Below are 144,179 nucleotides of genomic sequence, written 5' to 3'. Positions count from 1 at the left end.
GCTGCCAGTATCCAGAATGGCGGCAAATAGGAAGCGGGGGAGATTGCACAAGTGGGGCACTGCAAAAATAGATTTGCAGAGTTACCGGCAGCTGCCAGTACCCAAGATGGCGGACAATAAGGTAGAGGGGAAGGGTTAGAGAGCTGTTTGGGGGGTAAGGGAGGTTGGGGGCTAAGGGGGGATCCTACAAGGCAGAAGAAATATTTTTTTTAAAAAAAAAAGCATTTTATTTTAGTACTGGCAGACTTTCTGCCAGTACTTAAAGGGATACTGAACCCAATTTTTTTCTTTTGTGATTCAGATAGAACATGCAATTTTAAGCAACTTTCTAATTTACTCCTATTATCAAATTTTCTTCATTCTCTTGGTATCTTTATTTGAAATGCAAGAATGTAAGTTTAGATGCCAGCCCATTTTTTGTGAACAACCTGGGTTGTTCTTGCTGATTGGTGGATAAATTCATCCACCAATAAAAAAGTGCTGTCAGAGGTCTGAACCAAAAAAAGCCTAGATGCCTTCTTTTTTTAAACAAAGATTGCAAGAGAATGAAGAAAAATTGATAATAGGAGTAAATTAGAAAGTTGCTTAAAATTGCATGCTCTATCTGAATCACGAAAGAAACATTTTTGGGTTCAGTGTCCCTTTAAGATGGCGGGGGACAATTGTGGGGAAGGGAAGATAGCTGTTTGGGAGGGATCAGGGGGTAGGATGTGTCAGATGGGAGGCTGATCTCTACACTAAAGCTAAAATTAACCCTACAAGCTCCCTAATTAACCCCTTCACCGCTGGGCATAATACAAGTGTGGTGCGCAGCGGAATTTTGCTGCCTTCTAATTACCAAAAAACAATGCTAAAGCCATATATGTCTGCTATTTCTGAACAAAGATCCCAGAGAAGCATTTACAACCATTTGTGCCATAATTGCACAAGCTGTTTGTAAATTGGGTTGCCACCTTTCTTGGAAGAAAATACCGGCCATGCTAATTAACATAACTTTGCATTAATAATTAAACAGCATAACTCAAAAACTAAAGCTGATAGGACTGATTTTAAATACTCATTTGTTTATAACTATTATTCATCACACTCAGAAGAGGTTTCACTTTGACAGGGGCTTTCTTTCAATATTTATTCTTTATTTTCTACATTGACATGAACCTTAAAAATACCGGTCGTGTCGGTAAAATACCGGCTGGGTGGCAACCCTATACATACCCCCCAACCGTCCCGATTTTCGCGGGACAGTCCCGATTTTAGGGGTCTGTCCCCCTGTCCTGGGTTGCTAGCCATCTGTCCCGATTTGCCCCAGGCATTTTAAAAAAAAAATTCTATTGGGCCCTTACTCAGAAGCAGCTGGCTTTGCTCTCACAGGGTTAGATGCCTGTTAGATTCCCTGTGGAAAAGGAATGGTGTGTGAGTTAAGCTGGAGTAAGGAGGCTGTATACACTCTGACCACGGGTAATAGTGACCTCTCTAACCTACCTCTGGTAGTGATGACGTCTAACTGGTGATAATACTAGCATGCCTTCAGTTTTATACAATGAGCAGTGCTAATACCAGGGTGACGAACAGTGGCAGCCACAGACTGCCTGCTAATGTGCTTGCCAACCCCAGGACCCCATACAATGAATTACAGATACCCATATATGATATAGTGTGTGTGTCTATCTGTATCCATAACTATGTGTGTGTATCTATATGTATAAGTTTATGCTATGTAGTGTGTGTGTCTGCATGTATAAATGTAAGCTATGTAGTGTGTGTGTGTCTGCATGTATAAGTTTATGCTATATAGTGTGTGTATCTGCATGTATAAGTGTATGCTATGTAGTGTGTGTGTGTCTGCATGTATAAGTTTATGCTATGTAGTGTGTGTCTGCATGTATAAGTGTATGCTATGTAGTGTGTGTGTGTCTGCATGTGTAAGTGTATGCTATGTAGTGTGCTACTGTGTATTTTTGCTGACTTTAAAGCTCAGAATCTAGAATATTAATGGGGAATGCAGAGAGCAGTTTTAAAGAATTTATTATTAAATGTCCAATTAAGATAAAAATATTTAGCAATGTCTTTGCAAAGGATAATTAAATACATAGCTCACATAGCCATGCCAGTGGTTTGAGCTTGTGTTTGATTTGCTGCCTAAGTGTATTAAAATATATGACTTTATTTATAATTTTATTTATATTACTTTGGTCTTATGATTTTTTTAATGGCCCGTCCACCACATTTCAACTTTTTTGCTGCGGGGGGGGGGGGGGGGGGGGGGGGTTCTCGGTGTCCCTCTTTTGAATTTTGAAATGTTGAGAGGTATGCCTATATATAAATAATTTCAGTGAGAAACCTAAAGTTTGTGAAAAAGTTAATATTTTTTTTTATTTGATCGCATTTGGCGGTGAAATGGTGGCATGAAATATACCAAAATGGGCCTAGATCAATACTTTGGGTTGTCTACTAAAAAATATATATATACATGTCAAGGGATATTCAGGGATTCCTGACAGATATCAGTGTTCCAATGTTAGAAAAAGTTTTTTTTAAAATTTTTCATCATATTTTATCATTTTTATATAGTAAATTATAAGATATATGTGGGTACAGTAAATATGAGTAAGAGGAAAACTACAGCTAAACACAAACACCTCAGAAATGTAAAAATAGCCCTGGTCCCAGACGGTCAACGAAAGGAAAAGTGCTCTGGTCATGAAGGGGTTAATGAATTTGCAGCATTTAAACATGTTAAAAAGCGTCCAATTTGTCTTTGAAAGGGTTGCATATTTTATTTTGTCTGATTGGCTGCTGGTTAACATGTGACTTCTCAGCATGTATTCTGGGAGATGTAGTTCAGTATTGAACTGGCCATTGTTCCCCTCCCATTAACTTCCTGTGCAGCTGTTGCTGGGTGAGTGAGTCAGGCTGTGTGTATTGTGTGTGAAAACCTTTAGTTATTCTCTAGTCTTCTTAAAAATTTTATAATTGTTGTTCTTTTATTGTACGTTATTTACCTGCTTGTGCCAGGCAATGGGATAGTAAGTGCTGTTTAACGCTTTGTGTTAGTAAAGGTTTAGCTCTCTGTGCTAGTGAAGGGTTAATACCCACTACAAATGTATGTGCTAGTGAAGGGGTTAATACACAGTGTTGCTCTGTGGTAGGGAAGGGTTAATGCACTCTGCTGCTTCCTGTGCTAATGAAGGGTTAATACAGTGTGCTGCTCTTGGTGCTAGTGAAGGGTTAATACTCACTGTGCAGCTCTCTGTGCTAGTGGAGGGTTAATAGTACCCACTACAAATGCATGTGCTAGTAAAGGGGTTAATACATTGCATATTTATGTGCTAGTGAAGGGGTTAATAATAATAATAATTATAGTGAATGGGTTAATACACACTGTGCTGCTCTCTGTGCTAGTGAAGGGGTTAATAATAATAATAATTATAGTGATTGGGTTAATGCACACTGTGCTGCTCTCTGTGTTAATGAAGGGTTAATACACACTGTGCTAGTGAAGGGTTAATACACATTATGTTGCTCTCTGTGCTAATGAAGGGTTAATACACACTGTGCTAGTGAAGGGTTAATACACACTGTGCTGCTCTCTGTGCTAGTTAAGGGTAATAATACCCACTACATATTTCTGTGCTAGTGAAGGGTTAATACACAATGTAGCTCTCTGTGCTGGTTAAGGGAATTAACATACACAGTCTGTGCAGATTTCTGAGCTGGTGAAGGGGTTAATACAAAGTGCAGCTCTTCTCAGTGCTAGTGAAAGTGCTAATATATATTGTGTAGCTTTATGTATATAGTGTAGCTGTATGTATATAATGTAGCTGTATGTACAGTATATAGTGTAGCTTTATGTATATAGTGTAGCTTTATGTATATAGAGTAGCTTTATGTATATAGTGTAGCTGTATGTATATAGGGTAGCTTTATGTATATAGTGTAGCTGTATGTATATAGTGTAGCTTTATGTATATAGTGTAGCTGTATGTATATAGTGTAGCTGTAATGTATATAGTGTAGCTTTATGTATATAGTGCAGCTTTATGTATATAGTGTAGCTGTAATGTATATAGTGTAGCTGTATGTATATAGTGTAGCTGTATTTATATAGTGTAGCTTTATGTATATAGTGTAGTTTTATGTATATAGTGTAGCTTTATGTATATAGTGTAGCTTTATGTATATAGTGTAGCAGTAATGTATATAGTGTAGCTTTATGTATATAGTGTAGCAGTATGTATATAGTGTAGCTGTATGTATATAGTGTAGCTTTATGTATATAGTGTAGTTTTATGTATATAGTGTAGCTTTATGTATATAGTGTAGCTGTAATGCACCAGTAGAGGATATGACCGTGACAATTTGCTCAGTTACTAATTTTATGAATTTGCAGCATTTAAACAATGTTACAAAGCATCCAATTTGTCTTTGAAATTGTTGCATATTTTCTTTTGTCTGATTGGCTGCTGCTTAACATGTGACTTCTCAGGTGTATTCTGGAAGCTGTAGTCCAGTATTGAACTGAGTATTGTTCCCCTTCCCCTCTCATTTACTTCCTGTGTTGCTGGGTGAGTGAGTCAGGCTGTGTGTATTGTGTGATAAAACGTTTTAGTCACTTTCTGGTCTTTTTAAAAAGTTTATAATTGTTATAAATGTTGTTCTTTTAGTGAATGTTATTCACCTGCTTGTGCCAGGCAATGGGATAGTAAGTGCTGTTTAACTGTTTGTGTTAGTGAAGAGTTAATACCCACTACAAATGACTGTGCTAGTGAAGGGGTTAATACACACTGTGCTGCTCACGGTGCTAGTGAAGGGTTAATACATACTGCGCTACTCGGTGGTAGGGAAGGGTTAATGCACTCTGTGCTAATGAAGGGTTAATAAACACTGCTGCTCTCTTTGCTAGTGGAGGTTTAATACCCACTACAGATTTCTGTGCTAGTGAAGGGGTTAATACACACTGTGCAGCTATTTCTTAGTGAAGAGATTATACACTGCAGATGTATGTGCTAGTGAAGGGGTTAATAATAATAATACTGAATGGGTTAATACACACTGTGCTGCTCTGTTCTAGTGAAGGGTTAATACACACTGTGCTGCTCTGTTCTAGTGAAGGGTTAATACACACTGTGCTGCTCTGTTCTCGTGAAGGGTTAATACACACTTTGCTGCTCTGTTCTAGTGAAGGGTTAATACACACTGTGCTGCTCTCTGTGCTAGTGAAGGGTTAATACACACTGTGCCCCCAAAGCACACATTATCAGCCCTGCTTTATCTAGGGGCACACAGTAACTAGCACAGACAAGTGCACAGTAGCTAGCGCAGAGGGATGCACAGTAACTAATAACCCCACATAGTTTGCCTTATTTGTAGGAGCCAATCTGACCTTGTTACTGAGTAGACAAAGGGTTTATATTAGTTTGTTAGCAACACTTGTATTGTTTTACATGATCTTATTACCCCTGCTCAGACTAACTTGGGGCAGATATGTAGCATGGTCAGTTTTAAAGGGACATTAAACCTAATATTTATTTATTTTGCATGATGTACTGAGTCCACGGATTCATCCTTACTTGTGGGATATTCTCCTTCCTAACAGGAAGTGGCAAAGAGAGCACCACAGCAGAGCTGCCTATATAGCTCCCCCCTTAACTCCACCCCCCAGTCATTCTCTTTGCCGGCTCTAAGCAGGAAAGGGTAAAGGGAAAGAGGTGTTAAGCTGTTAGTTTATTTTTAACTACAATCAAGAGTTTGTTATTTTTTTAATGGTACCGGTGTTGTACTATTTACTCTCAGGCAGTACATAGATGAAGATTTCTGCCTGGAGGATTATGATCTTAGCATTTGTAACTAAGATCCACTGCTGTTCCCACAGTAGCTGAGGAGTACAGGAAAACTTCAGTGTGAGGAACAGTTTCTTGCCTGCAGCAATGAGGTATGTTCAGTCATATTTTCTGCAGAGACTGTGTTAACTCAGAAAGGCTGACAGTATCCCCATTAGGGGAAGGGGAAGCAGTAATCCTGGTATGAATGAGGTTTTACTAGCTTGCATGAAGGGCTAAGTTTTTTTGGGGCACTTTGTTTGTTTGTTAAGAAGGTGACAAACGTTTGTGTGTTCTGGGAGAAACGTTTTTTTTTTTTTTTGGGAACATTTTTTCTTGAGGGGTTATTTGGTTTTAATTAGGGTTGTTATATCCGCATGGTTTTCAATCTTAATTGGCTAGATTTGTGTTGGCCCCAGCAACATCGAGTGAGGTAATTACAGGCTGTGCTAGTCATAATTTGCATACCTCTAGCTCATTGCATATTTTATAAACTTTATGTCTGCCATTATGTTAAGTTAGTTTAAGCAGCTCTTGCCCATTTATCTGTCTATTTGTTTAATGGTTTTATTTAATCTCTTGTATACCTCAGCCTCAGTCTTATCTCTGTAATATTCTGTTGATGTTTTTTTTTTGTTTCTGCATGATTGACCCTTAACTTAAATGTCCATAAATGTACCCTCCCACTCCTTTAACACACTCTTGCTGGCCCACCATTAAACTAATATCTCTCTCTCCTTCAGCTTGATTTCAAACACATCCTCTCCCAGAACTCAGAGAAAATACACAGACTTTTACACTCAGCTGCTCCAACTGCCCTCTAACTTACAACAGGTAGCCTTCTGGAAAACAGCTTAACAATCCCACTACCTCATCTGCTAAACAACTTCTGCAACTCACTTCCTCTTTTGGTCTATCACAATGGACTGATTCTCCCACTCACAAAGATGGTCACTCTCTTGACCTGATCTTTAGCTATCGATGCACGCTCTCAAACTTCTCAAACTCCCCTTTTCTTCTTTCTGACCACCATCTCCTTACTTGCAACATATCATCCCTTCCTACAACTCTACCTCCTTCTACTCCTCACACCAAACTTCACAGAAGCATTATGTCTTTAGATCAGCAACAACTTGCTAATTCCCTTAAAATGCTCCTCTCATCCTTCTCCTCCTTTTCCTGCCCTGAACAATCTATCTGCCACTATAATTCCACCCTTATATCCGTCCTTGACAATCTCGCCCCTCTTACCATTGCTCGGAAATCACACACTCATCCCCAGCCCTGGCATACTCCTCTGACACGGTACCTACGCAGATATTCCCGTACTGCTGAACGGCATTGGAGAAAATCACGGAGTTCAGCTGATTTTCTTCATTACAAATTCATCTTGAACTCCTACTACTCTGCCCTTAATCTCCACAAGCAACACTATTTCTCTACTCTTATCTCTAATCTTTCTTCAAACCCAAAACGTCTGTTCTCCACTTTCAATACTCTTCTCCGCCCTCCCCCACTTCCTAATACAACTTCTCAGTCAGCTCAAGACTTTGCCAGTCACTTCATTAACAAAATTGACTCCATCAGACATGAAATCAGCTCTCAACATAATTCCATTCTCTCCCCCCCCCTCAAATGCTCTCACTCAACCACAACCCTCATAATCTGAAACTTAGTTCATTCTCCCCTGTTACTGAGGAAGAAGTTTCGGCACTTATACTGTGCTCTCACCTCACTACCTGTCCCCTTGACCCTATCCCCTCACAGCTACTCCCCTCCCTCTCTGCTACCCTTACCCCTATACTAACACATATTTTCAACCTCTCCCTCAGCACTGGTACATTTCCCTCATCGATGAAACATGCACTGGTCACACCTATCCTCAAAAAACCTTCCCTTGATCCTACCTCCCCATCCAACTACCGCCCTATTTCCCTCCTCCCTCTTGCTTCAAAGCTTCTTGAGAAACTAGTATATGCACGCCTATCCCATTTCCTTACGTTAAACTCCCTTCTTGACCCACTGCAATCTGGATTTCGTCCCTATCACTCCACAGAGACAGCTACTGTTAAGGTCACCAACGACCTACTTACAGCAAAATCAAAAGGCCACTTCTCTCTGCTTATCCTCCTTGATCTGTCCGCAGCCTTTGACACTGTTGACCACCCTCTCTTGCTCCAAACCCTCCAATCCTTCGGCATCTGTGACACAGCCCTTTCGTGGCTCTCTTCCTACCTGTCAAACCATACCTTCAGTGTAGCCTTCTCTGGGGCCTCCTCTGCCCCATCACCACTTTCTGTCGGAGTACTACAAGGCTCTGTTCTCGGTCTCCTTCTCTTCTCAATCTATACGTCATCACTAGGTTCCCTAATTAAGTCCCACGGTTTCCAATATCATTTGTATGCCGATGACACCCAAATCTACTTCTCTGCACCAGACCTATCTCCTTCCTTGCTAACCCTTGTCACTAACAGTCTTTCTCACATCTCTTCCTGGATGTCCTCCCACTACCTCAAGCTAAATCTATCCAAAACTGAGCTCCTCATTTTCCCCCCTTCTTCCAAAATCTCCACCCCCAATATCTCTATAACTGTCGACAACTCCATCATTACCCCTACCCCGCATGCCCGATGTCTCGGGGTCACGTTTGACTCATATCTTTCCTTTACTCCTCACATTCAGTGCTTGGCTAAAGCCTGCCGCTTCCACCTTAAAAACATCTCCAAAATTAGACACTTCCTTACACAAGACACAACTAAGATTTTAATCCACTCTCTCATTCTTTCCCGCCTTGATTACTGCAACTCTGTCCTCTCTGGTCTCCCACCTGCCGCCTAGCTCCCTTACAATCCATAATGAATGCCTCTGCCAGACTCATCTTCCTTACACGTCGCTCTTCATCTACTGCTCCTCTCTGCCAATCCCTTCACTGGCTTCCTCTTGCCTCTAGGATCAAACACAAAATTCTCACTCTGACATACAAAGCCCTCAACTGCACTGCTCCCCCCTATATCTCAGACCTTGTCTCCAGATACTCTCCCTCCCGTCCTGTCCCTCTTCACTCTGCTCATGGCTCCATTTGTTTTTATGCCTGAGGAAAAGACCAATGGTCTAGAAACGCGTAGCAAATTGTGTATGGATTAAAGATTTTTAACTTTACTATACGGAAGTTGTCCCACACTTTCTTTTATCTAACCTGGAGGGTTTTTTTATTCCAATACCCACTGGAATCTGCAGTATACGTGCTGCACAGCCGCGGAGTTACTCCAATCAAGTAACGCTGAGATCCACCTGCTTGCATTACACCTGAGGCCACCAAGTGTGCTAACCACTGAGAGTGTTAGTCTGCCTGATAGCACCGGTCACAGAACGGTGCATAGCTTATCGGTAAGCCTTTTGAATACCTTGTCTCTTTGAGCCTGTAACAACAGTATCACGCTATGTGGCGCCCTCTTTTTTCCTAAAAAATAAAAGATTCTGATATGACGGCATTTAAATTTAAGCTAGAGCACCTCCGCTTATTGCTGAGGGAGGTTTTAGCTACTCTGGATGATTGTGACCCTATTGTAGTTCCAGAGAAATTGTGTAAAATGGACAAATATTTAGAGGTTCCTGTTTACACAGATGTTTTTCCGGTCCCTAAGAGGATTTCGGACATTGTTACTAAGGAGTGGGATAGACCAGGTATTCCGTTCACTCCCCCTCCTGTTTTTAAGAAAATGTTCCCTATTTCTGACACCATAAAGGACTCATGGCAGACGGTCCCTAAGGTGGAGGGAGCTATTTCTATTCTGGCTAAGCGTACAACTATACCTATCGAAGACAGTTGTGCTTTCATTGATCCTATGGATAAAAAATTAGAGGGTCTCTTAACCCCTTAACGACCGAGGACGTGCAGGGTACGTCCTCAAAAAAAAGGCAGTTAATGCCTGAGGACGTACCCTGCACGTCCTCGGTGTGGAAAGCAGCTGGAAGCGATCCTGTTTGCTTCCAGCTGCTTTCCGGTTATTGCAGTGATGCCTCGATATGGAGGCATCCTGCAATAACCTTTTGAAGCCATCCGATGCAGAGAGAGCCACTCTGTGGCCCTCTCTGCACCGGAGATCGGTGGCTTCCTTCGTTGGTGGGTGGGAGCATTACCGGGAGGCGGGTGGCGGCCATCGATGGCCCTGGAGATGTGGAGGGGGGTGGGATCGTGGGCGGGGATGCCCGGGGGGCGCGCACGGCCGCGCGCGCGGGCCGGGGGGGGGGGGGGCGGGCGCGTGCACGGGGAGGGAGCGGGTGGGAACCGCTACACTACAGAAAAAGTTGCAATCATTTTAATATTACTTTAAAAAAAAACGATCAATGAGGTGGTTGGGGTTTTTGGTGGTGGTGGGGGGGGGTTTTGGGGCTTGCTACACTACAGAAAAAAAAAAATAAGAAAAAAAAGCACTTTTTTGTGTAAGCTGGGTACTGGCAGACAGCTGCCAGTACCCAAGATGGCCCCAATAAGGCAGATAGGGAAGGTTACAAAGCTGTTTTGGGGGGGATCAGGGAGGTTGGAGGCTAAGGGGGGTCCTATACAGCAGAATAATAATTATTTTTTTTTTAAAAAAAAACCTAAACCCCCCAAAAAGCTTTTATTTTAGTACTGGCAGACTTTCTGCCAGTACTTAAGATGGCGGGGACAATTGTGGGGTGGGGGAGGGAAGGGAGCTGTTTGGGAGGGATCAGGGGGTCTGATGTGTCAGGTGGGAGGCTGATCTCTACACTAAAGCTAAAATTAACCCTGCAAGCTCCCTACAAACTTCCTAATTAACCCCTTCACTGCTAGCCATAATACACGTGTGATGCGCAGCAGCATTTTGCGGCCTTCTAATTACCAGAAAGCAACGCCAAAGTCATATATATCTGCTATTTCTGAACAAAGGGGATCCCAGAGAAGCATTTACAACCATTTGTGCCATAATTGCACAAGCTGTTTGTAAATGATTTCAGTGAGAAACCTAAAATTGTGAAAAATTTAACGTTTTTTTTTTTTATTTGATCGCATTTGGCGGTGAAATGGTGGCATGAAATATACCAAAATGGGCCTAGATCATTACTTTGGGTTGTCTACTACACTACACTAAAGCTAAAATTAACCATACAAGCTCCCTACAAGCTCCCTAATTAACCCCTGCACTGCTGGGCATAATACACGTGTGGTGCGCAGCGGCATTTAGCGGCATTTAGCGGCCTTCTAATTACCAAAAAGCAATGCCAAAGCCATATATGTCTGCTATTTCTGAACAAAGGGGATCCCAGAGAAGCATTTACAACCATTTGTGCCATAATTGCACAAGCTGTTTGTAAATAATTTCAGTGAGAAACCGAAAGTTTGTGAAAAAATTTGTGAAAAAGTGAACGATATTTTGTATTTGATCGCATTTGGCGGTGAAATGGTGGCATGAAATATACCAAAATTGGCCTAGATTAATACTTTGGGATGTCTTCTAAAAAAAAATATATACATGTCAATTGATATTCAGGGATTCCTGAAAGATATTAGTGTTCCAATGTAACTAGCGCTAATTTTGAAAAAAAGTAGTTTGGAAATAGCAAAATGCTACTTGTATTTATGGCCCTATAGCTTTCAAAAAAAGCAAAGAACATGTAAATATTAGGTATTTCTAAACTCAGGACAAAATTTAGAAACTATTTAGCATGTTTTTTTTTTTGGTGGTTGTAGATGTGTAACAGATTTTGGGGGTCAAAGTTAAAAAAGTGTGTTTTTTTCCATTTTTTCCTCATATTTTATAAATTTTTTTATAGTAAATTATAAGATATGATGAAAATAATGGTATTTTTAGAAAGTTAATTTAATGGCGAGAAAAACGGTATATAATATGTGTGGGTACAGTAAATGAGTAAGAGGAAAATTACAGCTAAACACAAACACCGCAAAAATATAAAAATAGCCTTGGTCCCAAACGGACAGAAAATGGAAAAGTGCTGTGGTCATTAAGGGGTTAAAGAAAATTTTTGTTCATCAAGGTTTTCTTCTTCAACCTATAGCATGCATCGTTCCTGTAACCACTGCAGCTGCTTTTTGGTTTGAGGCTCTTGAAGAGGCTCTTCAGATGGAGACCCCACTAGATGATATTTTGGACAGAATTAAGGCTCTTAAGTTGGCTAATTCTTTTATTACAGATGCTGCTTTTCATCTTGCTAAATTAGCGGGAAAAAATTCAGGTTTTGCCATTTTAGCGCGTAGAGCGTTATGGCTTAAGTCCTGGTCAGCTGATGTGTCATCTAAATCTAAGCTTTTGTCCATCCCTTTCAAAGGTAAGACCTTATTCGGGCCTGCACTGAAAGAGATTATTTCTGACATTATTGGAGGGAAGGGTCATTCACTCCCTCAGGATAAGTCGAATAAGTCAAGGACCAGACAAAATAATTTTCGTTCCTTTCGAAACTTCAGGAGTGGTCCCATTTCCTCCTCCTCTGCTGCAAAGCAAGAGGGGAACTTTGCTCAATCCAAGCCTACCTGGAGACCTAATCAGGCTTGGAACAAGGGTAAACAGGCCAAAAAGCCTGCAGCTGCCTCTAAGACAGCATGAAGGGATAGCCCCTGATCTGGGACCGGATCTAGTAGGGGGCAGACTCTCTCTCTTTGCTCAGGCCTGGGCAAGAGACTTCAGGATTCCTGGGCGGTAGAAATTGTAACCCAGGGATACTTTCTAGAGTTCAAGGACTCCCCTCCAAGGGGGAGGTTCCATCTTTCTCAATTGTCTGTAAACCCGACAAAAAGAGAGGCGTTCTTACGCTGTGTAGAAGACCTTTTTACCATGGGAGTGATCTGCAATGTTCCAAAAGCTGAACAAGGACAGGGGTTCTACTCCAATCTGTTTATTGTTCCCAAAAAGGAGGGAACATTCAGACCAATTCTGGATCTCAAGATCCTAAATCAGTTCCTAAGAATCCCATCCTTCAAGATGGAGACCATTCAGACTATCTTACCATTGATCCAGGAGGGTCAATAGATGACCACCGTGGATTTAAAGGATGCGTATCTACACATTCCTATTCACAAAGATCATCACCAGTGCCTCAGGTTCGCCTTTCTGGACAAGCATTATCAGTTTGTGGCCCTTCCTTTCGGGTTGGCCACGGCACCACATATTTTCACGAAGGTACTAGGGTCCCTTCTGGCGGTTCTAAGGCCACGGGGCATAGCAGTGGCGCCTTATCTAGACGACATTCTGATTCAAGTGTCAACCTTCCAATTAGCCAGGTCTCACACGGACTTTGTGTTGGCCTTTCTAAGATCTCACGGGTGGAAGGTGAACATAAAAAAAGAGTTCTCTTTCCCCCCCTCACAAGAGTTTCATTTCTAGGGACTCTGATAGACTCTGTGGACATGAAAATATTTCTGACGGAGGTCAGGAAATCAAAGATTTTGTCCATCTGCCGAGTTCTTCACTCTCGGCCGTCAGTGGCTCAGTGTATGGAAGTAATCGGTCTAATGGTAGCGGCAATGGACATAGTTCCGTTTGCTCGCTTGCATCTCAGACCACTGCAACTATGCATGCTCAATCAGTGGAATGGAGATTATTTGAATTTATCTCCTCAGATAACTCTGGATCCAGAGACCAGAGACTCTCTTCTTTGGTGGTTGTCACAGGATCATCGGTCCCAGGGAACGTGTTTCCGCAGGCCAGATTGGGTTATAGTGACGACAGACGCCAGCCTTCTGAGCTGGGGTGCAGTTTGGAATTCCCTAAAGGTTCTGGGGTTGTGGACTCGGGAGGAGGCTCTCCTACCGATAAATAATGGAATTAAGAGCGATTTTCAATGCTCTCCAGGCATGGCCTCAGCTGGCTTCGGTCAGATTCATCAGGTTTCAGTCGGACAACATCATGACTGTGGCTTGTATCAATCATCAGGGTGGAACAAGAAGTTCCTTAGCGATGATAGAGGTCTCAAGGACAATCCAATGGGCAGAGGCTCACTCTTGCCATCTGTCAGCAATTTATATCCCAGGTGTAGAGACTTTTCATCCGGGGGAATGGGAGCTCCATCCGGAGGTGTTTGCTCAACTGGTTCAGCTATGGCGCACACCAGAATTGGATCTGATGGCGTCTTGTCAGAACGCCAAACTTCCTCGTTATGGCTCCAGGTCAAGGGATCCTCAGGCAGTACTGATAGATGCTCTTGCAGTACCCTGGTCGTTCAACCTGGCTTATGTGTTTCCACTGTTCCCTCTCCTTCCACATCAGAATCAAACAGGAGAGAGCATCAGTGATTTTGATAGCGCCTGCGTGGCCACGCAGGACTTGGTATGCAGACCTGGTGGACATGTCATATCTTCCACCATGGACTCTGCCGCTGAGGCAGGACCTTCTGATTCAAGGTCCATTCAAGCATCCAAATCTAATTTCTCTGCAACTGACTGCTTGGAGAGTGAACGCTTGATTCTATCAAAGCGGGGTTTCTCTGAGTCAGTCATTAATACCTTGATTCAGGCTCGTAAGCCTGTTACCAGGAAAATCTATCATAAGATATGGCGTAAATATCTTTTTTGGTGCGAATCCAAAGGTTTCTCCTGGAGTAAAATCAGGATTCCTAGGATTTTGTCTTTTCTCCAAGAGGGACTGGAGAAAGGATTGTCAGCTAGTTCTTTAAAAGGACAGATATCTGCTCTGTCTATTTTATTGCACAAGTGTCTGGCAGATGTTCCAGACGTTCGGGCTTTTTGTCAGGCTTTAGCTAGAATTAAGCCTGTGTTTAGATCTGATACTCCGCCATGGAGTCTTAATTTAGTTCTTAGAGTTCTGCAGGGGGTTCCGTTTGAACCCATGCATTCCATAGATATTAAGCTTTTATCTTGGAAAATTTTGTTCCTAGTTGCTATCTCTTCAGCTCGAAGAGTTTCTGAACTTTCTGCTTTACAATGTGACTTGCCTTATCTTGTGTACCATGCTGATAAGGTGGTTTTACGTACCAAGCCTGGGTTCCTACCTAAGGTTGTTTCTAACAGGAATATTAATCAGGAAATTGTTGTTCCTTCTCTGTGTCCTAATCCTTCTTGTAAGAAGGAACGTCTGTTGCATAACTTGGATGTAGTTCGTGCTTAGAAATTTTACTTGCAGGCAACCAAAGATTTTCGTCAATCTTCTTCTTTGTTTGTTGTCTATTCTGGAAAGCGTAAGGGTCAAAAGGCTATGGCAACTTATCTTTCCTTTTGGCTGAAAAGCATCCGTTTGGCTTATGAGACTGCTGGACAGCAGCCTTCTGAAAGGATTACAGCTCATTCTACTAGAGCGGCTTGGTCTTCGCTTCATACCTTTTCAAAATTTTACAAATTTGATACTTTTGCTTCTTCGGAGGCTATTTTTGGGAGAGAGGTTTTGCAAGCAGTGGTGCCTTCTGTTTAGGTTTCTGTCTTGTCCCTCCCTTCATCAGTGTCCTAAAGCTTTGGTCTTGGTATCCCACAAGTAAGGATAAATCCGTGGACTCGGTACATCATGCAAAAGAAAACAAAATTTATGTTTACCTGATAAATTTCTTTCTTTTGCGGCCCGCCCTGTCTATTCAAGACAGATGGTATTTTTTGTTTATAAACTTCAGTCACCTCTGCACCTTATAGTTTCTCCTTTTTCTTCCTAAGCCTTCGGTCGAATGACTGGGAGGTGGAGTTAAGGGGGAGCTATATAGGCAGCTCTGCTGTGGTGCTCTCTTTGCCACTTCCTGTTAGGAAGGAGAATATCCCACAAGTAAGGATGAATCCGTGGACTCGGTACATCGCAAAAGAATGACATTTTCATTATTCAGTGTTACACTAGATACAGAACTGCACAATGTCACTTATAGTATTATGTATGGGGACTGAGGCTGTGACAGAAATATCTTACTGTAACATTACACTATAGTGGTTGGGCTGTGTGTGGTCTGACATTGTGCAGTTCTGTATCTAGTACTAAAGACACCAGCACATGCATTGCATTTTATTTTCTATTGATGTGCAAGGTGTTTGCACTTGGCGCTACCAGTGTGTGAATTCTGACGTTTGCATTAATTACTGGCAATATTATAAAGCTCCCCCCATGGTGTCTGGCTCATGCCATTTGTATAGTGAGTTACGTGACATGGCTGCTTTGTAGAAGCTTGCACTTGGCGCTGTGAGACTAAACTCTTAAATACAATGCGCATGCGCAAAAGATGTACACGAGCTTGCTCGAGACGGAGCAGTTACTTTAAACAGAGCATTCATTTAGGATGAGGTCCGGGAAAGGAGGGATCTGGCGGCCATTTCAAATCGGCCGGAGGATGAAAAGTGATTTTGAACGAAAAATATATATGCATTAAACATGGGCTACAGGAGGATTTAAATTACCATTAACTACTACATAGGAATAAGTCATTATAATTGTTTTGTTGACTGTCCCTTCAATGATTCAGATAGGGCGTGTCATTTTAAACAACTTTCCAATTTGGTTTTATCATCAAATGTGCTTTGTTCTCTTGGTATTCTTTATTGAAAACTAAACCTAAGCTCATATGCTAATTGCTAAGCCCTTAAAGGCTGCTTCTTAGTGCATTTGACAGTTTCACACAGCTAGACAGTGCTAGTTCATGCGTGCCATATAGATAACACTGTGCTCACTCCCATGGAGTTATTTGAGTCAGCACTGATTGGCTAAAATGCAAGTCTGTGAAAAGAACTGAGATAAGGGGCAGTCTGCAGAGGCTTAGATACAAGGTAATCACAGAGGTAAAAAGTATATTAATAGATACAAACTCAGTGGGAGAATAACTATTTTCATTTTGATGATCTTTTTAGATACAATTATCAGAAATGAAGCCCATCTTTGTAACCTAGTTTGTATTTTCTTAAATATCTCTCTGTAATTTATGTTTGAATATTTTTATTGAACATTTTAACAGAATCTTGTACAATAGGTCTGGATTATGACTATGACATTGTGTTCCAGATCAGATGGATGGGTTGATTATACATTCGATTTTTATTAACAGGGTCTATAAGTCTCTCAATCGACCCCTAATTTTCTGTGTATCTTCAAAGGGCAACACACGAGTCCTTAAAGGTAGTCTCTAGGAAAAACCACTTTTTCTGGTTCTGAGGTATCACCATATCAGAATATTCCCATTGCCATAATATATATATATATATATCTTCCATGTGTGTCTGCACTCACAATGCAATAGGGACATCAACCAGGGTGCCAAGTCAGGTATATCAATAATCCATTATAGAAGAGGACTGCACTCACTGGATTTGGTATATAAAATAAAAAATTTTATTAAGGTGACGTTTCGGGGTACGCAGACCCCTTCCTCAGACCAGGCAACAGTGCAAATGAACAGTGTGCAATATAAAGCAACATAGCCCCTCCCATCAAACAATTAGTGAAATTGCGCCAAAACCTATGTAACCATGACAACAGGTGAATCACCTAATTAACATTATTCCTACCTTTACTAATGTGATAGTTAAAAACAGTATAATTGTGCAAACCATATAAGTGTATCTTAAAACTATTCTCAAACAATAAATGACATGACATATGAGTAGGACCTAAAACACTCAAGGTGCACACAAAGAAATAAAATGTCCCCCTACAATGTGATGTGTGACATACTGAAATAGCTACCACAAAGAAACAACTTAAAGGGACATTCTAGCCCAAAACTTTCTTTCATGCTTTAGAAAGAGCATGCTATTTTAAACAGTTTTCTAATTTACTTCTGTTATCTAATTTGCTTCATTCTCGTGATATACTTGGTTGTAAAGCATATCTAGATATGCTCAGTGTCTGCTGATTGGTGACTGCACATAGATGCCTCTTGCTATTGGCTCACCCATGTGCATTGCTATTTCTTCAACAAGGGATATCTAAAGAGTGAAGCAAATTAGATAAAAGAAGTAAATTGGAATGTTGTTTAAAATTGTATTCTCTATCTGAATCATGAAAGAAATATTTTGGGTTTCATGACCCTTTAACATTGATAAAGGCAGTCTATAGGAAACAGCACTCAATAAAAGATAGTTGCAGGACCTAGGCAGTATATCAGCATTTAAATATTAGTGTATCAGTATCTCTCAGTAAAACATACTTCTCAGTAAACAAAGGACAAGTAGAGAACAAGGACAAGTAGAGAAAAAGGGCTCAATAAAAGATAGTTGCAGGACCTAGGCAGTATATCAGCATTTAAACATTAGTGCATCAGTATCTCTCAGTAAAACATACTTCTCAGTAAACAAAGGACAAGTAGAGAACAAGGACAAGTAGAGAAAAAGGGCTCAATAAAAGATAGTTGCAGGACCTAGGCAGTATATCAGCTTTTAAACATTAGTGCATCAGTATCTCTCAGTAAACCATACTTCTCAGTAAACAAAGGACAAGTAGAGAACAAGGACAAGTAGAGAAAAAGGGCTCAATAAAAGATAGTTGCAGGACCTAGGCAGTATATCATCATTTAAACATTAGTGCATCAGTATCTCTCAGTAAAACATACTTCTCAGTAAACAAAGGACAAGTAGAGAAAAAGGACAAGTAGAGAAAAAGGGCTCATAGCCAGAAAAACACGTATGTCAAGAATTAGGCAAGCATGTAGATGTGTGTGTCAATTGTTGAACATCAGTAGGTATATCGTATAGCATCCATAGACTAATCTTAGAGAGAAAGAGGGTGTCATCACACCATCACCGACTACTGAGCCTAAGGGGTAATATAGATAATTTCAAAGCAGTGTGATTGCAATACATACAAAGAGTCAGCAACGTAAGATCGCTATTTATATCTCAAACAGTGACGTGCACTCATAAGAGGCAGGTGAGGCAGCGCCTCCCCTGGCCAATCTATGTATTACACCCTTTTTGTACAAATGAAAAAAAAAATTTTTTTTTTAAATATATATTTTTTTAATAAACAGGTGACCCCCCTACCCCCCCCACCCCTCCACCAAATGTATTTAATTTGTTATGTGCATGATGATGATTGTGCAAAAAAAACCGTTGTAATAGTGGTACGACATTTACATTCATATTGCGCAATAAACTGGAGGCTAGCTATCCGTATATTGCGCAATATGAAATGTATTTGACTGGGAACTAGCCGCTGAGAGACTGCTGCCATCAAGAGGATAATCAGTGCCAATGCAGCAGTGCTCTCAATGCGGCCCATGCTCCCACACCGGAGGCTTGACTATGAACGCCTCTGGAGCAAGTTGGCCGTCTCAGCCAATCAGACCTCAGTATTGCCCGCAAGTGTCTGAGTCTCTGGGCGGGCTGAGTGCCGGAATTGAGGCGCGCATCAGCGTCTGTCACGTGCCCGGCGTCATCTCAGCCTCAGACTACTAGAGAGAGTGAGACGGAGAGTCGGACATCGAGCAGCAGTATTCTTTACTAGTCTAGTACGCACTTGATGCACTGTGAAATTGCCACTGACTGTCTGGTGTAGAAGGTAAGTACTAATAGTAATAATTTTTCCCCCTATTTGAATTGTAAGCCGGGCAGTCAGGAGTCTGCTCCGGTGTTCATCTGCACCCAAATAATCAATAGAAGATCTGATCTCATATGCAGATGCGCGGGTATTACTATATTCTTTCTCTTCTGAATTGTGTCTGTTTTTATTTATTGCAGAAAAAGGAAACGTTTTTTGACAAAACTTTTCCTTTATCTGCAATAAATAAAAACAGACACAATTCAGGAGAGAAAGAATATAGTAATACCCGCGCATCTGCATATGAGATCAGATCTTCTATTGATTATTTGGGCGCAGATGAACACTGGAGCAGACTCCTGACCGGCCTGCTTACAAACAGGACCGTCTTTACTTGTTTTCAGGGACTGGTTGTTGGGGGAGGAGACGGTAATGGGTGACAAACAATCTGACAGGGACACGTTGTGAAGCAGCCAGCAGTTTTGCCGTGCTTGACTGTTCTAGCCCAGGACTCTAGGGCAGACTGACAGTGAGTGGCACCATGTGTAATGTATATGCCATTCGTTTGGGCAAGGGCATTGCCATATATCAACCCCAGCTGCAGCAGTGTGTTACAGAGAGTCAGAGGTGAGCAGTGCACTAAGGAGCAGTATTGTAATTACCAGAGCATCTTGAACTGTTATTAATTAAGGCCCTTAATAAATAACTGTTCAAGACGCTCTGGTAATTACAAGGGCAGCCCAGGACATTCAGAGAGCAGGAGCAGCTGCAGGGAGGGGGGACTGTTGCACTACTTCCCTTACTCTAATCTCATAAAGCATTAGAGTGCCGTTTCCAGCAGCCTGACATTGCATGCAGTACTGATCGGTCAGGCATGAGGAAAGCAGAGTCATCATCTGCAGTCAAATCCTACTGCTTCCAAGGTATCTGCCGTTGGGGTTGTTTAAAAGTGTAAAAGAAAGTGCTACTGTTTAACATCTCATCTCGTACTTCTTTAGAAGGCTGGAGTTCACAAAAACAGGGCAGCCTTGTGCCTGACATTCCAATGTTAAAAACAGTAGCACTTTTTCACTTTTAAACAAACCCAACAGCAAATACCTTGGAAGCAGTGGGATGTGACTGCAGATGATGACTCTGTTTTCCTCATGCCTGACTGATCAGTACTGCATGCAATGTCAGGCTGCTGGAAACGGTGAGTTCCTAGGGGAGTTTTAAGCACTCTAATGCTGTATGAGAATAGAGCAAGGGGAGTGCAGCAGTGACTGCAGATGAGGGAATACTGTTAAAATGTCAGTCATGTTCCTGCAATATCATTTGATAAAAATGTAAACCATTTGCCTTCACTGTTTTTTAAAAAAAAATTTTTTTATTTAGAGCAATATGCCACTAATTGCCTCTTTATATCTAAATATGCATCTGCCCACTTTACAGTGCTTAAATGAGGAATGGGTGGGGGAGGCAGAACACTGCATTGCCCTTCAACCTCTGCTTCTATGAAATGACCTGGGGGAGAAAAAAGAAAGCACTCACCTATTCAGCACTGTGCATTATGAACCTGCCATGTCTGCACTGTAAAGTATGTTATTCCCTGTACACTGCATTATACTGATCAGTCTGTTATTATGTCAGTAAAATAAACAGTAAACTTTCAGGATTTAGACAGATCTAAGTTGAAACAAATTTTCAATTTACTGCTATTATTAAATTTGCTTTGTACTCTTGATATTTCTTTTGAAGTGTAAGCTCAGGAGCAGGAATGCACTACTGGGAGCTAGCTGAACACATGGGTGAGCCAATGACAAGAGACATATGTGCAGCTACTAATTACCAGCTAGTTTCCAGTAGTGTATTACTGCTCTGGAACTTACCTAGGTATGTTCTTCAACTCAGGATACCATGAGAACAAAGCAAATTTGATATTTGTGTGTATGTAGTGAGCAGCATGTGAAAATATATTATGGGTAATTACTGTATGTTTCAGTGAGCTAATCATGTGTGTGTTATTGAGAAGTGTTTGTGTTTGTCAGAGAGCATAGTGTGTGTGTAGTGTGTGTGTCAGTGAGCAGAGTGTGTGTGCTGTGTGTGTGTGCGTTTGTCAGTGAGCAGAGTGTGTGTGTGTGTCAGTGAGCAGAGTGTGTGTGCTGTGTGTGTAGTGTGTCTGTGTTTGTCAGTGAGCAGAGTGTGTGTGTGTCAGTGAGCCGATTGTGTGTACTATATACTGTATATAAATGTGCGTGTGTGTATGTTTCTTGGGAGTATTATAGTCACTGCCTCACCAGCCTCTGATCTCACTGCACGTCACTGAATTCTCAAAGGGGAAAAAATATATATATCTCTACCAGCCAGCACTGTCTCTAGTTCAGGTAACTTACTTGGCATGAGATGTGATAGATACTGTCAAAGTGGTTACATTGTGTTGCAGAGAGGGAGCTGGAGACAAGATATGTCAGTTAGAAGTTTCAAAAACAGGCGCGGATCAACACAGTCCCGCGTCTGTGTCAACGGTGTCAGCGAGCATGGCTAATTTGCAAAGCCGTCTGACATCATCAGGGGGGTGTGTATCAAGCAGTCAGAAAACATAGATGACAGCTAACCGATGTTAGCCGCAACTGCTGGGGCAAGCCAACAAATGATTGTACATACCTACACTTGTAGGAAAGGGGCGAATTGTCTAAACATCTGAGTATATATCACAAAAACAACAGCATAACATGCGTCTATATTGCTTGTATACTTCTATCATATCCCAAAAAGGCTAAGAGAAGCCGTTTGACTTGCAGGTAGTTGTATGGATCTGAGAGCCTTAGTCTGCCCAAAATGTTCTAATGTATGTTATGAGTACCATATCTATCCAGAGAGCCATATGTGTACGAAACAGTATAGGTATAGGGTTAGTAAATGTACTTAAAGAGAGCATAGTCTACCAGAATGTTGGTGCTAGAGCTAATCATGATAGAAAATAAACAACCAAAAATCCTATACTGTTAAAACATATGCCAGAGTCTTGTGCCTGAGTAACTCTTACAGTGGGATCTCAGTGTTACTCGGACTGTGCATGATACCTTACCCTATATGGCAAGGTTTCCTGATTTAGGCAAGAACATACATTGGCCATATCATCAATATCTGTTTGCATAGTGATAGGATGTTTTACTTTTACTTCCAAAATTTGCCCACTGACTATGCATATGCTTTATTGATTTATCTGGATACCATGGCTCGCTGTTAATATAACCCTGATTTTATCTTTTGCATATAACCACACTTTATTGCCAATTGTAACAGGGGAACTATGATTGTAACACTGAGATCCTACTGTAAGAGTTACTCAGGCACAAGACTCTGGCATATGTTTTACCAGTATAGGATTTTTGGTTGTTTATTTTCTATCATGATTAGCTCTAGCACCAACATTCTGGTAGACTATGCTCTCTTTAAGTACATTTACTAACCCTATACCTATACTGTTTCGTACACATATGGCTCTCTGGATAGATATGGTACTCATAACATACATTAGAACATTTTGGGCAGACTAAGGCTCTCAGATCCATACAACTATCTGCAAGTCAAACGGCTTCTCTTAGCCTTTTTGGGATATGATAGAAGTATACAAGCAATATAGACGCATGTTATGCTGTTGTTTTTGTGATATATACTCAGATGTTTAGACAATTCGCCCCTTTCCTACAAGTGTAGGTATGTACAATCATTTGTTGGCTTGCCCCAGCAGTTGCGGCTAACATCGGTTAGCTGTCATCTATGTTTTCTGACTGCTTGATACACACCCCCCTGATGATGTCAGACGGCTATGCAAATTAGCCATGCTCGCTGACACCGTTGACACAGACGCGGGACTGTGTTGATCCGCGCCTGTTTTTGAAACTTCTAACTGACATATCTTGTCTCCAGCTCCCTCTCTGCAACACGATGTAATCACTTTGACAGTATCTATCACATCTCATGCCAAGTAAGTTACCTGAACTAGAGACACTGCTGGCTGGTAGAGATATAAATAGCGATCTTACGTTGCTGACTCTTTGTATGTATTGCAATCACACTGCTTTGAAATTATCTATATTACCCCTTAGGCTCAGTAGTCGGTGATGGTGTGATGACACCCTCTTTCTCTCTAAGATTAGTCTATGGATGCTATACGATATACCTACTGATGTTCAACAATTGACACACACATCTACATGCTTGCCTAAATCTTGACATACGTGTTTTTCTGGCTATGAGCCCTTTTTCTCTACTTGTCCTTTTTCTCTACTTGTCCGTTGTTTACTGAGAAGTATGTTTTACTGAGAGATACTGATGCACTAATGTTTAAAAGCTGATATACTGCCTAGGTCCTGCAACTATCTTTTATTGAGCCCTTTTTCTCTACTTGTCCTTGTTCTTTACTTGTCCTTTGTTTACTGAGAAGTATGGTTTACTGAGAGATACTGATGCACTAATGTTTAAAAGCTGATATACTGCCTAGGTCCTGCAACTATCTTTTATTGAGCCCTTTTTCTCTACTTGTCCTTGTTCTCTACTTGTCCTTTGTTTACTGAGAAGTATGTTTTACTGAGAGATACTGATGCACTAATGTTTAAATGCTGATATACTGCCTAGGTCCTGCAACTATCTTTTATTGAGCCCTTTTTCTCTACTTGTCCTTGTTCACTACTTGTCCTTTGTTTACTGAGAAGTATGTTTTACTGAGAGATACTGATACACTAATGTTTAAATGCTGATATACTGCCTAGGTCCTGCAACTATCTTTTATTGAGTGCTGTTTCCTATAGACTGCCTTTATAGATGTTAAGTTGTTTCTTTGTGGTAGCTATTTCAGTATGTCACACATCACATTGTAGGGGGACATTTTATTTCTTTGTGTGCACCTTGAGTGTTTTAGGTCCTACTCATATGTCATGTCATTTATTGTTTGAGAATAGTTTTAAGATACACTTATATGGTTTGCACAATTATACTGTTTTTAACTATCACATTAGTAAAGGTAGGAATAATGTTAATTAGGTGATTCACCTGTTGTCATGGTTACATAGGTTTTGGCGCAAGTTCACTAATTGTATGATGGGAGGGGCTATGTTGCTTTATATTGCACACTGTTCATTTGCACTGTTGCCTGGTCTGAGGAAGGGGTCTGCGTACCCCGAAACGTCACCTTAATAAAAATTTTTATTTTATATACCAAATCCAGTGAGTGCAGTCCTCTTCTATAATGGATTATATATATGTATGTATAAGAATAACAACAAGAGAAAAAAAATATAAAAAAGGGAAGAAAATCCTAAAGAATAAATTAACTTATTTCTTACTTCAGTAGTCATTGAAGTTTATAGCTGGACAGTAAGAAAAGGGGGGAGGGGGGGTGAAAGGAAAACAGTGACTCTCCTGCTGGGGGTAACTTACTTTGTATATATAGACGTTTGTTCCAGGGCGCACCCCTGCTCCCCATTTTCGGCTCAATCTAAATACCAAATCTTAATGAACTTCCTTTTTCCCAATCCAGTAAAACCATATCTTGTGCATAACATCTGTTATTTAAAATTCCTGCTGTCTCTTCATACATGGCATATGTCTGTTGTATTTTATTGTATATTTCTGTCCAAGATGGAGCTCCCACCTTCCAGTATCTTGCGATACATGTTCTGGTGATTGTGCATAGAATCCTAATGAAGATGTTAAGGTACCTATGGAAGGCATCTATGGGTTCATGTAGCAATGCTTGCATTATAGTAAGAGTGAACTCTTCGTCTATGAGTTGGCTTACAAATAGAGATAGCCTTCTCCACACCTCCTGTATTTTCTCACAATCCCACCACATGTGCCTGTATGTACCTCTTTTCCCACAACCTCTATAGCATAAATTACTCCCCTGCGGATTCATAGGGGATGTCCTAACTGGAGTTAAATACCATCGAAAGACAGTTTTCATTGTATTTTCCTTCAGGTCAGCACTCAATAGGCCTTTGTCCGCTGACTGAAGTACTTCTTCCCATTCCCTCTCATCCTTGACTACATCTAGTTCTTGTTCCCATGCTAACATAATATGGGTTTTAGGCAAATTTGGGGGGATTGAATCGTTACATAAAATCTAGATATAGAGCGTTTGGGTCTATGAGGACAGCTACTGAGAACTTCTAGTCTCGTATGTCTTTTACCAAAGGTGTTTTTCAGGAAATGTCGAGCAGAGGATTGAAGCTGCAGATAAAAAAACCAGGGTAACTTAAGGGGTGCAATTCTATCTTGTAATGTAGTGAAAGACATCATTGTGCCATTCTCTAGAATATCAGCCACCCTGTAAAGCCCTTTGTTTTCCCATTTCTGTATGCATCTACGTGTACCTTCCTGTGTAAATATCGAATTGGCATAAGCAGTGAATTGTTCGGAAAAATGTCTAATCTTCTCCTCAGTTTCTTCCATAGATTAAGTGTTAGCTCACCTGTGTATGTATCTGGGGTGTGAGTTTTCTTTTTAGTCTGTTGTGCATCCCAAAGGATGGAATCCCGGTCCTCCCTCCCGTCTATTTCAGTCTCTATTGTGGTCCAAATGGGTTCTGTCGATCTCCTTAGCAACAATGCATCTTGTGTTGTCCTAGCAGCTGTATAGTAATCCATCAGGTTGGGGCCACCCACCCCCCTAGTGTTTTGTGTCAGAATATTACGGACCTAGATATTCTAGCTAATTTTGTCCCCCTGATAAAGGTTAAAAGATCTGTTTGCAGTTTCTCTATATCTGATTTGATAATTGCAATAGGTAGGGCACGAAATAGATACAGTAGTCGGGGCAGTATGGTCATCTTGACCGCCGCCAATCTTCCTAGCCAGGAGAAATTGTATTTGCTCCATTTTGTGATGTCTTGTCTAATTTTACGGAATAATGACGGGTAGTTATATTTGTATAGATGTTGTACCTGTTGTGGAATATGTATTCCTAGGTATTTCAGCGTGTGTTTGGCCCATTTGAAGTCAAAGTTAATCTCTAGTAATTTCTGAGTCTTGGGGGGGATAGCCAAGGGAAGAGCCTCACATTTATCCATATTAATTTTGTAACCCGAAATAGTCGAGAAAAAGTCCAACAATGAGTATAAATTGGGTAAGGATATGAGGGGTTTTGTAATAGTTAATAGAATGTCGTCTGCGAACAAGGCGAGCTTATATTCTGAGTGGGCTATTTTGACTCCCGTTATGTCTGGGTGCATTCTTATGTTGGCTGCTAGTGGTTCAATAGCGCGAATAATAGGGGAGACAGGGGACACCCCTGTCTCGTACCGTTAAGGATAGGGAAGATGTCCGACTTATAGCCCCCAGCTGACACCTGGGCCTGGGGAAGGGAGTAAATTGCTCGGATTGCTGTCATGAAAGCGCCGTCAAAACCCATCCTCTGTAAGACTAATATCATGTAGTTCCAGTCTATTCTGTCAAACGCCTTCTCCGCATCAAGCGATAACAGCAGAGAAGGCGTTCCCTCTCTCCCTAAGTGATGAATGAGATTGGTGACTCTCCGTATATTATCTGGAGCTTCTCTGTCCTTAATAAACCCCACCTGATCTGGATTAACCAGATCAGGGAGAATAACCTTTAACCTGTTTGCTAGAATTTTTGTGAAAAGTTTTAAGTCTTGATTAATCAATGATATTGGACGATAATTCCGACATTTTTTATGATCTCTTTCAGGTTTAGGAATCACCACTATTTTTGCCAACAGTAATTCCCTAGGGATAGGATTCCCTTCTAGCATATGATTGCAAAATTTGGTCAAATGTGGGATCAGAGTACCGCAAAACAACTTATAGTATTCCCCTGGAAATCCATCCGGGCCTGCTGCCTTACTGGGCTTAAAGGGACAGTTCACCCAAAAACTTTCTCCCCTTTAAATTATTCCCAATGATCCTTTTTACCTGCTAGAGTGTTATAAATTGGTTGCAAGTAGCTCCTTTACTCATATTTCAGCATTTGAAATAGCTGATTTAGCTTGTGGTTTCCCAACCTATACTGAAAGTTTTGATACTGGCGTATACGCTATTGACAAGCCTAAGTAAACACAGCCAGCAGAAGAGATTACACCCTCAGTGGGGGGCATGATAGTTAAGTAATAAAATGATAATTTTCCATTGTTCTCTCTATGTATTGAGCTTTGGTGTTCCAGACAAATATAAGATAAGGAAGCAAGTCTGTGTACATGAAAGTGATAACATAATGAGATCTGATATTACCTGAAGCTCAACCCATTGTAATAGGCTGTGGTTTCATAGCACAAAACCAGCTACTTCAGATACACAAATAAACCCGAAAATGCAATTTCTCAAATATTTTATACTCTGCAGTTGGTATAACAAGTCATTTAAAATACATTTATGGAAAAACAATTTTACAGTGTACTGTCCCTTTAAGGTCTTTCACTGCATTTAAAACCTCTAAACTAGTGACCGAGGAGTTAAGACTATCTATCTGATCTTTGGTAAGTGATCGCAGTGGTGAATTCATAAGGAACTCAATAGTGCGAATATCCATTTCCTTACCATGTTTGACTTTCTGTCCGTCATATCATTTGCTATAGAATGTAGCAAACGTATCTACAATTGCTTGAGGGTCTGATGTTAATTTCCCTTGGTCTGATTCTAAAAGAGGAATCGCTGAGGCTCTACATCTCTCTCTAATTTTGTGGGCCATGTATTTATCAGGCTTGTTAGCATAAATAAAGTAATGCGCTTTAAGTTTCGAATCGTTGCTAAACTGGCCTTTTTAGACTGAAGGGTCTGTAGTATTGTCCCCTTCTTTGTCAATTTGTGCTGTCTTTCTAATTTTTCTATCTCATCATGGAGTTGTCTCATTTGCGTCCTATGTTGTTGATTTAATCTAGCTTTCTCCTGAATCAGTCGCCCCCTTATTACTGCTTTGTGCGCCGCCCAAGTGTTTATGGGGTTAGTTGTAGTATCTGTGTTTATTCCCCAAAATTCCACCAGAGTCTGAAGAATGTTGTCGTGTCTCTGTGTATTTTTCAAAAGAGTTGGGTCAAATGTCCACGTCCTATTGCGTTGTGTGTCTTGAACCCCCCTTAGCTTTAATGATAATATGGAATGGTCTGACCATACACATGCGTGTATGGAGGAATCTTGGAGTAACGAGTGGAGAACTTGACTAACATATATATATAGTCTAAAACCATGAGTAAAGCACTAGGCTTCAAGATAGAGTAAGTGCGCCGTTAGGCTAAAAGTATACAAACACCAATTAAGATATAAACAAATTTAATATTAACAGAATGGTACAATATAAAAAACTATTTGTCTCCCTGCAATTGCAAACAAGTTTAAAATAAGGTTAATAAAATCTGATCTACTCGCTAAGTATATCAGGGGCTGGATCCTCAAACATAAATATTGCGCAAATGGGTATCATATAATAACAATGGGATACAGATCAAATCAAGGATAACCCTCTAAATAAGATAGCACATAAAAAATAGCACATAAAAAGGTGTATAACCGTATGTGACAAAATAAAAAATTGGAAGTTCAAGCTTGTATTGCAAGGAATTCCAATGTAAAGCTGCAGTGCAGTTAGCCGTGAAAAGTTCAAACAGTTACGTAAAATACGTAACTGTTTGAACTTTTCACAGCATTTTACGTAACTGCTATTTTTTATGTGCTATCTTTTTTAGAGGGTTATCCTTGATTTGATCTGTATCCCATTGTTATTATATGCAATTATATGATACCCATTTGCGCAATATTTATGTTTGAGAATCCAGCCCCTGATATACTTAGCCAGTAGATCAGATTTTATTAACCTTATTTTAAACTTGTTTGCAATTGCAGGGAGACGTCCCTTTAATAGTTTTTTTATATTGTACCATTCTGTTCATATTAAATTTGTTTATATCTTAATTGGTGTTTGTATACTTTTAGCCTAACGGCGCACTTACTCTATCTTGAAGCCTAGTGCTTTACTCATGTTTTTAACTAGTACTTGATACATTACAGGGATTGTATTTTTAGAGTAGTGTTTAGTATCATTTCCTATAGCGCACACTAATCCCTTCTAATTGCATATATATAGTCTAGTCTTATATAGGTTTTATGTGCCGCTGAATAAAACGTGGTGTCATTCGTCTTCCCAAACAGAGTGTGCCATGTGTCAATAAGAGAGTGTGGTGCAAGTGAATCTTGTATAGATCTGACCAGTTTGTTATGTCTGTGTTGTTTATTGGATAGGGAGGCATTATTAATTGGTGCTATTGGAGTCATAGTAATGTTGAAGTCCCCTGCCAGTATAATTTTAGTCTGAGACCATTGTGTCAGAAGATGGGATATGTGCCTAATGAAGTTGTGTTGGTTTTCGTTGGGAGCATATATGTTGCATAAAGTAACCTCTGTGTCCCACATCTGACCCCTCAGAATCAGGTATCGACCCTCCGGGTCTGCTATTGTGTTTTTATGAATAAAGTTAACGGAAGAATGTATTAGAATTGAAACCCCTCTTTTCTTTGTATCTGTTGTGGCGTGATAATGCGTATTGAAATGTTTCGTCCAGAATTTTGGAATAGAATCCTTGAGAAAGTGAGTCTCCTGCAAAAACAGGATGTTAGCTTTAAGGAGTGTGCCATCTTGATTGATCTTCCTGTCTTGTAGGTGTAGACTTGTGGTTCATTGATGGTTCTCTCTCTGGCAGCTGAGGGGTCTCCAAGCCCAATATTCCGCACACCTCGGGAATGTCCTCTGGCTCCTTGATGGTGATTGTTTTTGTATCTTTTGTTATGATTAGAGCAAAGGGGAATCCCCATCTATATTGTATTTGCTGTCTCCTTAGTAAGGAGGTGAGGGGTCTCAGTGAGCTTCGTCGTTGCAGCGTTCGTAGGCTTAAATCCTGATAAAATTGTATCACATTGCCTTGATATTTAAATGTAGGCCGCTTGGAGGATCTTCTCTCTGTCTGGGAAGAAAGTCATTTTAATTACTATATCTCTTGGAGGGAGACCAGGTTTTGGTTTTGCTTTTAGTGCTCTGTGTGCTCTTTCAACATGAAAAGTATAGTCAGGAGGTGAGCCAGTAATCTGAGTGAAAAGCTGTGTTGTGTAGTGTGGTATCTCTGCAGCAGTCATTTCCTCCGGAACTCCTTTCAATCTGAGATTGTTCCTACAACTTCTGTTCTCGAGGTCGTCCAGTTTATCCTGGAATTCCAAAAGTTGTTGTTGCTGAGTTGACACTGTTTGAATTATCTCCTCCACATTCTCCACCATATTGTCTTTTTGGTCCTCAAGGATATCTATTCTATTTCCCATGTCTGTTAGATCAGACTTAATCTTGGATAAGCTGTTGGTAACTGAGGAGTGTATAGAATCTATTTTCTCCCAAAGTTTTTCAAAGTTGTCAGCAATGTCCTTTTTTGAGACCAAGGTCCGTAGATCTGATTTAGTCAGTGGGGTATTATCTTCCAGTTGCGATACAGAATCGTGATCCGAGTCTCCATCTATCTCCATGTCTTTGTTGGGTTTGGTCAGTTGTGTGGTTTTAAAAAAAGATGATACTGCAGAGGTCTTATTAGTGGCTTTATCCCCTTTCACCACTCTCTTAGCAGCCATTTTGCTAATAAGCCAGTGGTATAATCACATAGCAACAGGCGTTCAGGTGTCTCTGGTAAACTCGCTGGTTAATTTGTTGACCTTTTGTTGTAATATGAGTGGCAAATATTGAAGACCTAGAGATATACAATTACCATTGCTCCTTAGAAGTTCGTATTCCTTGCTGTGGGCATTTATTGTATGTCTACAGAGATTCAGAGGTGACCATCATCAAATACTGTGGCTGCTTAATTTATCTTATTGTTTAGATAGATAAGCTCCCCCATATGTTGCTGCAGAGTAATTTACATGTCCCTTCTCACAGTTCCAATATGAGGGCTAGGTAATTGTTGAGGCGTCTGTAGGAACAGGTCTGAGGCAGCACATACTCTGCGTATATATTTCCTGTATTTAACAGCCCCAGCCAATTGTAGATTTCCTGTGTATGAGGCGTATGATCCCCAGTATAGTCTGTGTACTGGTTTGAGAATGCTGCACTTTAGTGGCTCCCCTCTCCCCAGGGCGGTTATCCTCACAGGATGATCACGGGAAAGGGTAAAAGGGGTATGACCTGTCACCACTCCGGGCTGACAGGAAAGGGGGGGGGGAGAGGGTGTTGAGAAAGATTTTTCTGCAGTGCAACCTGTTACTGAAAAGCCCTCTGAGTCAGTTCCTGAGAAGAAGGACAGGGGTTAATATGTGGGCTTTGAGGAGCAAGGAAGCCTCTGGAGTGTTTGAGATTTGTTATATTAATTAATTTATATATGAGAGTGGGTGGCCAAACGTCTCTTATTTGTGGGTCAGTGTGTTTGGTGTTACTTCAGGAGGTAGTGCATGAACAGTTGCTCACACCCCCTCTACTATTTTTAATATGCAGTGCGGGGTTCTTTGGCACTTAGCCAAATTCCGGATCAGCTGTGTTGTTCTGAAGCCAGTCTGCAACACTCCGGAACAGACAGTATCGCAGGCTTGATGCGTGAGGAGCTCCTATTCTCTTGCTCTGCTCAGGAGCCACAAGTGCTGTGCTGGGAGTCCCCTCACCTCCGACCACACAACTAAACCTCCGCTCTCACTGCTGTGCTTCCGGAACTAACCCCCTCTGTCTCTTCCAGTAGCGCTCTGTCTCCTCCTAGAGTAATGGCGCTTTTCGCGCCTTTTTACCTCTGTACTGTTAAGTCAGCAAGGAGTGCTCCCCTCGATGTCCCTCCAGCTCACCCACTCATTCCCAATAGGCCAGCTCCTTTATGAATAGCAGGGGCAGATATATGTGTGTGGTCTCTGGGCTCCGCTCCGGTCGGTGGGTGGGTGGTTGTGGAGTCGGCTCAGATAGTTTCTTCAGCAGGGAGAATGGAATGCAGGCCTCCCAATCCTCTACTGCCTCAGCTCCTCCAGCGCCCAGATATGAATATATAGCCCCAAAAACTATACAGCAGATCACTTTTAGATTATAAAAATAATAAAAGCAAGCAGGAGCTCTATCATAGCACGTCTGCTTGTCTCTTAGGCTAGCTCCGCCCCCTCCTCTCTGTAATTTAAAGGTACAGTCTGGCCAAAATTAAACTTTCATGATTCCGATAGGACATGCAATTTTAAAAAAACTTTTAAAAAAAACTTTCCTATTTACTTTTTTATTTTTTTTATTTGCTTTGTTGAAATATGGGATGCTAATGCTAATTTCTAATCTCTTGAAAGATGCCTCTTAATTTAGTGCATGTTGACAGATTTTAAAAGCTAGACAGTGCTAGTTCATGTGGGCCATATAGATGACATTATACTCAGTCACATGGAGTTATTTATGAGTTAGCACTGATTGGTTAAAATACAAGTCTGACAAAAGAACTGAAATAAGGGGCAGTCTGCAGAGGCTTAGATACAAGGTAATCACAGAGATAAAAAGTATATTAATATAACAGTGTTGGTTATGCAAAACTGGGCCATGGGTAATAAAGGGATTATCTATCTTTTTAAAATATAAAAATTCTGGAGTAGTCTGTCCCTTTTAATCACAGATTTAAGTGATTTTTCTATATGGTTCCAACAGATTTTTTAGACATAAGGCTCAGATTGATCTGTACAACCAATAGCTTTTAGCTAACAAAGTGGTACAGAAAACATAGACGTTTTAAACTGTCTAAACTTATTCTTAGAGGCAAAAGGCTCCAATAAAGAATATCTTAATTTAAAAGATATATTCTAAATAAGAGGGACAGTTAAGCTTAATAAAAACAATATGTTCCTCAATCCAATAAATATTTGTTCCTAGGAACAGACCACTGTTCCAACCCAGAACATAAGCCCCTTATTTAAGAAATTAGGTAATTCAGAAACCATTACACTTAAATATTTACAGCACATAATGAATGTTTTTGTTCCAAAAAAAGTTACTAATAAGTACCTGCATATAAGCATACTGCACGCAAAGCTCATTGCAGATAAGGCAAAGAAAAGAAAAATCCAAGTTTGCTCTTAAACGGAAAAATAACTTGGAAAGGGACATCATTTACAACTCTCCCCTTTAAAACATCTATTTGCTTTAATTTATTTGAAGCAGACAGAACAATAACTCCACTCAGTTCTCATGCCGGAGAACGAGGCAGAGTTAAATATCCAGGCTCAGCAACGACTAAAAATGGCGCCGCTCTGATTATCGAGAAGGAGGCGTGGCCAAGAATCGGCATGGTATGAAAGCTTCATTCCACTGACTAAAATTAAAACAATAAGGATCAAACTCTCTTCTATTATGAAAAGTTCCTGCAGGACAAGCAGAGAAATGTACAATTGTACCCTCTTGCAGTTTCCCTCATTCGTTTTCGAAAAAGCGGAGAGAAACTGAACACCTGCGCAGCCCCATAGGAATGGCGCCATTCGCGCTCTCCTATCAGTCCCTTGTCATAATTCAATTTTCAGACAACTCTTCAAATTAACACTAAATGGGACCTAAAGGGGCTACCAAAAAGACAAAGGTCCTGCATATTAAAAAGACAGAAATGAGGTAGAAATTAACCCTAATGAAATGTTCTAAAACACTCCGCTACAGAAAATATTCCAACTCTAAAACATCTACAAAACTAGTTTGCCAAGAGTATTATATATGAAAAAATAGATCTTAGCCCCATAGATATCTCATCCAATTAATGTGCCTGCCCACTGCCTTAACCATCCATAAAGGATTTGTCCCACATAAAAAGCAGAGGGTCCGTAACCCCTTCAGTGCCAGCCTCCTAGCCCCAGAAGACAAAAGGCACTTACTTGCATTCTAGCTGTCAGGCAGTCAGACGACTCACATGGTATGAAAGAACGCCACTCCTTACAGAGACCTGTGGAAAAAAGAAAGAACAGAGTAAACCTACTCTGGCTTTCTATACTAGGGCAGCAAAATGTTAGGAAAATGCAACAAGGCCCACCTTACAAGTTCCTAACTGCTTTAAAGCCACCACTGCCCTACTGAAGAGACTAACGTGGAGTATGGCTAGACCCAATCCTTGAAAAGGGGGAAAGAACAGAGTAAACCCACTCTGGCATTCTAAAGTAGATACAATCTTGCTTGTAGCGAAAGTAATCCAATTTTTTTCAGACACCAAAACTTCACCTCCTCCATGCACCAAGGCAAAGACAATGACTGGGGGTTGTGGGAAGGGAAGTGATACTTAAAGGGACACTGAACCCAATTTTTTTCTTTGTTTCGTGATTCAGATAGAGCATGCAATTTTAAGCAACTTTCTAATTTACTATTATCATATTTTCTTCATTCTCTTGATATCTTTATTTGAAAAAGGCATCTAAGCTTTTTTTTGTTCAGACTCTGGACAGCACTTTTTTATTGGTGGGTGAGTTTATCCACCAATCAGCAAGAACATCCCAGGTTGTTCACAAAAAATGGGCCGACATCTAAACTTATATTCTTGCATTTCAAATAAAGATACCAAGAGAATGAAGAAAATTTGATAATAGGAGTAAATTAGATAAATTGCTTAAAATGTCATGCTCTATTTGTCATCATGAAAGAAAAAAATTGGGTTCAGTGTCCCTTTAACAGCTTTGCTGTATTGCTCTGTGCTTCCTCCTGCCTCCTCCTGCTGGCCAGGAGTGATATTCCCAACAGTAAATGATGAAGCCGTGAACTCGCCATATTTTAGAAAGGAAATAACAATTTCCATCAGTAAAACATAATATAAATGCTGTATCCTGAAATATTTTAGGGCACAACAGAAAAATCTCTCACATTTAAATAAACAGTTTGTTTCCTCCTTACTTATCCATATGATGATCATACCCTGAGGGGGAGGCAGGGACTCTGTATTCATGTGACACCAGAGGGGACAATAGACATCTATATGAGAACAAAAGTCCAGGTGTGACCCTCTCATTGTCTCCCAACTGACAAGTTGTACTCATGTGAGTCACACAGAGAAAGGTGACCCTCCCACATTAGTATAAATATCTGTGTAACACTCAGTGATATCACAGGAGGAACCAGAGAGACTTCATACTTACAGAGCTTCTGCTAAATGGTAATATGCAAACCCTGACCTAAATCTTTATTAACAGCCTCACACTGTTGTGTTTTATATAATGATGAGAAAATATTGTTCTGTATTTTGTTATGATAAAGATAAAATATTTCACTTTATATAAGAAACTGAATTTGTAAAAAAAAAAAAACTCAACTGTACTTCTTGCATTTGTTTTCTATATTTTTCACTCCGTGTTAATGAATTTAACATTAAGTTCTTTTATTTAAAGAGCCAAATTTAATACATAATAATTTACAGTATTTTGTAAAATGAATGTTTGTAACAGAACCAATTGATATTTTGAAGCTTGAGGAGATCTGTCCAATAATACATTTGTGGGGGTTGTTCATGTGATCCAATGAGCAATAGATTTTTAAATATCAGCCAATTAGAATCCTGTATTTCCCTATAGGTTTATAACTAACTGTAGAACCCAGATAAACAATTTGCTTTTAACCTCTTAAGGACATATGACAGAATTTTTCCGTCATAAAACAATTGAGCAAACTGAAAGCTGTGTCCTTAAAGGGTTAATATTAGTCTGAAGCTGCTATTTGCTCCAGTAATAAATATCACTCAGCTTATGGCCCTGTTGTATCAGTCTCATCACATATACTGATCTAATCATAAATATCTTGTGATCTGCATATTATTTTATTTCTAATGAGGTTATTTTATAATACATTTCTTATTTCTATTAGCTGCACCTGTTTATCATCAGAACGTTTGTCCCACTGATCTGTGACTGATTCTTGTTGTTAGTAAAGACCTTAGTAAGTGTATTCTGCACCTTCAGCTGCTGCTGTTTATGTCACATGATCACAGACTTAAAGGGACAGTGTCATGTACATTTGGTTTCCCCTTAAATAACAAGAAACCCTACATTTTTTTCAACATTTAAATATAACATATAATTTTCAACAACTTTCCAACTGACTTCTATTATGATATTTTCTTCATTCTTTAGGAATCCTTTATTGAAGCAACTGCAATGCACTACTGGGAGCTAGCTGAGCACATAAGACGAGCCAATGGCAAGAGGCTTGTATGTGTGACCACTAATCAGCAGCTAGCGCACCATAGTGCATTATATGCTTTGTCACAAAGGTCCCCAAGGGAATAAAGCAGATTTGATAATAGAAGGTGTGATGAGAGCAGGATGTGAGGTCACTAGTTTGGGGCGGGGCTTAGGTCCGGTAGTCTGTGTCGCAGTTAGTTAGTACAATCAACCTGACTAGATGTGTATTGCTATGCTCTGTAATAAAATAGAGTTGTACCATCATTGCTGTATCCTGCATATGTCCTGCATCTCATGACATGGTGTCAGAAGTTCTGGACTGCGCTTCTGTTCCTGATCGATTGCAATGTCAAAGTTTACCCCACCTGAGCCTTTTGACTTCTCTCAGCCTGCAGCTTGGCCCACATGGCGTCAGCGGTTTCAGCGCTTCAGGATTGCTTCCAAACTGATCAAGGAGAGTGGTGAAGTACAAGTTAATTCTCTTTTATACTCTATGGGGAAAGATGTGGAGCCAGTGTTCAATGCTTTTACTTTCCAAGAAGGGGAAGACGTTAACTTTGATATAGTTATGGATAAACTCAGTGCCCACTTTGTGCCCAAAAGAAATGTGATTCATGAGAGAGCTTGTTTTCACAAACGTAATCAGCGTGTGGGAGAATCTGTGGAGTCATTTGTGCGCAGCCTGTATGAACTAGCTGAATTCTGTGAGTTTGGTGTTGCTAAAGAAGAGCAAATCAGAGACAGAATAGTTATTGGAATTGCAGATGCTGAAGTCTCACTGAAGCTGCAGTTAGAGCCTGATTTAACGTTAGATGGGGCTATTAGGATGGCCCGCCAGAGTGAACTGGTGAAAAAGCAAAGTGCTGATCTGAGGTCTGAGAGTATTGTGGATGAAGTTCAACAGTCTAGGAAAACTGCTAGTGAAAGGCACAGTGTGAGCGGTAGATCTAAAGTACTGGAAAGGCCTAGAAGTGGATGGGTGCAACATGCCCGATGCACACGGTGCTACCATGCTCATGATCAGAGTGCTATATGCCCGGCCAGAGATAAAAGCTGCAGAAAATGTAATAGAATGGGCCATTTTGAAGTGGTGTGTAAAACTGAATACATTAAGGAGATGCAGGTGGACAGTGACCAGGAGGGGCAGGAAGTGTCTTTTGTGGGGTCCGTTGTGGAACGGACAAGCTCAGAGGAAGATTAGAAAGTTACTTTTACTGTAATGGGAGCCAAAGTTGATTTTAAGATTGACACAGGAGCAGATATCACTGTAATGTATTTTGCTGAATTTATGAAACTGCCTCGACAGCCCCAGCTGGCGAAGGTTACTACAAATGTCCATAGTCCTGGTGGCCGCATTGATTGTGTGGGGAAATTTCTTGCCAGCTGTGAGTACAAGCAAAGGAAGTTCACCATGTGGGTGCATGTGATCCGAGGTCAGTGTGTTAACAATTTATTGAGCAGAAAAGCAGCCTGTGACTTGGGCCTCGTGGCCAGAGTGAATGAGATTTCCGAAGATATGTTTGGCGAGTTGGGCCTACTGAACTGCAAACCTGTCCGTATAGCACTTAAAAGTGACGCAGTCCCATACAGTATTTCTACTCCCCGTAGAATTCCGTTCCCGCTCATGCCCCAAGTGGAGAAAGAGCTTATGCGCATGAAGTCTATGGGGGTTATTGAAGAGCTTGTTCGCCCGCTGGGGCATTCCAATGGAGCTAGTGAGTGATAATGGTATGCAGTTCGCTTCTACAGAGTTCAGTGCTTTCAGCAGGGAATATGATTTTGTACATTACACGTCAAGTCCACATTATCCGCAGGCCAACGGAATGGCTGAAAGGGCAGTTCAAACAACAAAATTCATTCTAAAGCAATCTGAGCCGTACCTAGCCCTCTTGTCATACAGGGCGACGCCCATTCAAGCCACCGGGTTTAGCCCGGCACAGCTGATGCTAGGACGCCAGATTCGCACCACTTTACCCTCAGTGGGTGTCTTCAAGCCGCCTGGCTCTGTTCCTCGTGACGAAGTCTTTAGGAGGGATTAAGAGGCCAAAAAGGGTTATTGTTTCTTCTACGACAGGAGACATTCTGTCAGGCCCTTACATGAACTGAAAGCTGGCCAAAGTGTCAGAATTAAACTGGATGATGAGAAGAAATGGAAGACGCCTGCTACTGTAGTTGGCCGCTCTCCAGAACCAAGGTCTTATACAGTCCTTACGGAGGGAGGGACGGTTACACGCCGTAACCAAAGACATCTTCAGTCTGTACCTGAGAGTCTGGAACTGGATGCCTCAGTACCACCACCGGTGGGATCTCCTGTTCTAAGAGAGGTGCCTTCCCCTCAGCAAGACCACAACGGGGATATATCTTTGCCTCCAGCGGACTCTTGTTCACCATCTTCTGTATCAGAGGACAGTTCATGCAAAGTTACATCAAGCGGAAGAGTGGTGAAACTTCCGGCCCGATATAGGGACTGACTTTAGCTAGAACAGTGACCGGAAGTATGGGCAGAATAATCCCATGGTCACTGTGGACTAGGGCAGTCTACCCCAATGTCCAAGTCAAGATGTAATTTATGTGTTTATATTTTCTGAACCTATTTGTTTATATATTGTTCAAAAAAATGTTGTTGTATACTATGTTCGTATACCTTGTTGTTAGTTATATTCAAATGTATGCTTCGCCTTTGAAAAAGGGGAAGATGTGATGAGAGCAGGATGTGAGGTCACTAGTTTGGGGCGGGGCTTAGGTCCGATAGTCTGTGTCGCAGTTAGTTAGTACAATCAACCTGACTAGATGTGTATTGCTATGCTCTGTAATAAAATAGAGTTGTACCATCATTGCTGTGTCCTGCATATGTCCTGCATCTCATGACTGAAGGAAATTGGAAAGTTGTTTAAATTTGAATAATAAAAGTGTAATTGTGACTTTGCTGTCCCTTTAATGTGTTTCTAATTACTTGTTTTACCGGTGTATAAAATACTATAAAGTGTATGGGAAATTTCACCTTTAGCTTTAGTTTTTATGTAAAATAACTGTTTGCTGTTTGTAATTTATTTTCATTATTAAATTGTACACAGCCTTTTAAATGACCTGAGGCAGCGGCTCCTACTTAGCATATGCAGTTCACATTATATAAAAATATGAGTCTGTTATTGGCTGATAGCTGTCACATGGTACCGGTGCAGAACTACATTTATTAGAAAATCTATTGCTCTTTTTAAATTAATAGTAAGTTTTATTGCTTTGTATTTGTATTATGCATCTGTGGTTTAGTAATTTTATGGACATTTTAAATGGACTGAATTTTCCAAAATAACATCTCATTATATTATCACTCCATGTAAACACAAATTCTTTATTTTCTTAACTCTATCCAAGAAAACATTGAAAATTAACATTTTAGTGCCTATGTCTCCCACACCCCTTGCAGTGTGATTTAGCACAACTCAGTATTGACCAAAAGAAGTTAAAGGACTGGGGGTGGAGCACATGACAAAATGTCTGACAGTGAGAATTAGTAGGAAGTACAATACCAATACTGCAGTATCCAATCTAACTTATATTTAAACAACTGATTTAACATTTCTTTCAGTAAAATTAGTGTTTCATATAAATGATAGAAAATAAAGATTATAATATATTTGTAACGTTTTGAAATGGCCCCACTTAAATAGATTTTCTATCATTATGTTGTATAGATCTGGGAAGATTCATATTTAAGTTTCAATTATAACACACACAGAGCTAACTGTACTAAATGCTTGTGGTGAATCAATAGCACATATGTAATAATCTAATCAGCTGATCTGTATCATATGAATTGTTATGCGTGCCTTTAGTTATACCATACGTACAGTTAATCAGAACCATTATTTATTATTATCTGTCTAAACCATTTAATATACTTTTTACAGACACGGCCATCGCACTGAGAGATATTCGGTATAGATATAACTGGAGTGAATAAGGAAACCTTCTTCCTGATCAGACATTGGAGCCTGTTATCAGCATGAACTCATATGTGTTAGGTGAGTAAAATAGATATTATGCTGACTTTAATTACTGGGAAAATAGAATAGATCACTCATTAAACAAATATAAACTATTATATTTATATCTGCATCTATTAAGAACATTTGTGTCAATGACAGTTATAAAGAAGGAGCAACCCCCATTGGGATGAGGATCAGGGTAAAAAATAATACTCGCCCCCTGTCCTTTTTAGACAGATAATGTCAAACAACTGCCTAACCTCACCCCCTGACCTAGTTCTGTACTCAGAATACCTGCAATTCCACCTTCCCCTACCCTGACCTTGCTCATGGAACACCCATAACTACACTTATGCCTTCCTTGTTTCCATGTGTGAAACACCCACAAGTTCCCCAGTGTTCCCCACACCAGAACCACCACTGATTTGTGTGTTTAATTTTACAGTGACTTATTATTATTATTAAACTAATAAAGTTTTTGACTGTTTATATAAATCAAACAACCACACCCTCTCAAAACATCTCACACTGATGATTATTCTGTGATGATTAAGACATCATGTTCTCACTCAACAGGTTGAGCATGAGCTGGGCAGAGCTGTATGTGCAGTTGCTTGTGCAATGTTAAAGGAAGATGGTGGATGCCACCTCTCTTGCCCAGAATACAGATCTACTTGTTCCCTGGCTAAGAACATTAACCACACGCACCTTGTTTAATGCAGCCGTATAACTCGTTTTCATCAGTAATTTAGTTTACTATGGTGTAGTAATGTTTACATTCTATCTCATCCTTTTTTAATTTGTGATTTACAGGAAAATAAATTTAAAAATACAAAAAGGAAGACATTTTTTAATATAATTTTTTTATTTTTTATTGAGGTGGATTATATTATAAAGAATAAACATTCTTATTTTTCTTCCATTTCTTTTTATGTAGACAAACACTTGCATAGTTCATATCCATCCTTCACTACAGGAAGCATCAGAATGATACCACAAACTCCAGTAGTCTTAGACACAAATGACTATTCACAAACATTGGGGATATCACAGCAGATATTTAAAGAAGATGGTGAATTTGCAGGAACTGGGCAGCAATCATTATGTACAGAGAGTCATTTAGTCATCAAACAAGAGGACAACATTTATGCCTTATCAAGTGAAATGATTATCCCCCAGGATAAACCACACACATTTACTGAGTTTTCAAAACATAATAAAAAAGGGAAAAGTCTACAGTCTAGCCAAATGATGCAAATAAAGGAGAAACCTTTAAAATCTACAGAATGTGAGAAAAGCTTTAGATGGAAGTCTCATCTACTAGAACCCCACAAAATTCACACAGGTGAGAAACCACACTCATGTACTGAGTGCGGCAAATATTTTACACAAATGAATCATCTGAAAACTCATGAAAGAAGTCACACAGGAGAAATGCCTTTCACATGTACAGAGTGTGGGAAATGTTTTATAGAAAAGAGTAATCTGAAAACTCATAAAAAGATTCACGCAGGGGAGAAGCCGTTCACATGCACATACTGTGGAAAAGGATTTACACTAAAGTGTAATCTGAAAACTCATGAAAGGATTCACACAGGAGAAAAGCCTTTCACGTGTACAGAGTGTGGAGAAAGTTTTACACGAATGGATTGTCTGAAAACTCATGAAAAGATTCACACGGGAGAAAAGCCTTTCACATGTACAGAGTGTGAAAAAAGTTTTACACAAATGCATTGTCTGAAAACTCATGAAAGGATTCACACAGGAGAAAAGCCTTTCACATGTACAGAGTGTGGAAAAAGTTTTACACAAATGAGTCATCTGAAAACTCATGAAAAGAATCACACAGGAGAAAAGCCTTTCACATGTATAGCGTGTGGAAAACATTTTACAGAAAAGAGTCATCTGAAAAATCATGAATGGATTCACAAAGGGGGAAAGCCTTTCCCATGTACAGAGTGTGGAAAAAGTTTTACACGAATAAGTAGTCTAAAAACTCATGAAAGGAGTCACACAGGGGAAAAGCCTTTCACTTGTACAGAGTGTGGAAAAAGTTTTATACGAATGGGTCATCTGAAAACTCATGAAATGATTCACACAGGAGAAAAATCTTTCACATGTACAGAGTGTGGAAAATGTTTTACACATATAATTAGTCTGAAAACTCATGAAATGATTCACACAGGGGAAAAGCCTTTCACGTGTACAGCATGTGGAAAAAGTTTTAAACAAATGAGTAGTCTGAAAACTCATGAATTGATTCACACAGGGGAAAAGCCTTTCACATGTACAGAGTGTGGAAAAAGTTTTAAACAAATGAGTAGTCTGAAAACTCATAAAATGATTCACACAGGGGAAAAGCCTTTCACATGTACAGAGTGTGGAAAAAGCTTTACACAAATGAGTCATCTAAAATATCATGAAATGAGCCACACAGGGGGAAAGCCTTTCACATGTACAGAGTGTGGAAAAAGTTTTACAGAAAAGAGTAATCTGAAAAGTCATGAAAGGATTCATACAGGAGAAAAGCCTTTCACATGTACAGAGTGTGGAAAACGTTTTACAGAAAAGAGTAATCTGAAAAGTCATGAAAGGATTCACACAGGAGAGAAGCCTTTCACATGTACAGAGTGTGGAAAAAGTTTTACACAAATAAGTAATCTGAAAAAGCATGAAAGTATTCACAAGGGAAGAAACCTTTAACATGTTTAGAAAATAGGGTTGCTACCTTTTTGCACAGCCGATTCCCGACACTTTGCAAATGGGTGTGGTTGAGGATGTGGTTAGGGGTGTGGCCTCACATGACCTTAAAGATACATTCCAGCCAAAATTGTAATCCACGTGTATGCATTTCAGTTTTGAGTAGAAACATTTTTGTAATATACATGTATTAGAAAAAATGCTTCTAATAAGTTATAGTTGTTTCAAAAGTGTATTTAAGTATGTCCCATGCACCAGTATTTTAAACGCAGCCTAAGGTGCTTTTACCAATGACTCAATTTGTTCATTGCTGACATGATACAAGACCCACTGGTGCTATGAGCAGCTGTAGTGTTTAAAATGCTGGTGCACTGAGAGTATCTAGCTATGCTACACATGCACGTGCAGAGAAAAATATTATCACTAAAATAGTGATAACTTTTACTAGAAACATTTTTGCCAATATGTGTTTATTGCAAATATGTTTCTATCCAAAGATGTAATTCATCTGTGTATTTAAATTTTGACCGTAGTGTCCCTTTAATAAAATATATTTTACCATTTTTTGGTCTGTTATTAAAGGATTGAGTGTTTATAATGTTTAATTTAATACACACACAGCAAAGATAGATGAGAGAGAGATATATACAGTTTGGTAGACAAACTGACAGAAAGGTGTGTGTGTATACATACCTGTTAAGGGTCTAGCCAGATCTGCCAAACTGGAGGGGGGAGATGTCATGGATACCAGACAGCCAAGGCTGCCCCCCCCCCCACTGCCTGCATGACTCCTTGTCACAACAGATTTGGCCCTTTCATGGCTAGCGGGATCTTGCTGTCTCTTGCAATCTACTGTTTTGCCATGCTGTGCCAGGCTGCAAGAGTTGAACCCCTACCACCTCACCCCCTTCTGTTCCTCAGCGGATTTGGGTCCGGAGAGCAACTACAATCTCCCAGACCTTTTGTTTCATTTATTTGCTGATGAGTACTTTGTCAGAGAAGAGCTGATCTCTGTTCGGAAAAACCCTCCTGGGCTGGCCTGGCTTCTGGAACTCCCGGTTGGCCGCCTTGACAACAGACACCCGAACAGCAGGACACCCGCTGACTTTCTTTTGGGGATTGGTAGTTCCTTTGGGGACAATCCTACCCCCATAATTTCAACGGACTGTATCTCCGGTCCCCAGTAGCAAATCACGTCGCTTTTTGGACTGTGGCATCTGGTGGGCCGAGAGCTTTAAAATTGCAACTGGAAGTGCCGCCGCTCCACCAGGATGAGAGACTGTGGCTGCTATGGAGGTGCCAGTCTGTCTGGAGGAATGGGAAAATTGTGGGATTGTCCAGTGTCTTATCAAGATGAGCTTTGTGTATAAAAGGAGTGTGTGTTTTCCAATAAAATCAGTTCTTGTTCCACCTGAATGCTAGTATGTCTAGTTATTTGGGTGGGCTCCTAAGACAAACTCTCTAAATAGAAGCATCAAAAAGGATGTTATTGTAAATAATACTTTTTAAATCCCAGTTATAAAAGTGCCAGATTGGAAGTGCTCTCCTGCTGGCCTTTGTTCCTCTATATATGTGCACGTCAGTTTCCCTCATATAAATGTGATAGAATCCAAACACCACACAGGATTATACAAATCTGTCCTCATACTGACCAGTTAACACAACCATTCACCTCCAGAGCACCCCCAGTGTATTATATATTAATATGTCAGTGTTAGGAGTTGTATGTTTGATTTGCATAGGGGAGAAAATAATTATATTTCTTTCATACAATTGGCAAGAGTCCATGAACTAGTGACGTATGGAATATACATTCCTACCAGGAGGGGCAAAGTTTCCCAAACTTCAAAATGCCTATAAATACCCACAACTCAGTTTTACAAACTTTGCCTTCTATGGAGGTAGTGAAGTTTGTGCAGGATTTTTCTTCTATGATAAGCGCTTCTCAGTATATTGAAGCCCAATTCCTCTCAGCATCATCCTGGGAGACATAAGGCTCAGATTGATCTGTACATTAAATAGCATTTTAAACTGTCTAAACTTTTTCTTATAGGCAAAAGGCTCCAATAAAGAATATCTTAATTTAAAAGCTATATTCTAAATTAGAGGGACAGTTGAGCTTAATAAAAACAATATGTTCCTCAATCCAATAAATATTTGTGCCTAGGAACAGACCACTGTCCCAACCTAGAACATAAGCCCCTTATTTAAGAAATTAGGTAATTCAGAAACCATTATACTTAAACATTACGGCACATAATGAATGTTTTTGTTCCAAAAAAAGTTACTAATAAGTACCTGCATATAAGCATACTGCACACAAAGCTCATTGCAGATAAGGCAAAGAAAAGAAAAATAAAATTTTGCTCTTAAACGGAAAAATAACTTGGAAAGGGACATAATTTACAACTCTCCCCATTAAAACATCTGTTTGCTTTTAATTTATTTGAAGCAGACAGAACAATAACTCCACTCGGTTCTCATGCCAGAGAACGAGGCAGAGTAAAATATGCAGGCTCAGCAACCACTAAAAATGGCGCCGCTCTAAATATCGAGAAGGAGGCGTGGCCAAGAATTGGCATGGAATGAAAGCTTCATTCTGCCGACTAAAATTAAAAGAAGAAGGACCGATCTCTCCTCTGTTATGAGAAGTTCCCGCAGAACAAGCAGAGAAATTTACAATTGTACCCTCTTGCAGTTTCCCTGATATGCTTTCGAAAAAGCAGAGAAAAACTGAACACCTGCGCAGCCCATAGAAATGGCGCCATTCATGCTCTCTTAACAGTCCCCTGTCATAGTTCAATTTGCAGACAACTATTCAAATTAACACTAAATGGGATCTAAAGGGGCTGCCAAAAATACAAAGGTCCTGCATATTAAAAACATAGAAATGAGGTAGAAATTAACCCTAATTAAATGTTCTAAAACACTCTGCTACAGAAAATATTCCAACTCTAAAAATCTAGAAAACTAGAGTTTGCCAAGAGTATTATATATGAAAAAATAGATATGAGCCCCAAAGATGGTTAACCCCTTCCTTGCCATGAAGGAGGTTAACCCCTAAGTCTCCAAGTCTCGTGCAATAAATGTGCCTGCCCACTGCCTTAACCATCCATAAAGGTTTTTTCCCACATAAAAAGCAGAGGGTCCTTAACCCCTTCAGTGCCAACCTCCTAGCCCCAGAAGACAAAAGGCACTTACCTGCATTCTAGCCGTCAGGCAGTCAGACGACTCACACAGTATGAAAGAACACCATTGCTTACAGAGACCTGTGGAAAAAAAAGAAAGAACAGAGTAAACCTACTCTGACTTTCTATACTAGGGCAGCAAAATGTTAGGAATACGCAGCAAGGCCCACCTTACAAGTTCCTAACTGCTTTAAAGCCACCACTGCCCTACTGAAGAGACTAACGTGGAGTATGGCTAGACCCAATCCTTGAAAAGGGGAAAGAACAGAGTAAACCTACTCTGGCTTTCTAAAGTAGATAAAATCTTGCTTGTAGCGAAAGTAATCCAATTTTCTTCAGACACCACAACTTCACCTCCTCCATGCACCAAGGCAAAGAGAATGACTGGGGGTTGTGGGAAGGGAAGTGATACTTAAAGGGACACTGAACCCAATTTTTTTCTTTTGTGATTCAGATAGAGCATGCAATTTTAAGCAACTTTCTAATTTATTCCTATTATAATTTTTTCTTCATTCTCTTGCTATCTTTATTTGAAAAAGGCATCTAAGCTTTTTTTTGGTTCAAAACTATGGACAGCACTTTTTTATTGGTGGATGAATTTATCTACCAATCAGCAAGAACAACGCAGGTTGTTCACCAAAATGGGCCTGCATCTAAACTTATATTCTTGCATTTCAAATAAAGATACCAAGAGAATGAAGAAAATTTGATAATAGGAGTAAATTATAAAGTTGCTTAACCCTTTGAGTGCTAAGCACTTTCCCACCTGGGTGCTAAGCTGCTCAAAATTTTTATTTTTTTTATTTTAAAAATGTAAAACTTTTTTTCTTTTTCTAGATCCCCAAGACTTGCACTGTTGGAAAGGTTAGCTGATTACCTTTCCAACGGTGGGTCTTGGGGGTCTGTAGCTGTTTAGATACCTGAGATACAGGCTTCTAAGCAGCATGCCCCCTTTTCCTATACCTAACATGGTTAAGGTTAAATAAAGTTGTGCTGTGACGTCATCACGTCATTACGGGTGATGTCACCGCGCATAACGTGAAGCCCTGGCGATGCCTGTCACTATACAGACCCGATTGCCGGGGTAAGAGCGGGTGGAAGCCCCCAGATCTCCCTCAAGGTGGGAGAGTGCTAGCGACGGCTCCGAGCCGTCGTTGGCAGCTGAGTGGGAAACTCTGCGACGGTTTAGAGCCGTCGTTGGCACTGAAAGGGTTAAAATGTCATGCTCTATTTGAATCCCAAAAGAAAAAATTTGGGTTCAGTGTCCCTTTAACAGCTTTGCTATATTGCTCTTTGCCTCCTCCTGCTGGCCAGGAGTGATATTCCCAACAGTAAATGATGAAGCCATGGACTCACCATATCTTAGGAAAGAAAAAACGATTTCCATCAGTAAAGCATAATATGATGCTGTATCCTGAGATATTTTAGGACACATCAGAATAATCTCTCACATTTAAATAAAGTTTGTTTCCTCCTTACTTATCCATATGATAATCACACCCTGAGGGGGAGGCAGGGACTCTGTATTCATGTGACACCAGAGGGGACAATAGACATCTATATGAGAACAAAAGTCCAGGTGTGACCCTCTCATTGTCTCCCAACTGACAAGTTGTACTCATGTGAGTCACACAGAGAAAGGTGACCCTCCCACATTAGTATAAATATCTGTGTAACACTCAGTGATATCACAGGAGGAACCAGAGAGACTTCATACTTACAGAGCTTCTGCTAAACGGTAATATGCAAAACCTGACATAAATCTTTATTAGCAGCCTCACACTGTTGTGTTTTATATAATGATGAGAAAATATTGTTCTGTATTTTGTTGTGATAAAGATACAATATTTCACTTCATATAAGAAACTGAGTTTATATTAAAAAAAAATCAACTGTATTTATTTCATTTGTTTTCTATATTTTTCACGCTGTGTTAATGAATTTAACATTAAGTTCTTTTATATAAAAATACCAATTTAATAATAATGATTTATAGTATTTTGTAAAATGAATGTTTGTAACAGAACCAATTGATATTTTCAAGCTTGAGGAGGTCTGTCCAATAATACATTTGTGGGGGTTGTTCCTGTTATCCAATGAGCAATAGATTTTTAAGTTTCAGCCTATTAGAATCCTGTATTTCCCTATAGGTTTATAACTAACTGTAGAGCCCAGATAAACCATTTTCATTTAATATTAGTCTGAAGCTGCTATTTGCTCCAGTAATAAATATCACTCAGCTTATGGCCCTGTGGTATCAGTCCCATCACATATACTGATCTAATCATAAATATCTTGTGATCTGCATATTATTTTATTTCTAATGAGGTTATTTTATAATACATTTCTTATTTCTATTAGCTGTACCTGTTTATCATCAGAACGTTTATCCCACTGATCTGTGACTGATTCTTGTTGTTAGGGCTGTTTCTAGACAATCTGGCACCCAGGGCAAGATTTTAAAATGGGCCCCCCCATACGAATTCTAAACTCTCTAATCTGATATATATATATATATATATATATATATATATATATATATATATATATATATATAAAAAAAACATTGTGCTCACTCCAGTGGAGATATTTATGAGTCTGCAGGTAATCACTGAGGTAAAAAGTATATTAATATAACTGTGTTAGTTATGCAAACTGAGGAATGGGTAATAAAGGCATTAGCTATCTTTTTAAACAATAACAGTTTTCAGGTAGAGTTTTTTTATGCAATGCCCCATCTAGGGCAACAATTTTCAGAGCTCCAGGCAAAGATGAATGTAATGTATTTTTGGAAGGAGTAATTAATGGCTAAGAGATTTGCACATCATATAGAGTTTTATATACTATTAAAAGCAGAGGGTACCATACAGAAAATAATGTTTGTGTGTGTGTACGTATGTCTATGTATATATGTGTGTGTGTGTATATATGTGTGTGTGTGTATATATGTATGTGTATGTATATATGTATGTGTGTATATGTATGTATGTGTATGTATATATGTATGTGTGTGTATATATGTATGTGTGTGTATATATGTATGTGTGTGTATGTATATATGTATGTGTATGTATATACTGTATGTCTATGTATATATGTATGTGTATGTATGTGTATGTATATACTGTAAGTCTATGTATAACTGTATGTGTGTGTATATATGTATGTGTGTGTATATATGTATGTGTATATATATAATAGAAATGATCATTGCATTGCATTGATTGGATTACACACGTTATCTCTTTGACTAACAGCTATTATCCCCCCATACACCCACAAAGCTATACATAGTACACACACAATATATATATAATATATACACACACACACAAATCTATACCCCAGCACATAACATTTCTAAACATAAAGCAAGTATTACAGAACTAGATGGGTACCCTTATATTGTTAAATAAAAAAGGAGCAAATTAGTCATTCAAATCGGTGTAAAACATGAAACATCAACAGCAGCAGTAAAATAGCAGAGGATTAGCAGCAGACCAGTAATAGAAGAGTTAAATCACCCCAGCAGTAAGACAGTAGTGTTTATATTCATAAATAATGCCTGGTCAAAAGAAAATGCCATCAAGCAGGATTGTATAAAGGCAATCATGCAGCCAACATAGCAAACCTTGCATGCTGTTATAAAGCTGGCATTTAGTGAATTAGGATAAACTTGTCACTCTTATGAACTTGTTGCCATAAATCAACCACCTCAGCTAAACAAATACCAAAGTAATTATCCAGACACTTCAAAGGAAAATACCGGCCCAGTTCCTCTGGACAATTGGCAACTTGATTCATACATTCAGCCCGGCACTTAACACTGCTGAGTGCTGACACAGCACATGGAAATAGTTTAAGGGGGAGTTGGACATAGTTTCTCTATGTCCAACTCCAAACCTGCTTGCTAGTGATACTAAGACAATAATGTGAGACTAGAAATGACTAATTGCAGCTCACCGTCTGTAGCCTCACTATAGCTCTCTGCTATAGATGAGAATGTGATTGATTGGCACTTTCTATAGTCGTCCCACCATGTGCATGCTGTCAGTCTGTTACAGGTATCCGATCATGCCTGATTTAGAGGGGCAGCAAGAGGCTATGAAAAAGCCCCCTGCTAAAGACAGTTTTACAGCTCTTTTGGCATAGTAGAGAGAGAGCGCTACGTATTTAAAAGCAATTACATGTGACATTAAATAGCACTTGTTCACCCCGCCCTGTAGAGTCGCCCTCTTCTTATTGTTTCTTGTCCCTCCTTTGAGTCTACTGCACTCCCTTGCTTTTCTTAATATGCGCACCAAAAATGAAACTGCTCTAAAAAAAATAGCTCTGCTTTCCTTAGAAGGAATGGCGCTCCTGGCGGTACAGCAGTGGCGCCCCGGGCAATTCCCCACCTCAAAAAACAGCCCTGCTTGTTGTTAGTAAAGAGCTTAGTAAGTGTATTCTGCACCTTCAGCTGCTGCTGTTTGTCACATGATCACAGACTTAAAGGGACAGTGTCCTGTACATTTGGTTTTCCCTTAAAATAACAAGAAACCCCAAAAATGTTTTATCATTTAAATAGAACATATAATTTTCAACAACTTTCCAACTGACTTCTATTATGATATTTTCTTCATTCTCTAGGAATCCTTTATTGAAGCAGCAGCAATGCACTACTGGGAGCTAGATGAGCACATAAGGTGAGCCAATGACAAGAGGCGTGTATGTGCCACTAATAAGCAGCTAGCACACCATATCGTGTAGTTTGCTTTGTCACAAAGGTCTCCAAGGGAATAAAGCAGATTTGATAATAGAAGGAAATTGGAAAGTTGTTTAAATTGGAATAATAAAAGTGTAATTGTGACTTTGCTGTCCCTTTAATGTGTTTCTAATGACTTGTTTTACCGGTGTATAAAATAGTATAAAGTGTATGGGAAATTTCACCTTTAGCTTTATTTTTATGTAAAATAACTGTTTGCTGTCTGTGATTTATTTTCATTATTAAATTGTACACAGCCTTTAAATGACCTGAGGCTCTGGCTCCTACTTAGCATATGCAGGAGTTCACATTATATAAAAATATGAGTCTGTTATTGGCTGATAGCTGTTACATGGTACAAGTGCAGAACTACATTTATCAGAAAACAACCTATTGCTCTTTATAAAAATCATAGTAAGATTTATTGCATTGTATTTTTATTATGCATCTGTGGTTTTTGTAATTTCTATATTTCTTTCTAATGACACAATGAGTCCACGGATCATCTAATTACTATTGAGATATATCACTATCACTATAACCCCAGTTATTCTCTTTGCCTACGTTAGAGCAAGGAAGTGGTAAAATTAGGTGTTAATAAAAGATTCTTCAATCAAAAGTTTATTATTTTTTAAGTAGTACAAGATTGTGCTGCTTTGTTCTGGGGTTGTAGCCGTACTCCATATCAGTCTCTTCAGTAGGGCAGTGGTGGCTTTAGAACAATGGGAACTTGTGGGACATAATTCTCACTGCGCCTCCCGTGTAGTTAATGCTGCCCTAACTCTGAAAGTCTGAGTAAGATTACTTAGGCCTAGATTTGGAGTTTGGCGGTAGAAGGGCTGTTAACGCTCCGCGGGCTTTTTTCTGGCCGCACCATAAATTTAACTCTGGTATCGAGAGTTCAAACAAATGCTGCGTTAGGCTCCAAAAAAGGAGCGTAGAGCATTTTTACCGCAAATGCAACTCTCGATACCAGAGTTGCTTACGGACGCGGCCAGCCTCAAAAACGTGCTCGTGCACGATTCTCCCATAGGAAACAATGGGGCTGTTTGAGCTGAAAAAAAACCTAACACCTGCAAAAAAGCTGCGTTCAGCTCCTAACGCAGCCCCATTGTTTCCTATGGGAAAACACTTCCTACGTCTGCACCTAACATGTACCCCGAGTCTAAACACCCCTACCCTTACACGTATTAACCCCTAATCTGCCGCCCCCGCTATCGCTGACCCCTGCATATTTTTTTAACCCCTAATCTGCCGCTCCGTAAACCGCCGCAACCTACGTTATCCCTATGTACCCCTAATCTGCTGCCCCTAACACCGCCGACCCCTAGATTATATTTATTAACCCCTAATCTGCCCCCCACAACGTCGCCGACACCTGCCTACACTTATTAACCCCTAATCTGCCGAGCGGACCTGAGCGCTACTATAATAAAGTTATTAACCCCTAATCCGCATCACTAACCCTATCATAAATAGTATTAACCCCTAATCTGCCCTCCCTAACATCGCCGACACCTAACTTCAATTATTAACCCCTAATCTGACGACCGGAGCTCACCGCTACTATAATAAATGGATTAACCCCTAAAGCTAAGTCTAACCCTAACACTAACACCCCCCTAAGTTAAATATAATTTAAATCTAACGAAATAAATTCACTCTTATTAAATAAATTATTCCTATTTAAAGCTAAATACTTACCTGTAAAATACATCCTAATATAGCTACAATATAAATTATAATTATATTGTAGCTATTTTAGGATTAATATTTATTTTACAGGCAACTTGGTAATTATTTTAACCAGGTACAATAGCTATTTAATAGTTACCTAGTTAAAATAATAACAAATTTACCTGTAAAATAAATCCTAACCTAAGATATAATTAAACCTAACACTACCCTATCAATAAATTAATTAAATAAACTACCTACAATTACCTACAATTAACCTAACACTACACTATCAATAAATTAATTAAACACAATTCCTACAAATAAATACAATTAAATAAACTAGCTAAAGTACAAAAAATAAAAAAGAACTAAGTTACAAAAAATAAAAAAATATTTACAAACATAAGAAAAATATTACAACAATTTTAAACTAATTACACCTACTCTAAGCCCCCTAATAAAATAACAAAGACCCCCAAAATAAAAAATTCCCTACCCTATTCTAAATTAAAAAAGTTAAAAGCTCTTTTACCTTACCAGCCCTGAACAGGGCCCTTTGCGGGGCATGCCCCAAGAATTTCAGCTCTTTTGCCTGTAAAAAAAAACATACAATACCCCCCCCCAACATTACAACCCACCACCCACATACCCCTAATCTAACCCAAACCCCCCTTAAATAAACCTAACACTAAGCCCCTGAAGATCTTCCTACCTTGTCTTCACCATCCAGGTTCACCGATCCGTCCTGAAGAGCTCCTCCGATGTCCTGATCCAAGCCCAAGCGGGGGGCTGAAGAGGTCCATGATCCGGTCAAAGTCTTCATCCAAGCGGGGCAGAAGAGGATCTTCCATCCGATTGAAGTCTTCATCCAGGCGGCATCTTCTATGGTCTTCCATCCGGAGCAAAGCGGCAGGATCCTGAAGACCTCCAGCGCGGAACATCCATCTGGCCCGACGTCTGAACGACGAATGACTGTTCCTTTAAGGGACATCATCCAAGATGGCGTCCCTCGAATTCCGATTGGCTGATAGGATTCTATCAGCCAATCGGAATTAAGGTAGGAATTTTCTGATTGGCTGATGGAATCAGCCAATCAGAATCAAGTTCAATCCGATTGGCTGATCCAATCAGCCAATCAGATTGAGCTCGCATTCTATTGGCTGTTCCGATCAGCCAATAGAATGCGAGCTCAATCTGATAGGCAGACGATGTTGTTGCTCCGGATGGAAGACCATAGAAGATGCCGCCTGGATGAAGACTTCAATCGGATGGAAGATCCTCTTCTGCCCCGCTTGGATGAAGACTTTGACCGGATCATGGACCTCTTCAGCCCCCCGCTTGGGCTTGGATCAGGACATCGGAGGAGCTCTTCAGGACGGATCGGTGAACCTGGATGGTGAAGACAAGGTAGGAAGATCTTCAGGGGCTTAGTGTTAGGTTTATTTAAGGGGGGTTTGGGTTAGATTAGGGGTATGTGGGTGGTGGGTTGTAATGTTGGGGGGGGGTATTGTATGTTTTTTTTTACAGGCAAAAGAGCTGAAATTCTTGGGGCATGCCCCGCAAAGGGCCCTGTTCAGGGCTGGTAAGGTAAAAGAGCTTTTAACATTTTTAATTTAGAATAGGATAGGGAATTTTTTATTTTGGGGGTCTTTGTTATTTTATTAGGGGGCTTAGAGTAGGTGTAATTAGTTTAAAATTGTTGTAATATTTTTCTTATGTTTGTAAATATTTTTTTATTTTTTGTAACTTAGTTCTTTTTTATTTTTTGTACTTTAGCTAGTTTATTTAATTGTATTTATTTGTAGGAATTGTGTTTAATTAATTTATTGATAGTGTAGTGTTAGGTTAATTGTAGGTAATTGTAGGTAGTTTATTTAATGAATTTATTGATAGGGTAGTGTTAGGTTTAATTATATCTTAGGTTAGGATTTATTTTACAGGTAAATTTGTTATTATTTTAACTAGGTAACTATTAAATAGCTATTGTACCTGGTTAAAATAATTACCAAGTTTCCTGTAAAATAAATATTAATCCTAAAATAGCTACAATATAATTATAATTTATATTGTAGCTATATTAGGATGTATTTTACAGGTAAGTATTTAGCTTTAAATAGGAATAATTTATTTAATAAGAGTGAATTTATTTCGTTAGATTTAAATTATATTTAATTTAGGGGGGTGTTAGGGTTAGACTTAGCTTTAGGGGTTAATCCATTTATTATAGTAGCGGTGAGCTCCGGTCGTCAGATTAGGGGTTAATAATTGAAGTTAGGTGTCGACGATGTTAGGGAGGGCAGATTAGGGTTTTAGGGGTTAATACTATTTATGATAGGGTTAGTGAGGCGGATTAGGGGTTAATACATTTATTATAGTAGCGCTCAGGTCCGCTCGGCAGATTAGGGGTTAATAAGTGTAGGCAGGTGTCGGCGACGTTGAGGGGGGCAGATTAGGGGTTAATAAATATAATATAGGGGTCGGCGGTGTTAGGGGCAGCAGATTAGGGGTACATAAGGATAACGTAGGTGGCGGCGCTTTGCGGTCGGAAGATTAGGGGTTAATTATTGTAAGTAGCTGGCGGCGACGTTGTGGGGGGAAGGTTAGGGGTTAATAAATGTAATACAGGGCTCGGCGGGGTTAGGGGCAGCAGATTAGGGGTACATAAGTATAACGTAGGTGGCGGTCGGCAGATTAGGGGTTAAAAATTTTTAATCGAGTGGCGGCGATGTGGGGGGAGCTCGGTTTAGGGGTACATAGGTAGTTTATGGGTGTTAGTGTACTTTAGAGCACAGTAGTTAAGAGCTTTATAAACCGGCGTTAGCCCAGAAAGCTCTTAACTCCTGCTATTTTCCGGCGGCTGGAGTTTTGTCGTTAGAGCTCTAACGCTCACTTCAGAAACGACTCTAAATACCGGCGTTAGAAAGATCCCATTGAAAAGATAGGATACGCAATTGACGTAAGGGGATCTGCGGTATGGAAAAGTCGCGGCTGAAAAGTGAGCGTTAGACCCTTTAATCACTGACTCCAAATACCAGCGGGCGGCCAAAACCAGCGTTAGGAGCCTCTAACGCTGGTTTTCACGGCTACCGCCGAACTCTAAATCTAGGCCTCAGTCTTTATCTCCTTTTTCCACAGGTCCATGTGAGGGAGAAGACCTCTCAAACCTAGTGAGCTGCCATGCTGCCTGGCAGATTTATGAGGTAAGTGCTGACTTTATTTTTCTGGGTACAACAGGAAAAAGTGGGCACTTTATTCAATAAGGGACACAGTTTTTCTCCTATATGTTAAGGGGAACATATAATGGCAGTATGTTATAGCAGGCACTGGGGCTGAGGATTGTTAGAAAAAAGGCTCATGTTATGTGGTTTCACTTCTCCCAGCGACTTGTTTTTATAATATGCCGACCGGGAGATTCATTTTGAAGATGCCCATGATGAGCGGGTCTATCTGAGGCGGCGGTTTACTGGTGCGCGCCATTTCCCCCTGCATCACTGTGACATGTTAACAATTTCTCTGGATAGCGCATAATACGTTTTAAAGCTGCGCTCTTGGGACCAGACAGCTGCTCATTATACCGCAGACGATGTTGTTGCTGTTTGCGAGTTCCGGATCTTGTACTAGAGATTTTATCCGGTGTCAGCAGGGCAAGTAGGCACCTCAGCAAAGCTAAGCTGAGGTGTACAGGTTGTTAATGGTACTTGCATACACACTATTCAGTTACTTACCGCAGAAAAAAAAAAGAAAAACGTTTTAAAATTTAAAGTGACCGTAACGTTTTTTTGTGTTTTACGTTTTTAGTATTTTTTGTGGTAATTGGTTCCATTGTGAATCAGAATGGACCAAGATGCCTTGCAAAATGCTTGTTTTGATGATAATGTGGAACCACCTATCCCTTCTGTTCCTTATGTTTTGAGAGAATTTTAAATTACCGGGATAGATTTTTGTTTTCTGAGCCAACATTGTCTAAGGTGGATACTGTTTAGGTGCCTAACGACAATTTTCAATATATTCCACAGCTTTCTCCTCAAGTATCCAAAAAATGTATCGCCCACTCATACAGTGCCCTGCGCTTCCTCTGTAACTCCACCTGGAGTCAGTTTGCAAGATATCGCTTCCCTCATGCCCTCTACAGTCTCTGATGCGTTGTCTGCTTTTCCCATGCTGCAGGGAAAGCTCAAGAGGAAAAGGTAAACATTCAGTAAGTGAGGTTACTGACGCTGTTGTTGCTATTTTGAATGCCCCCTCCCAGAAGCCTGAGGAGGAGGATAGTTTGGTAGCATCTGAAGGTGAAATCTCAGACTCAGACAGTGTAATTCCTCCAACTGATTCTGAAGTTGTATCCTTCAGGTTTCTGTTACTCAAGGAGGTTTTAGCTACACTGGATGACAGCGACACCATGGTTGTTGTCAATCCTAAAAGGTCCAGTAAGCTACATAAGTATTTCTCCAACATAGGTGTGTCCGGTCCACGGCGTCATCCTTACTTGTGGTATATTCTCTTCCCCAACAGGAAATGGCAAAGAGCCCAGCAAAGCTGGTCACATGATCCCCCCTAGGCTCCGCCTTCCCCAGTCATTCTCTTTGCCGTTGTACAGGCAACATCTCCACGGAGATGGCTTAGAGTTTTTTGGTGTTTAAATGTAGTTTTATTGCTTCAATCAAGAGTTTGTTATTTTAAAATAGTGCTGGTATGTACTATTTACTCTGAAACAGAAAGGAGATGAAGATTTCTGTTTGTAAGAGGAAGATGATTTTAGCAACCGTTACTAAAATCGATGGCTGTTTCCACACAGGACTGTTGAGATGAAGTAACTTCAGTTGGGGGGAACAGTGTGCAGACTTTTACTGCTTGAAGTATGACACATTTCTAACAAGACTTGGTAATGCTGGAAGCTGTCATTTTCCCTATGGGATCCGGTAAGCCATTTTAATAACAATTTATAAAGGGCTTCACAAGGGCTTTAAAGACTGGTAGACATTTTTCTGGGCTAAAACGTTTGTTTTATAAGCATGTTTAAATGGTTTGTGACTCTGAGGAGTTGTTTTTATCTGGGAATTTTGATAATAAAAACGGCAGGCACTGTATTGGACACCTTTTTCACTGGGGGCCTTCTCTAGTCATAGGCAGAGCCTCAGTTTCGCGCCACTAATGCGCAGTTGTTTTTTGGGAATCAAAGCATGCAGATGCATGTGTGAGGAGCTCTGATACACTGAAAAAGCGTGCTGAAGGCGTCATTTGGTATCGTATTCCCCTCTGGGCTTGGTTGGGTCTCAGCAAAGCAGATACCAGGGACTGTATAGGGATTAAATGTAAAAACGGCTCCGGTTCCGTTATTTTAAGAGTTAAAACTTTCAAATTTGGTGTGCAATACTTTCAAGGCTTTATGACACTGTGGTGAAATTTTGGTGAATTTTGGACAATTCCTTCATACTTTTTCGCATATTCAGTAATAAAGTGTGTTCAGTTTAAAATTTAAAGTGACAGTAACGGTTTTATTTTAAAACGTTTTTTGTACTTTGTTATCAAGTTTATGCCTGTTTAACATGTCTGTACCATCAGATAGACTATGTTCTGTATGTCAGGAAGCCAAAGTTCCTTCTCATTTAAATAGATGTGATGCATGTGATAGTGAAAATGATGCCCAAGATGATTCCTCTAGTGAGGGGAGTAAGCATGGTACTGTATCATCCCCTTATGTGTCTACACCAGTCTTGCCCACACAAGAGGCCCCTAGTACATCTAGTGCGCCTATTCTTCTTACTATGCAACAATTAACGGCTGTAATGGATAATTCTATTAAAAACATTTTAGCCAAAATGCCCACTTATCAGCGAAAGCGCGACTGCTCTGTTTTAGATACTGTAGAGCATGAGGGCGCAGATGATAATGGTTCTGACATGCCCTTACACCAGTCTGAAGGGGCTAGGGAGGTTTTGTCTGAGGGAGAAATTTCAGATTCAGGAAAAATTTCTCAACAAGCTGAACCTGATGTTATTACGTTTAAATTTAAATTGGAACATCTCCGCGCTCTGCTTAAGGAGGTGCTATCTACTCTGGATGATTGTGACAATTTGGTCGTTCCAGAGAAATTATGTAAGATGGACAAATTCCTAGAGGTCCCGGTGCCCCCCGAAGCTTTTCCTATACCCAAGCGGGTGGCGGATATTGTAAACAAAGAATGGGATAGGCCCGGCATACCTTTTGTCCCTCCCCCTATATTTAAGAAATTGTTTCCTATAGTCGACCCCAGAAAGGACTTATGGCAGACAGTCCCTAAGGTCGAGGGGGCGGTCTCTACTTTAAACAAACGCACCACTATCCCTATAGAAGATAGTTGTGCTTTCAAAGATCCTATGGATAAAAAGTTAGAAGGTTTGCTTAAAAAGATGTTTGTTCAGCAAGGTTACCTTCTACAGCCAATTTCATGCATTGTTCCTGTTACTACAGCAGCGTCTTTCTGGTTTGATGAACTAGAAAAGTCGCTAGATAAAGATACCTCTTATGAGGAGATTATGGACAGAATTCGTGCTCTTAAATTGGCTAATTCTTTTACTCTATACGCTACCCTGCAATTAGCTAGATTAGCGGCGAAAAATTCAGGGTTTGCTATTGTGGCGCGCAGAGCGCTTTGGCTAAAGTCTTGGTCAGCGGATGCGTCATCCAAGAACAAATTGCTTAATATTCCTTTCAAGGGGAAAACGCTGTTTGGCCCTGACTTGAAAGAGATTATTTCAGATATCACTGGGGGAAAGGGCCATGCCCTTCCTCAGGATAGGTCTTTCAAGGCTAAAAATAAGCCTAATTTTCGTCCCTTTCGTAGAAACGGACCAGCCTCAAGTTCTACACCCTCTAAGCAAGAGGGTAATACGTCTCAAGCCAAGCCAGCCTGGAGGCCAATGCAAGGCTGGAACAAAGGTAAGCAGGCCAAGAAACCTGCTACTGCTACAAAGACAGCATGAGATGTTGGCCCCCGATCCAGGACCGGATCTGGTGGGGGGCAGACTTTCTCTCTTCGCTCAGGCATGGGCAAGAGATGTTCTGGATCCTTGGGCCCTAGAAATAGTCTCCCAAGGTTATCTTCTGGAATTCAAGGAGTTACCCCCAAGGGGAAGATTCCACAGTTCTCAATTGTCTTCAGACCACATAAAAAAACAGGCATTCTTACATTGTGTAGAAGACCTGTTAAAAATGGGAGTGATTCATCCTGTTCCATTAAAGGAACAAGGGATGGGATTCTACTCCAATCTGTTCATAGTTCCCAAAAAAGAGGGAACATTCAGACCAATCTTGGATCTCAAGATCTTAAACAAATTTCTCAGGGTTCCATCGTTCAAGATGGAAACCATTCGAACAATTCTTCCTACCATCCAGGATGGTCAATTCATGACCACGGTGGATTTAAAGGATGCGTATCTACATATTCCTATCCACAAGGAACATCATCAGTTCCTAAGGTTCGCCTTTCTGGACAAACATTACCAGTTCGTGGCACTTCCATTCGGATTAGCCACTGCCCCAAGAATTTTCACAAAGGTACTAGGGTCCCTTCTAGCGGTGCTAAGACCGAGGGGCATTGCTGTAGTACCTTACTTGGACGACATTCTGATTCAAGCGTCGTCCCTGCCACAAGCAAAGGCTCATACGGACATTGTCCTAGCCTTTCTCAGATCTCACGGGTGGAAAGTGAACGTAGAGAAAAGTTCTCTATCTCCGTCAACAAGAGTCCCCTTCTTGGGAACAATAATAGACTCCTTAGAAATGAAGATTTTTCTGACAGAAGCCAGAAAATCAAAACTTCTAAACTCTTGTCAAGTACTTCATTCTGTTCTTCTTCCTTCCATAGCGCAATGCATGGAAGTAATAGGTTTGATGGTTGCGGCAATGGACATAGTTCCTTTTGCGCGGATTCATCTAAGACCATTACAACTGTGCATGCTCAGACAGTGGAATGGGGATTATACAGACTTGTCTCCAACGATACAAGTAGATCAGAGGACCAGAGATTCACTCCGTTGGTGGCTGACCCTGGACAACCTGTCACAAGGGATGAGCTTCCGCAGACCAGAGTGGGTCATTGTCACGACCGACGCCAGTCTGGTGGGCTGGGGCGCGGTCTGGGAACCCCTGAAAGCTCAGGGTCTTTGGTCTCGGGAAGAATCTCTTCTACCGATAAACATTCTGGAACTGAGAGCGATATTCAATGCTCTCAAGGCTTGGCCTCAGCTAGCAAAGGCCAAATTCATAAGGTTTCAATCAGACAACATGACGACTGTTGCGTATATCAACCATCAGGGGGGAACAAGGAGTTCCCTGGTGATGGTAGAAGTGACCAAAATAATTCAATGGGCGGAGACTCACTCCTGCCACCTGTCTGCAATCCACATCCCAGGAGTAGAAAATTGGGAAGCGGATTTTCTGAGTCGTCAGACATTTCATCCGGGGGAGTGGGAACTCCATCCGGAAATCTTTGCCCAAATAACTCAATTATGGGGCATCCCAGACATGGATCTGATGGCGTCTCGCCAGAACTTCAAGGTTCCTTACTACGGGTCCAGATCCAGGGATCCCAAGGCGGCTCTAGTGGATGCACTAGTAGCACCTTGGACCTTCAACCTAGCTTATGTGTTCCCACCGTTTCCTCTCATTCCCAGGCTGGTAGCCAGGATCAAACAGGAGAGGACATCGGTGATCTTGATAGCTCCTGCGTGGCCACGCAGGACTTGGTATGCAGACCTGGTGAATATGTCATCGGCTCCACCATGGAAGCTACCTCTGAGACAGGACCTTCTTGTTGAAGGTCCGTTCGAACATCCGAATCTGGCCTCACTCCAACTGACTGCTTGGAGATTGAACGTTTGATTTTATCAAAGCGAGGGTTCTCAGATTCTGTCATTGATACTCTTGTTCAGGCTAGAAAGCCTGTAACTAGAAAAATCTACCATAAAATATGGAAAAGATATATCTGTTGGTGTGAATCCAAAGGATTCCCATGGAACAAGATAAAAATTCCTAGGATTCTATCCTTTCTTCAAGAAGGTTTGGAGAAAGGATTATCTGCAAGTTCTTTGAAGGGACAGATTTCTGCTTTATCTGTTTTACTTCACAAAAAGCTGGCGGCTGTGCCAGACGTTCAAGCTTTTGTTCAGGCTTTGGTTAGAATCAAGCCTGTTTACAAAAATTTGACTCCTCCCTGGAGTCTCAATCTAGTTCTTTCAGTTCTTCAGGGGATTCCGTTTGAACCCCTACATTCCGTTGATATAAAGTTATTATCTTGGAAAGTTTTGTTTTTGGTTGCAATTTCTTCTGCAAGAAGAGTTTCAGAGTTATCTGCTCTGCAGTGTTCTCCTCCATATCTGGTGTTCCATGCAGATAAGGTGGTTTTGCGTACTAAACCTGGTTTTCTTCCGAAGGTTGTTTCTAACAAAAATATTAACCAGGAGATAGTTGTGCCTTCTTTGTGTCCTAATCCAGTTTCAAAGAAGGAACGTTTGTTGCACAACTTGGATGTAGTTCGTGCTCTCAAATTTTACTTAGCAGCTACTAAGGATTTCAGACAAACATCTTCTTTGTTTGTTGTTTATTCTGGTAAAAGGAGAGGTCAAAAAGCAACTTCTACCTCTCTCTCTTTCTGGCTTAAAAGCATTATCCGATTGGCTTATGAGACTGCCGGACGGCAGCCTCCTGAAAGAATCACAGCTCACTCCACTAGGGCTGTGGCTTCCACATGGGCCTTCAAGAACGAGGCTTCTGTTGATCAGATATGTAAGGCAGCGACTTGGTCTTCACTGCACACTTTTACCAAATTCTACAAATTTGATACTTTTGCTTCATCTGAGGCTATTTTTTGGGAGAAAGGTTTTGCAAGCCGTGGTGCCTTCCATCTAGGCGACCTGATTTGTTCCCTCCCATCATCCGTGTCCTAAAGCTTTGGTATTGGTTCCCACAAGTAAGGATGACGCCGTGGACCGGACACACCTATGTTGGAGAAAACAGAATTTATGCTTACCTGATAAATTAATTTCTCCAACGGTGTGTCCGGTCCACGGCCCGCCCTGGTTTTTAATCAGGTCTGATGATTTATTTTCTCTAACTACAGTCACCACGGTATCATATGATTTCTCCTATGCATATTCCTCCTTTACGTCGGTCGAATGACTGGGGAAGGCGGAGCCTAGGGGGGATCATGTGACCAGCTTTGCTGGGCTCTTTGCCATTTCCTGTTGGGGAAGAGAATATCCCACAAGTAAGGATGACGCCGTGGACCGGACACACCGTTGGAGAAAGTAATTTATCAGGTAAGCATAAATTCTGTTTTTGATGTACCTTTCATGGTGGAAGTTTTTCCTGTACCAAATCGAGCTACTGAGATTATTGCTAAAGAATGGGAGAGACTGGGTATCCCTTTTTTCTCCATCCCCTGTATTTAAAGGGTTTCTTATAGCAGATTCTATCAAGGAATCTTGTCAGACGGTATCCAAAGTGGAAGGGGCAATTTCCACGCTAGCCAGGAGAAATACTATTCCTATAGAGGATAGTTACTCTTTTAAGGATCCTATGGATAAGAAGTTAGAGGATATGTACACCAGGGTTTACAATGACAAACCGCAGTTTATATTGCTACTGTCATTAGTGCGGCAGCATACTGGTTGATGCATTTTCTGAATCTATTGAAAACAGACACTTCCCTTGAAGAAGTCCAGGATAGGATAAAGGCCCTTAAGTTGGCAAACTCATTTACCACGGATGCTTCCCTTCAGGTTATTAAGCTGGGAGCTAAGATTTCGTTTCTTGCCATACTGGCCCGCAGAGCTTCATGGTTAAGATCTTGGTCTGCAGATGTGTCATCTAAGTCTAAACTTTTGACGATTCCTTACAAAAGAAAGACTTGGTTTGGGCTGGGTTTGACGGAAATAATTGCTGACATCACAGGAGGAAAGGGACTTTTCCTCCTTCAGGATAAGGTAAATAATCAATAGGGATGTCAGAGTAATTTTTGTTCCTTTCAAAATTTCAAGGGAAATCCTTCAACTTCCTCCTCGAAGCAGGAGCAGTCCAAGCCTTCCTGCAGTCCCATTCAGTCTTGGAACATGGGAAAACAATCTAAATAGCCTTTTGCATCAAAAGCAGCATGAGGGGTCTGCCCCCGATCCAGGACCGGATCTTGTGGGGGGCAGATTGTCATTCTTCGGTTCGAGATGTTCGGGATCCCTGGGCGGTGGACATTGTGTCCCAGGGATACAAACTAGAGTCAAGACCTTTCCTCCTGGGGCAGTTTTCTGCTTTCAAGATTATCTGTAGACCAGACACAGAGAGATTCCTTATCAATGAATATTTCTTTCATGTAATTGGCAAGAGTCCATGATCTAGTGACATATGGGATATACAGTACAATCATACCAGGAGGGGCAAAGTTTCCCAAAACTCAAAATGCATATAAATACACCCATCGCCACACCCACAATTCAGTTTTTACAAATTTTGCCTCCTATGGAGGTGGTGAAGTAAGTTTGTGCTAAGATTTCTAGGTTGATATGTGCTTCTTAGCATTTTGAAGCCCGATTCCTCTCAGAGTACAGTGAATGTCAGAGGGATGTGAAGGGAGTATCACCTATTGAATGCAATGGTTTTCCTCATGGGAGATCTATTTCATAGGTTCTCTGTTATTGGTCGTAGAGATTCATCTGCTACCTCCCTTATTCAGATCGACAATATACTCTCATATTCCATTACCTCTACTGATAACTGTTTCAGTACTGGTTTGGCTATATGTGGATGGGTGTCTTTTGGTATGTATGTTTTCATTACTTAAGACACTCTCAGCTATGGTTTGGCACTTTATGCATTAATATAAAGTTCTAAATATATGTATTGTACTTTTATTTGCCATGAGTCAGGTTTATGTATATTTCCTTTTGCAGACTGTCAGTTTCATATTTGGGAAAAGAAAAACATATTTATGAAAATATTTTTCTTACCTGGGTATAGTCTCTTTTCAATTGACTGCTTTTTCATTAAATTTCGTCTTAGTTGTAAAACTGAATTGTGGGTGTGGTGAGGGGTGTATTTATAGGCATTTTGAGGTTTGGGAAACTTTGCCCCTCCTGGTAGGATTGTATATCCCATACATCACTAGCTCATGGACTCTTGCCAATTATATGAAAGAAAGCCATACACTTGGAACACAGCCACTCATGAATAAACACACATACAATCAATAAGAAACACATGCATACAAACACACCCAGGCACTGATACCCACACTGGCACCCTTGTTCTTATACAGCTAGTTGTGCACAAAAGTATTCAGATGTAGGCACGGCCTTTACACAGACACCTGTACACCACCCTCACACATTATGTAGGCAAAAGGGTGCAACACACAACGCCTAGCCCTGCACATTGAAACATATGCACAACGTAAAAAAAACAACCTATACTCAAGTACCTGACTCCATGTTTAATTAGACCACCTGCACACTGTACCCATCTAACTGGAGGTGAAGCCAACTTCTCAATGCTGTAAAAGCAGGAGGTACCTCCCTCTCTGTTCTACTATTTACAGCACCTGCTTGCACAGCCACTTACCCCGCTGTACCCATATAACCGAGTGCACACCTCCCAACATATCAAAATTCAAAAGAGAGACAGACCCCCCCCCCCACAGCAAAAAAATGAAAAGTTATGGGCAGGAGCAGGGACGGGACTTAAAAAAAAAATCTTAAGACCAAAGTAATAGTAAAAGTCATATATTTTAATACTCTTAGGCAGCAAATCAAACACAAGCTCAAACCACTGGTATAGCTGTGTGAGCTCTGTATTTAATTAACCTAATTTAATTCAGCAAAAATGCACAGTAACACACTACAAAGCATACACTTAAACATGCAGACACACACTACATAGCATACACTTAAACATGCAGATACACACTACAAAGCATACACTTAAACATGCAGATACACACTACATAGCATACACTTATACATGCAGATACACACACACTACATATCATACACTTATACAGGCAGATACACACACACTACATAGCATACACTTACACATGCAGATACACACACACTACATAGCATACACTTACACATGCAGATACACACACACTACATAGCATACACTTACACATGCAGATACACACACACTACATAGCATACACTTATACATGCAGATACACACACACTACATATCATACACTTATACAGGCAGATACATACACACTACATAGTATACACTTACACATGCAGATACACACTACATAGCATACACTTACACATGCAGATACACACTACATAGCATACACTTACACATGCAGATACACACTACATAGCATACACTTACACATGCAGATACACACTACATAGCATACACTTACACATGCAGATACACACTACATAGCATACACTTAAACATGCAGATACACACTACATAGCATACACTTAAACATGCAGATACACACTACATAGCATACACTTATACATGCAGATACACACACTACATAGCATACACTTATACATGCAGATACACACACACTACATATCATACACTTATACAGGCAGATACATACACACTACATAGTATACACTTACACATGCAGATACACACTACATAGCATACACTTACACATGCAGATACACACACACTACATAGCATACACTTATACATGCAGATACACACACACTACATATCATACACTTATACAGGCAGATACATACACACTACATAGTATACACTTACACATGCAGATACACACTACATAGCATACACGTATACATGCAGATACACACACACTACATAGCATACACTTACACATGCAGATACACACACACTACATAGCATACACTTACACATGCAGATACACACACACTACATAGCATACACTTACACATGCAGATACACACACACTACATAGCATACACTTATACATGCAGATACACACACACTACATATCATACACTTATACAGGCAGATACATACACACTACATAGTATACACTTACACATGCAGATACACACTACATAGCATACACTTACACATGCAGATACACACTACATAGCATACACTTACACATGCAGATACACACTACATAGCATACACTTACACATGCAGATACACACTACATAGCATACACTTACACATGCAGATACACACTACATAGCATACACTTAAACATGCAGATACACACTACATAGCATACACTTATACATGCAGATACACACACTACATAGCATACACTTATACATGCAGATACACACACACTACATATCATACACTTATACAGGCAGATACATACACACTACATAGTATACACTTACACATGCAGATACACACTACATAGCATACACTTACACATGCAGATACACACTACATAGCATACACTTATACATGCAGATACACACACACTACATATCATACACTTATACATGCAGATACACACACACACACTACATAGTATACACTTACACATGCAGATACACACTACATAGCATACACTTAAACATGCAGATACACACTACATAGCATACACTTAAACATGCAGATACACACTACATAGCATACACTTAAACATGCAGATACACACTACATAGCATACACTTATACATGCAGATACACACACACTACATATCATACACTTATACAGGCAGATACATACACACTACATAGTATACACTTACACATGCAGATACACACTACATAGCATACACTTACACATGCAGATACACACTACTTGGCATACACTTATACATGCAGATACACACACACTACATATCATACACTTATACATGCAGATACACACACACACACACACACACACTACATAGTATACACTTACACATGCAGATACACACTACATAGCATACACTTACACATGCAGATACACACTACATAGCATACACTTACACATGCAGATACACACTACATAGCATACACTTACACATGCAGATACACACTACATAGCATACACGTATACATGCAGATACACACTACATAGCTTACACTTATACATGCAGATACACACTACATAGCTTACACTTATACATGCAGATACACACACACACACACTACATAGCATACACTTACACATGCAGATACACACACACACTACATATCATACACTTACACATGCAGATACACACACACACACACACACTACATAGTATGCACTTATACATGCAGATACACACACACACTGCATAGCATACACTTATACATGCAGGTACACACACACTACATAGCTTACACTTATACATGCAGACACACACACTACATAATATATACTTACACATGCAGATGCACACACTACATAGTATACACTTATACATGCAGATACACACTTATACATACAGATACACACACACACACTACATAGCTTACATTTATACATGCAGACACACACACAAATACATAGCATACATTTATACATGCAGATGCACACACACACTACATAGCTTACACTTATACATGCAGATATACACACTACATAGTGTACACTTACACATGCAGATACACACACACTACATAGCATACACTTATACATGCAGATACACACACACACACACACACACACTACATAGCTTACACTTATACATGCAGATACACACACACACACTACATAGCTTAGACTTATACATGCAGATACACACACACTACATAGCATACACTTATACATGCAGATACACACACACTACATAGCATACACTTATACATGCAGACACACACACTACATAGCTTAGACTTATACATGCAGATACACACACACTACATAGCATACACTTATACATGCAGACACACACACTACATAGCTTAGACTTATACATGCAGATACACACACACTACATAGTATACACTTATACATGCAGATACACACACACACACACACACACTACATAGCTTACACTTATACATGCAGATACACACACACATTACATAGCATACACTTATACATACAGATACACGCACACACACACACACACTACATATCATACACTTATACATGCAGATACACACACACACACTACATAGCTTACACTTATACATGCAGATACACACACACTACATAGCATACACTTATACATGCAGATACACACACACTACATAGCATACACTTATACATGTAGATACACACACACACACTACATAGCTTACACTTATACATGCAGATACACACACACTACATAGCATACACTTATACATGCAGATACACACACACTACATAGCATACACTTATACATGCAGACACACACACTACATAGCTTAGACTTATACATGCAGATACACACACACTACATAGTATACACTTATACATGCAGATACACACACACACACACACACACACTACATAGCTTACACTTATACATGCAGATACACACACACACATTACATAGCATAAACTTATACATACAGATACACACACACACACACACACTACATAGCATACGCTTATACATGCAGACACACACACACACACTACATAGCATACACTTATACATGCAGACACACACACTACATAGCATAAACTTATACATGCAGATACACACACACGCACTTATAGATACAGATAGACACACACATACTACATCATATATGGGTATCTGTAATTCATTGTATGGGGTCCTGGGGTTGGCAAGCACATTAGCTGGCAGTCTACGGCTGCCACTGTTTGTTACCCTGGTGTTAGCACTGCTCATTGTATAAAACTGAAGGCATGCTAGTATTATCACCAGGGGTTAGACATCATCACTACCAGAGGTAGGGGTTAGAGGTCACCATTACCTGAGGTCAGAGGGTATACAGCCTTCTTACTCCTGATTAACCCACACACCATTTCTTTTCCACTGGGAATCTATCAGGTATATAACCCTGGGAGATAAAAGCCAGCTACTTCTGAGTATGTGCCCAATAGAATTTAAAATATATATATATATATATATATATATATATATATATATATATATATATATATTTATATATATATATATATATATATATATATATATATATTTTTTTTTTTTTAATGCATGGGGCAATGCAGGACAAATTGCTAGCAACCCGGGACAGCGAGACAGACCCCTAAAATCGGGACTGTCCCACAAAAATTCTGACTGGGGGTGACTGTAGACTCACTTGTGCGCTACAGCTTGGTATTGGGTGGAACTTTGTCACATGATGACCAACTTCACGTGGTACTGAAGGACCCAATAGGAACTTAAGAATAAAATAATAGGAACTTAAAGGGACATGAAACACAAAAAAATTTCTCTCATGATTCAGATAGAAAATACAATTTTAAACAACTTTCTAATTTATTTCTATTATCTAATTTGTTTCATTTTCTTGGTATCATTTGTTGAAGAAGCAACAATGCACTAATGGTTTCTAACTGATCTCATGGGTGAGCCAATCACAATCGATATATATATTCAGTCATCAATCAACAGCTAGAACCTAGGTTCTCTGCTGCTCCTGAGCTTGCCTAGATAGACCTTTCAGCAAAGGATAACAAGAGAAGGAAGCAGTGCTATAGAGCAATGCGGGACAGACAGCAGTCTCCCTCGGGACAGCGGGACAGACCCCTAAAATTGGGACTGTCCAGTGAAAATCGGGACAGTTGGGGGTATGCTGTGCTGCTCTTTGTGCTAGTGAATGGTTAATACAGACTGTGCTGCTCTCTGTGCTAGTGAAGGGTTAATGCACACTGTGGTGCTCTCTGTGCTAGTGAAAGGTTAATACCCACTACATATTTATGTGCTAGTGAAGGGTTAATACACAATGTAGCTCTCTGTGCTGGTTAAGGGAATTACTATACACTGTGCAGATTTCTGTGCTAGTGAAGGGGTTAATACAAGCTGCAGTTCTGCTCAGTGCTAGTGAAGGGTTAATACACACTGTGCTGTTATTTGTGCTAGTGAAGGGTTGATACACACTACTGCACTCTTTGTTAGTGAAGGGATTAATACCCACTACATATTGATGTGCTAGTGAAGGGTTAATACACAATGTAGCTCTTTGTGCTGGTTAAAGGAATTAATACACACTGCAGATTTCTGTGCTAGTGAAGGGGTTAATACAAGCTGCAGTTCTGCTCAGTGCTAGTGAAAGTGCTAATATATATTGTGTAGCTTTATGTATATAGTGTAGCTGTATGTATATAGTGTAGCTGTATGTATATAGTGTAGCTGTATGTATATAGTGTAGCTGTATGTATATAGTGTAGCTTTATGTATATAGTGTAGCTTTATGTATATAGTGTAGCTTTATGTATATTGTGTAGCTTTATGTATATTGTGTAGCTTTATGTATATAGTGTAGCTGTAATGTATATAGTGTAGCTGTATGTATATAGTGTAGCTGTAATGTATATAGTGTAGCTTTATGTATATAGTGTAGCTTTATGTATATAGTGTAGCTTTATGTATATAGTGTAGCTGTAATGTATATAGTGTAGCTTTATGTATATAGTGTAGCTTTATGTATATAGTGTAGCTGTATGTATATAGTGTAGCTGTATGTATATATATAGTGTAGCTTTATGTATATAGTGTAGCTTTATGTATATAGTGTAGCTTTATGTATATAGTGTAGCTTTATGTATATAGTGTAGCTTTATGTATATAGTGTAGCTTTAATGTGCCAGTAGAGGATAGGACAGTGACAATGTGCTCAGTTACTAAATTAAAACCTTCACAACCGAGGACTTGCTAGGCACGTCCTACAAAAAAAAACAACCCTTTGCAGACATCCCAACCTGCAAAAAAACATTTCATGGAGGTGCCCCCCGCACCCCTCAATATACCACATCACTACATGCCAACCTCACTATAGTACCTCACTGTACCACCTCTGTATAGTACCTCATTGTACCACCTCTGTATAGTACCTCACTGTACCACAGCTGTATAGTACCTCACTGTACCACCTCTGTATAGTACCTCATTGTACCACAGCTGTATAGTACCTCACTGTACCACCTCTGTATAGTACCTCACTGTACCACCTCTGTATAGTACCTCACTGTACCACAGCTGTATAGTACCTCACTGCACCACCTCTGTATAGTACCTCATTGTACCACCTCTGTATAGTACCTCACTGTACCACCTCTGTATAGTACCTCACTGTACCACCTCTGTATAGTACCTCACTGTACCACCTCTGTATAGTACCTCACTGTACCACCTCTGTATAGTACCTCACTGTACCACCTCTGTATAGTACCTCACTGTACCACCTCTGTATAGTACCTCACTGTACCACCTCTGTATAGTACCTCACTGTACCACCTCTGTATAGTACCTCACTGTACCACCTCTGTATAGTACCTCACTGTACCACAGCTGTATAGTACCTCACTGTACCACCTCTGTATAGTACCTCACTGTACCACCTCTGTATAGTACCTCACTGTACCACCTCTGTATAGTACCTCACTGTACCACCTCTGTATAGTACCTCACTGTACCACCTCTGTATAGTACCTCACTGTACCACCTCTGTATAGTACCTCACTGTACCACCTCTGTATAGTACCTCACTGTACCACCTCTGTATAGTACCTCACTGTACCACCTCTGTATAGTACCTCACTGTACCACCTCTGTATAGTACCTCATTGTACCACAGCTGTATAGTACCTCATTGTACCACAGCTGTATAGTACCTCACTGTACCACCTCTGTATAGTACCTCACTGTACCACCTCTGTATAGTACCTCACTGTACCACCTCTGTATAGTACCTCACTGTACCACCTCTGTATAGTACCTCACTGTACCACCTCTGTATAGTACCTCACTGTACCACCTCTGTATAGTACCTCACTGTACCACCTCTGTATAGTACCTCACTGTACCACCTCTGTATAGTACCTCACTGTACCACAGCTGTATAGTACCTCACTGTACCACCTCTGTATAGTACCTCACTGTACCACCTCTGTATAGTACCTCACTGTACCACCTCTGTATAGTACCTCACTGTACCACCTCACTATAGTACCTCACTGTACCACCTCACTATAGTACCTCACTGTACCACCTCACTATAGTACCTCACTGTACCACAGCTGTATAGTACCTCACTGTACCACCTCTGTATAGTACCTCACTGTACCACCTCTGTATAGTACCTCACTGTACCACCTCTGTATAGTACCTCACTGTACCACCTCTGTATAGTACCTCACTGTACCACAGCTGTATAGTACCTCATTGTACCACAGCTGTATAGTACCTCACTGTACCACAGCTGTATAGTACCACACTGTACCACAGCTGTATAGTACCTCATTGTACCACAGCTGTATAGTACCTCACTGTACCCCCTCTGTATAGTACCTCACTGTACCACCTCTGTATAGTACCTCATTGTACCACAGCTGTATAGTACCTCACTGTACCACCTCTGTATAGTACCTCACTGTACCACCTCTGTATAGTACCTCACTGTACCACCTCTGTATAGTACCTCACTGTACCACCTCTGTATAGTACCTCACTGTACCACAGCTGTATAGTACCTCACTGTACCACAGCTGTATAGTACCTCATTGTACCACAGCTGAATAGTACCTCATTGTACCACAGCTGTATAGTACCTCACTGTACCCCCTCTGTATAGTACCTCACTGTACCACAGCTGTATAGTACCTCACTGTACCCCCTCTGTATAGTACCTCACTGTACCCCCTCTGTATAGTACCTCACTGTACCACAGCTGTATAGTACCTCACTGTACCACAGCTGTATAGTACCTCACTGTACCACAGCTGTATAGTACCTCATTGTACCACAGCTGTATAGTACCTCACTGTACCACCTCTATATAGTACCTCACTGTACCACAGCTGTATAGTACCTCATTGTACCACAGCTGTATAGTACCTCACTGTACCACAGCTGTATAGTACCTCATTGTACCACCTCTGTATAGTACCTCACTGTACCACAGCTGTATAGTACCTCACTGTACCACAGCTGTATAGTACCTCACTGTACCACAGCTGTATAGTACCTCATTGTACCACCTCTGTATAGTACCTCACTGTACCACAGCTGTATAGTACCTCATTGTACCACAGCTGTATAGTACCTCATTGTACCACAGCTGTATAGTACCTCACTGTACCACAGCTGTATAGTACCTCACTGTACCACAGCTGTATAGTACCTCATTGTACCACAGCTGTATAGTACCTCACTGTACCACAGCTGTATAGTACCTCACTGTACCACAGCTGTATAGTACCTCACTGTACCACCTCTGTATAGTACCTCATTGTACCACAGCTGTATAGTACCTCATTGTACCACCTCTGTATAGTACCTCACTGTACCACAGCTGTATAGTACCTCACTGTACCACCTCTGTATAGTACCTCATTGTACCACAGCTGTATAGTACCTCACTGTACCACAGCTGTATAGTACCTCATTGTACCACAGCTGTATAGTACCTCATTGTACCACAGCTGTATAGTACCTCACTGTACCACAGCTGTATAGTACCTCACTGTACCACCTCTGTATAGTACCTCACTGTACCACCTCTGTATAGTACCTCACTGTACCACCTCACTATTGTACCCCCAGCCCCCCCAATTCAGAATTCCTCCGATTATGAAATAGTTGAAAATGTTATCACATTATAAAGTATGGGAGCCTGCACAATATCGAGAGTATGGGAGCCTGCACAATATCTGGAGTATGGGAGCCTGCACAACTCGCCTATATCAGGTCTGCTGCGCACCGCACTAGAGACTAGATAGCCCTTGCGGCAGCAAGTTCTCACAAGAACTTGCTCGCCGCGATTTATCAAGCAGCGGTCACCAGACCGCTGCTTCCCTAACATCTTCGCCACCTCTATTGTGGCGAAATGAAATCTCCTCGGTCGAGTCCGACCGAGGAGATTGACAGCTCCTGCCCGCGCGTGATTGGCTGTGCGCGGGCAGGGGGGCGGGATTGCACGCGAGCGCAAAATTGCGCTCGTGTGCAATGTTAATTACCTGCGGGTAATTTCGCCCTGCCACAGGCGAGCTGAGGCGTACAGGGGCGCGTATACGCGCCCCTGTACGCCTCAGCATTGATAAATCTAGCCCTAGATCAGGAAGGGGGAGAAAAGTCTAGAGAGGAAAGCAGAAACTATTTATATTAAACTATAACGGAACAGTGACACCTAGAGGAAGAAATGAAAAGTGCAGGCACAAATTTGATTTTCTCTGGAACCGCTATTTCCGGAGATTGTGTTTAATTTGCAGGTGTCGGGGAGCAGCTTTATCAATGCAGGAGACTCCCGGACCTTCCGGTAAAGTTGGGATGTCTGCCTTCTTGACCAAGGACGTGCCTGGCACGTCCTCTGGGGTTTGAAGCTCTGGAAGCGATTGTGATCACTTCCAGGGTATTGCAGTGATGCCTCAATATTGAGGCATCACTGCAATACCCTTTTTAAGCACACCGATGCAGTGAGGGCCACTCTGTGGCCCTCTCTGCATCGGCCAGCGATGGTGCCGATCGTCGGTGGGTGGGAGCAGGGAGGCGGGTGGGCGGCCCATCGTTGGAGGGATTTCCTGTTCCTGCAGGGACAGTGCACATAAGGCATCGAGAGCGCATGGGGGTGGCCAGATGCGCGTGCACGCTATGCTAAATTGATTGAGGGAGAGGAAGGGAGAGGGAAATTATTGTTTGTAAAGGGATCGGGGAGGGGGTGTTTGGGGGGGCAGCTACACTACAGAGAATTAGGATTTGATGGTTTTTTTAATAAAGAAGCCATTGTCTTTAGGAAACTTGGTACTGGCAGACAGCTGCCAGTACCCAAAATGGCAGCAAATAGGAAGCGGGGGGAGATTGCACAAGTGGGGCACTGCAAAAATAGATTTGCAGAGTTACCGGCAGCTGCCAGTACCCAAGATGGCAGACAATAAGGTAGAGGGTAAGGGTTAGAGAGCTGTTTGGGGGGGTAAGAGAGGTTGGGGGCTAAGGGGGGATCCTACAAGGCAGAATAAATATTTTTTTATTTTTTTTAAAAAGCCTTTTATTTTAGTACTGGCTGACTTTCTGCTATTACTTAAAGGGACACTGAACCCAATTTTTTTCTTTCGTGATTCAGACAGAACATGCAATTTTAAGCAACTTTCTAATTTACTCCTATTATCAAATTTTCTTCATTCTCTTGGTATCTTTATTTGAAATGCAAGAATGTAAGTTTAGATGCCGCCCCATTTTTTGTGAACAACCTTGGTTATTCTTGCTGATTGGTGGATAAATTCATCCACCAATAAAAAAGTGCTGTCTAGAGGTCTGAACCAAAAAAAAAAAGCCTAGGTGTCTTCTTTTTCAAATAAAGATAGCAAAAGAATGAAGAAAAATTGATAATAGGAGTAAATTAGAAAGTTGCTTAAAATTGCATGCTCTATCTGAATCACAAAATAAAAAATTTGGGTTCAGTGTCCCTTTAAGATGGCGGGAACAATTGTGGGGAAGGGAAGATAGCTGTTTGGGAGGGATCAGGGGGTAGGATGTGTCAGATGGGAGGCTGATCTCTACACTAAAGCTAAAATTAACCATACAAGCTCCCTAATTAACCCCTTCACTGCTGGGCATAATACAAGTGTGGTGCGCAGCGGAATTTTGCTGCCTTCTAATTACCAAAAACAATGCTAAAGCCATATATGTCTGATATTTCTGAACAAAGATCCCAGAGAAGCATTTACAACCATTTGTGCCATAATTGCACAAGCTGTTTGTAAATTGGGTTGCCACCTTTCTTGGAAGAAAATACTGGCCATGCTAATTAACATAAATTTGCATAAATAATTAAACAGCATAACTTAAAAACTAAAACTGATAGGACTGATTTTAAATACTCATTTGTTTATAACTATTATTCATCACACTCAGAAGAAGTTTCACTTTGACAGGAGCTTTCTTTCAATATTTATTCTTATTTTCTACATTGACATGAACCTTAAAAATACCGGTCGTGTTGGTAAAATACCGGCTGGGTGGCAACCCTATACATACTCCCAAACCGTCCCGATTTTCGCGGGACAGTCCCAATTTTAGGGGTCTGTCCCCCTGTCCCGGGTTGCTAGCCATCTGTCCCGATTTGCCCGCAGGCATTTAAAAAAAAAATATATTGGGCCCTTACTCAGAAGCAGCTGGCTTTGCTCTCACAGGGTTAGATACCTGTTAGATTCCTTGTGGAAAAGGAATGGTGTGTGGGTTAAGCTGGAGTAAGGAGGCTGTATACACTCTGACCACGGGTAATAGTGACCTCTCTAACCTACCTCTGGTAGTGATGACGTCTAACTGGTGATAATACTAGCATGCCTTCAGTTTTATACAATGAGCAGTGCTAATACCAGGGTAATGAACAGTGGCAGCCGCAGACTGACAGCTAATGTGCTTGCCAGCCCCAGGACCCCATACAATGAATTACAGATACCCATATATGATGTAGTGTGTGTGTGTCTATCTGTATCCATAACTGTGTGTGTGTATCTGTATGTATAAGTTTATGCTATGTAGTGTGTGTGTGTCTGCATGTATAAGTGTATGCTATGTAGTGTGTGTGTGTCTGCATGTATAAGTGTATGCTATGTAGTGTGTGTGTGTGTCTGCATGTATAAGTGTATGCTATGTAGTGTGTGTGTCGGCATGTATAAGTGTATGCTATGTAGTGTGTGTATGTGTATCTGCATGTATAAGTGTATGCTAGTATGTAGTGTGTGTGTGTCTGCATGTATAAGTGTATGCTATGTAGTGTGTGTGTATCTGCATGTATAAGTGTATGCTATGTAGTGTGTGTGTATCTGCATGTATAAGTTTATGCTATGTAGTGTGTGTGTATCTCCATGTATAGGTGTATGCTATGTAGTGTGTGTATCTGCATGTATAAGTGTATGCTATGTAGTGTGTGTATCTGCATGTGTAAGTGTATACTATGTAGTGTGTGTGTGTATTTGCATGTATAAGTGTATGCTATGTAGTGTGTGTGTATCTGCATGTATAAGTGTATGCTATGTAGTGTGTGTGTGTGTGTCTGCATGTATAAGTGTATGCTATGTAGTGTGTGTGTATCTGCATGTATAAGTGTATGCTATGTAGTGTGTGTGTATCTGCATGTATAAGTGTATGCTATGTAGTGTGTGTATCTGCATGTGTAAGTGTATACTATGTAGTGTGTGTGTGTATTTGCATGTGTAAGTGTATGCTATGTAGTGTGCTACTGTGCATTTTTGCTGACTTTAAAGGCCAGAATCTAGAATATTAATGGGGAATGCAGAGAGCAGTTTTAAAGAATGTATTATTAAATGTCCAATTAAGATAAAAATATTTAGCAATGTCTTTGCAAAGGCTAATTAAATACATAGCTCACAAAGCCATACCAGTGGTTTGAGCTTGTGTTTTATTTGCTGCCTGAGTATATTAAAATGTATGAATTTATTTAGAATTTTGTTTATATTACTTTGGTTTTATGATTTTTTTAAGCCCCGTCCATCACATTTCAAATTTTGTTTGTAAAGGGATCGGGGAGGGGGAGTTTGGGGGGGGGGGGGGGCAGCTACACTACAGAGAATTAGGATTTGATGGTTTTTTAATAAAGAAGCCATTGTTTTTGAGGAAACTTGGTACTGGCAGTCAGCTGTCAGTACCCAAAATGACGGCAAAAAGGAAGCGGGGGGAGATCGCACAAGTGGGGCACTGCAAAAATAGATTTGCAGAGTTACCGGCAGCTACCAGTACCCAAGATGGCGGACAATAAGGTAGAGGGGAAGGGTTAGAGAGCTGTTTGAGGGGGTAAGGGGGGTTGGGGGCTAAGGGGGGATCCTACAAGGCAGAATAAATATTACAAAAAAAAAAGCCTTTTATTTTAGTACTGGCAGACTTTCTGCCAGTACTTAAAGGGACACTGAACCCAATTTTTATCTTTCATGATTCAGACAGAGCATGCAATTTTAAGCAACTTTCTAATTTACTCCTATTATCACATTTTCTTATTTCTCTTGGTATCTTTATTTAAAATGCAAGAATGTAAGTTTAGATGCCGGCCCATTTTTTTAGAACAACCTGGGTTGTTCTTGCTGATTGGTGGATAAATTCATCCACCAATAAAAAAGTGCTGTCCAGAGGTCTGAGCCAAAAAAAAGCCTAGATGCCTTCTTTTTCAAATAAAGATAGCAAGAGAATGAAGAAAAAATGATAATAGGAGTAAATTAGAAAGTTGCTTAAAATTGCATGCTCTATCTGAATCACAAAATCATTTTTTTTTGGGTTCAGTGTCCCTTTAAGATGGCGGGGACAATTGTGGGGTTTCACTTTGACAGGAGCTTTCTTTCAATATTTATTCTTTATTTTCTACATTGACATGAACCTTAAAAATACCGGTTGTGTCGGTAAAATACCGGCTGGGTGGCAACCCTATACATAGTCCCAAACCGTCCCGATTTTCGCGGGACAGTCCCGATTTTAGGGGTCTGTCCCCCTGTCCCCGGTTGCTAGCCATCTGTCTCGATTTGCCCCAGGCATTTAAAAAAAAAATTCTATTGGGCCCATACTCAGAAGCAGCTGGCTTTGCTCTCACAGAGTTAGATACCTGTTAGATTCCCTGTGGAAAAGGAATGGTGTGTGTTTTTTTTTTTCTTTTTTTAAATTTTATTTTTTTTATTAAGGAAAATCAGCAACAAAGCATTACAAACAACATACTTTGCGTCACGCAGGACTCATTATGTAAAAAGATGGGACCACGCTATGCTGTCAAACTGTCAGGGTTGAGCACTGTTTCTTTAAGAGACTCTGAAGTTTCTCCTAATTGATTGCTCCTCCTATAAAACAACACAGCACATTGCAATCAGTGCTTGGTATTGTGTTCCAGTATCCACTGAGTACTCCTTGTATTATGCTCTGGATTACAAGTTGCCTCTCTGCCTTATTTTCTAACAGGTTGAAATATCTGCTGGATTTCCTAATACCGGATCCTACTCTCACTTACTTCCTCATTTGATGCCTCTGCAAGATTCCTCAGTGGGGTAAAGGAAGATTTATTACCTTCTCTCAGTGTCTCTCTGCTTCAGCAGCAGCCGCTGCTACATTTTAGGCTGTCGGCTCTGCCGGTGACTTCACACGCTCACTTCCTCCTCATTCAGGATTCACACGCTGCCTGCCTGCTCCACCATCAGACTTCTCAGCTCCTGCAGCGTTACAGGTACACTCTCTGCAAATACTACTACTGACTGCTTAGCTTGCTACCACTTACAAATATTGCAGTATTTGATTATACATATTTAGGTAGTATTACGCTCTCCATCCTGAAATTATTCTTTGAGTGTGAATCCAGGATCTGTTTACTTTTCTGCCCGCTGAGCCAGAGTGTGTTCTGAATAACTTTACCTTACTTCTACCATAGCCCAGTCTTGCTTGCTTCATTTAACAACCTGTGAATCAGAGTTGTTATTAACAACCTGTTTTTACCATAAGGTGGTCTTATATTTCCCTGTCCAATACTTTAATTATTCTGTCAAAAGGTATACAGTGTGTGTTTATAAGATAAAGATATAGACTGTGTATATTTTGAAATAATAAAACACTTTATTTTTCAGAATCTGCTTGTCAGTAGTTGATTCAATAAATAAAGTGTAACAACCAAATTTTTACTACTGTTGTGTTCCATATAACAAACATTAATTGAGAGTAACATTATACAAACGCTTTGACAGCATCCAGGGTTAGCACTGCTCTATCCTCCAACTCACTATGATCTTTAAGTTGCTCGCAGTTCCACATATAATCCACCGGCGTAATTAATTTTCGGATATTTTTCATCGGATTCTGAGCGGTCATGAATCCTGCCTGATCAGAGTGGATAAGATTATCAAGAAAATAGGAGAGTCTAGTAGACGAGACTGATGCCAAGATTTTATAGTCAGCGTTAAATACTGAAATCGGTCTATAGGATGCAGGATCCATAGGGTCCTTACCTTTTTTTAGAATTAAAGAGATATTAGCAGCGGCGAAGAGGTTGGAAATAGAATTATCAGAAGCAAAATAATAATTAAAAAGCTTTACTAAAATAGGGGTAATCTCCTCAGCTAATATCTTGTAATATTCTGTAGGAAGCCCATCCGGGCCTGCTGCTTTGCTCATTTTAGATGCTTCAATGGCTTTAACAACCTCTTCACAACTAATCGAAGCATTCAAAAACTCCAAATTTTCCTGTTGGATTCTAGGAACCTTGGTCTTAGACCAAAAGATCTCTTGATTCTTTAGATCGACCGGGACCTTCGCATATAGCTGTTGGTAGTATTCAAAAAAGACATTACATATATTATTAGTGTCATTATAACGAATATCATCAACCTGTAAAGCAGGAATAAAATTCTTCCTTTTCCTGGTCTTGACCAATCTGGCGAGATTTTTTGCCGAGCAACCATAGAAGCTTCGAAACCGTAAGTTCAATTTGTTTTCTTCTTCCTGATGTTTTTGTAGAAGAAAAACATCTCTCTCCTTCCTCATTTCTAAATATTTAGACCAGTTATGCGTTGAGCATCTAGAGCAGTACGTTTTATATGCGTTCCTAACTTGATTAGTTAATTGACATTCCCGTGCCCTTTTTTTCTTATTGAGTATAACCAAGTAAGCCCTAATAGCACCACGCAAAACAGCTTTGGATGCCTCCCAGAAGGTTTAAATTTTCTGTAAATAGGCGATGTTAAATTGACAATAGTCCTTCCAACTTTGCTTTAACCAAAATGTGAACCTCAGATTGTTACAAAGATAGCGAGGAAACAGAAACAACGGGCCTTTCATATTAGACCTATCCTGGCAGTCCAGCCCCAGAGAAATAATAGCGTGATCCGTTACAACAATTTCTCCAATTCCAGCCTCTGAACGCCAAATAGACAAACCTCCCAAAATTTAAAACAAATCTATCCGAGAGAAAGTTCTATGAACTTTAGAGAACCGTCACTTGTCTGAATTAAGATTTCGCCAAATATCCCACAGTTGCAGTTTCCGACAGAAGGTAATAAAATATTTAGAGCTTCTCCTATTCTCTTAAATATTTTTTTGTGAAAACCGGTCCAGATCCGTACACATAGTTATGTTGAAATCACCCCCTAATATAAGATTCTGTTGGATAAAAGGAAATAATTTGACTTTAATATTATCCCAAAATTCAATCTTAAATTTATTAGGGCCATAAATGTTACACAGAATGAACTCCATATTATTAATGACAATTTGTATGATGATAAATCTAGAGTCCGGGTCCTTTTCTCTAAAAGAAATGTTATAGTCTAGGGATTTATTAATTAAGATAGCTACACCACATTTCCTTCTTATAGATTCTGTGGCTATTACCTCACCAACCCACTTAATCTTTAATTTATTGGCTTCCTGACTGCTTAGATGCGTCTCTTGTAAGAAGGCAATGTCTGGCTTCTCTTTTGCCAAAGTTTTGATAATTAATTTACGTTTAAGTGGTGAGGAGATCCCTCCCACATTCCAAGAAACAATTTTAAGATACATATATTTTTAAAAATATATCAACCGGCGGGCCCTGTGCGGAAAGGGAAAAAAAAAAGGGGGAGGGGTGGGAGGGGATGGGATGGGGAAAAGAAAACCACAGTAAGGGAACAAAGATGCATAAATTCTGACATAAAAAGATACCCAAAAAAAAGACATAGAACTTTGAATCCTACTATACCCTCCTTTCAACCCTTACATTGACTCAGGAAAAAAACTAAAGAAGCTAAACATCCAGTTATTTGTCACTTAATAATATTTTGACCTCCCCCACCTCCCGATAGGTTCTTCTGGCACCGTTATGTTCAACAATTATATTAGCAGGATAAACCATCCAAGCATTAAAGCCTTTACTAATAAGTTGCTAGCAATACGGTGTATTAACTTCCTTTTCGAGGAGGTTTCTACTGAGTAATCCTGAAATAACAAGATTCTGTTATTCCCAAACACAAGTGGGTCACTTCTTTTTTTTAATAGTCTCAAAAATTCAATCTTATCCTGGAAATTCAGAACTCTAAAAATGCACATCCTATTTTGGAGCGAACCTTCAGGCTGGGTTTTTTTAGTAATAAGACTTGAAGAAGGGCGATCAGACAAGTATGTTGAATTAAACTCCATTTTTTTTTTCACAGGTTAAAAATGAACCTCAGAGCCAGTGGAGCAAATTTTAAAGGTGATGTGTGTCAGATTGGCTTACGCGTTTCGGCGTGAGCCATAGTCATAGCCTGTTCAATCTGGCACACTGCACCTCTTTTACAGGTTAAAAAACACAGTGATTAGTTAATTAGCAAAATAGGCAAAAATTTGCATAAACACACCTTTAAACTACGATAGTCATTATCAGTGCTGAGTAACTTGGCAACTAAGCCAAAGAAAACAAAAATAATAAGCAAACATACTCACTTATAATATTAAACTAGAATTGAACTAGAATTGATGTATTTCAGCTACTGTTGTGGGAACAGTGTATAATGTATAATACAGATAGATGGCGCTGGTCTGTAAACTGATTTTTTCTCTAATGATGAAGAGAAAAAAGGGCTTGAGGTGTATATAGCTACCAGATAAATATGGGTGCAGTATACTCACTCCATATGCTGCAGTAGTTCAGCTTCAAGAACGTGTGTCTCCAAAATAGGATATGTTGTGTTCCTGTGAAGCCTGTTATTTGGCTGTAAATAGATGGAGACTCAAATGACAAATAATCCAGTGTGCAAAGGACAAACAAAGTAGTAACTTACTCCTTGAAACAGAAGATCCGGCTTGATACAGCGAAGAAAGAAGTCAGCAGTCTTTCAACTTTCATAAAAAGATATGTTTTTTTAATAGCTCAACGCGTTTCAACGTTTAAACGTCTTTGTCAAGAGCAAAATATAAAAACAGGAATAAAAAAGTAGGTAAAGACAAATGACTGAATATTCAGTCATTTGTCTTTACCTACTTTTTTATTCCTGTTTTTATATTTTGCTCTTGACAAAGACGTTTAAACGTTGAAACGCGTTGCGCTATTAAAAACATATCTTTTTATGAAAGTTGAAAGACTGCTGACTTCTTTCTTCGCTGTATCAAGCCGGATCTTCTGTTTCAAGGAGTAAGTTACTACTTTGTTTGTCCTTTGCACACTGGATTATTTGTCATTTGAGTCTCCATCTATTTACAGCCAAATAGCAGGCTTCACATGAACACAGCATATCCTATTTTGGAGACACACGTTCTTGAAGCTGAACTACTGCAGCATATGGAGTGAGTATACTGCACCCATATTTATCTGGTAGCTATATACACCTCAAGCCCTTTTTTCTCTTCATCATTAGAGAAAAAATCAGTTTACAGACCAGCGCCATCTATCTATCTACAACGTTGTATCTACACAGTCCCAGAGGAGAGGCTGTAAGAAGGCTGCGGTCTACCCTAAAAGGAGAGTATTAGTTCTTAGTTTGTTAACACATTTGTATATTTATTTACATTGTATATCTATTTACACTGTGTATATTTTTTGTTTGTATTTCCCAATGTATAATACAGCAATGCTCAATTAAAATGCGTACAATATTGCAATTGAAATACGTTGATAGTAAATGAAAAAATGAAGATATGAATGAACGAATGAAAGGGGTATATATATGCACTCAGGGACCAACCAAAAGGGATACAGAGATACTCCTAATATATAAGTGTGATCTTGAGCCACAACATATGTGCATGAAAATCACACAATAACAATACAATAATAATATAAAGTACAGGTTGGACAAAGGATGACAATATAACAGTACAGCAATAAGTCAATATAACTATCTTGATAAGTGGATTATAAAACCACTGTTTCTGCATGTTATAAATGTCAAAAATTATATGTTGACCAGTTAGTCAAAGAAACTTAACTTAAGGGAGAGTCACCTATATATGGGATTTAACCATTATTATTTATGATAGGATAAATGTTTGAAACAAATCAATCAACCAGAACCGACAGGATCAAAGAACTGAAAAACAATCGATCCTAGCCGAAACATCATAGTGGTCTGAATAAATTATCTCAAACATTGATCTCCTCCCTATTGCCAGAAATTAATTAAATCAAATTCAGAGTTAAGCCCTAAGGGCAACCTCGTCTTCAGTCGGAAAATCCAAAACATTTCCTGACGCTCCAACCTTTTGGTTCTGTCCCCACCTCTCCCTATTAAGGGTATTCTTTCAATAATATTCCAGGCGAAAGAATCAGTACTCTTATTGTGGTTATATAGAAAATGTTGTACTAGTGGCGTTTTGGCTTTACCTATATGGATGGTTGAAAAGTGTTCTCTAATGCGAGAATTCACATCCCTTGTGGTAAGCCCCACGTACTGCAGGGAACATAATGTACATGTAATCAGGTACACAACATAACTGCAGGTACAATTCAGACAACTGCGGATCTCAAAAGTTTCTCCTGTAACCATAGATTTAAACTGTTCACCTGCAAGTACATGTTCGCACGGTTTACACCTGGATTTACCACATTTAAACATACCCTTATGTTGTAACCAGGTAGAAGCTGTTTGTTTTGGTTTAATTACTTCTGATGGCGCTACAAAATGTCCTAGTGTCCTAGCTTTCCTATAGGCACACCTCATGCCCTTGTCCACTACAGGGACCAAAAGGTCATCCGCAACCAACATCTTGAAGTGCTTTCGCACTATATTGCACACCTTGTTGTAGTGTGCACTATAAGTCGTGATGAAGGTTACTCCATCAAATGTTTTACTTGTTGCCGGATCCTTGTCTGACAACAAGGTATCCCTGTCCAATTTCTGAACTTCCTGTCTAGCTCTCGCTATCACATGTTGCTTGTATCCTCTGTCCCTCAGTCTGGTACTCAGTTCATTTGCTTCACTCTCATACTGACCCCTATCCGTGCAGTTTCTTTTCATGCAAATGAACTGCCCCTTTGCCACAGCATGGGGTACATGTGAGGGATGGCAACTTTTAGCGCTTAATAAACAGTTGCCTGAGATGGGCTTGCGATACACACTAGATGCAATTTTGCCATTGGGTAATCCCCGTAGTGTTAAATCCAAAAAATTAATTGTATCTTTTTGAAATTCATGAGTGAATCGCAGGCCCACTTCATTCTCATTTAACCATTGTACAAAGAGAAGAGCTGATGAATGATCACCCTGCCACACAAGGAGCAAATCATCAATATAGCACTTATAGACACTGATTTGCTCTCTAAATCGGTTGGAATCTGCAAAGATGTGGGACAGCTCCCAGCATCCCATGAAGATGTTGGCGTAGGATGGGGCAAACTTCGCCCCCATCGCTGTCCCACATCTTTGCAGATAAATATTCCCATCAAAGCTGAAAAAATTGTGTGTTAACAGGAAGCCAGCAACCTCCAAAGCATACTCCTGGAAGCAAACAGTATAATCGGTGTAATAAGACAAAAAATACTTCAATGCCTCCAAACCAAGACCATGTTCAATGGAAGAATAGAGAGAGCTGACATCAATAGTAAGCCAGCTAGATCCAGCCTCCCACCCAACATTTTCAATCATCTTCAGAACATGCTTTGTGTCTCTAAGGTAACTAGGAAGGTTCTTTACAATTGGCTGAAGTACTTAATCAAGCCACAATGAGAGTTTCTCAGAAAGAGAACCAATTCCACTTACTATAGGTCTCCCCTGAACATTGGTTAGTGATTTGTGGACCTTGGGCAAATGATGGAATATAGGCATTCTGGGATGCTCAACATAGAGAAACTCTATGGTTTTGCAATCCAAGATCCCCAAGTCACCACCCTTGTCCAGGAGATGCCTCAGCTCCCTTTGGTAGCGTTGGGTAGGGTCTCCATTAAGTAACTGATAATTATTACAGTTATTAAGTTGTCTGTAGGCCTCAAGGACATAATCACTTCTATTGAGCACTACAACCGACCCCCCCTTGTGAGCATTACGTATCGCAATTTCAGTCAAGTTTGTAAGCTCTCTCTATAGCAATTGGAAGCTGCTGCTGGGAAAAACCTAAAGCCTGTGGTAATACACATTATGTAAATTAGAGTAAATCCTCAAATTCCGCGGTCTCAGGGAGGCCAATAATTCGAATATTATTGCGTCTGGAACGATCCTCCAGATCGTCCAGACGCAATTGCAGGTTAACAATTTTAAAGTCCTGTTTGGTTAATATCACCTTGCACATTTACTTGGTCTTCTAACTCAGAGACTCTATTCTCCACCTCTAACATTCTATTTGAAAATTGTTTGACTTCCGTAGAGAGATTAGATATTACCGCAGAGATTGAACCTAGTTGAAGACTTGAAAAAGGCCCTATTCAAGGGCTGAAACGCGTAGACGATCCAGAAAGGATTTGTAAGGCTCATATACTATCAGGACCACGGCAATTTGGGTAAGCCTACTACCAATAGATCTTATCCCATAGGCCTTTTTTGTTGAGTGTATTCTCTTGTTTATCCCTTAGGATATCGTTTTCATTATAAACCAGGACACCGGATTATCACCAATATAGGATTGTTTTCATTGGATCAGGATTTTGGACTTTTTTGGGACTCATTTTGGGGACATTGTTCAATTATTTGTTAATTTGTATTGTTCACTATTATTTGGATGTTTAGATATATTTGTTAGTAGAGATGTATTGTAATTAGTACCCTAGAAATAAGGGTTTATTATCCAAGTCACTGTGGTTAGTTCCACACATGTGGTAATTATTTACAACACTACACTGTCTATAGCAATTGCTTATTTTTTATTCTCATTGATCATACCGGTATTTGATCTTTACACACCCCTTGTGTTCATTTTTTCATGTAGTTTTACAGAGGTTTGCAGATTATTTAATTTTTTAATTTTTTCTTTTTGCACAGAGGATTGCAATTTTTGTTTTGTATTCTATTTTTCACCCACAATTTTAACATTTTTCTTAAAAATTTATATTCCCACCATTGGGTTATCACATTAGTGCCCAATTCATATGTAATATGGTATAGTTGTTAACTCCTCCGGAACACGAGAGGATTACTCACTATTAGTATTGATATACTCATTTTGGATCAATTAATCGATATCTGCTTAGGTGATTTTTAACCTCATAAGTTCTATTATACAAGTTGAATTTGAACTTTAAGTCTTGAGGTTTTATGCTTAATAGACTATTTTAATGGTTTTATGTATTAATATAAAGAAGCAGAGAAGGCGCCACATAGCATAATTCTGTGAGATATATCAGGTAATAAAATATATAACTCAGATGCACTCACGTTTAGCAAAGCGCCAAGATGTGATGCAAGCTGGGCATGCCGTCACAAGTACCTCCACTATTGGCTAACGTGCAGCCTGTGTGTATATTGTTACGGCTCACCGCCAGTATATGAAATTGAGATCAAGTGAAAGCATCTTTATATTTTTTATCTATATTGTAGTCCCGCAACATGGATATTAAGGTAATAACCACTGTGAGGTGTTAAAAGTGTATCACAACACAAACATTATATCGAAGCATTTACCGATACCAACCGATGTGTTTGAGGCTTTAGCATAGACGAGCATACGATCAGCTATGTATTTTTAGCAGTTAGCCTTAGGGGACAGATAATACACTGAAGTTAGAATTTATCTATATGAATAGCACAATAGAGATTCTCTTTTATTTACTAAGTTATGTTAATATAGATGTATATACGTATATGTTTGGGTAATAACAAGGTGATGTTTTTACACACATGTAAGCAAAATACCGCTGTTATACATATGAATACACGTATATATTAACTTGTTGTTTATTTTTGATGTTAACAAATATATACATATGAGAAATACTAACAAAATGTTTTGTATCCACATGTGAATCATGTGACCAATTAAGGTAAATGAGGGTGTGTTTGTTTAAACAACTTTTTTGATTGGCCTCATTTGTGTATATCTAGTAGCAAGCATTGTATAGTTTTATCAGCCTGAGGAAACAGTACTGGATACTGAGAAACGCGTTGCTGTGTTTTTAATGTGTTATAATAAACACTTTTATTCATACAACTTGCTACTTTTGCCTGTTTGGATATCCCTGCCTGATTTTTACACCTGTTATTGCTGGAGTTGTAAACACACCTGACTCACAAACAGCACTACTATCCTGTGACTACCTTCTGGCATTGGGGGAGATCTAGCCTGAGAGGAGAGTTTTACCGGACAACTCTGAGGTTCCGGCATGCCCAGCTTGCATCACATCTTGGTGCTTTGCTAAACGTGAGTGCATCTGAGTTATATATTTTATTACCTGATATATCTCACAGAATTATGCTATGTGGCGCCTTCTCTGCTTCTTTATAGAAATTTATTGATGGGGATGGCCTTATACCTCGAGGAGAGCTGCCTGATATCGATATAATCTTTACCTTGGATATTCTTTGGACTATCTGGTGTATTTGGGACTTTTTGTACATATATATATATATATATATATATATATATATATATATATATATATAACTCATTTATATTTATATACAGGTTACTTTTATATTGGTATAACCTTGCTAATTTGTGGTGAACCATTTTTGTACACATATATACCAATATTTATACTACTTTCTGGCGATACCCTATTGGGTTATTTATACAGTATACTCTTTATGATAGCGTCCTTATATTTTACTCAGTTTGGGTATATTATATTTTATGTATTAATGTTTTTATTTATATGTGAATAAACATTGAGAAATATATCTTTTCATACCTTGTTGGTGGAGAAATATTTAAATACACCTTTAGGATACTAGTGGTGTTGTTGGTATATTAACCTGTTGTTTACCTTAGCCTGTGGCGCTCCTATACAAACAATTTACATTTAATACACAATGTAGCTCTCTGTGCTGGTTAAGGGAATTAATATACACAGTCTGTGCAGATTTCTGTGCTAGTGAAGGGGTTAATACAAGCTGCAGCTCTTCTCAGTGCTAGTGAAAGTGCTAATATATATTGTGTAGTTTTATGTATGTAGTGTAGCTTTATGTATATAGTGTAGCTGTAATGTATATAGTGTAGCTTTATGTATATAGTGTAGCTTTATGTATATAGTGTAGCTGTAATGTATATAGTGTAGCTGTAATGTATATAGTGTAGCTGTAATGTGTATATAGTGTAGCTTTATGTATATAGTGTAGCTGTAATGTGTATATAGTGTAGCTTTATGTATATAGTGTAACTTTATGTATATAGTGTAGCTTTATGTATATAGTGTAGATTTATGTATATAGTGTAGCTGTAATGTGTATATAGTGTAGCTTTATGTATATAGTGTAACTTTATGTATATAGTGTAGCTTTATGTATATAGTGTAGATTTATGTATATAGTGTAGATTTATGTGTATTGTGTAGCTTTATGTATATAGTGTAAATTTATGTACAGTATATAGTGTAGCTTTATGTACAGTATATAGTGTAGCTGTATGTATATAGTGTAGCTTTATGTACAGTATATAGTGTAGCTGTATGTATATAGTGTAGCTTTATGTATATAGTGTAGCTGTATGTACAGTATATAGTGTAGCTGTATGTATATAGTGTAGCTTTATGTATATAGTGTAGCTGTATGTATATAGTGTAGCTTTATGTATATAGTGTAGCTGTATGTATATAGTATAGCTGTATGTATATAGTGTAGCTGTATGTATATAGTGTAGTTTTATGTATATAGTGTAGCTTTATGTATATAGTGTAGCTTTATGTATATAGTGTAGCTGTATGTATATAGTGTAGCTGTATGTATATAGTGTAGCTTTATGTATATAGTGTAGCTTTATGTATATAGTGTAGCTTTATGTATATAGTGTAGCTTTATGTATATAGTGTAGTTTTATGTATATAGTGTAACTTTATGTATATAGTGTAGCTTTATGTATATAGTGTAGCTGTAATGCACAAGTAGAGGATATGACAGTGACAATTTGCTCAGTTACTATTTTTATGAATTTGCAGCATTTAAACAATGTTATAAAGCATCCAATTTGTCTTTGAAATTGTTGCATATTTTCCTTTGTCTGATTGGCTGCTGCTTAACATGTGACTTCTCTGCGTGTTTTCTGGGAGATGTAGTTCAGTATTGAACTGACCTTTGTTCCCCTCCCATTTACTTCCTGTGCAGCTGCTGCTGGGTGAGTGAGTCAGGCTGTGTGTATTGTGTGATAAAACGTTTTAGTGACTTTCTAGTCTGCTTAAAAAGTTTATAATTGTTATAAATGTTGTTCTTTTAGTGAATGCTATTCACCTGCTTGTGCCAGTCAATGGGATAGTAAGTGCTGTTTAACTCTTTGTGTTTAGTGAAGGGTTAATACCCACTACAAATGACTGTGCTAGTGAAGGGGTTAATATACACTGTGCTGCTCTGTGTTAGGGAAGGGTTAATACACACTGTGCTGCTCTGTGGTAGGGAAGGGTTAATGCACTCTGTGCTGCTCCCTGTGCTAATGAAGGGTTAATACCCACTGCAGATTTATGTGCTAGTGAAGGGGTTAATACACACTGTGCAGCTATTTCTTAGTGAAGGGATTATACACTGCAGATGTATGTGCTAGTGAAGGGGTTAATAATAATAGTGAATGGGTTAATACACACTGTGCTGCTCTGTTCTAGTGAAGGGTTAATACACGCTGTACTGCTCTCTGTGCTATTGAAGGGTTAATACACACTGTGCTGCTCTCTGTGCTAGTGAAGGGTTAATACACACTGTACTGCTCTCTGTGCTATTGAAGGGTTAATGCACACTGTGCTGCTCTCTGTGCTAGTGGAGGGTTAATACACACTATGCTGCTCTCTGTGTTAGTTAAGGGTTAATGCACACTGTGCTGTTCCCTGTGATAGTGAAGGGTTAATACACACTGCTGCTCTGTGCTAGTGAAGAGTTAATACACTGTGCAGCTCTGTGCTAGTGAAGGGTTAATACACACTGTGCTGCTCTCTGTGCTAATGAAGGGTTAATACACATTGTGCTAGTGAAGGGTTAATACACACTGTGCTGCTCTCTGTGCTAATGAAGGGTTAATACACACTGTGCTGCTCTCTGTGCTAGTTAAGGGTAATAATACCCACTACATATTGCTGTGCTAGTGAAGGGTTAATACACAATGTAGCTCTCTGTGCTGGTTAAGGGAATTCATATACACAGTCTGTGCAGATTTATGAGCTGGTGAAGGGGTTAATACAAGCTGCAGCTTTTCTCAGTGCTAATGAAAGTGCTAATATATATAATGTGGCTGTATGTATATAGTGTAGCTTTATGTATATAGTGTAGCTTTATGTATATAGTGTAGCTGTAATGTATATAGTGTAGCTTTATGTATATAGTGTAGCTTTATGTATATAGTGTAGTTTTATGTATATAGTGTAGCTTTATGTATATAGTGTAGCTTTATGTATATAGTGTAGCTTTATGTATATAGTGTAGCTTTAATGTATATAGTGTAGCTTTAATGTATATAGTGTAGCTGTAATGTATATAGTGTAGCTGTAATGTATATATTGTAGTTTTATGTATATAGTGTAGCTGTATGTATATAGTGTAGCTGTATGTACAGTATATAGTGTAGCTTTATGTATATAGTGTAGCTGTAATGCACCAGTAGAGGATATGACAGTGACAATGTGCTCAGTTACTATTTTTATGATTTGCAGCATTTAAACAATGTTAAACAGCATTCAATTTGTCTTTGAAATTGTTGTATATTTTCCTTTGTCTGATTGGCTGCTGCTTAACATGTGACTTCTCTGCATGTATTCTGGGAGATGTAGTTCAGTATTGAACTGACCTTTGTTCCCCTCCCATTTACTTCCTGTGCAGCTCCTGCTGGGTGAGTGAGTCAGGCTGTGTGTATTGTGTGATAAAGCGTTTTAGTCACTTTCTGGTCTGCTTAAAAAGTTTATAATTGTTATAAATGTTGTTCTTTTAGTGAATGCTATTCACCTGCTTGTGCCAGTCAATGGGATAGTAAGTGCTGTTTAACTCTTTGTGTTAGTGAAGGATTAATACCCACTACAAATGACTGTGCTAGTGAAGGGGTTAATATACACTGTGCTGCTCATGGTGATAGTGAAGGGTTCATACACACTGTGCTGCTCTGTGGTAGGAAAGGGTTAATGCACTCTGTGCTGCTCCCTGTGCTAATGAAGGGTTAATACCCACTTCAGATTGATGTGCTAGTAAAAGGGTTAATGCACACTGTGCAGCTATTTCTTAGTGAAGGGGTTAATAATAATAGTGAATGGGTTAATACACACTGTGCTGCTCTGTTCTAGTGAAGGGATAATACACACTGTGCTGTTCCCTGTGCTAGTGAAGGGATAATACACACTGTGCTGTTCCCTGTGCTAGTGAAAGGTTAATACACACTGTGCTTCTCTCTGTGCTAGTGAAGGGTTAATACACACTGTGTAACTCTCTGTGCTAGTGAAAGGTTAATACACACTGTGCTGCTCTCTGTGCTAGTGAAGGGTTAATACACACTGTGCTGCTCTCTGTGCTAGTGAAGGGTTAATACACACTGTGCTGCTCTCTGTGCTAGTGAAGGGTTAATACACACTGTGCTGCTCTCTGTGCTAGTGAAGGGTTAATACACACTGTGCTGCTCTCTGTGCTAGTGAAGGGTTAATACACACTGTGCAGCTCTTTGTGCTAGTGAAGGGTTAATACACACTGTGCAGCTCTTTGTGCTAGTGAAGGGTTATTACACACTGTGCAACTCTCTGTGCTAGTGAAGGGTTAATACACACTGTGCTGCTCTGTTCTAGTGAAGGGATAATACACACTGTGCTGCTCTCTGTGCTAGTGAAGGGATAATACACACTGTGTAGCTCTGTTCTAGTGAAGGGTTAATACACACTGTGCTGCTCTGTTCTAGTGAAGGGATAATACGCACTGTGCTGTTCCCTGTGCTAGTGAAGGGTTAATACACACTGTGCTGCTCTCTGTGCTAGTGAAGGGTTAATACACACTGTGCAGCTCTGTTCTAGTGAAGGGTTAATACACACTGTGCAGCTCTGTTCTAGTGAAGGGATAATACACACTGTGCTGCTCTCTGTGCTAGTGAAGGGTTAATACACACTGTGCTGCTCTCTGTGCTAGTGAAGGGTTAATACACACTGTGCTGTTCCCTGTGCTAGTGAAGGGTTAATACACGAAATGAACAAAGGGGGGAAGTGCGCTGTTGCGTCATCACGCAGCACGATCAGCGCGGGCCCAGGTGAAGTGCAGACAGGATGGCGGCAGAGAGATAGCCTCGTCTGCAACAGAGGCTGGAGTGAAGTGTGCCCATTGTAGGTTTCTATCCCTGGGAGAGCGAGGAGTGTCATGGTGCTACGGTGGGAGCGAACAACAAGAAGCTGACACCCGCGTTCTGGGGAGGAAACGGCAAGGGAAGCGCTGAGGTGTGGGAGTCCACGCAGGCTGCCGCAATAGTTGCAGCACAAGAAGAGTCTATCGGCTTCCTGTGGCTGGAAGCTGCCGACTAACGCTGGGGTTCTATGGTGCCTGGGAGTGAGAGCGGTACACCCTAGAGCAGCAGAGCTTCCTCTATCTGAGAGGTCTTCAACCCCCATAAAGGAAGCCAAGTGGAGCAGACCTAGAAGGATCCTGGGGTGAGGAAAGCTAAAGGAGAGGGGAGAAAAGGGGAGGTAGGAACTTTTATTTCTTGTTTTATTTCACTTTGGAGAACGCAGTTGCCCTCTTTTGAAATCATGCTGATGAAGGGATAATGTGGCAAGGAATGATTAAATGAACTGAGGCTGCTGACCTGGTGGGGAATTTAGGTGCTTGGCCCCTTTTAATTCCTCAGAATTGTTGTCATCCTCCCACTGTTTTACCATATTTCACCCCCCTAAGTACCCTCCTAAAACAAGAAAACTCCCCCAGAGAGAGTTGATATTGATGAAGTAACTGACATATACTGCAAAGTTTGTTACTCGCTATCAACTTGAATGTACTATTTTTTATCTTAATGATACTTCTCTCTCCTATATGGGTACCTATTTGAAAGAATTTTTTTCACCTTGGGTGTGTAAATTATACTGCTAAGTGAGTCTGAATTACTGAAACTGACTTTTTGGAGGCTTCATAGGATAACTAAGGCGACCTGTATAAATGATGCAACTGTGTCATATGAGCTGGGACTTTTGATTTAGGCTATAGAAGAGCCCTTGAAAGAATTGAGGAGCAGTTGGTGTGTATTGATAACGCTACCACCTATCAGCTAATCTCCACAATAAAGTGGCTACAACTCCTCCTTTTGTTATCATTTATCTTGCTTGCTTTACTTTTCTCTCCTATATGGGTATTTAGAAAAAATAAATTAAAAAAAAATATATATATACTCTCTACACCTTGGGTGCAAGCTGTATTATAAGTAAAAGCTTAAGCTGTGTAAAGAGCTGCAGATTGCTATACATGGATAAATATCTTACTCAGCCCAAAATGTCACCTAAATTAAAGCAAATGGAAAGGAAGAACAATAAAGCCACCCCTGCTGCCTCCCCAAATAAATCTATAATGGAAGAAAGGAATTTTGAGGCCTCTAAAGCCCTGAATGCTGGTGAAATTGCAGCTTTGGTGGCAGACCTAATTAACCCTAAAATAGAAGAATTCTATAAAAGGGTAGATGCAATTTTGGAAGAGCTAAAATCTCAAGCAGAAAGGTTAAGAGAGGCTGAACAGAGAATCTCTAACTGTGAAGACACTCAAAATACTATACAGATACAAATAGAAGCACTCCAAAAACAGAATGTAGCCTTATCCATTAAGATTGAGGATATGGAAAACAGGTCAAGGAGAAGTAACCTGCGGCTCATTGGGATACCAGAAGCTTTGAAATTTCAAGACCTCAAGAAATTTGTTGAGCACTCACTTCCGGAAATACTAGGCCTGAATCCTGAGAGCAATATTTTTACAATCGAAAGAGTACATAGGCTGGGAAGAGAGTGAGAGGATATAATGCTGAAGGAGAGGAAACCGAGGCCTGTGATTGCAAAATTCCTGAACTTTCAAGGGAAAAATGAGATTCTAAGGGCCTATAGGAAGGAGTGAAAATCTTACTCTTTCAGGACTTTTCTATGGAAACATCGCTGAAGAGGAAGCAGTTTTCATCAATATGTTCTCGTCTGGTGTCTGAAAACAGACTTTTTTCTCTTTTGTACCCAGCCAAGTTGAAGATCAAATCTGGGTCTGACTTTGTTTTTTTTTATTCTCCTGAGGCTGCCCAAAATTTTTTAGAAAATGAATCAAAAAGTTAATATGTTTAATGAGAGTTCCCTGTCCCTTTTTAACTCAAGTTTTTTTTTTTTTTTCCTCTTATTATTAAAGCACTGCCTATCCTATCTGTGTTTAATTACAGGTAGATGCATAGATATTTAGAGGCATTCCTGCAAAGGAAATTTTTTTTTTTTTTTTTCCTCTTATTATTAAAGCACTGCCTATGCTATCTGTGTTTAATTACAGGTAGATGCATAGATATTTAGAGGCATTCCTGCAAAGGAATTTTTTTTTTTTTTTATGTGGAACAGCCACTGTAAAATTTTCACGATTGAATTTTATATATTTCAACAGATGGAGAATATGTGTAATACGGGCTTAAGTAGAGACCAAATAATCACGGTCATATAGTGTATTATTTGAAGAAGACACATTTATGAAACAAAATGATATTATGTTTATATTTCTGACTAATATGGGTTGAACACTATATTCCCCTTTGCACATTTATGGAACAACTGGTTAGCCCATGCTTTATGGGTCTGAGTATAGAAACAAATAATTATTGTTATATACTGTTGGAGAAGGATATTATGTCTGTATCTTTGGTTAAAAGGGGTAAACACCATATGCAAAATTTATTTTGTGTTTATATGTTTAAGTATAGAACAGCTAGTTATTGTATTTTTTGGTTGCATTATGCACAATCACTGGATAAGAGTATATTAAGTATCAATTGGTCCTTTTTTTTTTTTTTTTTCTTCTCTGAGTGGAATAGTCACTGTTCGAATATAAAGTTTGAATCTTGCACACTTATGGAGCAGTTGGTTAGCACATGCTTTACGGGTTTGAGTATGGAATTAAACAATCACTGGTATGTACTGTTTGAAGAAGACATATCTACCCAATAGAATGATATTATGTCTGTATTTTTTGGTTAATAAGGGCTATACATCATATGCAAATCTATTTTGTGTTTATATGTTTAAGTATAGAAGAGTTAGTCACTGTATTATCGGCTGTAACATGCACAATCACTGGATAAGAGTATATTAAGTATAACATTTTTATTTATTTTTTTCTCTTCTTTCTCCCCCTCTCCCTGCTCCCTCCTTTCCTTCTTAAATCGGCGTTTACTCTTCCTCTTTTAGGTCTTTTTTGGGTAGCTGAAGAATGGTAAAGGTTTTAACTTGGAATGTAGGGGGGATTCATTCCCCAGTCAAAAGGAAAGCAATCTTAAATTATCTAGGTAAAAGTAATTTTGATATAGCCTGTCTTCAGGAAACTCATTTATCAGATAAAGAGCACAATAAAATTAAAGCAAAATGGATGGGAGAGTCTTTCTCTTCGTCTTATACTAAACCGTCTAGAGGGGTAATGATCCTATTTCATACGAAATTCGATTATAAAATTCTCAGAGTCTTAAAGGATAAAGAAGGGAGGTATTTAATCATTAGGCTTATTATACAGAACCAGGAATATCTACTGGTTAATATTTATGGTCCAAATAACTCTGATGAAAGATTTTGGAGGTCCTTAACTAAAATTGTATGCAAATTCTCCAAAGCTAAATTGTTATTAACAGGTGACTTTAATCTGACTCCTAACTCTTTTTTGGATAGGAAAAAAATGGGTCCAGACAGAATTAAGAGCAAATATAAATCTTCTCAGATAAAATTTGAGAAAAAGATTTTTGGATTATTGTCTGAGGCTTTAAATGTAGTGGATATATGGAGACTTTTGAATCCTAGTAATTTGGAATATACCTGCTGTTCAAAATCACATAATACTCTTTCAAGATTGGATATGTTTCTTATTTCCGAATCTTTGGTAACTAGAATTGAGAAGTGCAATATACATGATTTTGTGTTATCAGACCATGCCCCAGTAACTCTATCTTTCAAAACAAAGCTAAATTTCACTTATAATCGCTTCTTTTTTCCTACGTACCTTAGAGATTCGGTTAAATTTAAAAACTTTCTCCGGAATACATGGGAAGAATTTGGGATATTTAATAGTCATTGTAGAGAAAATATCCAACTATTTTGGGAGACTGCTAAAGTTTATATGAAAGCGGAAATCAATACTTACGTAGCAAGGCAAAAGAGGGAGAGGGTAGGGAAAGAGAAGGATCTATCTGAAAAGGTTAGGGAGGCATATGCTTCGTATTTAAAAAATCCTAATAAAGTTAACACAGAAAGTTATTTCTCTATAAGGAAAGATAGAGAGACCTTTTTATTGGGGGAGGCACAGGAACTTCTTTACAGGAATGCTGCTAGATTTTCAAAATTTGGCAATAAAGCTGGTAAATTGATGGCTGCAACCTTTAAGAGACAAACTAGGAGGAAACCAGTTGCAGCCTTGAAAATAAAAGGTACATCTTATACAGGGCAGGAGAAAATTACACAATTATTTCAGAATTTTTATAAAGAACTTTATTCAACTCAGAGCCCTGAAATGGGGAAAATTACAGAATTTCTGGATAGAACTGACATTCCTCAAATCTCAGAAGCAGATCGCGAGCGTCTGAACCAACCGATATCTGAAAAGGAGATTCAGAAAACAATTAGTTTAATGGCTAGGGGGAAAACGCCAGGGCCAGATAATTTACCTCTAGATTTCTACCAGATGTTACGGACTGAGATTGGCCCGGTTCTGGTAGATCTCTACAATGCGTACTTTGTATCTAATCTTAAAACATCAGACAACTTTAAAAGAGCGAATATTATTGTTGTTTTTTCTTTGACAAGAGGCACTAGACAGGGGTGTCCTATGTCGCCTTTGTTGTTTGATCTTATTATTGAGCCCTTAGCTATTAGATTAAGGAATTTGCTCATCGGAATTAAAATAGGAAAGGAGACATTTAAAACTGCATTATTTGCGGATGACCTCCTACTATATGTATCCAACCCAAAACATCAGACAACTTTAAAAGAGTGAATATTATTGTAATCCCTAAAAGCAACAAAGACCCGTCGGATATTGCCTCGTATAGACCAATCTCCTTGTTGGGTGTGGATTATAAAATCTTAATGAAAATTCTGGCCGATAGGTTGAAGTTAATTCTCCCTAGGATAATTCACCAGGATCAGGCGGGGTTTATTATGGACAGGGCCTCGGAATTCAATATAAGAAATTTTTTACATGTAATTTGTCATTATGGGGGGGCCGCTCGGCTCTGCCGGAGGCCTTCCTGCTATCCTTGGATGCAGAGAAGGCCTTCGACAGAGTGGAGTGGCCCTTCCTTTTACAGGTATTGGAGAGGTTTGGGATTGTGGGGCAGTTTGGGGATTTTGTGACTAACATTTACTCAGATATTAAAGCTTCTATCTTGATAAATTATGGGATCTCAGATGTTTTTTCTTTGACAAGAGGCACTAGACAGGGGTGTCCTATGTCGCCTTTGTTGTTTGATCTTATTATTGAGCCCTTAGCTATTAGATTAAGGAATTTGCTCATCGGAATTAACATAGGAAAGGAGACATTTAAAACTGCATTATTTGCGGATGACCTCCTACTATATGTATCCAACCCAAAAAAGCAGGTTGAAGAAATCGTGAAGTTACTGGATCAATACAGTTTAGTGTCAGGTTATAAGATTAACCTTGCAAAATCTAAGATCCTTTGGTTAAAACAAGATAAAGAAGACCTCCAAACCTATCAATTTATGGAAACTAAGACTCTGAGTTATTTAGGGTTGAAGATCTCTGCCAATCCGGCTAATTGGTATAGGGACAATATTGGCATGGTTTTAAGAGACACTGAGGAGAGAATGAAATCTTGGGCTACACTCCCAGTCTCTTTGACTGGTAAAGTGGCCCTGTTTAAAATGTTTATTGTTCCAAAAATGTTGTATACATTAAGGATGCTCCCCTTTTTAATTAAGAAGACAGATCTTTTGTGCTTTAATCAAGCATTAAGGTACTATCTTTGGAGCGGAAGGAAACCTAGACTTAAGCTAGCCAGGTTATATCAACCGTATTGTAAAGGAGGTCTAGAATTATCCAATTTAGAATGGTATAATCAGGCCGCCATCTTGCGATTTCCAGTAGACTGGTTAAAACGGTCTTTTATATACTCAGAAGAGTCTTTAGAAAGACAGGTCTGTTCTTCTCTCTCCCTGAATTTTGTTCTTTTTGCTACCAATAGGGAGCTCAGTAGGGTCATTTTTGACCATCCATTATTTAAGGATATATTGCTGTGTTGGAGGAAGCTATCTAAACATTTGGGCTTAGTACTGAATATCTCTAAATGGCTACTGATAAAAGGTAATACCCGATTTCCGCTGGGTAATATGACGGCTATTTATGAAAGATGGTCGCCGGCTAATCCTTTGATTGTTAGTGATTTTTATGACTATAACCAGCAGAAAGTATATGTATTTGATAATTTTCAAAAAAAGTTTCCCGGAATTCAGAGAAAACATATTTTTTATTTCTTACAAATTAAGAGTTATATTCTTGGTCTTGTTAGAATTTCTCCTCGTATTTGGGAGGACCATCCTCTTATTAATGCTAAATTATCAGAGAAAAGGCTTTTGTCAAATATTTATAGATTTCTTCTATCTTTAGAAGAAAAGGATGTGTCACAGGAGTTAGCTAAACGGTGGGATGGAATAACTAACACAACGGATTTAGAAAAAGCACTTATTAACAGTCTTAAACTTACTCAAAGACTTTTTTCGGCTTCTTATTATAGAGAATCACAATTTAGATTAATTCAGGGAGACTATTTAACCCCGCGTAGGGTGGCCAAATGGAATAAAGAGGTTACTAATGTTTGTCCTAAATGTTCTTTCCAAGATCCTAATTTGGGTCATTTGCTATGGGATTGTCCTAAACTTAAACAATTTTGGGCGAAGTTAGAGTACTATTTTTCTTTAATAGGGAAATCAAGGATTTACATGGAAATGGACTATATCCTCTTTCTGGTTGGTCATAGCTCTTGGGGAAATTTAGCAAACTTCATACGTACGGTAATAATAATAGTGAGGACACTTATTTTTAAATACTGGATAACTTCTAAAACCCCCTCCATGAGGGAAGTGAAAAATCTTCTGCTTGACTCAATGATAAAGGCAGCCTTTGAGTTTAAACTAAGTCTGGGAAGAGGAAATTCCTTTCTCAAGAATTGGAGAGAATTTGTCTGCTGTCAAAGCGAGGGTACGGTACTCTATATAGAGCAAATCATTAATCTAAAGATAACTTGAGGAAGACAGTAGATGGTAGAGAAGGGATGAGAGAGGAGGGGGGAGTGGAGTGTGTGAGAGTTGGGGGAGGGGCTCCCTTTTTCTTTTTTTTTTTTATAGTTAGTATTTGTGAAATTGATGGGGGAGGATAGGGGGACAGGGACAAGGAAAATGAAAACATTTGGGAACTGGTAACTGGCTTGATTTAAATTTGTTGCTACTTTGGGGAAATTTGTTCTATGTAATTTGTTTTATGTGTTGATTATTGTTTGTTGTTTTTTTGATGTATTTGTTTAAATAAATAAAAAAAAAAAAAAAAAAAAGAAGGGTTAATACACACTGTGCTGCTCTCTGTGCTAGTGAAAGGTTAATACACACTGTGCTGTTCCCTGTGCTAGTGAAGGGTTAATACACACTTTGCTGCTCTTTGTGCTAGTGAAGGGTTAATACACATTGTGCTGCTCTCTGTGCTAGTGAAGGGTTAATACACACTGTGCTGTTCCCTGTGCTAGTGAAGGGTTAATACACACTTTGCTGCTCTTTGTGCTAGTGAAGGGTTAATACACATTGTGCTGCTCTCTGTGCTAGTGAAGGGTTAATACACACTGTGCTGTTCCCTGTGCTAGTGAAGGGTTAATACACACTGTGCTGTTCCCTGTGCTAGTGAAAGGGTTAATACACACTGCTGTTCCCTATGCTAGTGAAGGGTTAATACACACTGTGCTGTTACCTGTGCTAGTGAAAGGGTTAATACACACTGTGCAGCTATTTCTTAGTGAAGGGGTTATACACTACAGATGTATGTGCTACTGAAGGGGTTAATAATAATAATAGTGAATGGGTTAATACACACTGTGCTGCTCTGTTCTAGTGAAGGGATAATACACACTGTGCTGCTCTTTGTGCTAGTGAAGGGTTAATACACATTGTGCTGCTCTCTGTGCTAGTGAAGGGTTAATACACACTGTGCTGTTCCCTGTGCTAGTGAAGGGTTAATACACACTGTGCTGCTCTCTGTGCTAGTGAAGGGTTAATACACACTGTGCTGCTCTCTGTGCTAGTGAAGGGTTAATACACTGTGCTGTTCCCTGTGCTAGTGAAGGGTTAATACACACTGTGTGTCTCTCTGTTAGTGAAGAATTAATACACACTGTGCCCCCAAAGCAAACATTATCAGCCCTGCTTTATCTAGGGGCACACAGTAGCTAGCGCAGAGGGGTGCACAGTAGCTAGCGCAGAGGGGTGCACAGTAACTAATAACCCCACATAGTTTGCCTTATTTGTAGGAGTCAATCTGACCTTGTTACTGAGTAGACAAAGGGTTTATATTAGTTTTTTTAGCAACACTTGTATTGTTTTACATGATCTTATCACCCCTGCTCAGACTAACTAGGGACAGATATGTAGCAGGGTCAGTTTTAAAGGGACATTAAACCTAATATTTCTTTCATTATTCAGTGTTACACTAGATACAGAACTGCACAATGTCACTTATAGTATTATGTATGGGGACTGAGGCTGTGACAGAAATATCTCAGTGTAACAATACACTATAGTGGTTGGGCTGTGTGTGGTCTGACATTGTGCAGTTCTGTATCTAGTACTAAAGACACCAGCACATGCATTGCATTTTATTTTCTATTGATGTGCAAGGTGTTTGCACTTGGCGCTACCAGTGTGTGAATTCTGACGTTTGCATTAATTACTGACAATATTATAAAGCTCCCCCCATGGTGTCTTGCTCATGCCATTTGTATAGCTGCAAGTATTGTGTGTTACGTGACATGGCTGCTTTGTAGGGGAACCGTATGGCAGAGTAACAAGTGCAGCTCGCTCCTGCAGCAGGAGCGAGCTGCACTTAGTGTTATGGCGCAGTCGGGCCGGGCTGTGACTATACAGCTGGCCCGATGCGCTGTGGAATAAAAACCGACCCGCTCAGCAGAGAATTTAGTGCATGTTGACAGATTTTAAAAGCTAGACAGTGCTAGGTCATGTGAGCCATATAGATACCATTGTACTCACTCACATGGAGTTAGTTATGAGTTAGCACTGATTGGTTAAAATACAAGTCTATCAAAATAACTGAAATAAGGGGCAGTCTGCAGAGGCTTAGATACAATGTAATCACAGAGGTAAAATGTATATTAATATAACAGTGTTGGTTATACAAAACTGGGCCATGGGTAATAAAGGGATTATCTATCTTTTTAAAATATAAAAATTCTGGAGTAGTGTGTCCCTTTTAAGCACAGATTGAAGTGATTTTTCTTAAGGGTCAAATCGCCATGACTTCATTCCCATCTTACCCAATAAAAACACAGACACATATTTGGAGGTATAAGACCGTGAAGCAAGGTCGCGTTTATTAAACAGAACCAGGCAAACTCTAAACTTATTAACTTGAGAAGCTTAAGGCTTATATGTATATGGGTGGCGGCATCTGAGGCTAAACTATATTCTAAGCCTAACCATAATTTAGTATATATATATATACAACCAGCGTAGTGAGGTCACCGGCCCGGATTGGTTGTTGCAATGCTCCTGCCGAGCATTGCCCTTCAGAGGCTGGCATCATCCACAAGGGGTTTCTAGGTCAGCAGGCCCGCGGGGAGAGGCGTTACAAGCTGCAACTTGCAACATCATGCCCCTCCCATTAGCTCGACCACACCCTCGCGGAAACCATAAAAATTATTCTGCCGGGACCCCGCCACGCCAGCCGATGGTTTCTACTCTTATGCTAGCAAATTGCTCCGTACCCATAAAGGTCATCATTTAGACGTAAGACGCACAACATACGCCCATGATGTGGAGCTAAAAATTACCACTTTGGACTTAAGATCAGCTAGCCTGAGTAGGCATGCCCCTGCCAAAGTCCTAACAAAACCACCCTAATGGCAGCTGTTCCCTCAGTGCCGCCCCCCTTCCTGCAACAAAATATCAAACATGTTAGCAACAAGGGAGGGATGGGCGGGGAAAAAACCTTTCTCCAGCAGTTACAGACAAGAAAGAGGAAGTGTTCCAGCATCCATGCACTTTTATAACAGGTAAGAGTCCCCACCCCACATATTGCAACAATTGTTGCAAACTCACACACTGCACAGCTTCACATTTCAGTCAGGCAGCATAACCCTTAAGACGCTACATGCACAAATATGCCTTCCACTACCAATATAGTTCCAACAGATTTGGGAGACATAAAGCTCAGATTGATTTGTACAATCAATAGCTTTAGCTAACAACGTGGTACAGAAAACATAGACATTTTAAACTGTCTAAACTTATTCTTAGAGGCAAAAGGCTCCAATAAAGAATATCTTAATTTAAAAGATATATTCTAAATAAGAGGGACAGTTGGGCTTAAAGGGACAGTCAAATCCAAAAAATCCTTTCATGATTTAAATAGGGCATGCAATTTTAAACAACTTCCCAATTTACTTTTATCACCAATTTTGCTTTGTTCTCTTGGTATTCTTAGTTGAAAGCTAAAACTAGGAGGTTCATATGCTAATTTCTTAGACCTTGAATCTGAATGCATTGTGACCACTAGAGGGCATTAGTTCACATGTTTCATATAGATAACATTGAGCTCATGCACGTAAAGTGACCTAGGACTGAGCACTGATTGGCTAAACTGCATGTCTGTCAAAAGAACTGAAATAAGGGGGCAGTCAGCAGAAGCTTAGATACAAGATAATTACAGAGGTAAAAAGTATATTAATATAAAAGTGTTGGTTGTGCAAAACTGGGGAACGGGTAATAAAGGGATTATCTTTCTTTTTAAACAACAAAAATTCTGGTGTTGACTGTCCCTTTAATAAAAACAATATGTTCCTCAATCCAATAAATATTTGTTCCTAGGAACAGACCACTGTTCCAACCCAGAACATAAGCCCCTTATTTAATAAATTAGGTAATTCCGAAACCATTATACTTAAACATTACGGCACATAATGAACGTTTTTGTTCCAAAAAAAGTTACTAATAAGTACCTGCATATAAGCATACTGCACGCAAAGCTCATTGCAGATAAGGCAAAGAAAAGAAAAATCCAAGTTTGCTCTTAAAGGGAAAAATAACTTAGAAAGGGACATCATTTACAACTCTCCCCATTAAAACATCTGTTTGCGTTAATTTATTCGAAGCAGACAGAACAATAACTCCACTCAGTTCTCATACCGGAGAACGAGGCAGAGTTAAATATCCAGGCTCAGCAACGACTAAAAATGGCGCCGCTCTGATTATGGAGAAGGAGGCGTGGCCAAGAATCGGCATGGAATGAAAGCTTCATTCCGCCGACTAAAATTAAAACAAGAAGGACCAAGCTCTCCTCTATTATGAGAAGTTCCTGCAGGACAAGCAGAGAAATGTACAATTGTACCCTCTTGCAGTTTCCCTGATGCTCTTTAGAAAAAGCGGAGAGAAACTGAACACCTGCGCAGCCCCATAGGAATGGCGCCATTCACGCTCTCCTATCAGTCCCTTGTCCTAGTTCAATTTTCAGACAACTCTTCAAATTAACACTAAATGGGACCTAAAGGGGCTGCCAAAAAGACAAAGGTCCTGCATATTAAAAACATAGAAATGAGGTAGAAATTAACCCTAATGAAATGTTCTAAAACACTCCGCTACAGAAAATATTCCAACTCTAAAACATCTAGAAAACTAGAGTTTGCCAAGAGTATTATATATGAAAAAATAGATCTGAGCCCGGTAGATGGTTAACCCCTTCCTTGCTGTGAAGGAGGTTAACCCCTAAGTCTCCAAGTCTCATCCAATTAATGTGTCTGCCCACTGCCTTAACCATCCATAAAGGATTTGTCCCACATAAAAAGCAGAGGGTCCTTAACCCCTTCAGTGCCAGCCTCCTAGCCCCCGAAAACAAAAGGCACTTACTTGCATTCTAGCCGTCAGGCAGTCAGACGACTCACACGGTATGAAAGTACGCCACTCCTTACAGAGACCTGTGGAAAAAAGAAAGAACAGAGTAAACCTACTCTGGCTTTCTAAAATAGGGCAGCAAAATGTTAGGAAAATGCAGCAAGGCCCACCTTACAAGTTCCTAACTGCTTTAAAGCCACCACTGCCCTACTGAAGAGACTAACGTTGGAGTATGGCTAGACTTAATCCTTGAAAAAGGGGAAAGAACAGAGTAAACCTACTCTGGCATTCTAAAGTAGATAAAATCTTGCTTGTAGCGAAAGTAATCCAATTTTCTTCAGACACCAAAACTTCACCTCCTCCATGCACCAAGGCAAAGAGTATGACTGGGGGTTGTGGGAAGGGAAGTGATACTTAAAGGGACACTGAACCCATTTGTTTCTTTCTTTCGTGATAGAGCATGCAATTTTAAGCAACTTTCTAATTTACTCTTATTATCATATTTTCTTCATTTTCGTGCTATCTTTATTTGAAAAAGAAGGCATCTAAGCTTTTTTTTTTTTTTTGTTTGTTCAGTACTCCGGACAGCACTTTTTTATTGGTGGGTGAATTTATCCACCAATCAGCAAGATCAGGTTGTTCACAAAAAATGGCCGGCATCTAAACTTATATTCTTGCATTTCAAATAAAGATACCTAGAGAATGAGGAAAATTTGATAATACGAGTAAATTAGATAAATTGCTTAAAATGTCATGCTCTAAGAAAAAATTTGGGTTCAGTGTCGCTTTAACAGCTTTGCTGTATTGCTCTTTGCCTCCTCCTGCTGGCCAGGAGTGATATTCCCAACAGTAAATGATGAAGCCGTGAACTCACCATATCTTAGGAAAGAAATAACAATTTCCATCAGTAAACCATAATATAATGCTGTATCCTGAGATATTTTAGGACACAACAGAATAATCTCTCACATTTAAATAAACAGTTTATTTCCTCCTTACTTATCCATATGATAATCGCACGCTGAGGGGGAGGCAGGGACTCTGTATTCATGTGACACCAGAGGGGACAATAGACATCTATATGAGAACAAAAGTCCAGGTGTGACCCTCTCATTGTCTCCCAACTGACAAGTTGTACTCATGTGAGTCACACAGAGAAAGGTGACCCTCCCACATTAGTATAAATATCTGTGTAACACTCAGTGATATCACAGGAGGAACCAGAGAGACTTCATACTTACAGAGCTTCTGCTAAACGGTAATATGCAAACCCTGACATAAATCTTTATTAACAGCCTCACACTGTTGTGTTTTATATAATGATGAGAAAATATTGTTCTGTATTTTGTTATGATAAAGATAAAATATTTCACTTTATATAAGAAACTGTATTTGTATAAAAAAACTCAACTGTACTTATTGCATTTGTTTTCTATATTTTTCACGCTGTGTTAATGAATTTAACATTAAGTTATTTTATTTAAAAAGCCTAATTTAATAATGATTTATAGTATTTTGTAAAATTAATGTTTGTAACAGAACCAAACCATATTTTCAAGCTTGAGGAGGTCTGTCCAATAATACACTTGTGGGGGCTGTTCCTGTTATCCAATGAGCAATAGATTTTTAAGTTTCAGCCAATTAGAATCCTGTATTTCCCTATAGGTTTATAATTAACTGTGGAGCCCAGATAAACAATTTTTCATTTAATATTAGTGTGAAGCTGCTATTTGCTCCAGTAATAAATATCACTTATGGCCCTGTTGTATCAGTCTCATCACATATACTGATATAATCATAAATATCTTGTGATCTGCATATTATTTTATTTCTAATGCGGTTATTTTATAATACATTTCTTATTTCTATTAGCTGCACCTGTTTATCATCAGAACGTTTATCCCACTGATCTGTGACTGATTCTTGTTGTTAGTAAAGACCTTAGTGAGTGTATTCTGCACCTTCAGCTGCTGCTGTTTGTCACATGATCACAGACTTAAAGGGACAGTGTCCTGTACATTTGGTTTTTACTTAAATAAACAAGAAAACCCAAAAAATGTTTAATCATTTAAATAGAACATATGATTTTCAACAACTTTCTTACTGACTTCTATTATGATATTTTCTTCATTCGCTAGGAATCCTTTATTGAAACAGCAGCAATGCACTACTGGGAGCTAGCTGAGCACATAAGGTGAGCCAATGGCAAGAGGCTTGTATGTGCCACTAATCAGCAGCTAGCGCACCATAGTGCATTATATGCTTTGTCACAAAGGTCCCCAAGGGAATAAAGCAGGTTTGATAATAGAAGGAAATTGGAAAGTTGTTTAAATTTGAATCATAAAAGTGTAATTATGACTTTGCTGTCCCTTTAATGTGTTTCTAATGACTTGTTTTACCGGTGTATAAAATAGTATAAAGTGTATGGGAAATTTCACCTTTAGCTTTAGTTTTTATGTGAAATAACTGTTTGCTGTTTGTAATTTATTTTCATTATTAAATTGTACACAGCCTTTAAATGACCTGAGGCAACGGCTCCTACTTAGCATATGCAGGAGTTCACATTATATAAAAATATAAGTCTGTCATTGGCTGATAGCTGTCACATGGTACAGGCGCAGAACTACATTTATCAGAAAATAATCTATTGCTCTTTTTAAATTAATAGTAAGTTTTATTGCATTATATTTTTATTATGCATCTGTGGTTTAGTAATGCTATATTTTATGGACTTTTTAAATGGACTGAATTTGCCAAAAGAACATGTCATTATATTATCACGCTATGTAAACACAAATTCTTTATTTTCTTAACTCTATCCAAGAAAACAATTGAAATGAACATTTTAGTGCTTATGTCTCCCACACCCCTTGCAGTGTGATTTAAGACAACTCAGTATTGACCAAGAGAAGTTAAAGGACTGGGGGTGGAGCACATGACAAAATGTCTGACAGTGAGAATTAGTAGGAAGTACAATACCAATACTGCAGTATGCAATTTAACTTATATTTAAACAACTGATATTTATGTTAAAATTGTTTTTATTGAGATAACATCAACATACATAACAAGTGTCTTATACAGATGATTACATATTCGGTACATCAAGTGTTGGTATGCACTAGTTAGTACATACCGTGTTCAGATTATAATTTTATCTGTGTTATCTATCCTAAGCAATACATTCTCAAAAACCAATACATCACACCTGATGTTTTTCTCGTGAAAGACTGTTAACACATGTCTCATTTTTTGTTACCAAAAAAAATACAAAAAAAAAAAACCATTTAACAAACTGTAATTGAACAAACAAATCAAACAATTGGTCATTTAAAATCAATCAATTGTATATCACTGCAACTTTCTGCAAAGTAATCCTCTAGTGTTTTTTCCTCTTTCAGTAGTGGAGGGGGGCCTACGTTAGCCTGTTTAGTTTCCCTACCTATTGTATTTCCTGTATTAGTTAACACTTTTCTCACCTCTGTGCTTGTTTCTTTAACAACTGATATTTAAAGGGACACTGAACCCACATTTTTTCCTTCCTGCTTTAGATAGAGCATTCAATTTTAAGCAACTTTCTAATTTACTCCTATTATCATTTTTTCTTCGTTCTTTTGCCATCTTATTTGAAAAAGAAGGCATCTAAGCTTTTTTCTTGGTTCAGAACTCTGGACAGCACTTTTGATTGGTGGATGAATTTATCCACCAATCAGCAAGGACAACCCAGGTTGTTAACCAAAAATGGCCTGGCATCTAAACTTACATTCTTGCAATTCAAATAAAGATACAAAGAGAATAAAGAAAATTTGATAATAGGAGTAAATTAGAGAGTTGCTTAATATTTTGTGCTCTATCTGAATCACAAAAGAAAAAATTTGGGTTCAGTGTCCCTTTAACATTTCTTTCAGGAGAAAATATTGTTTCATATAAATGATAGAAAATAAAGATTATAATATATTTGTAACGTTGTGATAGGGCCCCACTTAAATAGATTTTCTACCATTATGTTGTATAGATCTGGAAAGATTCATATTTAAGGTGCAACTGTAACACACACAGAGCTAACTGTACTAAATGCTTGTGCTGAATCAATAGCACATATGTAATAACCGAAACAGCTGATCTGTATCACATGAACTGTTATGTGTGCCTTTAATTATACCATACGTACAGTTAATCAGAACCATTATTTATTATTATCTGTCTAAACCATTTAATATGCTTTTTTACAGACACGGCCAGAGCACTGAGAGATATCAGGTATTGATGTAACTGGAGTGAATAAGGGAACCTTCTTCCTGAGCACTGACATTGGAGCCTGTTATCAGCATGAACTCATATGTGTTAGGTGAGTAAAATAGATATTATACTGACTTTAATTACTGGGAAAATAGAATAGAACACTCATTAAACAAATATAAACTATTATTTTATATCTGCATCTATTAAGTACATTTGTGTCAGTGACGTTATAAAGAAGGAGCAACCCCCATTGGGATGAGGATCAGGGTAAAAAAATAATACCCCCCCCCCTCTGTCCTTTTAGACAGATCGTGTCTATCAACTGCCTAACCTCACCCCCTGACCTGGTTCTGTACTCAGAATACCTGCAACTCCACCTTCCCCTACCCTGACCTCGCTCATGGAACACCCATAACTACACTTATGCCTTTCTTGTTCCCATGTGTGAAACACCCACAACTTCCCCAGTGTTCCCCACACCAGAACCACCACTGATTTGTGTGTTTAATTTTACAGTGAATTATTATTATTATTATTATTATTATTAATAAACTAATAAAGTTTTTGGCTGTTTATATAAAAATCAAACAACCACACCCTCTTAAAACATCTCACTTATCATTCTGTGATGATTAAGACATCATGTTGTCACCCAACTGGTTGAGCATGAGCTGAGCAGAGCTGTATGTGCAGTTGCTTGTGCAATGTTAAATGAGGATGGTGGATGCCATCTTCTTGCCCAGAATACAGATGTACTTGTTCCCTGGCAGAGAACATTATCCACACGCACCATGTTTAATGCAGCCCTATAACTTGTTTTGATCAGTAATTTAGGTTACTATGATGTAGTAATGTTTACATTCTATGTCATCGTTTTTTAATTTGTAATTTACAGGAAAATAAATTTGAAAATGCAAAAAGGAAGACATTTTTTGAATATAAAAAATGTTTTTTATTGAGGTGGATTATATTATAAAGAATAAACATTTTTAATTTTTTCTCCATTTCTTTTTATGTAGACAATTACTTGAATAGTTCATATCCATCCTTCACTACAGGAAGCATCAGAATGATACCGCAAACTCCAGTAGTCTTAGACACCAATGACTATTCACAAACATTGGGGATATCACAGCAGATGTTTAAAGAAGATGGTGAATTTGCAGGAACTGGGCAGCAATCATTATGTACAGAGAGTCATTTAGTCATCAAACAAGAGGACAACATTAATGCCTTATCTAGTGAAATGCTTATCCCCCAGGATAAACCACACACATTTACTGAGTTTTCAAAACATAATAAAGAAGGGAAAAGTCTACAGTCTAGCCAAATGAGTCATACAAAGGAGGATCCTTTCAAATCTACAGAATATGGGAAAAGCTTTAGATGGAAGTCTCATCTAATAGAACCCCACAAAATTCACACAGGTGAGAAACCACAATCATGTACTGAGTGCGACAAATATTTTACACAAATGAATCATCTGAAAACTCATGAAAGGAGTCACACAGGAGAAAAGCCTTTCACATGTACAGAGTGTGGGAAATGTTTTATAGAAAAGAGTAATTTGAAAACTCATAAAAAGATTCACGCAGGGGAGAAGCCGTTCACATGCACATACTGTGGAAAAGGATTTAGACTAAAGAGTAATCTGAAAACTCATGAAAGGATTCACACAGGAGAAAAGCCTTTCACATGTACAGACTGTGGAAAAAGTTTTACAGAAAAGAGGAGTCTGAAAAAACATGAAAGGATTCACACAGGAGAAAAGCCTTTCACATGTACAGAGTGTGGAAAAAGTTTTACAGAAAAGAGGAGTCTGAAAAAACATGAAAGGATTCACACAGGAGAAAAGCCTTTCACATGTACAGAGTGTGGGAAATGTTTTATAGAAAAGAGTAATTTGAAAACTCATAAAAAGATTCACGCAGGGGAGAAGCCGTTCACATGCACATACTGTGGAAAAGGATTTAGACTAAAGAGTAATCTGAAAACTCATGAAAGGATTCACACAGGAGAAAAGCCTTTCACATGTACAGACTGTGGAAAAAGTTTTACAGAAAAGAGGAGTCTGAAAAAACATGAAAGGATTCACACAGGAGAAAAGCCTTTCACATGTACAGAGTGTGGAAAAAGTTTTACAGAAAAGAGGAGTCTGAAAAAACATGAAAGGATTCACACAGGAGAAAAGCCTTTCACATGTACAGAGTGTGGAGAAAGTTTTAGAGAAAAGAGTAGTCTGAAAAAACATGAAAGGATTCACACAGGAGAAAAGCCTTTCACATGTACAGAGTGTGGAAAAAGTTTTACAGAAAAGAGTAGTCTGAAAAAACATGAAAGGATTCACACAGGAGAAAAGCCTTTCACATGTACAGAGTGTGGAGAAAGTTTTACACAAATTAATTGTCTGAAAACTCATGAAAAGATTCACACAGGAGAAAAGCCTTTCACATGTACAGAGTGTGGAAAAAGTTTTACACAAACGAGTAATCTGAAAACTCATGAAAGGATTCACACAGGAGAAAAGCCTTTCACATGTACAGAGTGTGGAAAAATGTTTACACATATAAGTAGTCTAAAAATTCATGAAAGGATTCACACTGGGGAAAATCCTTTCACATGTACAGAGTGTGGAAATTTTTTTACACATATAAGTAGTCTAAAAACTCATGAAAGGATTCACACTGGGGAAAAGTCTTTCACATGTACAGAGTGTGGAAAAAGTTTTACACAAATGAGTACTCTGAAAACTCATGAAATGATTCACACAGGAGAAAAATCCTTCACATGTACAGAGTGTGGAAAATGTTTTACACTAAAGAGTTATCTGAAAAGTCATGAAAGGATTCACACAGGAGAAAAATCTTTCACATGTACAGAGTGTGGAAAAAGTTTTACACGAAAAAGTAGTCTAAAAACTCATGAAAGGAGTCACACAGGGGAAAAGCCTTTCACATGTACAGAGTGTGGAAAAAGTTTTACATATATAATTAGTCTGAAAACTCATGAAATGATTCACACAGGGGAAAATCCTTTCACATGTACAGAGTGTGGAAAAAGTTTTAAACACATGAGTAGTCTGAAAACTCATAAAATGATTCACACAGGAGAAAAGCCTTTCACATGTACAGAGTGTGGAAAACGTTTTACAAAAATAAGTAATCTGAAAACTCATAAAATGATTCACACAGGAGAAAAGCCTTTCACATGTACAGAGTGTGGAAAACGTTTTACAAAAATAAGTAATCTGAAAACTCATAAAATGATTCACACAGGAGAAAAGCCTTTCACATGTACAGAGTGTGGAAAACGTTTTACACAAATAAGTTATCTGAAAACTCATGAAAGGATTCACAAGGGAAGAAACCTTTAACATGTTTAGAAAATAGGGTTTCTACCTTGCTACCTTTTTACATAGCCGATTCCCGACACTTTGCAAATGAGCGTGGTTGAGGATGTGGTTAGGGGTGTGGCCTCACATGACCTTAAAGAGACATTCCAGCCAAAATTGTAATCCACGTGTATGCATTTCAGTTTTGAGTAGAAGCATTTTTGTAATATACATGTATTAAAAAAATGCTTCTAATAAGTTATAGTTGTTTCAAAAGTGTATTTAAGTATGCCCCGTGCACCAGTATTTTAAACACAGCACTTGCTCAGAGAGCCTAAGGTGCTTTTACCAATGACTCAATTTGTTCATTGCTGACATGATACAAGACCCACTGATGCTATGAGCAGCTGTAGTGTTTAAAATGCTGGTGCACTGAGAGTATCTAGCTATGATACACATGCATGTGCAGAGAAAAATATTATCACTAAAATAGTGATAACTTTTACTAGAAACATTTTTGGCAATATGTGTTTATTGCAAATATGTTTTTATTCAAAGATGTAATTCATCTGTGTATTTAAATTTTGACCGGAGTGTCCCTTTAATAAAATATATTTTACAATTTTTTGGTCTGTTATTAAAGGATTGAGTGTTTATAATGTTTAATTTAATACACACACAGCAAAGATAGATGAGAGAGATGATAGATATATACAGTTTGGTAGACAGACTGACAGAAAGGTGTGTGTATATATACCCGTTAAGGGTCTAGCGAGATCTGCCAAACTGGAGGGGGGAAGATGTCATGGATACCAGACAGCCAAGGCTGCCCCCCCCTACTGCCTGCATGACTACTTGTCACAACAGATTTGGCACTTTCATGGCTAGCGGGATCTTGCTGTCTCTTGCTATCTACTGTTTTGCCATGCTTTGCCAGGCCGCAAGAGTTGAACTCCTACCACCTCACCCCCTTCTGTTCCTCAGCGGATTTGGGTTCCGGAGAGCAACTACAATCTCCTAGACCTTTTGTTTAATTTATTTGCTGATGAGTACTTTGTCAGAGAAGAGCTGATCTCTGTTCGGAAAAACCCTCCTGGGCTGGCCTGGCTTCTGGAACTCCCGGTTGGCCGCCTTGACAACAGACACCCGAACAGCAGGACACCCGCTGACTTTCTTTTGAGGATTGGTAGCCCCCAGGGTGGACAAGAGGGGGAATTGCCGGAGGGGAGTTCCTTTGGGAACAATTCTACCCCCATAAATTCAACGGACTGTATCTCCGGTCACCAGTAACAAATCACGTCGCTTTTTGGACGGTGGCATCTAGGGGTCGAGAGCTTTAAAATGGCAGGTGCCAGCCTGTCTGGAGGAACAGGAAAATTGTGGGATTGTCCAGTGTCTTATCAAGATGAGCTTTGTGTATAAAAGGAGTGTGTGTTTTCCAATAAAATCAGTTCTTGTTCCACCTGAATGATAGTATGTCTAGTTATTTGGGTGGGCTCCTAAGACATACTCTCTAAATAGAAGCATCATAAAGGATGTTATTGTAAATAATACTTTTTAAATCCCAGTTATAAAAGCGCCAGATTGGAAGTGCTCTCCTGCTGGCCTTTGTTCCTCTATATATGTACACGTCAGTTTCACTCATATAAATGTGATAGAATCCACACAGGATTATACAAATCTGTCCTCATACTGACCAGTTAACACAACCATTCACCTCCAAAGCACCCCCAGTGTATATTAATATGCCAGTGTTAGGAGTTGTATGTTTGATTTACATAGGGGAGAAAATAATTATATTTCTTTCATATAATTGGCAAGAGTCCATGAGCTAGTGATGTATAGAATATACATTCCTACCAGGAGGGGCAAAGTTTCCCAAACCTCAAAATGCCTATAAATACACCTCCCACCCACATCCACAACTGAGTTTTACAAACTTTGCCTTCTATGGAGGTAGTGAAGTTTGTGCTGGATTTTTCTTCTATGATAAGTGCTTCTCAGTATATTGAAGCCCAATTCCTCTCAGCATCATCCTGGGAGACATAAGGCTCAGATTGATCAGTACATTCAATAGCTTTAGCTAACAAAGAGGTACAGAAAACATAGACGTTTTAAACTGTCTAATTTTTTTCTTAGAAGCAAAAGGCTCCAATAAAGAATATCTTAATTTAAAAATATATTCTAAATTAGAGGGACAATTGAGCTTAATAAAAACAATATGTTCCTCAATCCAATAAATATTTGTTCCTAGGAACAGACCACTGTTTCAACCTAGAACATAAGCCCCTTATTTAAGAAATGAGGTAATTCAGAAACCATTATACTTAAATATTTACGGTACATTATGAACGTTTTTGTTCCAAAAAAAGTTACTAATAAGTACCTGCATATAAGCATACTGCAAGCAAAGCTCATTGCAGATAAGGCAAAGAAAAGAAAAATCAAATTTTGCTCTTAAACGGAAAAATAACTTAGAATGGGACATAATTTACAACTCTCCCCATTAAAACATCTGTTTGCTTTTAATTTATTCGAAGCAGACAGAACAATAACTCCACTCAGTTCTCATGCCGGAGAATGAGGCAGAGTTAAATATGCAGGCTCAGCAACCACTAAAAATGGCGCCGCTCTAAATATCGAGGAGGCGTGGCCAAGAATTGGCATGGAATGAAAGCTTCATTCCGCCGACTAAAATTAAAAGAAGGACCGATCTCTCCTCTGTTATGAGGAGTTCCTGCAGAACAAGCAGAGAAATGTACAATTGTACCCTCTTGCAGTTTCCCTGATGTGCTTTCAAAAAGCAGAGAAAAACTGAACACCTGCGCAGCCCCATAGAAATGGCATAATTTATGCTCTCTTAACAGTCCCCTGTCATAGTTCAATTAACACTAAATGGGATCTAAAGGGGCTGCCAAAAATACAAAGGTCCTGCATATTAAAAACATAGAAATGAGGTAGAAATTAACCCTAATGAAATGTTCTAAAACTCTCCGCTACGGAAAATATTCAAACTCTAAAACATCTACAAAACTAGAGTTTGCCAAGAGTATTATATATGAAAAAATAGATCTGAGCCCCATAGATGGTTAACCCCTTCCTTGCCGTGAAGGAGGTTAACCCCTAAGTCTCCAAGTCTCGTGCAATAAATGTGCCTGCCCACTGCCTTAACCATCCATAAAGGTTTTTTCCCACATAAAAAGCAGAGAGTCCTTAACCCCTTCAGTGCCAGCCTCCTAGCCACAGAAGACAAAAGGTCCTTACCTGCGTTCTAGCCGTCGGGCAGTCAGACGACTCACACAGTATGAAAGAACACCATTCTTTATAGAGACCTGTGGAAAAAAGAAAGAACAGAGTAAACCTACTCTGGCTTTCTATACTAGGGCAGCAAAATGTTAGGAAAATGCAGCAAGGCCCACCTTACAAGTTCCTAACTGCTTTAAAGCCACCACTGCCCTACTGACGAGATTAACGTGGAGTATGGCTAGACCCAATACTTGAAAAAGGGGAAAGAACAGAGTAAACCTACTCTGGCATTCTAAAGTTCTTCAGACACCAAAACTTCACCTCCTCCATGCACCAAGGCAAAGAGAATGACTGGGGGTTGTGGGAAGGGAAGTGATACTTAAAGGGACACTGAACCCAATTTTTTTCTTTCGTGATTCAGATAGAGCATGCAATTTTAAGCAACTTTCTAATTTACTCTTATTATAATTTTTTCTTCATTCGCTTGCTATCTTTATTTTGAAAAGAAGGCATCTAAGCTTTTTTTTTTGGTTCAAAACCATGGACAGCACTTTTTTATTGGTGGATTAATTTATCCACCAATCAGCAAGAACAACCCAGGTTGTTCGCCAAAAAGTGGCCAGCATCTAAACTTATATTCTTGCATTTTAAATAAAGATACAAAGAGAATGAAGAAAATTTGATAATAGGAGTAAATTTTAAAGTTGCTTAACCCTTTGAGTGCTAAGCACTTTCCCACCTGGGTACTAAGCTGCTCAAAGTTGTTTTTTTTTTTGGTTTGTTTTTTTTTTGTTTTAAAATTAAACTTTTTTTTTTTTTTTTTCCAGATCCCCAAGACTTTACTGTTGGAAAGGTTAGCTGATTACCTTTCCAACGGTGGGTCTTGGGGTCTGTATCTGTTTAGATACCCGAGATACAGGCTTCTAAGCAGCATGCCCCCTTTTCCTATACCTAACATGGTTAAGGTTAAATAAAGTTGTGCAGTGACGTAATTATGGGTGACGTCACCGCGCATAACATGAAGCCCTGAAGATGCCTGTCACTATACAGGCCAGATCACCGGGGTAAGAGCGGGTGGAAGTCCCCAGATCTCCCTCAAGGTGGGAGAGTGCGAGCAACAGCTCCGAGTCGTCGTTGACAGCTGAGTAGGAAATTCTGCGACGGTTTAGAGCCGTCGTTAGCACTGAAAGGGTTAAAATTTCATGCTCTATTTGAATCCCAAAAGAAAAAAATTAGGTTCAGTGTCCCTTTAACAGCTTTGTTGTATTGCTCTTTGCCTCCTCCTGCTGGCCAGGAGTGATATTCCCAACAGTAAATGATGAAGCCGTGAACTCACCATATCTTAGGAAAGAAATAACAATTTCCATCAGTAAACCATATATAATGCTGTATCCTGAGATATTTTAGGACACAGCAGAATAATCTCTCACATTTTAAATAAACAGTTTGTTTCCTCCTTACTTATCCATATGATAATCACACCCTGAGGGGGAGGCAGGGACTCTGTATTCATGTGACACCAGAGGGGACAATAGACATTTATATGAGAACAAAAGCACAGGTGTGACCCTCTCATTGTCTCCCAACTGACAAGTTGTACTCATGTGAGTCACACAGAGAAAGGTGACACTCCCACATTAGTATATATATCTGTGTAACACTCAGTGATATCACAGGAGGAACCAGAGAGACTTCATACTTACAGAGCTTCTGCTAAACGGTAATATGCAAAACCTGACAAATCTTTATTAACAGCCTAACACTGTTGTGTTTTATATAATGATGAGAAAATATTGTTCTATATTTTGTTATGATAAAGATAAAATATTTCACTTCATATAAGAAACTGAGTTTATATTAAAAAAAAAAATCAACTGTATTTATTTCATTTGTTTTCTATATTTTTCACGCTGTGTTAATGAATTTAACATTAAGTTCTTTTATTTAAAGAGCCCAATTTAATATATAATAATTTATAGTATTTTGTAAAATGAATGTTTGTAACAGAACCAATTGATATTTTGAAGCTTGAGGAGGTCTGTCCAATAATACATTTGTGGGGATTGTTCCTGTTATCCAATGAGCAACAGATTCTTAAGTATCAGCCAATTAGAATGCTGTATTTCCTTATAGGTTTATAACTAACTGTAGAACCGAGATAAACAATTTTCATTTAATATTAGTCTGATGCTGCTATTTGCTCCAGTAATAAAATATCACTCAGCTTATGGCCCTGTTGTATCAGTCTCATCACATATACTGATCTAATCATAAATATCTTGTGATCTGCATATTATTTTATTTCTAATGAGGTTATTTTATAATACATTTCTTATTTCTATTAGCTGCACCTGTTTATCATCCGAACGTTTATCCCACTGATCTGTGACTGATTCTTGTTGTTAGTAAAGACCTTAGTAAGTGTATTCTGCACCTTCAGCTGCTGCTGTTTATGTCACATGATCACAGACTTTTTTATATATATATTTATTTATAACCAGCAGTATATACCATTGTACAGTACTACACCTTGTCGCACCACACAGGATGCCAAGGAGATAATACAACAACAAAAAAAGTACAAAGAAAATATGGCAATGCATTAACATAATCAATTAATTTCATACAAGCATTACATATACATATTGTTGCTTTTTTTCCTTTTTTAAACATATATATTACATACAGAAAAACAAAATAGCACACCGTGCGACATATTCATAACTCCAGACACAACAAAAAGGGGGAAGAGAGAGGAAAAAAAAGGGAGAGAGGGGGATTGAGTTTAAGTTCTGGCAACCCTTTCTTTCCTTTTTTGTAAAAATTATAATGCGCTGCCTCACCTATCGAGTCCCCCTCCAGCCGCTATATATCCGGGAATTCATTCTCAGCAATAGCAAGCTCTAAGTATAAAGTGCCCTTAAAAGGAGCAATAAGTTGTTTTTGAGTTTCTATAGGGTATGCTAAAATAATGTTCTTCCATTTATGGAAAAAACGCTTAATTTGATATTTTGAATTAATAGAAATATCCATTTGTTCCATAATTATCACATTTTGTATTTTCTGTTTAAATTCTACCAGATTGGGCACCTTTTTAGATTTCCAGTATTTCAGAATTAATAATCTACATACTATTATTACCGCATTCAGCTGGCGAGTGTTTCGTAGTTGGTTCTCTTTATGGTTATCTACTAAAAAGAAAACATGGTTCTCTATTATTTTAAATCGATCAGAGTTTACTTTATTTAGCCAATAGTTTACCTTATACCAGAATTACTTTATTTTATAGCAACTCCAGAAACAATGACGTAAATCTGCCTTTCTAAGTTTACATTTATAGCATAATGCACCTGCCTCGTCCCAATAGGCATGCATCTTAGGGGTGATATAGGATCTGTTTATTAATTTAAAGTGTGACGCTCTCCATGATGAAGAAAAAATTACAGTGTCAGCTAGTTGGACACTTTTCTGTACCGTCTCTACTGTAACTTGCCAGGCCTGTGCAACCTTTTGAAGATGGTTCTGACCCATGAGCCTTAAGACTGTTCTATGAAAAAAGGAGATGGAGTATTTACCAGCCCTAAATAACTTAATTACTGGTTTCAACATACATCAATCCTCCTTGCCATTACCTGATGTCATCAAAGTCTGTATGTAATGGCGTACCTGTAGAAAGGCATAGAATTCTTTGTTTCTGAGCCCAAACTCATTTTGCAGATCCGAAAACGCCCTACATCTCCCTGTGTTGTGATCTGTAATTTGGAATATGTACCTTAACCCTTTCGATGCCCATTCTCTGAAAATTTTAGATTCAAGTGCCGGGATAAAGCCAGGGTTACCCATTATATATAGATATTCTGAAAATTTACTATTGACATTTATATTTTCTAGTATTTTTTGCCAGGCCCTAATAACATTATAAATGCTAGGTATTTGCTTAACCTTATGCGGGCAATCTATAGCCGAACAGTGAAGGAGAGCCGTAAGCTCGTATGGATATACAATATATTTTTAAAGTTCATGTGATGCGTAATACTCCGCCTCAGTTAGCCAGTCAAGTGCTATCTTTGATATTGCTATTAAATTATGAATCTCTAAATCTGGTAGCACCATCCCTCCATCCGCCCTAGCGAATGTTACTGTCTTAAAGGCCACGGCTCTACGTTTATCTCCCCAGAAAAACTGAAGGCATGCTTGTTTAAATGAAATTAAATCCTGACGCTTTACGAACAGCGGTATGTTTTGCATTAGGTACATCAGTTTTGGAAATATTATCATCTTAATCAAATTTATTTTACCTGTTAACGATAATTTAAATTTAGCCCAGTTTTTAAGTTCTTTAAAAATTTTGACGAGAAGCGGGGAGTAGTTAAGATTGTACCATTCATTACTGTCTTTAGATAGTTTAATTCCCAGGTAAGTAAAAGCTTCACCAGAATCTTTAAACTGAGAGCAGAGATAAGAATTTTCTTGCTTCTTTAACCAGAAGATCTCTGACTTCATAGTGTTTACTTTATAGCCTGAAAAGGCACTAAACTCTTGCAAGATTTGCAATAGCCTGGGGACATTTACTTGAGAATTAGATAAAAATATAAGCAGGTCATCTGCATATAATAGTGTTGTAATCTGTCTTGTGTTGAATCTAATGCCTTCAATCTCCTTCCTGAGGCGGATAGCCAATGGTTCCAATGCCAATTAAATAAATATGGGGATAGTGGGCAGCCCTGTCGTGAGCCTCGAGATAATTGAAAATTTTCTGTAGTCCTCTCATTAATTATGATAGCGGCATTGGGATGATGGTAAATTATCTTTATAAATTTTGCGATCGGGCCCTCGACTCCAAACCTAGTAAGCGCCGTGAACAGGTGATCCCAGGTAATGGAGTCAAAGGCCTTCTCTGCGTCTAATGTTACTATTGCAGCATCAGGTATTCTGTCTCTATTTTTTTTATGTGATGTGTTATGATAATGATTCAAGACCAGCTGGATTTTCCTTATATTACATGATGAATTTCTGCCCGGCATAAAGCCTACTTGATCCCTGTGGATAAGTGGATCAATAGCTAGTTTAAACCTGCTTGCTATAATACTTGTCTATATGAACTTATCTCGTCTTTGTCTTTCCCTTTTTTTAGAATTAAAGCTATTAGGGATGATGTAAAATATTTAGAACATGGCAAGCCATCTATATAATAGTTGTTAAATAATTTTACCAAAATTGGGGCGATTTCATCTGTAAGACATTTGTAAAGTTCTGCCTGGATCTGTTCCGGTCCAGCAGCTTTATTAGCCGGCGCTTTCTTAATGGCACTCATAACTTCTTGCAGGGAGATGGGCTTATGTAATTCTTCTAAATTAGCTTTCTCTAGCTTGGGGGTCTTTAACTCTCTCCAAAAATTCTCTTTAATTTCTAAATGTATTTCTTGTTCTGAATATAAATTCTTATAAAATTGTAATATAAAGTCATCTATTCTTTTACTATTAGTAATTTTACCCTGGGGTTTTTTAAGAGATTCAATCAGCGATTTTTTTTTGTTTAATTTTAATTAAATTTGCCAAGAATTGTCCTGCCTTACCCCCGTGTCTATAAAAAGAGAACCTAGTCCTTAGTTCTTCACGTGCCTGTTTTTGTGCCAGGAATATCTCCCTTTCTTTCTTCCCACCTTATCTGAGATGGCTCATTAATATAACTATTGTATGCATTGCAAAGCTGATTCGGCAATTGTGTATCTCTAGCTGAAAATAGGTGTTTTTGTGTGACTAGATATCCCTTAATTTCTCCCCTTATCACAGCTTTAAATGTTTCCCATAGAGTTTCAGTGCGGATTTCTGGATCATAATTAAATTTATAATACTCCCTCCATTTTATCTTAAGCCAGGCTTTAAACTGCACATTAAACGCTAAGTATTTAGGGAAGAAAAACCTATTACCTGCTATCTGCTTATTCCGGGTTTTTATATTTATAGTAACAATGGCATGGTCTGAAATTAGGATTTCTTTGATATCTGATACTATCTCATACTTAAACAATTTCTCTGCTATCAAAAAGTAGTCTAGTCTGGACAATGTTTGGTGGGCCTGGGATTCGCATGTATACATTTTTACATCTTGATTCTGCAACCTCCATATGTCTTTAACCCTGAGTGTTTTATTAAAGAAATTAGCTGATCTGGCTTCCATTTGGATATTTCTAGTTGTTTTCTGTGACAATCTATCTAGTGCAGGATATAAAGTCCGATTAAAGTCCCCGGCTATAATTAAATTTTTCAGACAGAATGGCAAAAGTTTAACTTGTAACGTCTCCCAGAATTCTTTATCCGGTTTATTTGGACCGTAGATATTACATAATATTAAGTTTACTCCCTCTACCTCTAATTGAAGAATAATGAATCTTTCCCCTGGGTCCATTTCTGTCTGCAAAATTTTATATTGCAGATTTTTGTTCAGTAGGAACGCGACCCCTTTCTTCCTCTGCGTGCAAGGAGTGCCCACAACCTCCCCCACCCATTCCGTGTTTAATTTAGCTAGTTCTGCCTCCTTTAGGTGGGTCTCTTGTAAAAAGACTATATCAAGTTTGTGTTTTTTAAGTTGTGATAGTATCTTTTTCCGCTTCGGAGGTGATGTAATGCCTCCTACATTCCAAGAGGCCATAGCTATAAAATCCTTCATCAACTTAACCTAAAAATAGTGTAACGCAATGGTTCGTACCTTAAATCTGCTCTACATTCCGCCAGAGGGGGGAGCAGCGTAAGAGGATGTGTAGAAAAAGAAGAGAAAGGAAGAGAAAGGGAGAGGAAAAAAAAAAAGGGGGGGTACTACAGACCCAGGGAACTAAACACCCTCCCTGTGGTAAAATATTGAACTCCACAAGGAATTGTTAACAAACATATTAAACCAAACCACTATACTCTTGACTACTAAATTACCCCTCATTTTAGTCTTTAGATATAATACCTATGTAATGTGTATATATGACCTGGCGTCGGATTACAAGAGGATACCTTTATGTTTAAAAAATTCTTTTACTTCTTCCGTTTCCCTCAACACCACCTGTTTGTTTTCTGTAAAAATCTTTAGTGTTGCAGGGTATACAATTGTAGCCTTCATGCCTAAGTTAATTAGTTTGGTGCAAAAGGGCACCATTTCTTTTCGCTTTAGGGAGGTTTCATTAGAAAAATCTTGAAACATTAAAATTTTATTATCACCCACTGCGAAAGGAATTCTCTGTTTATAATGCTGCAGAAGGCTGGACTTGTCCTGAAAATTTAAAAATTTTGCAATCACTGGTCTATTTTTAATACTGCCATTGGATTTTACTGGACCTATACAATGGACCCTCTCTACTACTAATGGTAGTAAACTCCCTTCAATACCTAAGGACTGCAGTAACAAGACTGAAACATAGTTGAGTAATTCTTGGTGTGTAATAGATTCAGGTATACCTAAAAATCTTACATTATTCCTCCTTGCTCGGTCTTCAATCTCATTAATTTTTTGTTGTATATCAGTGATATCTTTTGTATGTTGCATAATAGTTTCCCTCTGGAGAGAGTTTGCATCCTCTATATCAGAGACCCTTTGCTCTACTTCATTCAGTCTATGTGTAAATTGTTTAACTTCAACAGAAAGATTCATTATATCGGTTTTTATCAGTTCAAATTGCGGCATCATCCACTCTGTGATTTGCTTAACTATTTCATGTTGTTCTGGTGTCATTGTTTCTACTTGTTTGCCCATGGAGGAGGCACTAGTGATACTATCTATGCTAAGCCTACTTTTCTTATCTCTGCTTTTAGGCGGCATACTTGGTATAGTCTTGTGACTAGTAATACATTTATCCATAAAGTGAATTATGTATTGCAATGTGAAAAATATATATATATGAAAAAAAAAAGTGGGGAGTGAGCTCGAGGGGGGGGGGGGGGGGGTGAGAGGGGACACACAACCAGTGACTCTGTATACAGCCTCGACCACACACTAAGAGTCGAGCTAGTGAGGGAATAAATAATCCCTGGAGTTTTTTTTTTTGTTTTTTTTTTAAATAAATATATCTACATATGCATATAAGCACTCTCTTGTGCTAAAAGTGCCCGCAAGGGGTCTGTGATTACTTAATGTGAATAAGTGTTATATATAGGACTTACAAATTTACTAGATGCATAAAAGAGCATAGATATCACATTCCAAAAGCAACCCACCTATCAGAAAAGTAATTCCCAAATAACAATAGCAGTCTAGCTGTGACTTTGCAAAAAGAAACCTTAACCTTCTGTTGTATTTTATATCTTCATCTTCTTTCCTTTATAGCAGTTACAACCTTATACTTTTTATAACAGATAATAACGGTTTTTAAAATCACTTATACCTTTGCACCTATACAGTTAGACATGTATCAGCCCCCCAAAAAAGCACATATTTAAAAGAAACAGCCAGGCAGGCTTGGACTACTCTTAAATATCAGAGCAGAAAACAAGACAAATGGGCTCTTTATGCAGCTTTTGATACTAAATATGCTCAAAGCAACGGGCGAAAACAGTCATAGTCTTTGTTATTAAGCGTCCCCAGTGCATTGAAGATGTATTGCAACTGTTCTTATCCTTTGGCACAGTATAAAACAACACGGCGGGGCATAGTAATTACATATAAACAGCGGGCAGGTGGGCCAAAGAGCACTTTATAATAATGTACATTAATATTCCTACCCACAGGGGGTTATGGGAATTGTTGTACTTTGACCCAACAGAAGGAAACTTTCTTCAGGGCCAGTTTAGCTAGTGAGGTAGCTCCAAAATGTCCTTTGCAATATGAGGCAGCCCCCCCCCTTCTTTTCTTGATTTTTGTAAACAGACAAACTAGCCCAGCTAGCTCTATATATCTTTATTAACTCCTACCCTTTCAAATACAAGTAAAAGGGTTATGGGAGACAAAAAGAGGGTGAAGCAAGTATTCTGCAAGTTTTGTCCATGCTATCTTGTTAAGTATGGATCAAAGAAAACCGGCCTCAAAATTGGGGTTTAACATGGTTTAAGTTAGCAGGCTTGTTTTGAGAGTAGTACTGTGCCCCACAGCCAGATATAGTTCACAAGAAAAAAAAACAGAGCACCTAGCTCTCCCTGTGGCTCTACAGTCTATGGTACGTTACCTGTCTGCTGCCTCCGTGAAGTCCTTGTGACGTAGCGCCCCTTCTTACTTGTGCCTTGTTTGACTTGCACTTGTTCAGGGGACTGCCTCCATTGCTCGGTGCCTTCGTGATGGTATGTCGCACTTACTCAAGGCCAAACAATCTGCCTGGTAACCTTTCTCTAGCCTGCTTGCCTAGACAGGCCCTTTACAGTGTAGCCGTTCCCTCTGCTTCTGCCCGGTAGACCGGCCAATCCAGCCGTCGTGTATGTGGTCTGCTCCAGCCACAGAGCATCTGTTGCGGGTGGGAGTTTTCTTGATGCCGAGATCCACCTCTCTATTCTCCGGTCGGTTGTCTCTCTCTCCGACCAAGGAGTATGGCATCAAAGGGAGCTGTTGACAGAGCTCAGTAGGAGGACGCGCGAACAGCAAGCGGCTCACTTGCCCCGCCTCTTCCCAGAAACCTCTGTCACATGATCACAGACTTAAAGGGACACTATCCTGTACATTTGGTTTCCCCTTAAAATAACAAGAAACCCTAAAATGTTTCATCATTTCAATAGAACATATAGTTTTCAACAACTTTCCAACTGACTTCTATTATGATATTTTCTTCATTCTCTAGGAATCCTTTATTGAAGCAGCAGCAATGCATTACTGGGAGCTAGCTGAGCATATAAGGTGAACCAATGGCAAGAGGCTTGTATGTGCCACTAATCAGCAGCTAGCACACCATAGTGCATTATATGCTTTGTCACAAAGGTCCCCAAGGGAATAAAGCAGATTTGATAATAGAAGGAAATTGGAAAGTTGTTTACATTTGAATAATAAAGTTTAATTTTGACTTTGCTGTCCCTTTAATGTGTTTCTAATTACTTGTTTTACCGGTGTATAAAATAGTATAAAGTGTATGGGAAATTTCACCTTTAGCTTTAGTTTTTATGTAAAATAACTGTTTGCTGTCTGTAATTTATTTTCATTATTCAATTGTACACAGCCTTTTAAATGACCTGAGGCTCCGGCTCCTACTTAGCATATGCAGGAGTTCACATTATATAAAAATATGAGTCTATTATTGGCTGATAGCTGTCACATGGTACAGGAGTCTGTTATTGGCTGATAGCTGTCACATGATACAGGTGCAGAACTACATTTATCAGAAAACAATCTACTGCCCTTTTAAATTCATAGTAAGTTTTATTGCATTGTATTTTTATTATGCATCTGTGGTTTTGTAATTCTATATTTTATGTTCCTTTTAAATGGACTGAATTTGCCAAAAGAACAGATCTTAATTATATTATCACTCTATGTAAACACAAATTCTTTATTTTCTTAACTCTATCCAAGATAACAATTGAAATGAACATTTTAGTACCTATGTCCCCCACACCCCTTGCAGTGTGATTTAGCACAACTCAGTATTGACCAAGAGAAGTTAAAGGACTGGGGGTGGAGCACATGACAAAATGTCTGACAGTGAGAATTAGTAGGAAGTACAATACCAATACTGCAGTATCCAATTTAACTTATATTTAAACAACTGATATTTACAATTTCTTTCTGGAGAAAATATTGTTTCATATAGATGATAGAAAACAAAGATTATAATATGTTTGTAAAGTTGTGATAGGGCCCCACTTAAATAGATTTTCTACCATTATGTTGCATAGATCTGGGAAGATTCATATTTTTTTTATTTTTTTTTATTTTATATCCAACAGAATGTACATTTATACAAGTAAATTACCTTTTGCGCCACACAGGGCCCCACGACATTTTTTTTTTTTTTTTTTTTTTAAAAATAGTATTTTTTTATTGGGGGAATAACAATAACAGACAGGAATCAGTTTGCTCAAACGAACATATGACACATAGTATATGACAATATAGGTTTCATGAACAGAGACAAATGCTAAATATCAAGTTTGGGTATAAATCTCTTACTATAACAATCATAGAGGACTCGTAGATTGGGATATACATAAAATAACAGAGCAAACCTCAAATCACCCCCTTTATACCCCCCATGGTAGCCGAGGCCGCTTTTGGACCTCATAAAGATGAATGTACTACTCAGAGGGCTTTTAGTTAGTTCAGGCCAGAATGAGGCCTACATTTTATTTCCCCCTTCCTATAGCCGCTGGGACCATGGTTAGGTCCAGAAAAACTAACAAAAAAAACTGAAGGAGATGAAAGAAAGAAGTAAAAAGTTAACAATATATCCATGAGTACCTTACACTACTTCAGGAGAATAAGCTACAGGGACTGGTTCATAATTAAACTTGGACATTAATAGGTGCCAGCGTATGACTGGTCGCTTTAAAACAGCTACCAGGAGGTCAATAAGAATGTGAGTCTAAAAGCTGTAGGTTCAAAAGACTTATAATCAAGCGAGAAATATACAATCCCTAAACCTATTGCAACGCGCCAGTAGTATTATCCCATACATTAGGTACATAAGTGAGAAAACTCTTATACTGAAATGAGAGTAAAAAAGTATCTAGAAGTAATGAACACAGAATAGAAAACATAGGAAATTCCAGAGGAGCCATTTTTATAAACTAACCGGGACACACTCAAACAAGGCTCCACGGGCAGGGCAGAGACAGCACAACTCTGCCAAATAGGAATGTGGAGGATAAGGTGATTATCCCTTACCACATACTTGGAAGAGGGAGGAATAAGGAGGAAAGGGGGGGATAGGGTAGGGGGGGGATGGGGAGAGAAGGAGGGGGGAGGAAGGGAGAGGGGTAAAGGGAGGGGATAGGGGGGAGAAGAGGGGGAAAAAGGAGAGGAGGGGAAAGGAGAGGTGGAGGAGGGGAAAGGAGAGGAGAGGGAGGGGGGGAAAGGAGAGGGGGGGGAAGGAGAGGGGGGGGGGAAAGGGGGAAGGGAAGAGGAGAAGAGGGACAGAGGGGGGCGGATTTAAAACAGATAATTAACAAGTGATCCCTAACATAAGCCCCAGGGGTACTGGGGACAGTAGGTATCTATTCGGATATCAAGAGCCGCTAATGTGATTCTGTATTCATGTACCCAGTTATAGTCCCAAACAAAATTTCTAAAACTTGTACACACATTTTTGTATCACTTTAGCTGAATAGCCGCTTCTTAATAGCACAGACATAGAGTAACCCCTTAAGAGCTATAAAGGTCAAGGCTTAGTATATAGTGACATTTTAAGGGATCTGCATACAAAGACATATACACTTAGATTTTTGGAGGAGTAGGTAACTAGGTTAGATAAAATATTCAAATATGCTCAATCAATAATTAGCAGTGTACTGTCTTAAACACATGAAGCACACACATATCGGCTTTTACAGCCCTCATACAATAATATCTTGGATAAGGTGGACAATAATACAGACGTACTAATAGGCAAGAACATGCAAATCATATTGGTTGCAACATAGCGTTATAGCCCCAGACCCAAAACTCAACTTATCTCATGTCTAAGTCTCTTATATATAGGGGAATAACAATGGTGTAGGTCATTTATGTAGGGCTCTCTTATACTGTTTCAGACTGTCAGATGGAGAAGGGCATCCCCAAGAGTGAAAAACAGATCCTTTGCTTAAGTCAATGAATATTGTCCCCAGCGGTAGCCAAAGCTGTGTTGGGGTAGACATATCTGCGCAACCAGGATAAAATAAAATGCCCTCTTTCCCACTGCATTATAGTTTCAAAAGAACAGAACTTCCCAGCATCGATCAGTATGATACTCAAAATACAGACATTGTAGGGTAAATAAACATTCACAAGGCATTTACAATATATGAGTCCAGCTGCGTGCGTTTAAAGAGTGTATGCATATATGGTCTCTTAGAATAAGATAGGTAGTGGAGAGAGTATATAATGCTTAGAGTAGGAAGTCTCACTTATGCTGCTTCAGATTGCCTGATAGAAAGGACATCTCTAAAGTAAAAAAAAACAGTTCTGTTTCTGGAGTCAATTAGTATTGTAGATAGCGGTAGCCAAGACTGTATGAGGGTGCACATATCTGGAAGGACCGGGTAGAAGGATGTCGTGGGTCCCAGGGTAAATCCGCAAACTAACCCACACCTACTCGCCAGCTTTTAATGCCTGTCTGAACAGCTGGGAAGACAGGTGCGCCCTGGGGAAGCTGGTCGGCATGTACCGCAGATAGGCCGCGGAGGTATGTCCCCGCTTTCAGCCAGATGACCTCACCTCTGTATAGGAACCAGGCAGCGCTAATATGAGGTGAGAAACGTTGTGGCGGCATCAGGTCAGGCTGAGCCTGCAGATCCTCCCCAGTCACCATCTCCGCACTCGGACTGCCTCCGTCATCAGAAGCGTCTGCAGCTGCTTCTCGGGTGAGGGCTAAGGGGAGCAGCGAAGGCTCGCAAGCTACCGGTCTCGCACCAACTTCTCTTTGGGACCCAGATAGCTCCATCTCTAGTGCATAGTGGCTGGAGGTATTCTCTTGGGTAGGGTCCTCACCAATAGTGGAAGTCGCAGGAGGTCTATCTCCCTCCAAGCCCAAGCGACTGTTAATCAGTATTAGCCGGTCCAGTCTACATAGTAGATTACGGTGATGCTCCTCAAAAAGGGCCAATATAGCCATGTGAGAGGCCTCCATATTTACACCGCCTCGTGGCTAGGCCGCACTTTGTGGATCCGGTAAAAAAACAGGGGAGCGCTCCTTAATCCTCAATCTTGCTCCACCTCGTATAGCAGTGTCCCAGATAGGGGTATACCACCTCCTCAGTATTTGTGAGCTCCTAGGGTAAGATTATCCCCCAAAACATAAGGCAAAGACAGGAGCTACTATCATATGCGTCTTGTCTCCTCGTCGGTTAGCTCCGCCCCCCCCACGACATTTAATGTACTTAGACATAAACAATTAAATCTTTGTTTGCATTATGTAGTACAAAATGATGGAATTTTTCCATTTAATGAACACAAAATCACACAATAGAAAAAAAAAACATGAAGAAAAAAAACAATTTAGACAAAAAACATAAAAACATGATATCTAAGTCAGAAAAATAGCTCTCTCTCTCTCCCCTACACCCCCCCCCCCTACCTCTAGGCAACAATAGATTGCCTATCCCATCTCCAGCTCAAGATTGCCTTATTCCCCTACCCACATTATCCTCTATCCAAGTATTTGGTAGGTGACCTGCTAAGACTTGCGATTGAACATAGATAGAATTTTTCAATGGCCTGACAAGAGTCCTTTGAGTCTCCACTGGGAAAGAGGTAATAAACAGTTTCCAATGTTTAAAGAAGATAGCTAATTGGGCATCTGCTGGGTTCTGCAAGTTATATTGTTCAAATATATAATGAGAGGTCAGCTCACTCTTCAGTGATTTTATACTTGGGGCTGATTTGGCCTTCCATGCTTTTAGAATTAAGTTATGTCCAATCAGTATAATCAAATTAATCATTTTATAGTTTCTAGGCAGGGATTGAGACTTAACTAGAAAAAATATTTCTAATGGTAGTATGTCATATTCTATTTTGAGAGTACCTTTCATCCAATATATTACCTTAGCCCAAAATTGGGCTATTTTGGGACATGCCCAGAAACAATGCAGCATGTCCGCCTCAGCTGAATTACATCTAGAACAACTGATAGTTGAGTTATACCACTTGGATAATTTTGCCGGGGTTAAATATACCATTAAGGCCACTTTGATCTGTGTTTCTCTCCAGGTGGTCAGTACCCAACTTTTCTGAGTCACCCTAAACGCATTCTTTATCACTTCAATATCTATTTGTGGAAATAATTTGTCCCACAAAGACACTATATACTCTACTTGAACTGCGGAGGGTTTTTGTATGAGAAGGGAATAAAACGGCGCAATAGAATATTCCCCCCTTTGAAAATTATTAATGCTAATTTGTAGCTCGCCAAATGACCATTCTGCCCCATAATAATTTTTTTTTTAATTCATATATAAGATGTCTTATCTGTAAATAGGCATAGAACTCTTTATTTGATAATCCAAATTGATTACTAACTTCCCTAAAAGTTAATAGCTCTAGGTCCGCATTTAAGAATTGTACAACATAAATTAGCCCTTTATCTACCCAAGATCTAAAAACCTGGTCTGAAATTCCTGGAGTGAAGATAGGGTTCCCTGTAATGGGTAAATATTTAGACACATGGGGTGAATAACCCAAACCTGCGCAAAACTTTTGCCAAGCTGTAATTATATTTTTAAAAGTTTCCAAGATAAAAATTTGCGTTGGCAGGGCAGTGATTGGACAATGCAAAATAGCATCTAAACGATAGGGAGCTATTAATGCGGTTTCCCAACCTACTGGGGATACTTGTTCTAGACCTGTCAGCCAGTCCACTGCCACTTTAATCCGAGCCGCTTGGCTATACAGAAGTATATTGGGCAGTGCTAAACCGGCAGCTTCTACATTGTTCATCAAGCGCGATACCGAAATCCATGCTTTGGTGCCTTGCCATAGAAATTTAGAGCATGCCTTATTACAATTCATTATATTCTTTTTATGAATAAGTAATGGGATATTCTGAATAAGATAGAATATTTTTGGGAATAGAATAGTTTTTAAAAGCATGACCCTAGCAGATAAAGAGATAGGAAGTTTTATCCAATCTTCCATTTTTTAAAGATCAATCTGAATCACAAAAGAAAAAATTTGGGTTCAGTGTCCCTTTAACATTTCTTTCAGGAGAAAATATTGTTTCATATAAATGATAGAAAACAAAGATTATAATATGTTTGTAAAGTTGTGATAGGGCCCCACTTAAATAGATTTTCTACCATTATGTTGTATAGATCTGGGAAGATTCATATTTAAGGTGCAATTATAACACCCACAGAGCTAACTGTACTAAATGTTTGTGCTGAATCAATAGTACATATGTAATAACCTAATCAGCTGATCTGTATCACATGAATTTTTATGTGTGCCTTTATTTATACCATACGTACAGTTAATCACAACCATTATTTATTATTATCTGTCTAAACCATTTAATATACTTTTTTACAGACACGGCCAGAGCACTGAGGGATATCAGGTATTGATGTTACTGGAGTGAATAAGGGAACCTTCTTCCTGATCAGACATTGGAGCCTGTTATCAGCATGAACTCATATGTGTTGGGTGAGTAAAATAGATATTATGTTGACTTTAATTACTGGGGAAAATAGAATAGATCACTCATTAAACAAATATAAACTATTATATTTATATCTTCATCTTTAAGAACATTTGTGCCAGTGACGTTATAAAGAAGGAGCAACCCCCATTGGGATGAGGATCAGGGTAAAAAATAATAACCCCCCTCTGTCCTTTTAGACAGATCATGTCCAAGAACTACCTAACTTCACCCCTGACCTGGTTCTGTACTCAGAATACCTGCAACTCCACCTTCCCCTGCCCTGACCTCGCTCATGGAACACCCATAACTACACTTATGCCTTCCTTGTTCCCAAGTGTGAAACACCCACAACTTCCTCAGTGTTCCCCACACCAGAACCACCAATGATTTGTGTGTTTAATTTTACAGTGACTTATTATTATTATTATCATTAAATTAATAAAGTTTTTGGCTGTTTTTATATAAATCAAACAACCACACCCTCTGAAAACATCTCACTTATCATTATTCTGTGATGATTAAGACACCATGTTCTCACCCAACAGGTTGAGCATGAGCTGGGCAGAGCTGTATGTGCATTTTCTTGTGCAATGTTAAAGGAAGATGGTGGATGCCATCTTCTTGCCCAGAATACAGATGTACTTGTTCCCTGGCTGAGAACATTATCCACACGCACCTTGTTTAATGCAGCCCTATAACTCGTTTTGAAAAGTAATTTAGTTTACTATGATGTACTAATGTTTACATTCTATGTCATCCTTTTTTAACTTGTGATTTATAGGAAAATAAATTTAAAAATACAAAAAGGAAGACATTTTTGAATATAAAAAGTTTTTTTATTGAGATAGATTATATTATAAAGAATAAACAGTCTTATTTTTCTTCCATTTCTTTTTATGTAGACAAACACTTGAATCCTTCATATCCATCCTTCACTACAGGAAGCATCAGAATGATACCGCAAACTCCAAAAGTCTTAGACACCAATGACTATTCACAAACATTGGGGATATCACAGCAGATATTTAAAGAAGATGGTGAATTGGCAGGAACTGTGCAACAATCATTATGTACAGAGACTAATTTAGTCATCAAACAAGAGGACAACATTAATGCCTTATCTAGTGAAATTGTTATCCCCGGGGATAAAACCACACACATTTACTGAGTTTTCAAAACATATTAAAGAAGGGAAAAGTCTACAGTCTAGCCAAATGATTCAAATAAAGGAGAAATCTTTCAAATCTACAGAATTTTAGAAAAGCTTTAGATGGAAGTCTCATCTACTAGAACACCACAAAATTCACACAGGTGAGAAACCACACTCATGTACTGAGTGTGGCAAATATTTTACACAAATGAATCATCTGAAAACTCATGAAAGGAGTCACACAGGAGAAAAGCCTTTCACATGTACAGAGTGTGGAAAAAGTTTTACACTAAAGTTATCTGAAAACTCATGAAAGGATTCACACAGGAGAAAATCCTTTCACATGTACAGAGTGTGGAAAAAAGTTTTAAACAAATGAGTAATCTGAAAAAGCATGAAATGAATCACACAGTGGAAAAGCCTTTCACATGTACAGAGTGTGGAAAAGTTTTACACAAAAGAGTGATCTGAAAAAGCATGAAATGATTCACACAGGAGAAAAGCCTTTCACATGTACAGAGTGTAGAAAAAGTTTTACACAAATGCATTGTCTGAAAACTCATGAAAGGATTCACACAGGAGAAAAGCCTTTCACATGTACAGAGTGTAGAAAAAGTTTTACACAAATGCATTGTCTGAAAACTCATGAAAGGATTCACACAGGAGAAAAGCCTTTCACATGTACAGAGTGTGGAAAAAGCTTTACACAAAAGAGTAGTCTGAAAACTCATGAAAGAATTCACAAGGGAAGAAACCTTTAACATGTTTAGAAAATAGGGTTGCTACCTTTAGCACAGCTGATTCCCGACACTTTGCAAATGGGCGTGGTTGAGGATGTGGTTAGGGGTGTGGCTTCACACAACCTTAAAGAGACATTTCAGACAAAATTGTAATCCACGTGTATGCATTTCAGTTTTGAGTAGAAGCATTTTTGTAATATACATGTATTAGAAAAAATGCTTCTAATAAGTTATAGTTGTTTCAAAAGTGTATTTAAGTATGCCCCATGCACCAGCATTTTAAACACAGCACTTGCTCAGAGAGCCTAAGGTGCTTTTACCAATGACTCAATTTGTTCATTGCTGACATGATACAAGACCCATTGGCGCTATGAGCAGCTGCAGTGTTTAAAATGATGATGCACTGAGAGTATCTAGCTATGCTACACATGCATGTGCAGAGGAAAATATTATCACTAAAATAGTTATAACCTTAACTAGAAACATTTTTGCCAATACGCGTTTATTGCAAATATGTTTCTATCCAAAGATGTAATTCATCTGTGTATTTAAATTTTGACCGGCGTGTCCCTTTAATAAAATATATTTTACATTTTTTTGTTATTAAAGGATTGAGTGTTTATAATGTTTAATTTAATACACACATGGCAAAGATAGATGAGAGAGAGATGATATATATATATATATATATATATATATATATATATATATATATATATATATATATATATACACATACACACACGAGTGCTTGACTTCCGGGTTCTGTGCTACGTCTGATTGTCGCGTGGATGGTCTTGTCGGCTGGCACGCAGCTGGTTGCGCCTCCAATGCGCTTGGTGCATGCAGTGTATGCGTGGGACTTCTGCCGATGTGGATGGTGTCCCACAGTGGATAACAAGGATATTGTGGGATCAGTCGGGCCGGTGGGGAAGTGATATCCCAATATCTACCTTCTAGATTGTAAGTTCCCATGGGAATAGGGCCCTCAATCCCTCCTGTATGTGTTTATAAATTTTGTCCTGTCTCTTAAAAGTCTTGTATTGTTTTATTTAAATGAATTGTATCCAGTATAATATATATATGTGTGTGTACATTTTGATAGACAGACTGACAGAAAGGTGTGTGTGTGTGTATATATACCCGTTAAGGGTCTAGCCAGATCTGCCGAACTGGTGGGGGGCAGATGTCACGGATACCAGACAGCCATGGCTGCCCCCACCCCCCCTACTGACTGCCTGACTCCTTGTCACACCAGATTTGGTCCTTTCATGGCTAGCGGGATCTTGCTGTCTCTTGCTATCTACTGTTTTGCCATGCTGTGCTAGGCCGCAAGAGTTGATCCCCTACCACCTCATCCCCTTCTGTTCCTCAGCGGATTTGGGTTCCGGAGAGCAACCGCGATCTCCCAGACATTTTGTTTGTTATTTGGTGATGAGTACTTTGTCAGAGAAGAGCTGGTCTCTATTCGGAAAAACCCTCCTGGGCTGGCCTGGCTCCTGGAACTCCCGGTCGGCCGCCTTGACAGCAGACACCCGAACAGCAGGACACCCGCTGACTTTACCCCTGGTCGCTCCAGCGGTCCTTTGCCCCGGAGTGCCGCTCTTTTGGGGATTGATAGCCCCTAGGGTGGACAAGAGGGGGAATTACCGGAAAGGAGCTCCTTTAGGGACAATCCTACCCCCATAACTTCAACGCACTGTATCTCCGGTCCCCAGTAACAAATCATGTCGCTTTTTGGACTGTGGCATCTGGGAACTGAGAGCTTTAAAATGGCATCTGGAAGTGCCGCTGCTCCACCAGGATCATCCCAAAACCGCCAGCCCTGGGTACTGGGATTCTGTGAGACTGTGGCTGCTATGGAGGTGCCAGCCTGTCTGGAGGGGCAGTAAAATTGTGGGATTGTCCAGTGTCTTATCAAGATGAGCTTTGTGTATAAAAGGAATGTGTGTTTTCCAATAAAATCAGTTCTTGTTCCACCTGAATGCTAGTATGTCTTGTTATTTGGGTGGGCTCCTAAGACAAACTCTCTAAATAGAAGCATCAAAAAGGATGTTATTGTAAATAATACTTTCTAAATCCCAGCTATAAAAGCACCAGATTGGAAGTGCTCTCCTCAGTTTCTCGCATATAAATGTGATTAGAATCCAAACGCCACACAGGAATATACAAATCTGTCCTCATACTGACCAGTTAACACAACCATTCACCTCAAAAGCACCCCCAGTGTATATTAATATGCCAGTGTTAGGAGTTGTATGTTTGATTTAAATAGGGGAGAAAATAATTATATTTCTTTCATGTAATTGACAAGAGTCCATGAGCTAGTGACGTATGGAATATACATTCCTACCAGGAGGGGCAAAGTTTCCCAAACCTCAAAATGCCTATAAATACACCTCCCACCACACCCACAACTCAGTTTTACAAACTTTGCCTCCTATGGAGGTGGTGAAGTCAGTTTGTGCTTGATTTTTCTTCTATGATAAGCGCTTCTCAGTATATTGAAGCCCAATTCCTCTCAGCATCATCATAAGACTCAGATTGATCTGTACATTCAATAGCTTTTAGCTAAAAAAAAGTGGTACAGAAAACATAGACATTTTAAACTGTCTAAACTTTTTCTTAGAGGCAAAAGGCTCCAATAAAGAATATCTTAATTTAAAAGCTATATTCTAAATAAGAGGGACAGTTAAGCTTAATAAAAACAATATGTTCCTCAATCCAATAAATATTTGTTCCTAAGAACAGACCACTGAAATTAGGTAATTCAGAAACCATTATACTTAAATATTTATGGCACATAATGAACGTTTTTGTTCCAAAAAAAGTTACTAATAAGTACCTGCATATAAGCATACTGCACACAAAGCTCATTGCAGATAAGGCAAAGAAAAGAAAAATCTAATTTTTCTCTTAAACGGAAAAATAACTTAGAAAGGGGCATCATTTGTAACTCTCCACATTAAAACATCTGTTTGCTTTAATTTATTTTATTTTTTATTGGTGGATGAATTTATCCACCAATCAGCAAGAACAACCCAGGTTGTTCACCAAAATGGGCCTGCATCTAAACTTATATTCTTGCATTTCAAATAAAGATACCAAGAGAATGAAGAAAATTTGATAATAGGATTTGATAATAGGAGTAAATTAGAAAGTTGCTTAACCCTTTCAGTGCTAAGCACTTTCCCACCTGGGTGCAAAGCTGTTCAAACATTTTTTTTTGTTTGTTAGTATTTTAACTTTTTTTTTTAAACTTTTTTTTTCTTTTTCCAGATCCCCAAGACTTGCACTGTTGGAAAGGTTAGGCGATTACCTTTCCAACGGTGGGTCTTGGGGGTCTGTAGCTGCTTAGATACCTGAGGTACAGGCTTCTAAGCAGCATGTCCCCTTTTCCTATACTTAACATGGTTAAGTTTAAATAAAGTTGTCCGGTGACGTCATCACGCATAACGTGAAGCCCTGTCGATGCCTGTCACTATACAGTCTCGATCGCAGGGGTAAAAGCGGGTGGAAGCCCCAGATCTCCCTCAAGGTGGGAGAGTGCTAGCGACGGCTCCGAGCCGTCGTTAGCATCTGAGTGAGAAACTCTGCGACGGCTCAGAGCCGTCATTAGCACTGAAAGGGTTAAAATGTCATACTCTATTTGAATCACAAAAGAAAAAAATTGTGTTCAGTGTCCCTTTAACAACTTTGATGTATTGCTCTTTGCCTCCTCCTGCTGGCCAGGAGTGATATTCCCAACAGTAAATGATGAAGCCGTGAACTCGCCATATTTTAGGAAAGAAATAACAATTTCCATCAGTAAAACATAATATGATACGTATCCTGAGATATTTTAGGACACAGCAGAATAATCTCTCACATTTAAATAAACCATTTGTTTCCTCCTTACTTATCCATATGATAATCACACCCTGAGGAGGAGGCAGGGACTCTGTATTCATGTGACACCAGAGGGGGCAATAGACATCTATATGAGAACAAAAGCCCAGGTGTGACCCTCTCATTGTCTCCCAACTGAAAACTTGTACTCATGTGAGTCACACAGAGAAAGGTGACACTCCTACATTAGTATAAATATCTGTGTAAAACTGAGTGATATCACAGGAGGAACCAGAGAGACTTCATATTTACAGAGCTTCTACTAAACGGTAATATGCAAAACCTGACCTAAAGGGCCATAATACCCAAATGTTTAAACACTTGAAAGTGATGCAGCATAGCTGTAAAAAGCTGCTTAGAAAATATCACCTGAACATCTCTATGTAAAAAAGAAAGATATTTTACCTCAAAATTTCCTCAGTAGCCACCTCCCATTGTAAAGGATTTCTAAGCAGCATATTAGTATGTCTGTCCTGGGACATCTGAAGGGATGAGCATCGTGCACTCTCATATTATTTCACCAATCAGGTAAAGGAAACTTACTATGAAATCTCATGAGAGTTAAGTCAAATCTCATGAGATCACAGTAAGAGTTCATGACCTCAGCACTGCTGATGCTGATTGGCTGCTGTTCATTTCTTCATTTTTTTAAAATTTTTTACCTGCAGCTGGGAGCAGCTGAGTATAACTTTTTACACAGAACTTACTCTGGTGAACTGAGGAAATTGTGAGGTAAAATATCTTCCTTTTTTACATAGAGATGCTCAGGTGATATTTTCCTGTCAGCTTTTTACAGTTATACTGCATCAGTTTCAAGTGATTTAGCATATGAGTATTATGTCCCTTTAAATCTTTATTAGCAGCCTCACACTGTTGTGTTTTAGATAGTGATGAGAAAATATTGTTCTGTATTTTGTTATGATAAAGATAAAATATTTCACTTTATATAAGAAACTGATTTTGTAAAAAAAAACTCAACTGTACTTATTTAATTTGTTTCTATTTTTTTCACGCCGTGTTAATGAATTTAACATTAAGTTCTTTTATTTAAAAAGCCCAATTTAATAATAATGATTTATAGTATTTTGTAAAATGAATGTTTGTAACAGAATCAATTGATATTTTCAAGCTTGAGGAGGTCTGTCCAATAATACATTTGTGGGGGTTGTTCCTGTTATCCAATGAGCAATAGATTTTTAAGTTTTAGCCAATTAGAATCCTGTATTTCCCTATAGGTTTATAATTAACTGTAGAGCCCAGATAAACCATTTTCATTTTTTTAAATGTTTATTTATTTAACACAAAATAAGTGTACACATCACAGAAATCCACTTCTTTCTGCCACGCAGGGCTGAATATAACATCTTATGAAACAAAGCACGACAGATAACAAATACAAAAATGATTCGTTATGGAATATTGTCAACCCCCTTGTAAACCAAAACAAAGAGAAAATAGTACACTTATCAGCATCCCCGATTCCATACACTCCTATTTTCTAATATTTTCCTCTTTTTAACACAAATCTTGAATAACACCTGTTTGTACAGCAACCTCGCTATATGTATAATTTAACAGAAGCAACAGATAACGCTGAAAAGCAAGACACATAAAATAAATGTATAACAACGAAAAAAAAAAAAAAAAAAAAGGAAAAGGTTCTTTCCCCGACCGGGACCTATCTCCCCCCACCATAGTCAGTCTCTTTCCAACTCTCCCATGTTATGCCAGGATCGGGGAAAATGACCTGCCAATATCTGAAGTTGCACGTATGCAGTCTCGCTGAACGGTTTAACCATCCTAACCTGCACTTCAACTGGAAAAGATAAAATAAATGTTCCCCATTGATTAAAGAACTTGGCTAGCCTTTCATCTGAAACGTCTTGTAAGTTCCACTGTTCTTGTGTAAAATGGGTCATCAACGCGTTTTTAAGCTCATTCAATTTAGGTGCTGTTTTTGCCTTCCAGGCTCTCAGTATTATATTACGACCAAGAAATATAATCTGATTAATTAATTTGAAGTTTCTAGGGACAATTTGCGGTTGCACTAAAAAAAATATCTGTGTTGATTGAAAGTTAAAGTCTATCTTAAGCGAAGCCTGTATCCAATATTCTACCCTGCGCCAAAATTGAATAATCCTAGGGCAACTCCAAAAGCAGTGTAGTAAGTCAGCGGTGTGAGAGGAACATTTGGGACACACCGTCTGTATCCTGTACCAATTGGTCAACCTAATTGGGGTCAGATATGTCATAAAGGATAGTTTAATTTGAGTTTCTCTCCACGCCGTCAGTACCCAACTATTTCCAATTATTTTGAAAGTGTTCTCGCTGGTCTGACTATTCACCGCCGGAAAAAACCTATTCCATTTTGCAGCAATGAATTCTCTTTGAAGAGCTGAAGGCCCCTGGTTCAAAAGGCTGTAAAGTGGAGATATAGAATATAGGCCTCCTTGAAAGATATTAATTTTAGCTTGGAGAACCGAAAGAGTCCAATCTAATCCATAGCTTTGCCTTAACTCAAAGAAAAAATGTCTTAGCTGCAAATAGGCGTAGAAATCTTTGTTCTCAAGCCCAAATGTATGTTTCAGTTCAGCAAAGGTTAAAGGTGTGCGATTCACATCCAACATTTGGGCGACAAATACCAAACCTTTAGTAAACCATATCCTAAAGACTTTATCTGACAGTCCTGGTGCAAAGTTAGGGTTCCCCGTAATGGGTAGATAATTGGAGAGATTTTAAAATGCGCCCCCATACGAATTCTAAACTCTCTAATCTGATATATATATAAACTAAACAAAAATGCACACATAAAAATATAACTGTTCCCTTTTCAGACTCAATTAAAGGGACAGTAAAGTTAAAATTAAAATCGAAAGAGAGAGAACAGCACTCCATGAGATAGAACAGAAGCTGGAATAACTTCCATGCATGTTCATTTTTATTGTAACTCCTCAGGGTGCACGTTCTTTTTGCACACTATACCCCTTCACAGAGAAAAAATATCCTGAAGCATATCAGTCTGACCCTGCCCAATGACAGTCCAGCGCCGAAATACCAGGCAATTCTTCTCTGAACAAGGGAAGCAACAACCCCAGAAGATCGTTTCGGCCTGCTATGGGCCTCTGTTCTCTCTCTTTTCGAATTTTATGCAAATTTCTCTTGGGTCACCCTAAGAGTAATGGGGAAACCAGACGTGGACTCCATGCACACTTGCCCTTAGAGAGATACAACTGCACCTCACTGACGAGGCCCATAGGAGGCCGAAACGATCTTCTGGGGTTGTTGCTTCCCTTGTTCAGAGAAGAATTGCCTGGTATTTCGGCGCCGGACTGTCATTGGGCAGGGTCAGACTGATATGCTTCAGGATATTTTTTCTCTGTGAAGGGGCATAGTGTGCAAAAAAGAACGTGCACCCTGAGGAGTTACAATAAAAATGAACATGCATGGAATTTATTCCAGCTTCTGTTCTATCTCATGGAGTGCTGTTCTATCTCTTTCGAAAGTCAAAATTAAACTTTCATGATTCAGATAGGACATGCAATTTTAAACAACCGCCCAATTTACTTTTATCGTCAACTTTGCTTTGTTCTCTTGGTAGTCTTTGTTAAAAGCTAAACCTAGGTAGGCTCATGTATTAATTTCTAAGCCCTTGAAGGTCGACTCTTATCTCAGTGCATGTTGACAGTTTTTCCCAGCAAGACCATTTTAGTTCATTTGTGCCATATAGATTACATTGTGCTCACTCCAATGGGGTTATTTATGAGTCTGCAGAGGCTTAGACAAGGTAATCACAGAGGTAAAAAGTAGATTAATATAACTGTGTTGGTTATGCAAACTGGGGAATGGGTAATAAAGCCATTAGCTATCTTTTTAAACAATAACAGTTTTCAAGTAGAGTTTTTTTATGCAATGCTCCATCTAGGGCAACAATTTTCAGAGCTCCAGGCAAAGATGAATGTAATGTATTTTTGGAAGGAGTAATTAATGGCTAAGAGATTTGCACATCATATAGAGTTTTATATACTATTAAAAGCAGAGGGTACCATACAGAAAATGTGTGTGTGTGTATGTAAGTGTATGTATATATGTAAGTGTATGTATGTATGTATGTGTGTATGTGTGTGTATGTATATATGTATGTGTATGTATATATGTATGTATGTGTGTGTATGTATATATGTATGTGTGTGTGTATATATGTATGTGTGTGTATATATATATGTATGTATGTGTGTGTATGTATATATGTATGTGTGTGTGTGTGTATATATGTATGTGTATGTATATATATATATGTGTATGTATATATGTATGTGTATGTATGTATATATGTGTATGTATATATGTATGTGTGTGTATATATGTATGTGTATGTATGTATGTACCAGTGATGTGCAGTGAGCTCTGAGGCTAGTGAGGCAGTGGCTATGATAGGCCTGAGAAGCACATATATGAACCTAATAGAGGTAACTTAAATGTACGACTAAATTAGCCGGTTACACAATGATGATTAGAATAGTATCTAATATCTTGTATTTAAGCCTCTGCAGACAGTCCTCTTATCTCAGGGCTATTTATTTATTATCTATTGACTTGCATTTTAGCCAATTAGTGCTGTCTCCTGAACAACTCCACGGGAGAGAGCACAATGTTATCTATATGAGACACATAAATTAGCAGTCTCTTGTGAAAAAGCTAATAAAAAAGCATGTGATAAGAGGCAGTCTGTAGTGGCTTAAGCAGTCAGAAATTTAGAGATTAAACGGTTATAAAGTATATTAATATAACAATGTTAATTGTGCAAAGCTGGGGAATGGGTAATAAAGGCGTTATCTATCTTTTTAAATAATAGCGATTTTGGTGTAGACTGAATTCTGACCCAGGCAGGATGAAATACTTGCAAGCATGCAAACAAGGCTTCCAAACAATGTGACCACATGTTAAAACCAGAAACTCCCTAATGCAACTAATGCATAAAAAATGCAGGGGATGACTGGCAATTTTGGAACCAGGGGGCAAGTACAATTCAGTGGCCCAAGTACTAAAACCCTGCCCACTATGAAATTCTATATCCAATAGTTAAAATACAAGGGAAGCAAAGCACCTAAGAAATGATAGAAATAAGGTTATAAAAACTGAATTTTAATGGAAAAAAACCCATATATATTTATTTTTACTAACATCAATGTATAGCCCTAGCATACTGATGACATCATGTACATTTCCAGAAAACTGCTGACATCCATGTACAGTCCTAACATACTACTGACATCCTTGTACAGTCCCTTACAAAACCATTAATCAGGGCCCCCCACACATACATAGAAACACACACTCACAAACATAGATTCACATACACACAGAAACACACTAG

At 39.2% G+C, this 144,179-nt stretch overlaps 1 protein-coding gene across 3 annotated transcripts; it reads left to right on the top strand.

The window, feature by feature from the left end:
* The first annotated feature begins 40,191 nt into the window (after positions 1 to 40,191).
* LOC128659933 (oocyte zinc finger protein XlCOF6-like) lies at positions 40,192 to 134,744 on the top strand. Of its 3 annotated transcripts, XR_008402488.1 has the most exons (5): positions 40,192 to 40,380; positions 50,862 to 50,917; positions 110,210 to 110,325; positions 132,916 to 133,029; positions 133,930 to 134,744. XR_008402488.1 is itself a non-coding variant. In XM_053713523.1 (4 exons), the coding sequence occupies exons 3-4, from the start codon at positions 110,307 to 110,309 to the stop codon at positions 113,590 to 113,592; spliced, it is 2,373 nt and encodes a 790-aa protein (XP_053569498.1). In that variant the 5' UTR covers positions 40,192 to 40,380; positions 50,862 to 50,917; positions 110,210 to 110,306; the 3' UTR covers positions 113,593 to 115,018. The 3 variants fall into 3 exon arrangements, 2 of the variants coding, with proteins under 2 accessions (XP_053569498.1, XP_053569499.1); XM_053713523.1 differs by lacking the exons at positions 132,916 to 133,029; positions 133,930 to 134,744 and adding an exon at positions 111,239 to 115,018; XM_053713524.1 differs by lacking the exons at positions 50,862 to 50,917; positions 110,210 to 110,325; positions 132,916 to 133,029; positions 133,930 to 134,744 and adding exons at positions 41,282 to 42,985; positions 111,851 to 115,018.
* The last annotated feature ends 9,435 nt before the right edge of the window (positions 134,745 to 144,179 follow it).

This window comes from Bombina bombina, chromosome 5, assembly GCF_027579735.1.
Source record: "Bombina bombina isolate aBomBom1 chromosome 5, aBomBom1.pri, whole genome shotgun sequence".
NCBI classification, from domain to species: Eukaryota; Metazoa; Chordata; class Amphibia; order Anura; family Bombinatoridae; genus Bombina; species Bombina bombina.
Note: the sequence above shows the minus strand (reverse complement) of the source record. Positions and strands in the feature narration are given on the sequence as shown.

Coding starts and splice junctions, on each gene's coding strand:
- LOC128659933 (XM_053713524.1), top strand. Junction 42,986..111,850: donor ATGTACAGAGTGTGGAAAAA/GTTTTACACAAA, acceptor ACTGTGGAAAAG/GATTTAGACTAAAGAGTAAT.